The sequence below is a fragment of the Pistacia vera genome, unplaced genomic scaffold (assembly GCF_008641045.1).
Source record: "Pistacia vera cultivar Batoury unplaced genomic scaffold, PisVer_v2 Contig129, whole genome shotgun sequence".
In the NCBI taxonomy this organism is placed as follows: Eukaryota; Viridiplantae; Streptophyta; class Magnoliopsida; order Sapindales; family Anacardiaceae; genus Pistacia; species Pistacia vera.
Genome location: NW_022195346.1, coordinates 1421053 through 1546772, shown reverse-complemented (window position 1 = coordinate 1546772; position 125720 = coordinate 1421053). Strand labels below are relative to the sequence as shown.

The window sequence follows — 125720 nt, the reverse complement described above, 5'->3', positions numbered from 1 at the left end:
ACAAGTACTTTCCAGCTTATTCAAGCAGTTTACTATCCCAAGATCAGAGCTGCATTTCCTGGTTAGACAAACAAGCACCTAAATCAGTAATTTATGTAAGCTTTGGAAGCATTGTTGCCATTAATGAAGCTGAATTTTTGGAGATAGCGTGGGGACTAGCCAATAGTGGGGTGCCTTTCTTGTGGGTTGTTCGACCAGGATCTGTCCATGGAGCAGAATGGCTTGAAGCATTGCCAAAAGGGTTCCTTGAAATGCTAGATGGAAGAGGACATATAGTGAAATGGGCTCCCCAGCAAGAATTGCTTGCTCATCCTGCCACAGGAGGTTTCTGGACACACAATGGTTGGAATTCTACTTTGGAAAGTATATGTGAAGGGGTCCCCATGATTTGCCACCCTAGTTTTGGTGATCAACCGGTGATTGCAAGTTATGTTAGTTATGTTTGGAAGGTTGGGTTGCATTTAGAGAAGAAGCTGGAGAGGGGGGAGATAGAAAGAGCAATTAAAAAGTTAATCCTGGAAGCTGAGGGCCTGGAAATGAGAAAGAGAATTATGGATTTAAAGGAAAAAGTGGATCTTTCTCTAAAAGGAGGTTCTGCATATAAGTCTCTAGAGAGCTTTATTGGTTACATTCAATCGTTCTAGTTTTTCCAATCTCCTCTTAAAAGATTCTCCAAGTTTTTCAGTGTTTAGTGTGCCAAAGTGATGTACAATATATCCGAATTAATGTTTACGCGTTGTGATAATTTTAGTGATGTAATTTCAAGAAAATAAACTAAAAAATATTAAAAAGTAAATAAGCAGGATAATAGAATTTATTAACTCATTTCAAAGTGTCACATCCAAAATGAAGGAAATGGGCTGAATTTATAGTCATTCCCCACCGACTAACCTCTCATAAGGACTAGTTAGACAATAGTAAATCATGATACATGTATCTTCAAGTGAGGTTACGTGAGCTCTCTGCCAAATTGGTGGAAGTCTAGCACATACAACATATGTAACTCTCTTTGAAATTATAAAGGTAACAATTATTTAAAAATAATTTTATAAATAAATAAATTAAGACGCAATGGGATTAGTTGGCTCTGCTCTTGTCAATGCTCCGGAAATAGATAATTAATTCCGTGGCCTCAAGCATCTTGTTAAATAAAAAACAAGTATATTAACCGTCTGCAGAATTAAGTATAATATGCTGCTTTGTTGAGTTGTCTTATACCTAGAGAAATGGATTTGCAGGCTACTTAATTTGACTACCAACTATCAAATTTGGACCATATCTCTTTACAAGATTTTTTTGGTTAGTTTATTATTGTTTAGAGTCTTTAGACTTCGTAACAAGAATAATCTAAATAAATGGATAGAATTCCTTCAATAATGCATTAGACCTCTCAAGCTTCAGAAGCAGAAATAGGATTTCATGGAAATCCAAAGAGAATTGCAGGTGCAACAAAGGAAAGGTCGAAGAGTGATGCTCTTCCCACTGCCTTTGCAAGGCCACTTAAGTCCAATGCTTCAGCTTGCAAACATTCTCTATAACAAAGGCCTTTCCATCACCATAATCCACACCAACCTTAACTCTCCAAACCCTTCTAATTACCCTCACTTCGATTTCATCTCATTCCCAAATAGCTTTTCGGAGGTTGAAGCCTCCACCGCGGATGGCGTAGCTTTTATGACACGCCTGAATGTTAAGTTAGTGGAGCCATTTCGTGATTGCTTAGCTAAGTTGCTTTCAAATGTTGAGGAGGAGCTTTTTGCCTGCTTAATCACAGATGCTATGTTGTACTTCACTCAGGCTGTTGCTGATAGCCTTAAACTCCCAAGGATCGTGTTAAGAACAAGTAATATTTCTTCCTTTCTTGTTTTTGCAGCCATTCCAGGAGTTCTACGGGAAAAGGGTTACTACCCCACACAAGGTGTGTGCATCCTAATTTATAAGTCATATTTTCTGAAGATTTTAACAAGTTGTCTGTGTAGTTATTGACAATGGTAAAGTTAACTAGTTCCCAATTTTTATTTTTTTTTATTTTTTTTAAAATTTTTAATTTCAAATTTATAAATTTGAATCAACTCCACAGTCCTCTCCACTTTTGATGTGAGTTGGTTTATGTCAAGATCCCTTGTATAACCCCAAAAGATTCAATCAACTGAGAAGTAAATATTTGAATTAAAATCGTAGGCATAATATTCTAATTCTAGCATACTTGTTTGTCTAACCTTGAGTAAAGATTATTGTTATGATCATTTTACGCGAATTCTAATTTTATTTTAATCCAAAATTTGCTCGCATTATTCCGTTTCATCCTCTGTAATCAGATCCTCAATCAGAAGCACCAGTGCCAGAGTTTCCACCACTCAGAGTCAAAGACCTTCCTCAGAGCATAGCGCAATATCCAGATAAATTTTATCAATTTTTTACACGCTTGGTTAGTCAGACCAGGGCCTCTTCAGGGTTGATATGGAACTCCTGTCAAGCTTGAACAAGAAGCAGTGATCACATTACAAAAAGAATTTGGCATCCCAATATTCACAATAGGCCCATTTCACAAGTACTTTCCAGCTTTTTCAAGTAGCTTATTATCTCAAGATCAAAGCTGCATCTCCTGGTTAGACAAACAGGCACCTAAATCTGTAATTTCTGTAAGCTTTGGAAGTGTTGTTACTGTTAATGAGACTGAATTTTTGGAGATCGCTAGGGGACTAGCCAATAGCGAGGTGCCTTTCTTGTGGGTTTTTCGACCAGGCTCTGTCAACGGAGCAGAATGGCTTGAAACGTTGCCAAAAGGGTTGCTGGAAATGCTAGGTGGAAGAGGGCATATAGTGAAATGGGCCCCCCAGCAAGAAGTGCTGGCTCATCCTGCCACAGGAGGTTTCTGGACACACAATGGTTGGAATTCTACTTTGGAAAGTATATGTGAAGGCGTCCCCATGATTTGCCACCCTACTTTTGGTGATCAATCGGTGATTGCTAGAAATGTTAAGTCATATTTGGAGAGTTGGGTTGCATTTAGAGATGAGGCTGGAGAGGGAGGAGATAGCAAGAGCAATTAGAAGGATAATCCTGGAAGCCGAGGGCCTGGAAATGAGAGAGAGAATCAAATGTTTGAAGGAGCAAGTGGATATTTCTTTGAATGGAGGTTCTGCGTACAAGTCTCTAGAGAGCTTGATTACTTACATATAATCGTTCTAGTTTTTCCAATCTTGATTGATAATTTTACAAGTTTTTCACTGTCAAAATTCACTTACTGTTGATGATTGACCGGTAGAAAGTTACCTTTTTTAGATTGGAATAGACAGGACCGAGCCTAACTAAAATGCCACCAGGCAACAGCGGGGCAGTTCATCATTCTCAAATTAACGTCACATTTATTGCTCCACATGATGCCAACTGTCATATTAATAAGCAAAACCTTTGCTTTTTTTTTTTTCTGAAAATAATGAAGCAGTGTTATAAATCTATAGTTTACATAGAGGAAGGTACATCAAAATCTTGTTTTTATTCTTGAACGTTGAAGAAATCCTTAGGCCTGCTCACAAATAATAGGATAAAGATATTAAGTAAGATTAACTATTGCAGCAGCGCTTGAGTTGTTAGTATTGTGACACTCTAATCAACTGTAAATCCTCAATCAATCGATGCAAATTACACGATGAAAACCCACCATCACGAACACATTTCTTTGCCAACTTAGCCATCCTGTCTGTTGATTTCACAAACTCCTCCCTTCTCTCCACTATCAGATCATAAATCATCTTCTCAACAATCTTTCTATCACACATCCTTCGTATCAACCCCAATTTTCCAAACCTCACTAACAAACCTACTATTTACCTGTTGCTTAGTTATACATGGCAACTGTTGGAGTGTGAACACTTTTTTGGTAGAAAATGAAAGTGTAGTGGCTGAAGGAAAAATATGCTGCAGCAAATGAATGGAACTCAATCATGAGTTTGTCTACAAGATAAAGATTGACAACAAAGAAGATTGCAAGAAGGGCAGAAATGCAAAGACAAAAGTTCTCCGCGGTGTGCGTCGTGACATGCAGCATACAGTGTGCAATAAGTGATATGCGTTGTGCGACCTGCGGTATGATCTAAGAATTTCAGTTTTAGATAAAATCAAATAGAAGTTATTTTCAGTTTTATTATTTTGTAAGTTCTTTGTAACTGTTATGTTTCAATTATTTTGAGTGATCCCTGTAAACATATAAGAGGGAATGTATGGTATACCTTATATTGAGAGAGATTAATGAATAAACTTTCTCTCCTTGTTTCATAAGTTCATCTTCTCAATATTATTGTTGATGAGCAGAACAGGTAAATTCCGGAAAACATTTGAACTCTGAGTTACTATATTCAAAGTCCAATATCCTGTCTGAATTACCTGGCTTGGTTTAAGAGAGGTGGTTGCTATTTCTGCTAAAGGGATGAAAAATATCGGTGTTGCTTTCAAATATCAAAGCCGTCTAGTTGTGATTTCATGAAACCTGGTACTTGTTAGGAACTTTTATCAGTCCGAAATGGCAAGAAAATTCTGGGATTAAGGCTTATGAGAATGCAGGCTAATGTATCTACCTTATGTCATTTATTTGACTGCTAATATATAATGGGAACCCAGAAACTTTAGCCCATACCTATTTCTAAATAATAACCAAAAACAAAAAAAAATGCAAAATGTATTAAGGAAGGGTAAAGTCTTATTAATTCCTGTCAAAAGAAAATCGCCTGCATGTGTGATTTCAAGAATACAGAAACCAGCCCAGAAACTATAAGCACTTGCATTATGAAAATGAATGAAGGGAGCAATTTAAACTCATTAGCTGCTTTTTATTTAACATTATTGCGTATATAGTCAACAATTCTCATCCTCTGTTATTTATCAATAGAGGTTGATATGATCAATCTTTGTCATTTATTACATGGTCCAAACTTCTGTTTGGAGGGTTCACATTCATTGACACTTTCACTAGCGAAAGTAGAAACTATACAGTAGATTTCAATTACTTTAAGATAAGGATTGACTCACAACCTAATCTTATAAATTTTTTCTCACAACTCTAACATGACAGTTTGCAAATGGACGGACAAAACCTATTTACAAACTGCTAAGCCGAAATTATGAGAGATAATCTATGAGATTGAATTGTAAGTGTAATATTACCATTACTTTATTCGTCCAAAACCATCAAGCGTAGATCTTCTATCAAATGGTTCAAATTACTAGATGAAGACCCACCATCACTGACGCACATCTTTGCCAACATAGCCATCCTGTCTATTGATTTCACAAACTCCTCTCTCCGCTCCACCATCACTTCATAAATCATCTTCTCAACAATCTTTCTATCACACACATCTTTCATATCAACCCCAATTTTCCACACCTCACTCACAAACCTACTATTCACCTGTTGATCGAAAAAACATGGCCAACAAATCATGGGAACCCGGGCTACTAAACTCTCTATAGTTGAGTTCCAGCCATTATGGGTCATGAACCCACCCACAGATTTGTGGGCCAAGACCTCCTCTTGTGGAGCCCAACTTACAATATATCCTCTCTCCTTCGTCCCCTCCTCAAGCTCCCTTGGCCTTTCACCCTCATCTATGGCAACAAAATCCGGCCTAATAACCCACAAAAACCTCTGTTTACTGTTAACAAGGCCATACCAGAACTCCATGAACTGTTCTCTTGTTAATAACACAAGACTGCCGAAGCTCACGTAGACTACAGATTGCGGAGGCTGTCTATCAAGCCATGCCATGCAACTTTTATCTACTTCCCAGAGACTGTTTGAAGATTGAGATGGCATTATGCTATTCGGGGAGGAGACTTTGGTTTGAAGGTGCAAATGGAGAGGTCCAATGGCGTAGATTTTGGGGTACTTAGTGTGTATATGTGATAGTATAGGCGCTTCTAAGTCTTCAAAAGTGTTGAGTATCAGAGCATTGGCTTCACTGGACTTCAGAATCCAATCCATAAACTGTTGGAAGATCAGGTCGTTTATGTCATTGGGTCGGCAAAGGCTGGGGAGATCTCGGCCGCGGAGAAAAGTTTCCATGCCTGGCACTGTTGTTATCAGACTATCCAAGTCTTCGTATCCTTCAGTTATTAATGGAGCTAACTTAAATTAGGACTCGATGTTGACTAATAAGCAAGAATTTTTCATGTAAATTTACTTCTAAAAAATGAAAAAAGAAAAAAATTAACTGATCAACAATAAATAACCCTCATGATGCCAAGCAGAAACACAACATATATTTAGTAATGGAAGGTCGAGTTCTGTACGATAGTACCTTTCAAAGGTAGCTCCCCTGCTTCGATAATATCAGGAGTACATAAACTTGTCCAGTAGGAACAAGCACTTGCAATATAGAAATGTATGAGTGGAATTTTAAGCTCCTTAGCTACGTCACTGACAAACCCCAAAACTGGATCACCGATGATGCAGCTCACTGGCGGCCTAAGATCAATCAGCATCTCTTCCAGAGCTTTCCTGGAACTTGAATTCAAGGAATCAAAAATCTCCGTCCCACGGTCGATTGTTCGTGGGTGATCATCTGGGAGACCATCGGAGAAGGTCTTGAAGTGGAATCCAGGATACTGAGCAAAACGGGCTTGAATATCAGTGTAACGGAGGAGGCGTTTGTGGTTGTGGCCGGAGTTTAGAAAGGTGATATAGAGGCCTGCTAGGCATAGGTGCTGGGCAAGCTGCAACATGGGGTTTATATGGCCTTGGAACGGGAAAGGAAAGATCACTACATGAGGAGAGTGTGACTTTTCTTCCATTGTAGGATATTCTAGAGATTGATAGCATGAGTTGATGCTGGATTTTGGCACCAACGAATTGTCACGTGCGTAACGCTGATTGGCCAATAAATACACGTGATAATAAATGTAGAAAGTGAAATAAATGCAAAGAAATCTTTTAAAGTGGTTCGGATGCTAAGGTAGCAAGTCCTACGTCCACTGATTTGTATTGATATTAGTGTGGGTCAGATCGCAATAGCGGACTGACTTACAGAAGAGTTATGAAAAGTAAATATGTTTACAGGAGAGAGAGAGTTTTCTCAATGTAAAAATGGCCGAATCCCCTTAATGAAGGGGTCTTCTTCATTTTATATCAAACTGAAGCATATAATCATCATTAAATCCATGGGTTGGTGTGATTGTCAGGATATAATCTGGCTTTATGTCACATTGCTCTCTTCCCAAGCTGATTTCGCATGATTTATTGCAGGGGAAAAGGACACGTGTGAACTCCATACATTTGATAGATCTGACGTGTGCGTGTTGCTCTGACGGGAGCAGGTCACTCTTCACGTAACTTTCCCACGTCAGTCCTTATTTTTCCAGGCATAACAAGAGTACTTGAATAACTTTCTTAATTAACGTCTGAACAGAAACGTTGTAACTTCAGTTTCTATAGAAAATTAAAAAATATAATTAAAAGAAAGCACTAAACAGAAGAAAGGGAAATTCCTGTTTAAATCGAAAATTCTGGGACCCCAAAGGAAATTAAACGCAGAAGTTACAATTATGGGCCCACCCTCAATTAGTTTTTTTAAACACTAATATATATAATTTCTGGATTTTGGTCCATGCTAACAAAAATATTAATGAAAAAAAATGTTAAGAATTAATGGACACTTGAACTAACTACTCTAGAGGATGATTCATGAGACCATCTTTTATAATTGGGAGGTTAAGAACAGTAAAAAATTAGAAGTTACTGATGATGATTTAAAGCAATACTGACCTTCCAAAACCTGGTTAAAATTAAGAGTCATTTCCCTTCATTGTCAGCAAACAGAGAAATGATATAGAAAAGTTTAAATCATATTTTTGTCCTCACAGTAATTTTCATATTTAATATAACCTTTTCGATCGTAATGTGGAAGGAAGGTACTTTTAAATTAAACAGATAGAGAGGGTACAAAAACATGAGATATCAAAGTTCATGAGAACTAATTTCAAAATCAAACCTCTTTTTTTCAATTTGTAGCAGCAGCTTCATATTTCTTCTCCATTATGAATCAGTTTGTTTGATTTGACTAATGAAAATGCCCCAAACTGGGACCATGCTATCTATAGCCACGTTCAGCTTCAATGTGCTTGTGGACTCCTATCCCTTATGTGATTTATCAGATGCTTCAAATTGCAGCACGAAGATCCACCTTCATTGATACTTCTTCTAGCCAAAGCAGCTTTTAAATCAAGAAAGCACGTTTACGGGGAAGAATGTTTAAAGTTAATTAGGATGAATTTGTGTTTGTGTTTGTGTGTGTGTGTGTTTTTTTTTTTTTTTTTTTAAATCACAGAGGTTGATTAAAGGAGAGGAGCTGTAGTAAGTTCATGAGGAGGTTCAGGTTGCCACTTGCCAAAAAACAGCTAAGATGGATCAGATAAAAGCCAGAATGGAGAATGGTATGAAAAGAAGAAACCTAAGGTTAAGGCTAAGTAAGATGTTGAAACGTGAGACCAAAACATATACAAAAGTGCAGTATTCAATCCAAGCAAAGCAAACTCACATGCAATAATCAATAACGCAAAATAAGGACAGAAAATAAAGAACACCAGATTTATAGTGGTTCGGTAATCTATTAGATTATTTACATCCACTCTTCAGAGCAAAAAGAAATATTCACTATGAGATATGAGAAACCTTACAGAGATTAGGCTCACTCTTTTACACAAGGCACAACCCAAGTAAAAAACCCCTCTGTACAAACACTCGTACACCCAGATGCTCTCACCACTGACATCATCAAATAAGCAGAATTAGTGACAGATTTATACAACAAAATAAGGTAAAACAGATAGTACAGCTAAGCCTACCACCACCGTTTGATTCCATCAACGTTCTTTAGATTTCTAGTATAGTAGATTCTAACAACTTTCTCTCTCGTCTGTTAACCAAGAGAGAAAGATCGAGAATGAGATTGCACAAAACCTAATTTGCATTAGGTTTATTGAAGATACAGAAAAAGACAAAACTGCCCCTTAAGTCTTTAACAAATAACTTTGACCACCCAACTTATAAGTTGACTTCCGCGTGTGTACAGATCAATTGCCACATCACAACATAAGAGAAATAGATTGAGGATCTTAGAAACAAAAACTACGAGAAATCTATTTCATGAGAACATTCTTGTTATGCCTCAAAAGTCACGCTTATGTCAGCCTAATAAATGTGCTGCCAAACCCACATCTCCTCAAAGATATTCACACCAACCCTGTCTCATTTCAAAGAAATGAATGGATGAGAGCCTTCCATGTGTCAAGTCAACTTGCAAAACACTCATTACATTGAGTGTTTAGGTGTATAAATGGGCTGAGATTTGAGCTTCATTTCATTCTCTCTTTGTAAACACTGTATTTCTTCGTCTTTGTATGCTTTATGGGCAAAATCATAGAAATAGTCAGAGATCAATAAAATTAACGTGGATGTAGGAGTCGCTTGTTGCATCCGAACCACTATAAAAACCTCTCTTGCCAATCTTTTATTTATGTTTTCTGCAACATATATAATCTCAATATTCAAATCTCATGGATCCATTCACGTGTGTCTCCTGAGTCAGCTCAGCGTTTCCCATGTGCGAGTCATTGGCGTCCAAAATCAAGCGTCAACAGTTTGGTGGCCCATGCAGGTCCGATTCTCAAGCTTGCGTCCAAGTTCCGTGATGGCGTGCTCAGATCTCAAACCTGCGTCAGAATTCTCCAATCGTGTGGCCAGATCGCAGATCGCACACGTTAGAATTCTCCAATAGCGTGGCCAGATCGTACGCGTCAGAGTTTTCCGATCGCGTGGCCAGATCACAGATCGCACGCCCATGCCGTTCTGATCCTCGGCTTTAGATCGCTGATCTTTAGCTTCAAATCGCGTGTTCAGATCGATGATCACACGCTGAGATCGCTGATCTCTTGTGCTCTTAGGTAGAGCTCGTTATGATCTCTCAAGTTGAGCTCGTTATGACCTTTTCAGGTCGAGCTTGTTTTGACCTCTCAGATTGAGCTCGTTTTGCTCATTGAGGTCGTTTTGAACTCTCAGGTCGGGGTCGTTTTGACCTCTCAGGTTTAGCTCGTTTTGCTCTCAAGTTGAGCTCGTTTTGACCTCTCAGGTCGAGGTTATTTTGCTCTCAAGTTGAGCTCGTTATGACCTCTCAGGTCGAGCTCTTAACAGATATCAGGTCATTCTCCTAACAGATTTCAGGTCGTTCTCCTAACAGATTTCAGTTTGAGACTGCAGCCATTCAGATCAAAGACTTGAGTTTTTAAAGTGCGATTACGCACTTCAAAAACTGGGGGGCTTCTGTTATGCCTCAAAAGTCACGCTTATGTCAGCCTAATAAATATGCTGCCAAGCCCATATCTCCTCAAAAATATTTACACCAACCCTGTCTTATTTCAAAGAAATGAATGAATGAGAGTCTTCCATGTGTCAAGTCAATTTGCAAAACACTCATTACATTGAGTGTTTAGGTGTATAAATGGGCTGAGATTTGAGCTTCATTTCATTCTCTCTCTGTAAACACTGTATTTCTTCATCTTTGTATGCCTTACGGGCAAAATCATAGAAATAGTGAGAGATCAATAAAATTACAGTGGATGTAGGAGTCGCTTGTTGCATCCGAACCACTATAAAAACCTCTCTTGCCAATCTTTTATTTATGTTTTCTGCAACATATATAATCTCAGCTCCATATTCAAATCTCATGGATCCATTCACTGTGTCTCCGAGTCAACTCAGCCTTTCCCACGTTTGAGTCGTTGGCGTTCAAAATCAAGCGCCAACAATTCTGATGATCAAATACACTCTTCATGAGAATGGCGTGCGATCTGTGATCTGCATTGTGCGACCTGCAGCATGATCCAAGAATTTCAGTTTTAGATAAAATCAAATAGAAGTTATTTTCTGTTTTATTTTTGTAAGTTTTTTGTAACTGTTATTTTTAAGTTATTTTGACTGATCCTTTAAACATATAAAGGAAGAATGGTTTTTGTTAGGCCAAAAATCGTCTTGGGCTGTGACGGGGCCCAATAACGAAATACATGTCACGGCCCAAGGCCTCAACCCAATCCCGATTGGGCCCACGCTTAAAATCACCTTGCGACCTACCTACTCTATAAGTTGGGCTATCCTATAAGTTAAACTAAACTGGGTTTCAGCCCATTAGCCTGCAACAGAGTAAATATGAAAGAATCTCATTCTATTTCCTCTCTACTAAGATTTCAAATCTCACTCAAACTATTATTTGATCTGATAAGGTCAAGAATCATATCTCTTTCATGATGGGATTATCTCCCAAATAGGACTTAGTGTCCTACTAAGATTCCAACTCTTATTAAACTATTAAACTTAATCTGATAAGGTCAAGAATCATATCTCTTTCATGATAGGGATTATCTCCCAAAATAGGACTTAGTGTCCTACTAAGATTCCAACTCTTATTTAAACTATTAAACTTAATCTGATAAGTTTAAGAAATCATATCTCTTTTATGATAGGGATTATCTCCCAAAAGAGGACTCAATGTCCTACTAGGATTTCAACCCCTTAGGTTTACTATAAAAACAGAGGCTTCCCTCTCATTAAGCATGCATCTCTCACAGTCAATCTACACCACTCAAAACCATCTATTTGCTCCTAAGTTCTTGCTCCCAGAACCCGACGCCTCAACCGTAGTCCTAGCCTCCGACAAGACTCCTGTAATTCTTTTTCTCCTTATTCTTATTAAATCTCTTTCAGCCTTGCTGACTTGAGCGTCGGAGTGCCTACGGCAAACACCACCTCGTGTTTTTCCGGAAGCTTCACGCTTGCCCTTTCATTGTTGCAGTCTAACGGATTGTCAGTGACCTCAACCTCACGGGATCACACCCTATTTTCATGACGGTAGATTTTTTGCATCTACAGGTTTCTGTTTATTTTAGAGATTAATGAATAAAATTCTCTCTTTGTTTCATAAGTTCATCGTTTCAATATTACAAGTTTGAACGAACATGTGGGTCTAATTGACGTATGATCTTCATCTACTCACATGGTAAATGCGTGTTTGTGATGGGTATAGATACTTCTAATTCTTCAAACTGTTGAGTGCAGACCGTCGGCTTCAGATGATGGCTTTAGAATCCGATTCATACCCAGTTGAAAAATTGTGTCATCAATGCCATTGGCTCGGAAAAAGCCGGGGAGATCTCGGCCGCGGAAAAAGTTTCCATGCCTGGCCTGCGGTTATGAGACGATCCATGTCTTCATTTCCTTCAGTTTATTAATGAGCTAACTTTAATTGGACTCGTTGTTGAACATGTTTTCATGGAAATTCACTTCTAAAAATGAAAACAAAATAAACCGATCATCAATACACCTTGTGTTTATTTGATTTCATAGTTCGTGACAACTATCACGTAACCCTCATAATACCCAAGCAGAAACACAAAAAAATTATATATATGGAAGGTGGAGCACCATACATACCTTTCAAAGGAAGCTTTCCTGCTTGGATAACGTCAGATACATAAAGTTGCCCAGAAAGAAGCAGCACTTGCCACATAAATGAACTTGGAATTTTAAGCTCTTACGTCACTAGCATACCCCAAAACTCCATCTTCTTATGCAGCTCACTTGCGCCCTAAGATCAATCACATCTCTTACCGAAAATGCCTAGCACTTAAAATTCATCCATCAAAAATCTCCATCGGTTCGGTCATTCGTGGGTGATGGCTGCGAGCCATCGCAGAAGGTTTGAACTGGATCCAGGATACTGAGCAAACGGGCCTGAATATCAGAGTAACGGAGGGGCTTTTGTGGTTGCTTTAGAAAGGTGATATTGAGGCTTGCTAGGCTGAGGAACTCGGCAAGCTCTCAGCATGGGGTTTAAATGGCCTTGGAATGGGAAAGGAAAGAGGCACATGAGAAGAATGTGGCTTTTGTTCCATTGTAGCAATAATAATTATTTGTAAGAGGTTCAATTGAATAGCCTTAATTGTTTGTTATGCACACATCTTTTTTGGGTAATATGTGGTGCTGCCAAGCAGCTTAGAAGATCAAGTAAAAGCTTTTGAACGATTTGATCAATTGACAGTTTGATCTGACACGGAAATGATTGATGTTTTGTACATGGTGCTGAGCATTTTATGAGATGATATATAATAACTAAAAAGTCAACACAAAACAGAGAAAGAAACTTTATTTTAAAACAAATTGATTAGAAGAAATCACTGAAACCAATCAATAACACGAAAAATTCTGATTACAGCCAAAGTTTTGGATACCACCCATTGTCAATCATGTTGATGAACAAAACAGGAAAATCCGGAAAACATTTGAACTCTGAGTTACTATATTCAAAGTCCAATATCCTGTCTGAAATCCCTGGCTTAATGCTAAAGGGTTGAAAAATGTCGGTGTTGCTGCTTTCAAATATCTAAGCCGGTCTATTTGTGTTTCATGAAACCTGACTTGTTAGGAACTTTATCAGTCCGAATGGCAAAAAATTCTGGAGAGAGAGGTCATATTAAATATTTTGCTAATCCCTTTCTTAATTGATCAAGAGGGTTGTAAGGTTACTCATTATAAACACTTGATCATATTATCCATTACCAAGAAATTCTACCAAATTTTTTCTCTTTTAAGAACATAGCTTCGTTATGTATGGGGAGAAGGTAAAGACTTACTAATTCCTGTCAAAAGAAAATCGCCTGCATGTTAATTTCAGGAACACAGAAACCAGCGCAGAAACTACAGCACTGCATTATGAAAATGAATGAAGAGGGAATTTAAACCCATAAGTAGCTACTTTCCTTAACATTATTGCGCATATACTCACATCTCATCCTCTGTATTTACAATAGGGTTGATTGATCGATCTTTGTCATTTATTACATGACACTTTCACTAGCGCAAGTAGACAAGATACTGTTGAGAAACTGCACGGCAGATTTCAATTACTTTATTCTTCCAAAACCATCAGCGTAGATCTTCTATCAAATGGTTCAAATTACGAGTGAAGACCCACCATCACTGACGCACATCTTTGCCAACATAGCCATCCTGTCTATTGATTTCACAAACTCCTCTCGCCTCTCACCATCACTTCATAAATCATCTTCTCAACATCTTTCTATCACACACATCCTTCATATCAACCCCAATTTTCCACACCTCACTCACAAACCTACATTCACCTGTTGATCGAACAAACATGGCCAACAAATCATGGGAACCCGGGCTACTAAACTCTCTATAGTTAGTTCCAGCCTATGGGTCATGAACCCACCCACATTTGTGGGCCAAGACCTCCTCTTGTGGAGCCCAACTTACAATATATCCTCTCTCCTCGTCCCCTCCTCAAGCCCCTTGGCCTTTCACCCTCATCTTATCACAGAATCCGGCCTAATAACCCACAAAAACCTCTGTTTACTATTAACAAGGCCATACCAGAACTCCATGAACTGTTCTCTTGTTACAACATGAGACTGCCGAAGCTCACGTAGACTACAGACTGCGGAGGTTGTTTATCAAGCCATGCCATGCAACTTTTATCTACTTCCCAGAGACTGTTTGAAGATTGAGATGGCATTATACTATTCGAGGAGGAGAGTTTGGTTTGAGGGGCAAATGAGAGGTCCAATGGCGTAGATTTTGGGGTACTTAGTGCTGATATGTGATAGTATAGGTGCTTCTAAGTCTTCAAACTTGTTGAGTACAGAGCATTGGTTTCACTGGACTTCAATCCAATCCATAAACTGTTGGAATCGGGTCGTTTATGTCATTGGTCGGCAAAAGCTGGGGAGATCTCGCCCGGAGAAAAGTTTCCATGCCTGGACTGTTGTATCAGACTATCCAGTCTCGTATCCTTCAGTTATTATGGAACTAACTTTAATTAGGACTCATGTTGATAACAAGCAAGATTTTTTCATGTAAATTTACTTCTAAAAAAGAAAAAGAAAAAATTAACTGATCAACAATAATAACCCCATGATGCCAGCAGAAGAACCAAAAAAACAACATATATTTAGAAATGGAAGGTCGAGTTCTGTACAATAGTACCTTTCAAAGGTAGCTCCCCTGCTTCGATAACATCAGGAGTCATAAACTTGTCCAGAAGGAACAAGCACTTGCAATATAGAAATGAATGAGTGAATTTTAGCTCCTTAGCTACGTCCTGACAAACCCAAATTGGATCACCGATGTGCAGCTCACTGGCGGCCTAAGATCAATCAGCAATCTCTTCCGAGCTTTCCTGGAACTTGAATTCAAGGAATCAAAATCTCCTCCGTCCCACGGTCGATTGTTCGTGGGTGATCATCTGGGAGACCATCGGAGAAGGTCTTGAAGTGGAATCCAGGATACTGAGCAAAACGGCATGAATATCAGTGTAACGGAGGAGGCGTTTGTGGATGTGGCCGGAGTTTAGAAAGGTGATATAGAAACCTGCTAGGCTTAGGTGCTGGGCAAGCTGCAACATGGGGTTTATATGGCCTTGGAATGGGAAAGGAAAGATCAGTACATGAGGAGAGTCTGGCTTTCCTTCCATTGTAGGAATATTCTAGAGATTGATCGCTTGATGAGAGTACTTGAATAACTTCTTAATTAACGTCCAAACAGAAACGTTATAACTTCAGTTTCTATAGAAAATTAAAAGAAAGCACTAAACAGAAGAAAGGGAAATTTCTGCTTAAATCCAAAATTCTGGACCCCAAAGGAATTTAAACTCAGAAGTTACAATCATGGGGCCTACCCTCAATTAGTTTTTTTTAAATACTAAAATATATATAATTTCTGGATTTTGATCCACCCTAATAAAAATATTAATGGAAGAAACGTTAAGAATTAATGGACACTTGAAACTAACTACTCTAAAGCATGATTCATGAGACCATCTTTTATAATTGGGAGGTTAAGAACTGTCAAAAATTAGAATTACTGATGAATGATGATGATTTAAAGCAATACTGACCTAGTGATGGCAATGGGCCAGGCTGAGATTGGGTACCCCTTGGCCCAGGCCCAAGCCTGACCTCATGACAAAGGTCCAGAGCTAGCCCAAGTCCGTCACAGGTATGACAGGTAAAGCCCAAGCCTGGTCCGATGAACTTTTTGTAATCTCAGGCCTCGCTCAAGCCCATCCATTTTTATAATGTGAATTTTTAAATATTAATAAATTTTAATTTTTTTTTATATTTTTAATCTAGAAACAATTTTTAAATATTAATTTATTTTTGATTATTCACCAAATATATAAATAACTTTCTACAAAATGCATCCATCCATCTATCCATGTAAGGTTTGAGAAAAATGAGTATATATATATAGGATAATCTTGTAATTAAATATATATTATAAGAGTAATTTAGTATACTTAATACTAAAATTGTCGGGTCGGGCTGGGTCGGGTTGGGCCTGAAGACATACCTAGGTCCGGCTTATACTCGAGGTCAGGCCTTAAAATAAAGCCCAGACCCAAACTCAAGCCTGAGAATATCGCATAAAACTCGACCTTTTTGGGACAAGTTGGGCTGGGTATCCGGAAATATGGAGCCCATTGCCATCTCTATACTGACCTTCCAAAACCTGGTTGAAATTAAGAGTCATTTTCCTTCATTGTCAGCATAACAGACAAATGATATAGAAAAGTTTAAATTATATTTTTGTCCTCACAGTAATTTTCATATTTAATATAACCTTTTCAATCGTAATGTGGAAGGAGGGTACTTATTAAATGAAACAGATAGACAAGACACAAAAACATGAGATATCAATTTTCATGAGAACTAATTTCAAAATCAAACATCTTTTTTTCAATTTGTAGGAGCATCTTCATGTTTCTTCTCCATTATGAACCAGTTTGTTTGATTTGACTAATGAAAATGCCCCAAACTTGGACCATGCCATCCATAGCCACGTTCAGCTTCAATGTGCTTGTGGACTCCTATCCCTTATGTGATTTATCAGATGCTTCAAATTGCAGCACGAAGATCCACCTTCATTGATACTTCTTCTAGCCAAAGCAGCTTTTAAATCAAGAAAGCACAATTACGGGGAAGAATGTTTAAAGTTAATTAGGATGAATTTGTGTTTGTGTTTGTGTGTGTGTGTGTTTTTTTTTTTTTTTTTTTAAATTACAGAGGTTGATTAAAGGAGAGGAGCTGTGGTAAGTTCATAAGGAGGTTCAGGTTGCCACTTGCCAAAAAACAGCTAAGATGGATCAGATAAAAGCCAGAATGGAGAATGGTATGAAAAGAAGAAACCTAAGGTTAAGGCTAAGTAAGAGAAATAGATTGAAGATCTTAGAAACAAAAACTACGAGAAATCAATTTCATGAGAACATTCTGTTGATCAAATAAACATCTTCATAGAGAATGGCGTGCGATATGTGATCTGCGTTGTGCGACCTGCAGTATGATCCAAGAATTTCAGTTTTAGATAAAATCAAATAGAAGTTATTTTCTGTTTTAATATTTTATAAGTTCTTTGTAACTGTTGTGTTTAAGTTATTATGACTGATCCTTTTAAACATATAAAAGAGAATGTATGGTGTCCGTTTTATTTTGAGAGATTAATGAATAAAATTTCTCTCTTTGTTTCATAAGTTCATCGTTTCAATATTACAAGTTTGAACGAACATGTGGGTCTAATATGACGTATGGTGTGACAAAATAATATTACGAGTCTGACGTATGATCTTCATCTTCTCAACATGGTAAATGCGTGTTTGTGATGGGTATAGATACTTCTAATTCTTCAAACGTGTTGAGTAGCAGACCGTCGGCTTCAGATGATGGCTTTAGAGTCCGATTCATACCCAGTTGAAAAATTGGGTCATCAATGCCATTGGCTCGGAAAAAGCCGGGGAGATCTCGGCCGCGGAGAAAAGTTTCCATGCCTGGCACTGCGGTTATGAGACGATCCATGTCTTCATTTCCTTCAGTTATTAATGGAGCTAACTTTAATTAGGACTCGTTGTTGAACATGTTTTCATGTAAATTCACTTCTAAAAATGAAAAACAAAAATTAAACCGATCATCAATAAACCTTGTGTTTATTTGATTTCATAGTTCTGGGACAACTATCACGTAACCCTCATAATACCAAGCAGAAACAACCAGAAGCAGAAAATAAAGATATATAGCTTTGGAAGGTGGAGCACCATACAATACCTTTCAAAGGAAGCTTTCCTGCTTGGATAACGTCAGGAATACATAAAGTTGCCCAGAAAGAAGCAGCACTTGCCACATAAAAATGAACGTGTGGAATTTTAAGCTCTTTACGTCACTAGCATACCCCAAAACTCCATCTTCTATAATGCAGCTCACTTGCGGCCTAAGATCAATCAGCATCTCTTACCGAAAATGCCTAGCACTTAAAATTCATGCCATCAAAAATCTCCATCGGTTCGGTCAGCTTCGTGGGTGATGGGCTGCGAGACCATCGCAGAAGGTCTTGAACCGGAATCCAGGATACTGAGCAAAACGGGCCTGGATATCAGAGTAACGGAGGAGGCATTTGTGGTTGTGCTTTAGAAAGGTGATATTGAGGCTTGCTAGGCTGAGGAACTCGGCAAGCTTCAGCATGGGGTTTAAATGGCCTTGGAATGGGAAAGGAAAGAAGAGCACATGAGAAGAATGTGGCTTTTGTTCCATTGTAGCAATAATGAATTATTTGTAAGGTTCAATTGAATAGCCTTAAGTGTGTTGTTATGCACACATGCTTTTTTGGGGTAATATGTGGTGCTGCCAAGCAGCTTAGAAGATCAAGGGTAAAAGCTTTTTGAACGATTTGATCAATTGACAGGTTGATCTGACACGGAAATGAGTGATGTTTTGTAACATGGTGCTGAGCATTTTATGAGATGATATATAAATAACTAAAAAATCAACATAAAAAACAGAGAAAAGAAACTTTAAAACGGTCTAGTTGTGGTTTCATGAAACCTGACTTGTTAGGAACTTTTATCAGTCCGAGATGGCAAGAAAATTCTGGAGAGAAGAGGTCATATTAAATATTTTGCTAATCCCTTTCTTAATTGATCAAGAGGGTTGTAAGGTTACTCGATCATAAGTTCATAACGACACTTGGATGCATATTACTCCATTACCGAAGAAATTCTACCAATTTTTTTCTCTTTTAAAGAACACAGCTTCGTTATGTATGGGGAGAAGGTAAAGACTTACTAATTCCTGTCAAAAGAAAATCGCCTGCATGTATAATTTCAGGAACACAGAAACCAGCGCAGAAACTACAAGCACTTGCATTATGAAAATGAATGAAGCGGGGAATTTAAACTCATAAGTAGCTACTTTTTCTATAACATTATTGCTTATATACTCAACAGTTCTCATCCTCTGATATTTATCAATAGAGGTTGATATGATCAATCTTTGTCATATATATTACATTGTCCAAACTTCAATAGGAGGGTCATATTCATTGACACTTTCACTAGCGCTAGTAGACAAGATATTGTTGAGAAACTGCACGGCAGATTTCAATTACTTTATTCTTCCAAAACCATCAGGCGTAGATCTTCTACCAAATGGTTCAAATTACGAGATGAAGACCCACCATCACTGACGCACATTTTTGCCAACATAGCCATCCTGTCTATTGATTTCACAAACTCCTCTCTCCGCTCCACCATCACTTCATAAATCATCTTCTCGACAATCTTTCTATCACACACATCCTTCATATCAACCCCAATTTTCCACACCTCACTCACAAACCTACTATTCACCTGTTGATCGAACAAACATGGCCAACAAATCATGGGAACCCGGGCTACTAAACTCTCTATGGTTGAGTTCCAGCCACTATGGGTCATGAACCCACCCACAGATTTGTGGGCCAAGACCTCCTCTTGTGGAGCCCAACTTACAATATATCCTCTCTCCTTCGTCCCCTCCTCAAGCTCCCTTGGCCTTTCACCCTCATCTGTAGCCACAGAATCCGGCCTAATAACCCACAGAAACCTCTGTTTACTATTAACAAGGCCATACCAGAACTCCATGAACTGTTCTCTTGTTAACATCATAAGACTGCCGAAGCTCACGTAGACGACAGACTGCGGAGGTTGTCTATCAAGCCATGCCATGCAACTTTTATCTACTTCCCAGAGACTGTTTGAAGATTGAGATGGCATTATACTATTCGAGGAGGAGAGTTTGGTTTGGAGGTGCAAATCGAGAGGTCCAATGGCGTAGATTTTGGGGTACTTAGTGCGTATATGTGATAGTATAGGTGCTTCTAAGTCTTCAAACGTGTTGAGTATCAGAGCATTGGTTTCACTGGACTTCAGAATCCAATCCATAAAGTGTTGGAAGATCGGGTCGTTTATGTCATTGGGTCGGCAAAAGCTGGGGAGATCTCGGCCGCGGAGAAAAGTTTCCATGCCTGGCACTGTCGTTATCAGACTATCCAAGTCTTCGTACCCTTCAGTTATTAATGGAACTAACTTTAATTAGGACTCGATGTTGACTAACAAGCAAGAATTTTTCATGTAAATTTACTTCTAAAAAATGAAAAAAGAAAAAATTAACTGATCAACAATAAATAACCCTCATGATGCCAAGCAGAAAGAACCAGAAAAACAACATATATTTAGAAATGGAAGGTCGAGTTCTGTAAAATAGTACCTTTCAAAGGTAGCTCCCCTGCTTCGATAACATCAGGAGTACATAAACTTGTCCAGAAGGAACAAGCACTTGCAATATAGAAATGAATGAGTGGAATTTTAAGCTCCTTAGCTACGTCACTGACAAACCCCAAAATTGGATCACCGATGATGCAGCTCACTGGCGGCCTAAGATCAATCAGCATCTCTTCCAGAGCTTTCCTGGAACTTGAATTCAAGGAATCAAAAATCTCCGTCCCACGGTCGATTGTTCGTGGGTGAGCATCTGGGAGACCATCGGAGACGGTCTTGAAGTGGAATCCAGGATACTGAGCAAAACGGGCTTGAATATCAGTGTAACGGAGGAGGCGTTTGTGGTTGTGGCCGGAGTTTAGAAAGGTGATATAGAGGCCTGCTAGGCTGAGGTGCTGGGCAAGCTGCAACATGGGATTTATATGGCCTTGGACTGGGAAAGGAAAGATCAGTACATGAGGAGAGTGTGGTTTTTCTTCCATTGTAGGAAATATTCTAAAGATCAATCGCTTGATGACAGTAATGAATAACTTCTTAATTAATAGGGTTATGCGCATAAAAAAAATATAATTAAAAGAAAGCACTAAACAGCATAGAGGGGAATTTCTGTTTAAATCAAAATCCTCCTTCTAGAATTTTTATGATAGCAATTATTCAACTCAACATCAATTGCTTCTTCGACATTCATTAAAAAGGTTAAAAAAAATAGCTGTAAGATTGGGACAATTAAAGCTAAGCTTCAACATAACAGCATACTACAACTAACATTCAGCTACAATGTGTTTGAGAGCTCATATTCCTTATGTCATTTATCAGAAGGTCCAAGTTGCCACGTGATGATCCACCATCACTAATACTTCTTCTAGCCAAAGTAGCCAAATTTTCAGCTGATTTCACAAACTCTTCCCTCCTTTCAACCATCACATCGTTGACCATTTTCTCAACAACCTTTCTATCACAAACATCTTTCATATCAACTCCAATTTTCCACACCTCACTCACAAACCTGCTATTCAACGGTTGATCAGCTAAACATGGCCAACATATCATGGGAACCCCCGCCGCTATACTCTCTAAAGTTGAGTTCCAACCACTGTGGGTCAAGAATCCACCGACTGCCTTGTGGGCCAAGACCTCCTCTTGTGGAGCCCAACCCACTATGTACCCTCTCTCCTTGGTCCCCTCCGCAAGCTCCATTGCGCTATCATCATCACCACCCACTGAACCCGGCCTAGTAACCCACAAGAACCTCTGTTTACTATTAACAAGTCCATGCCAGAACTCCAGGTATTGTTCTCTTGTTAGCATTGCAAGACTGCCAAAGCTCACATAGATTACAGATTGTGGAGGCTGTTTATCAAGCCATGCCATGCAACTTTTATCCACTTCCCAGAGACTGTTTGACGATTTAAATGATTCCATATTATTTGAGGCTGCTAATCTTGTTTCGAGGTGCAGGTGGAGAGGTCCAATGGTGTAGATTTTGGGGCACTTAGTGCGTATATGAGATAGTATAGGTCCTTCTAAGTCTTCAAACGTGTTGAGTAGCAGAACATCGACTTCAGAGGACTTCAGAGTCGCATCCAAAACAAATTGAAAAATCCGGTCGTTTATGTCATTGTCTTTGCAAATGCTGGGGAGATCTCGGCCACGGAGAAAAGCTTCCATGCCTGGCACTGTCGTTATCAGAAGATCCATGTCTTCATGACGTCCTTCAATTAACAATGGAACTAACTTCAGGACTTGTTATTGAAAAATTAGCAAGAAATTTGCATGTAAACCTTTAAAAATAAATGAAAGAATTATCAATTGATCCCAATAGTTTCTAAAAATTAATGGACGAGTGTTCGAAACCTCTCAGTGGTATGTTGCCCGCTTGGATGAGTAGGGGAATGCAGAAATACGCCCAAATGGAACAAGCACTTACAGTGCGAAAATGAATGAGAGGAATTTTAAGCTCCTTAGCAACGTCAGGAACAAACCCCAAAATTCCATCTCCGATGATGCAGCTCACTGGCGGCAAAGTATCAATCAGCATCTTTTTAAGAAACGGCAGGGCACTTAAATACAAGGCATCGAACATCTCCGTTATTTGGTGACTTGTTCGTGGGTGATCATCTGGGAGACCATCAGAGAAGGTCTTGAACCTGAATCCAGGATACTGAGCAAAACGGGCATGAATATCAGTATAACGGAGGAGGCGTTTGTGGCTGTGGTGGGAGTTTAGGAAGGTGATACTGAGGCCTTGTAGGCTGAGGAGCTCGGCAAGCTTCAGCATAGAGTTTAGATGGCCTTGGATCGGGAGAGGAAAGATGAGTAGATGAGGAGAGTGTGGGTTTTCTTCCATTGTAGTCTTTGCAAGAAAACCCTTGGCCTTCGTGAGAAATCTTGGTCAAATATTTGAATAAATAGAAGGAAACTTTACCTTATCTTTGTTACACTATTTTCTATGGCTATTATGTTATTTAAAAAATAGGATATGTATTTGTTGACTTATTCATCCAATTCAATCTCAAAATTAATCAAACTCAAATAAGATTTTTTTGTCTTGATTGTGACTTATTTTTGTATTATCCAACTATATTCAATTGAAAATATTTTTCCAACTCTATTCAAATAAAAATATTTTTTTTCTTTCCTTCCTACCGTTCTCTCTCTCATTTTTCTCTCTTTCAAATCTGAAAATTAATTTACCCAAGACCACCATTGCCGACCGCCACTACTGTTGACAACCAATGTGGTCAGAACGATGCACAACTAGCTGAATCTAACCTATCATGTACCGATCTAATGGATTTGGCCAGAAACGGCCAAATTCTGGCCTGTTGTGCAGTCAATTCGGAAAGGACAATTCCTTATTAGAAGAGAAGATATTTAGATTGACTCAATTTGGAAAGAAGATATTCAGATTGACTTAGACTCTAACTAAGGTAGCCGAAGATCATGCAACTTCTTAATTTTACGCATTTGAATCTTATCTCAACTCTATCATGTAAATGGGTGCTATATAAACTCATCATAACTTGTTTTCAAGGGGGCGGGGCAATTATTCTAAGAAAATTTTCCTATGAATTATACTGCTTTCAAAAGCAATAAGATAACTGTGGATGTAAGCTTAAGTTCTAACTTGTCGAACCACCTTAAAAATCTTTGTGCCATCTTCTTCCTTACATTCAGTAGTTGTTCATTGTTGATTATCCGTAATTACGCACACACTAGTTCCGATCCTACCAAGGTCGATCGGATCACTCTAGTTGGTGCAGATTTTTGTATCAACATTTTGGCGCTAGAACGAGGGTTTGAACACTCCGAGCTCTCTCTGTTTTCCAGCAGTTTCTTTTCCATCTTTGAACCACAAAAAACTAGCTATGGCTACAACCCAAGTCACCAAATCCAACTCTAGAATTAAAGTTGCTGCCAGATAGGGAGTATTGAGCATGATAAATCATGATTCTGGCAAAGTGGTAAACATAAGAGTTGTAGATCTTCGAGTAAGTTTTCCAACAGTTCAAGAATCGTCCAAATCCGAGGTTTGCAACTCAAGTTATCATCAAATTACTGAAGCATGTTCCAAACTGCCATAACTCGTTAATGAGAGCGTGAACTCGCCATAACTCGTAAACAAGAGTACGAACTCGTAAACAAGAGTACGAACTCGCCATAATTGGCAAACGAGAGTGCAAACTCGCCATAACTCGTTAATGAGAGAGCGATCTCACCATAACTCGTTAATGAGAGTGCAAACTCGAGCATGATATAGTCTGAATATGACAAAATGTTAAACATAAGAGTTGTAGCCCTTCAAGTAATATTTCCAATGGTCCAAGAATCGTCCAAATCCGAGGTCCACAACTCAAGTTATCATTAAAATACTGAGTTATGTTCCAAACTTGTTAACGAAAGTGCGAAGCTTTTGTTTTAGAGCTCGTTTTGAGAGCTCGTTTTAAGAGCTCTTCATTTTAGAGCTTGTCATTTTGAGAGCTAGTCATCTCAGAGCTCATCTTTTCAAAGCTTGTTTTGAGAGCTCGTTGTCTCAAAGCCAGTCTGTTTAGAGGTCGTTTTAAGAGCTCGTCATTTTAGAGATCGTTTTGAAAGCTCGCCATTTTATAGCTTGTCATTTTAGAGTTCGCCATATTATAGCTCGTCATTTCAGAGCTCGCCATTTTATAGCTCATCATTTCAGAGCTCGCCATTTTGCAACTCGTCATTTTAGAGCTCTCCATATTATAGCTCGTCATTTCATAGCACATTTTGTTTGAATCGTCGTTTCTAAAGCTCATAGTTTTTGAAGTCTGAACTCATGCACCTATATCTTCAGCTTCAGATCGCACACCCAAACAAAGCTTTCCATGCTTTATGATAGAGTTATGCTCACAGATCAAGCTCTCTGTACTTTCTGATTGAGCTATGCTCTCAAATCAAGCTCTTTGTGCTTTCTGATCGAGTTATGCTCTTAGATCAAGCTCTCCAACTTTCTGATCAAGCTATGCTCCCAGATCAAGCTCTCCGTGCTTTCTAATTGAACTCCTCACACTCTCTGATCGAGCTTTTTATGCTCCCTGATTAAGCTCATAAGCTCGCTCATTCGCTTGAGATCACGTGTTCAAGATCTCTCAGATCTCTTAGATCACGCCAGGCATAACTCAAGTTCTTCAGTTCGAGATTGCAGCCTATAGTGCGACAACTATCCAGATCAAAGACATTAGTTTTTGAGGCATGATTACGCACTCCAAAAACTAGGAGGCTATTGTTGTGCAGTCAATCCGGAGAGGATAATTCCCTATTATGAGAGAAGATATTTAGATTGACTCATTTTGGAAGGAAGATATTCAGATTGACTTAGACTCTAACTAAGGTAGTTGAAGATCATGTAACTTCCTAATTCTACATATTTGAATCTTATCTCAACTCTATCATGTAAATGAGTGCTATATAAACCCATCATAACTTGTTTTCAAGGGGACTGGACAATTGTTCAAAGCAAATTTTCCTAGGAATTATACCGTTCTTGTAAGCTCTCAAAAGCAATAAGATAATAGTGGACGTAGGCTCAAGTTCTAACTTGCCAAACCACCTTAAAAATCTTTATGCCATCTTTTTCTTTACATTCATTATTTGTCCATTACTGATTATTCGTAATCATTCACACACCAGTTTCGATCCTACCAAGGTCGATCGGATCACTCGGGTTGGTGCAAAGTTCTATATCAACATGGCCGAGATCTGGCCATCTAGTCGTTAACAATGGTCATAATCTAGTTGTCAATGGTCAGATTCTGGTCGTAGATCTGTCCATTTTTAGCCAGATTCATGGGGGATTTGGCCAAAAATGGCCATATCGACGCACGACTAACCAAATCCAGTCGATCATGCACTGTTCCGGCAACTATTGACTGCCATCCGATTGCCCTTTTGGGTGGCTGAGGTGCTTTAGTTCACTTTTAAACTGTTATTGTGGGGTTTAACTAAACTAACAAATGTAGAGGTTTAAAAAAATAATCTAAATACTTTAGAAAAATGTATTGAACAACTATTCTGCCTTAAAAAGTAAAAACATTTTTCAAAAAATGTATCAAACAACTATTCAGCATTTTATCAAACTTTGATATACTTTTTTAGATATTTGACCAAACACATTTTTAGAATATGATCCAATTCAATTTTATTCGATTAATTTTGCTCACATGTCTTCTATACTTTATTATATGTTCCCAATCCAAAACATCGGATGCTACATATTGTATAAACTGGAACCTACTTGTCAACAATTTTTTTATCTGAGCAGAATAATTTTGCTCTACTCTTCTATCTAGAATTGCACCCACATTTTCATTTTATTGATACATTCAAACATCTGAAAGAAAAAAAAAGTTGGCTTTCTAGCTTCTTCTTCTTGTACTCACCAACTCATGATTCCTTTAGTTTGTGATGGCCCGATGAGGAAAGTTTTTGAAAACTCAATTTTTCTCATTGGTTACAAGTTACGGCTTAATTTATAGTTGTGCAGGACGGTCAAAACAGAAATGAAACTTCAATTTTTTTCACAGCCTTTTGTTCTGCTAACTAATGAATTTTTCAATCTTGACTAATCGATATAGAATGGTCCAATGATGTAGATTGTACTATTGCTCCTTTGGTCCCTGTGACAGAAATTGTAAATTGAAATGGATGAATCTCGACCTCAATTGTAAGCTATGACATCATTGGCTGCATCACTCTTATCAATTCATCCACCATCCTACATTAAAGTCTGAAAGAAAGGAATACGCATTCTTCATCAATGGCGTTGAGAGTCCTTCATTTGGGTTGTCAAATATAAATAGTCGTGATACTTTTTCATCTCACACACATTTTACGTGAGCTTTATTTCTTATAATAATATTTCTTGTAAAGTAAAACTTCTTAATTTAGTTTCAATATTCCAATACTTCAGGATAAGATACTTTGCTGCCCATTTCTTGATTGATCAACAGAGAAGTCACAGTTCATAAAACCTTGGACATGCTAGCTGTAGCAGCTCTCAGCTACAATGAGCTTGAGAGTTCATATCCCGTATATCATTTATCAGACGCTACAAGCAGGAACACAAAGATCCACCTTCACGGACACTTCTTCTAGTCAATGTAGCAAACTTATCAGCTGATTTCATGAACTCTGTTGTGCCTAAAAAGTCACAATGATGTCAGCTCTACCTAGAAGACAAAGTGTATTAGCTGTCAAGCCCAAACCGTCTCAAAGATATTTTATATCAATCTTATCCCATTTTAAGATAAGGATTAAGGAGTGGTCCCCATATGTCATGACAACTTGCAAAAACACTCATTATATTGACCTTAAAGGTGTATAAATGGACACCTCTCTTCGTGAAAAAAAGGCTGGTTGGGCATATGAGAGCTAGACAAACATTTGAGCTTTATTATTTTTTCTCTGTAAACAAAGCATTTCTCCATTTTTGTACGTCTTACATGCAATATCATAGAAATAGCCAAAGAATAATAAAAGAGCAATGGACGTAGGATTTGCTTTAAGCATCTGAACCATTTTAAAAATAATCTTTCATTTACTTCATTACATCTTTCCATTCACATGTAATTTCTAAGTCAGCTTAGCACTTTGCACGTGCGAATCGTTGATATCAAAATCCAGCATCAACAATTTGGCGCTAGTAGGAGGGGCTTGATTCACATCAACTCACCATGTTTTTCTAGCAAGCCTCAAAATCTTCACGTCATCTGATATGAAAATCTGAGCAGGATAAATTCTGAATCTAGCGATGTGATAAACATAAAAGTTGTAGCCCTTCGAGTTAGCTTCCCGATGGTCCAAGAATCATCCAAATCTGAGGTCTACAACTCAAGTTATCATCAAAATATTAAAGCCTATTCTAGATTAGAGCTCTCGAATAGTGTGGTCAGATCGCAGATCACACGCTCTGATCTTTAACTTCAAATTGCGTGGCCAGATCGCAGATCACATGCATCAGAGTTCTCAGATTACGTGATCAAATCGTAGATCGCATGCATTAGAGCTCTCCAATCGCGTGGTTAGATAGCATATCGCAAGCATCAGAGCTTTCCAATCACGTGGTCAGATCACAGATTGCCTGCTTAGATCGCATGGTCAGATCACAGATCACAACTCAGATTGCTTTAATCTTCAACTTCAAATCGTGTGGTTAGATCGCATATTGAAAGCATCACAGCTCTCAGATCACATGGTCAGATCACAAATTGCATGCTCAAATCGCTCTGATCTTCAGCTCTCAGATCGCATGGTCAGATCGCAAATCGCATGCATCCGATTTCTCATATTGCATGATCAAGATTTTTGAGATCACGCGTTCAGATCACTTAGATCTTGCTTTCGAGCGCTTAGATCGTTGATCTTGTGTTCTCAGATCAAGCTTCACACTTTCTGATCAAACTCCTTGTATTCTCAGATCAAGCATCACGCCTTCTGATCGAACTCCTTGTATTCTCAAATCAAGCTTCGCGCTTTTTGATTGAATTCCTTCTGTTTTCTGATTGAACTCCTTAAACTCTTAGATCGCAAAGAGTTCTCAAGCTCTCAGATCGTAAAGAGCTCTCAAGTTCTCAGATCGAGCTTTTGATGCTCTCTGATCGAGGTCCTTATGATCTTAGATTAAGCCCTTCATGCTCTCTAATCGAGATCCTTATGCTTTTTGATTGAGCTCCTTATGATCTCAAATTGAGCTCCTTATGTTCTCTGATTAAACTCATAAGCTTGCTTGTTTGCTTGAGATCGCGTGTATCATATCGTTGAGATCGCACACCTCAGACTCTCAGGTCGAGCCTCTATCAGATCGCGATCAGCTCCTAAATCTCAAATCACGATCAGCTCTTAGCTTTGAGATTGCGAACAGCCTCAGGTCATGTTCTTAACTCTCAGATCGCAATCAGTTCTCAGATCATGACCAGTTGCTAGCGTAAAAAAAACGAGAAGAAAACTTAAAACAGCCCCAAAACATGCCAAAAAGGTGGATTTTGGCCCTAAAAATGGTCGCAATTGGGTTCCCCATAGTCATGATGTAGAGCTCGAAACGAGCTTTCCGTGGATATCTTATGGGCACCAAAACTCCTCCTAGATCAAAAGTTATGGCTGTTTTAAGTTGGCTGGTCCGTTTAAGGCCTCTAAGTCGTGTGTTTGGGCTTCTGACATTAGCTTTCTTCAAGAATTCATCTACTGGATATTTTATATCAGTTATCATATCGTGATTAGCTTCGAATCGCTCCAAGCTCTCAGATCGCAATTGTAGCTCTTAGTACCCGATCGTGCCAAGCATAGTTTGAGCTCTTCAGTTTGAAACTGCAGCCTATAGTGCGACAACCATTCAGACCTAAGACATGATTTTTTGAAGTGCAATTATACACTCCAAAAATTGGGAGGTTTTGTTATGCCTAAAAAGTCACACTGATGTCAGCTCTACCTAGAAGAGAAAGTGTATTAACTGTCAAGCCCAAACCGCCTCAAAGATATTTTATATCAATCTTATCATATTTTAAGATAAGAATTAAGGAGTGGTCCCCACGTGTCATGACAAATTATAAAAATACCTATTACATTGACCTCAAATGTGTATAAATAGGCACCTCTCTTCGTGAAAAAGGAGCCGGTTGGACATATGAGAGCTAGACAAACATTTGAGCTTTAATATTTTTTCTCTGTAAACAAAGCATTTCTCCATTTTTGTACGCCTTACAAGCAATATCATAGAAATAGCCAGAGAATAATAAAAGAACAGTGGACGTCGGATTCGCTTTAAGCATCTGAACAACTTTAAAAATCATCACTTCATTACATCTTTTCATTCATGTGTAATTTCTAAGTCAGCCTAGCACTTTGCACATGCGAATCATTGGTGTCAAAATCTAGCATGAACAAACTCCTTCCTCCTCTCCATCATTAGATAGTTTACCATCTTCTCAAAAACCTTTCTATCGCGCAAGTCCTTCGTATCAATCCCAATTTTCCACACCTCACTCACAAACTTATCATTCACCTTTGATCAGCAAAAGTTGGCCAACATATCATGGAAACCCCCGCTACTATACTTTTTAAAGTTGTCGATTGCCTACCGATTACCATCCATTGTGGGTCAAGAACCTACCGATTGCCTTGTGGCCCAGCATTTCCTCTTGTAGAGCCCAACCCACTAGATATCGTCTCTCATTTGTCCCTTTCAAAAGCTCCTTTGTGCTATCATATTCTTCACCACCCATAGAGCCTGGCCTAATAACCCACAAGAACCTCTGTTATATTGTTAACTAGCCCATACCAGAACTCCATCAATTGTTCTCTTGTTAATACTGCAAGACTTCCGAAGCTTACGTAGATTACCGATTGCGAAGGCTATTTATCAAGCCATGACATGCAACTTTTATCCACTTCCCATAGACTGTTTGAAGATTGAGATGGTTTCGTACCATTTGAGGATGTAACAAAATGAATAACAGAGAAGAATCTGTAACAAGATGAAGAACAAAGAAGAATCATCTATAACAAAATGAAGAAGATAGAAAAATCGTCCAAGAAGATGGAGAGAAAAATGTTCTCTGATCTGATATTAATTACCTATACACAACTGTCTATATACTATTACAAAGGAATCTTCTAACAACCTATAAAGGGAAGAATACATTATTGCCCCTCTGTAGAACTCAGCAAACAGAAATGTAGAAAACATAATGTATAGCAAACCAAAATAAATAACAAAAAAGAATAATAAAATCATCATTCTTCAATAATGGACAAGTTCCCTTTGTTTGAATGTGGTGTATTATGCTCCAATACTGCCCCCCCCCCCCCCCCCCCCGGGGGAAGATGGAGAGTGAAGGTTGAGAACTCCCATCTTGGATAAGTGAGAATGAAGAACAATAGATGACAAAGCTTTAGTCAAAAGATCAGCCAACTGTTTGGAGGTTGGAACATAAAAAGTTTTGATGCTACCCTCTTGAATCTTGTCACGAATCAAATGACAATCAAGCTCGATGTGTTTCATCCTCTCGTGGAAGACAGGGTTGGCGGCAATATGGATGGCAACTTGGTTATCACGGTGCAAGGCAACGGCTTGAGGGTGAGAAACCTGGAGAGCAGAAAGTAGAAATCGCAGCCAAGTAAGCTCACAACATGTAGCTGCCATCGATCGATACTCAGCCTCGGTTGAGGATCGAGAAACAACAGGCTGCTTCTTCGATTTCCACGAAATCAATGATGAACCAAGGAAGATACAGTACTCAGTGACTGAGCGTCTATTGTCAGGACATGAGGCCCAATCCGAGTCACAAAAAACAGTGAGCTGAAGTGATGAGGAGTTGGGTAGAAGTAACCCCTGACCCGGTGCAGCTTTGAGATACTTGAGAATTTTCTAAGCAATAGAGAGATGAAAATCAGTGGGGGCAGCCATAAATTGACTCAAAGTTTGCACACTGTAACAGATGTTAGGTCGAGTAATTGTAAGATAAAGAAGACGACCAATCAATCTTCTATACACACTCGGGTCTGATAGGGGTTGGCCACAAGATTGAGTTAACTTAAGGTTTTGTTCCATGGGAACCTTATTAGGTTTGCTGCCCAAAGTTCCAGAATCAGCTAAAATGTCCAAAGTGTACTTTCTTTGACATAAAAAGATACCTTTAGAAGAGCTGCCAATCTCAATACCAAGAAAATACCTCAAAGAGCCGAGGTCCTTTATCTTAAATTTGCTGTCAAGAAAGAGTTTCAACTGGCTGACAGAATTAATGTCATTGCTGGCCACAAGTATGTCATCGACATACACTAATAAAGCTGTGAAAGAACCATTATTTTCCTTTGTGAAGAGGCTATAATCAGCCTTTGATTGTGAAAAACCAGATTCAAGTAGCGATTGAGAAAATTTAGAGTACCATTTCCTTGATGCTTGCTTGAGGCCATATAAACTCTTTAATAGTTTGCAGACTTGAGTGGGTGTCCCTTTGGTATAGCCAAGAGGTTTCTTCATGTAAATATCCTCATATAAATCCCCATGTAAAAAGGCATTATTTACATCAAATTGATGTAAATGTCATCCTTTACAGAAGCAATTGCTAAGAGGCATCTCACAGTTACCAACTTGGCAACAGGAGAGAATGTCTCATGATAATCCACCGCTTCAAGTTATGTGTAGCCCTTGGCTACCAAGCAGGCCTTCAACCTCTCAACAGACCCATTAGAATGGTACTTGATTTTGTAAACACATTTACAATCGATGGGCACTTTTCCTGGAGGTAAATCTGTAAGTTGCCAACTGTTGTTAGCTTCTAAGGCAGCTAGTTCATTATCCATGGCTTGACACCAGTCTGGATGTTTGAGAGCTTGGCGGTATGTTTGTGGTTCAAAATGGGTGGAAAGGGTAGTGGAGAAAGCTTGGTAAGAAGGAGAAAAAACATGATAAGATAAGCAATTAGCAAGTGGGAAAGAAGTACCTTATATAGGACGTAGCTGCTGAGGCAACAACTGGATTGAAGAAGTGAGAACCTTCTATTGACAATGATAATCCTGCAGAAATTTGGGTGCACACTTAGTTCTGGTGGACTTGCGAGGGAGAGGAGGAGGGGGTGGTGGTGGGGCAGGAATGGAAGATTGGTAGGATGGTGAGGAAAATGGAGAATGAGAGGGAAAGATAGGCTGAGTTATCTCATGAGGAAAATTAAGTTGTGAAGGAGATTGAAATGTACTGGAAGGCAGAGAAGTAGGAAGGGGTAAAGCTGATTGTGGTGGACAAAAATTAAAAGGTGTTGGTGTGATGAGAGGAATAGAAGGAATGGGAGATGGAGCAGGAAGTGAAATGCTTGTATTGAATGGAAAAACTCTTTCATGAAACACAACATCCCGAGAAATAAAAATTTGTTCAGTTTGTAAATCTAATAATTTGTAGCCTTTCACTGCAAAAGGGTAGCCCAGAAATACACTTTTCCTACCTCTCAGATCAAACTTCTTTCGTCCATGGGATAAGGTTGAAGCAAAAGTAAGACAACCGAAAACTCTCATATGATGGTAAATGGGTGGCTTATGAAAAAGACTTTCAAAAGGAGTTTTATTATGAAGTAATGGTGTAGGTGTTCTATTTATAATGTAAACAGCAGTTAGTATGCAATCACTCCAATATTTAAGGGGAATATTGGACTGGAAGCTTAAGGCCCGAGCCACAATCATGATGTGTTGGTGTTTGCACTCAACTATCCCATTTTGTTGGGGTGTTTCAACACAACTAGTTTGGTGGATAATACCCTTAGATTTAAAAAAATCTGTCATAAGGAATTCCTTGCCATTATCACTTCTGAACATTTTAATTCTGGTCTGAAATTGAGTTTCAATTAAGGAGTAAAAACTTTCAATACAAGATCTCACATTAGATTTATGTTTAACCATATAGACCCAGGTGGTCCTTGAGAAATCATCAACAAGAGTAAGGAAAAATTGAGAACCATCAATTGCAATTGTGGGGTTGGGGCCCCAAATGTCACAATGAACAAGATCAAAAGAGTTAATAGATTTATTTGTGGAAATGGGAAAAGAAAGTTGATGCTGCTTGGCCAAAGGGCAAACACAGCAAGGAGATGTATTAGAAGAACTCAGGTTCTATTTGACAAGAGGATCATCAATTAAAAGAAGCCTAGAGAATGAAATGTGCCCAAGTCTACAATGCCACAAATCAAAAAAGGAATCCTTATGTGTAACAGAGGCACTAAGAAGCTGGTAAAACATCAACTAAAGCTGAGGGTGACACACCAAAACGTAGTAGGTGATACAGACCATGCCTCACTTCACCCATCCCAATCGTTGTCCAAGATGCTAAGTCATGTACAAAACATGAATGAGAAAAGAAAATAAGGCAACAAGAAGAATGAAGGGCAAGCTTTTTAGCAGAAATTAAATTGAAATTGAAAGAAGGGACACAAAGCACATTTTGAAGGACTAAATTCTCGGATAAGTGTACAACACCAATGTGAGAAACAGGGACATCTGCACCATTAGGTAATTTAACTAAAGAAGATACAGTGGCAGTGATGGATGAATAGAGAAAGGGACAACAGATCATGTGATATGTTGCTCCAGTGTCTATTATCCAGGGAGTGGTGTGTGTTTGAGTTGATAAACAAGAAACCATACCAGAGATGTTAGAGTTGGGGACATGCTTAGAGGATGAGGAAGGCGGAGTAACAAACATGGTGGCCATGGCTGAACTGGTGTCCTTAGAGTGCAACAAAGCCAGGAGTTGATTATATTGACCTTTGGTAAGAGCCATAGTCTCAGAGGACTCTTCATCATGACCATCAGTAGAGCATGCTCGAGAAGGAGCAATAGCAGCAGTAGCAGCAAAGTTTTTATTCTTGCCATGAAGCTTATGGCCAGAGCGGTACCCATTTAATTTGTAACATTTTTCAATAGAATGGCCAGTCATATTGCAATGGGTACACAAAGGTGGGGTTGCATTTCCTCCTTTGAAGCAATTCTCAAGAAAGTGACCTTGGATTTTGCAATGAGTGCAATATGGACGACTTGATTTCTGGGCTATAGAGTTATGAAATTTCTGGGCAAGTTTGGGAAAATGGGGGTTGGTTTTAGCCATCATGGCCATGAGATCAGGATTAGAGGTTTGGGTAAGCATGAGATGTTGTCATTCTTGCTGTTGAATCATGGAAAAAACTCGATTAAGGGGGGGAAGGGGTTCAAGAAGCATAATCTAATCTCTTGAAGAGGAATAAGAATCAGATAAACCCATTAGAAACTGTATGACACAATCACGATCGTATCGATCATTTAAGATTTTCAGCTTGCCACAATCACACACAACTATGGGGTCATAGATAGCCAATTCATCCCATAAAACTTTTAAGCGACCAAAAAAGGTGCTAATGGAATCCTGACCTTGAGAGAGGCTAGCAAGATCCCGTTTGAGTTGAAAAATGCGAGAACCATTTTGTTGAGTAAAACGGTCCTAAAGTTCAAGCCAGAGAGTGCGAGAATCATCAACCAAAGCAAGACTGGTTTTAACAGAAGAACTTACAGAATTTTGAAGCCAGAAGACAACTAAATCGTTGCAACGTTCCCATGCTTCAAAAATTGGATCATTGGCATCACGTGGTTTGGAAAGGGTCCCATTGATGAAATCAAGCTTGTTCTTCGCTCGAAGAGCATGGCTAACTGCTCGAGACCAACTAACATAATTGTCAGCAGTCAAGAGATCGGAAACTAAGGCAGCAGCGGGATTTTCACCATTGTCGATGCGAAATGGGTTGAAAGGATCTGAAAATTTGAGAAACCTTTCGTTAGGGTTTTTGGGAGGAGGTGTTTTAGGATCGGTATTTTCAGAGCTAGATTCGTTAGGATTTTTGGGAGGAGGTGTTTTAGGATCAGTATTTTTAGAGCTAGACATGGTGGGGGTTTTGGATCGAAGGAAACTCTGATACCATGTAACAAAATGAAGAACAGAGAAGAATCTGTAACAAGATGAAGAACAGAGAAGAATCGTCTGTAACAAAATGAAGAACAGAGAAGAATCGTCCAAGAAGATGGAGAGAAAAATGTTCTCCAATCTGATATTAATTAACTATACATAGCTGTCTATATACTATTACGAAGGACTCTTCTAACAACCTATAAAGGGGAGAATACATTATTGCCCCTCTGTACAACTCAGCAAACAGAAATGCAGAAACAGAATGTATAGCAAACCAAAATAAATAACGGAAAAGAATAATGAAATCATCCTTCTTCAATAATGGACACGGTCCCTTTGTTTGAATGTGGTGTATTATGCTCCAATAGAGGAGACAAGTCTTGTTTTGAGGTGCAAGTGGAGAGGTCCAACGGTGTAGATTTTGGGGCACTTAGTGCATACACGGTATATGTGATAGTATAGGTCCTTCTAAGTCTTCAAACGTGCTGAATAGCAGAGAGTGGACTTCAGATGACTTTGCAGTCTCATTCAATACCAGTTGGAAACCCACATCGTTTATGTCACAAAATAAAGATGGGAAGATCCTGGAATCGGAGAAAAACTTCCATGCCTGGCACTATTGTTATCAAATTGATCCATATCTCCACTTTCTTCATTTAGTAAAGTAATTAACCTTAGGTCTCGTTTTGAAAATTCAGCAAGAATTTCTGGGGTAATACTTCCTTCCAGGATATATAAATGTTAGTAAACCTCTTGTCCAGTCAAATACTTCCTTCCAGGATATATAAATGGATTTAATGGAAATTGTTCTTGTTTAAACAGATTAATTTGCATTAATTATGAAGAATGCCCAGAAAGAATAAGCGCTTGCATTGCGAAATGGAATGAGGGGAATTTTAAACGCCATAGCAAAAAACCCCCAATATTCCATCTCCTTAATGCAGCTCACTGACGGCCTAGTGGCAATTAGCAACTCTTTCATAAATATCCTGGCAATTAAAGTCAAGCCGTTGAATATCACCCTGTTCGGGGGTGATCCGCTTGGAGACCATCAGAGTAGGTCTTGAACTTGAATCCGAGATACTGCACAAAATGGGGATGACTATCAGTGTGAGTAGGAGGCGTGTGTGATTGTGGTGGGAGTTTAGGAAGGTGATATTGAGGCCAGTTTGGGCGAGGAGCTTGGCAAGATTCAGCATAGAGTTTAAATGGCCTTCGATTGGGAAAGGAAAGATGAGTACACCAGGAGATTGTGGGTTTTCTCCCATTGTGGACATTACTCTGTAATTTGCTAGAGATCAGATTTGAAAGAACAATTAAAAGTAGATATTTATGATGAAAAAGAAAAACATATTTCTCAGGTTTTATGTGTGAATAATACAAAAAGATTATTCCTTAAAGCCCTTAAAAAACATTCCTAACTCATTTTTATGGAACTTATAGTAACAAGAGAGATAGAATAAATGATGCAGAAACACGGGAAACACAAAATTCATGAGAACTAATAAAAAAACCGACCAAAAAAAAAAAAAAATTCAAGCGGCTTTATTCTGATTTGTAGCAGCACATTCAACAATTCTTCTTCTTCATTATGATTTAGTTTGCTTTACTGAAGTGATGAAAAACCTGCAAACTTGAGACCATGCTAAATTTAGGAATTCTCAGATTGTGAGCTCATTTCCCTTATGTCATTTATCAGACGGTTCAAGTTGTCCCAGGAAGATCCACCTTCACTAATACTTTTTCTAGCCAAAGTAGCAAACTTATCAGCTGATTTCACAAACTCCTCCCTTCTGTCCACCATCAAATCTATAACCATCTTCTCAACGACCTTTCTTTCACATACATCTTTCATATCAAGCCCAATTTTCCAAACCTCACTCACAAACCGACTATTCACCGGTTGATCAGCAAAACTTGGCCAACATATCATGGGAATCCCAGCTGCTATACTCTCTATAGTTGAATTCCACCCACTGTGGGTTAAGAACCCACCGATTGCCCTATGGGCCAACACCTCCTCTTGTGGAGCCCAACCCACTATGTATCCTCTCTCTTTTGTCCCTTCCACAAGCTCCTTTCTGGTATCATCTTCAGCACCCACAGAACCCGGCCTAATAACCCACAAGAACCTTTGTTTACTGTTAACAAGCCCGTACCAGAATTCCATCAATTGATCTTTGCTAAAACTCCATTACTGCCGAAGCTCACATAGATTACAGATTGTGAAGGCTGTTTATCAAGCCATGACATGCAACTTTTGTCCACTTCCCAGAGACTGTTTGAAGATTGAGATGGTTTCATACCATTTGAGGCGGCAAGTCTTGCTTGGAGGTGCAAGTGGAGAGGTCCAACGGTGTAAATTTTGGGACACTTAGAGCGTATATGTGAAAGTATAGGTCCATCTAAGTCTTCAAACGTGTTTAACAGCAGACCCTCGACTTCAGATGACTTTTCAGTCACATTCGTAACAAATTGCAAAAACCCGTCGCTTATGTCATTGACTCTGCAAAAGCTGGGTAGATCTCGGCCACGGAGAAAATCTTCCATGCCTGGCACAGTCGTTAACAGACGATCCATGTCTTCATATCCTTCAATTGGTTATGCAATTAACTTTAGGACTGGTTGTTGAAAAATTAGAAAGAAATATAATTTTCATGTGAAGTTATACGTTGTGTTAATTTGATTGGAGAGTTTTAAGCCACAACAAAAAATACAAAATATATAATGGAAGGTTGAGCGTTCTATAATACCTTTCAAGGGCAACTCGCCTGCTTGGATTAGTTCTTGAACACAGAAATATGTCCAAAAAGAAGAGGCACTTGCAGTACGAAAATGAATTAGTGGAATTTTAAGCTCCTTAACTACGTCACTAACAAACCCCAAAATGCCATCTCCTATGATGCAGCTCACTGGCGGCCTAGTTTCAGTCAACATCTCTTTCAGAAATGTCCTGCCACTTAAATTCAAAGCATCAAAAACCTCCTTCGTACGGTCACTTGTTCGTGGGTGATCCTCTAGCAAAACGGGTGCGAATATCAGTGTAACGGAGGAGGCGTTTGTGGTTGTGGTCGGAACTTAGGAAGGTGATCTTGAGGCCAGCTAGGTTGAGGAGCTCGGCAAGCTTAAGCATGGAGTTTAAATGGCCTTGGGCTGGGAGAGGAAAGATTACTACATGAGGAGATTTTGGCTTCTCTTCCATTGTAGCTGTGTTGTGTTTTTTGCAAGAGATTCTTTTATGTTAGATAAAAGACAATCATGAGTCTGCTCGTTTGCAAACTACCTCATTTTTCTTGTTTGCTTCCCAATTTTATATGAAGAATACTATTTTAATATAAAAATTATTTATTCGCTTTTTTTTACTATTTTATCTTTTTAAATACAATTTTTTTATAAAAATTGTAAAATAAAAATAAAAAATTGATATATTTTCAAACAAATTTAAAGAGTATCACGCCTCCAACCAATCTCACAATCTTAAAAACCAGTTAACCGAACCGGTTGAGGCATTTTTCGAATCGAACCGGAAAACTAGTTTAAGCAAAAATCCAAACCGAACCGAATCAGTGTTTAAACTAATTTTAAACCGGTTAACCGATTTGAACAGAATTTTAAATAAAAAATATTAATCTTCTTTTTGAATAAGAAGTATTCCCGTCGAAGGCAATAATAGATTTGATTAACCTTGGAATGATGCCTTAATGGTCTGCAAAAACTCATAACAATAAGTTCTAAATACAATAACACAAGAAAACAAATTAATCAGAATTAGAGATCAGAACGAGAACCCACGTACCTCAAAAGTTTCGTTGACGATGAAGGAACTTCTAGAACTGAGATTAAGAGGAAGTCGTTTCTTTCCTCTCCATGCCAAAGAACTCAAGTTCAGTTGCAAGAAAGAGAGTATGAGAATGGAATTTGAATAGTTGAGAGAAAGAGGAGAAGGCAACTTAAATGGTAAAGTGAGAGTGAGAATGAAGAAGCATGAACCACGAGTTACACGTTTACTGATCTACACATGAGATGTAGAAATGAGAGAGAGAGACGCCTAAGGGTTGGGTTTGGTTTGACCGGTAAATGTAAGCTGCAAGTTGGGTTTGGCTTGACCGGTAAATGTAAGCTGCACGCTCTCCCATGTTCTTGACAATACTAAAAAGGATTTTTTTCTCCAATATTAAATATTACTTTTTTTTTTAACCGGTTTTAAAATCCGGTTTCACTTAACCGGTTTGAAAAAATCTATAAACCAAAACGGATAATCGGTCTATGAAATTTTAAAAATCGAAACCAAACCGGTTTACAAAAAAACCAAATTTTCGATTTGGTTTCGATCCGATTTTTCAGTCCAGTTTGGTTTTCAGACTTTTTTTCCCACCCTTATCCTTACAACCCCCAACTTGACAACTAAGTTGCCAATTGTCAAAACATGCTCTCATCACACCCTAGGCATCAAATGACTTTGATTAAACACGGACTATCATTTCTTAGGGACGAATGGTCGTTTTTTTATAAAGAATTATTTTTCCTTACCAATGGAACGGTTATTCCTTACTAATAGAATGATTATTCCTTATGAAAAGAATAATCAATCCTTATGAATGAACGATTATTTATATTTAGTCAAAGTTGTTAATTATGTTATAACGTTAGGGTTGGTGTGAGATTGAGTTATAGAGATACAATTTTTGTATACTCTATAATGGAGTTCCAACCACCGTGGGTCAAAATCCACCGGCTGACTCGTGGACCAACACCTCTTGTGGTGCCTCATGTCTCCTTCACGAGCTCCATTATGCTACCGTTGTCATGACCCACAGAGCCCGGCCTAATCACCGATAGGAACTTTTGTTTACTATTAACAAGCCCATACCACAACTCCGGGAATTGTTCTCTTTTCAATACTGCAGGACTGCCAAAGCTCACATAGACTACAGACTGCAAAAGCTGTTGATCAAGCAATGATATGCAACTTTTATCCTCCTCCCAGGGACTGCTTGAAGATTGAGATGATTTCATAATGTTGTATGAGGCATCTAGGCTTGCTTGGAGTTCCAACTGGAGAGGTCCGATGGTGTAGATTTTGGGGCACTTGGTGCGTATAAGTGACAGTATAGGTCCTTCTAAGTCTTCAAACGTGTTGAGAAGCACAACGTCGACTTCAGTTGACTTTAGAGGCGAATTCATAAGAAATTGGAAAATCCGGTCGTTTTGTGTCACTGTCTCTGAAATTGCTGGGGAGATCTCGGCCACGGATCTTTGCCTGGTACTGACGTTATGAGGCGATGCTTGTCTTTATATCCTTCAGTTAACAATGGAACTAACTTTAGAACTTGTTATTTAAAAACTAGTGAGAAATTTATTTGTGAACGTCTAAAAAATAATGGAAGAACGATCAATTGATTAATAATACGTGTTGAGAAGGTTCAGATTGCCAGAGAATTCTAAGATGGATCAGATTAAAGGAAGCCTGGAGAATGGTGTGCTTACTGTAAATGTGCCCAAACAGGAAGACAAGAAACCTGAGATTAAGGCTGTTGAGATTTCTGGCTAATTCATCTGCACTGGTATTAATTAAAAGTCTGGTAGAAAGCGTAAAATTTTGCTTCGAAATTGTCTCGTGATTTGCATTCAAATTTGTGTGAATAATACATTCCTAACTCCTAGAGATGGAATAATATGATACAGAAACACAAAACTGATGAGAACTAAGAAAAACATTCAAGCAGCTTTATTCCAATTTGAAGCAGCATATTCCACATTACTTGTTTCAACAATTCTTCTCCTTTCTTATTATTTAGAATTTGTTTAGTAGAAATGCAAACTTGATACATGCTAGCCTTAGGAACTATCAGATAGAATGTGCTTGTGAGCTCATATCCTTTATGTCATTTATCAGACGGTCCAAATTGCCCCAGGAACTTCCACCTTCGCTAATACTTTTTCTAGCCGAAGTAGCAAACTTATCAGCTGATTTCAGAAACTCCTCCCTTCTGTCCACCATCAAATCGTTAACCATCTTCTTTACAATCTTTCTATCACACACATCCTTCATATCGACCCCAATTTTCCACACCTCACTCACATACCTACTATTCACCTGTTGATCAGCTAAACATGGCCAACATATCATAGGAATCCCGGCTGCTATGCTCTCTAAAGTCGAGTTCCATCCACTATGGGTCAAGAACCCACCGATCGCCTTGTGGGCCAAGACCTCCTCTTGTGGAGCCCAACCCACCATGTATCCTCTTTCTTTAATCCCCTCCACAAGCTTCTTTGTGCTATCATCGTCACCACCCACAGAACCCGGCCTAACAACCCACAAGAACCTCTGTTTACTATTTACAAGCCCATACCAGAACTCCATCAATTGTTCTCTTGTAAATACTGTAAGAATTCCAAAGCTCACGTAGATTACAGATTGCGGAGGCTGTTTATCAAGCCATGACATGCAACTTTTGTCCACTTCCCAGAGACTGTTTGAAGATTGAGATGGTTTCATACCATTTGCCGTGGCAAGTCTTGTTTGGAGGTGCAAGTGGAGAGGTCCAATGGTGTAGATATTGGGACACTTGGTGCGTATATGTGATAGTACAGGTCCTTCTAAGTCTTCAAACGTGTTTAATAGCAGACCATCGACTTCAGATGACTTTACAGTCTCATTCATAACCAATTGCAAAAATCCGTCGTTTATGTCATTGGCTCTGCAAAAGCTGGGGAGATCTCTGCCACGGAGAAATTCTTCCATGCCTGGCACAGTTGTTAGCAGACGATCCATGCCTTCTTTTCCTACATTAGGAATAGTAGCTGAATAATTAGCTACAACTTTTCATGTAAATTAACTTCTATAAAAAGATGTAAGTTTCAACCCATATCAATAATTAATACAGAAACGAAATATATACAGTAATGAAAGGTGGAGTGTTTTACGATACCATTCAAAGGTAGCTCGCCTGCTTGGATAAGTTGAGGAATACAAAAGTAGGTCCAGAAAGAACAAGCACTTGCAGTACGAAAATGAATGAGTGGAATTTTATGCTTCTTAGCTACATCACTAAGAAACCCCAAAATTCCATCTCCTATTATACAGCTCACTGTCGGCCTTATATCAGTCAGCAACTCTTTCAGAAATGGCCCGCCACTTAAATTCGTGGCCTCGATTATCTCCCACGCTCGATCAACTGATCGAGGGTGATCCTCTGGGAGACCATCGGAGTAGGTCCTGAACTGGAATCCAGAATAATTAGCAAAACGAGCATGAATATCAGTGTAGCGTAGGAGGCGTTTTTGATTGTTGTCGGAGTTTAGGAAGGTGATATTGAGACCAGCTAGGCTGAGGAGCTCAGCGAGCTTAAGCATGGAGTTTATATGGCCTTGGACTGGGAGAGGAAAGATGATAACATGAGGAGAAAGTGGCTTTTCTTCCATTGAAGCAAGAGATTCCTTTATGTTCTGATTTCTACTTGAGGGAGATAGAAAATACAATCATTTTTTTCGGCCGGCAATGTCAGGAATCGTTTTTATACATTTGAATGAAGATGAGAATACGTGAATAAATATTTGGAATTTTTAGAGATGACTTGTAGTTGAGATCTTGAGGAGGACCATGCCCACACTTAATTCATTTATTTATTGCTTTCCAAAATGATTGATCTGACCCGAAATGTTGTGATATTTTGTCATAATATGTGGTTGTCTGTAGCTTATGGGAAGGAAAGTACTAAAATATATAATGATAAACATAAGAAAAAAAAATTGGGAGACCCATTTTGTCAAATATTGATGAAGAGATAGCAAATTTAAAAAAAAAAAAAAAAAAAAAAAATTGGGAGACCCATTTATCAAGGGAAAAAATAGCATAGAAGGTTCCACCGAGATTTGAACTCGGGTTACTGGATTCAGAGTCCAATGTCCTGACCACTAGACCATGGAACCGCCTGTTACAAACGTTAGGTTTGAGGTTTGACCATTTCACCTACATTGTTGAATGTTGGTATAAATAGGCCGAACGACATGTTCCCACCCAAAGTTTGCCGTAATGACAATTTACTACCCAAAAAGTTTTGAAAACGAAAATTATCCACTCTCCGTGAGAATATGTTAGTAAAATCCGTTAATTATATAATATGCCTAATGAAAAGACGAAAAAACCGTTATCTCTTCTTCTTCTCTTTTCTTCTTTCTCCTTTCTTCTTCTCTTTTCTTCTTTCTCCTTTCTTCTTCTTCTCTCTCCTCCTCTACCACCACCAATACCACCCAAATCTGGTGGCTATTGGCCGGATGCAATTCACCTGATGAATTTCGTCGTGATAACAATAATAACCATTTGCCGTAGTGAAGCTACAAGGCCCCAAAACACTATCATCAGTAATACCATCTCTACAGCTTAGAAAAGAGAAAGAATAAAAAGAAAAGAGGAGAAAAAGAAGAGAGTAGGATTTTTCGTCTTTTCACTATGTATATTTTATCAATTAACGGATTTTATTAACAGATTCTCATGGAAATTGGGTAATTGTCGTTTTCAAAGTTTTTTGGGTAGTAATGTTATTACACCAAACTACTACCCAAAAAACTTTGGTTGGGAATATGTCGTTCGGCCGTTATAAATATCTAGCTCTTAATAACTGAATGAGATTGGCTTATTTTCATTTTGGAAGCGTCTATCATAGCAGTTGAAGTCAGATTCAGGAATCGACTGAGAAGATATTTTGCTAGTTCCTTTCTTAATTGATCAGCAGGGTTATTTTACAATTTATCTGTTACAATAATAAGTGAATCCACTCGACCCAAAATCCCTTTTAAGCCTCTGAAAAAAACGATCCATTATGCACAAAAGTAACCAAATTGATGAGCTACAANGAGATAGCAAATTTAATAATAAGATAAACATAAAAATAAAAAAATAAAAAAAAATTGGGAGACCCATTTTGTCAAGGGAAAAAATAGCATAGAAGGTTCCACCGAGATGTGAACTCGGGTTACTGGATTCAGAGTCCAATGTCCTGACCACTAGCCATGGAACCGCCGGTTTGAGTTTTGACCATTTCACCTAGATTGTTCGTATAAATAGGCCGAACAACATCTTCCCACCCAAAGTTTGCCATAATGACAATTTACTACCCAAAAGTTTTGAAAATGACAATTATCCACTCTCCCTCAGAATATGTTAGTAAAATCAGTTAATTATATGATATACCTAATGAAAAGACGAAAAAACCGTTATCTCTTCTTCTTCTCTTTTCTTCTTTCTCCTTTCTTCTCTTTTCTTCTTCTTCATTCTCCTCCTCTACCACCACCAATACCACCTGATGAATTTCGTCATGATAACAATAATAACCATTTGCCGTAGTGAAGCTATAAGGCCCCAAAACTACCATTAGTAATACCATCTACATCTTATAAAAGAGAAAGAAGAAAAAGAAAAGAAAGAAGAAAAAGAAGAGAGTGGGGTTTTTCGTCTTTTCACCACGTATATTTTATCAATTAATGGATTTTATTAACAAATTCTCACAGAAAGTGGGTAATTATCATTTTCAAAGTTTTTTGGGTAGTAACGATATTACAGAAAACTTTGGGTGGAAATATGCCGTTCGGCCGTTATAAATATCTGGCTCTTAATAACTGAATGAGATTGGCTTTATTTTCATTTTGGAAGCGTCTATCATAGCAGTTGAAGTCAGATTCAGGAATCGACTGAGAAGATATTTTGCTAGTTCCTTTCTTAATTGAATCCACTTGTTATTTTACAATTTATCTGTTACAATAATCAGTGAATCCACTTGACCCAAAATCCCTTTTAAGCCTCTGAAAAAATGATCCATTATGCACAAAAGTAACCAAATTGATGAGCTACAACCAAGAATCGGGATGGCAATGGGTCAAGTTGGGACCGAGTACCCCTTGGCCCAGGCCCAAGCCCGACCTCATGACAAAGGTCCAAGGTTGGCTCGGGCCCGTCACGGGTATGATAGATAAAGCACAAGCATAGTTCAACGAACTATTTATAACCTCAGGCTCGGCTCAAGCTCGTTCATTTTTATAATGTGAATTTTTAAATATTAATAAATTTCAAATTTTTTTTATATTTTTAATCTAGAAACAATTTTTAAATATTAATTTATTTTTTATACTCACCAAATATATAAATAACTTTTCACAAAGTGCATACATCCATCCATCCATGTAAGGTTTGAGAAAAATAAGTATATATATATGTAGGATAATCTTATAATTAAATATATAATATAAGAATAATTTAGTATAATTTATACTAAAATTGTCGGGTCAGGCCAGGTTGAGCTTGAAGATATACCTTGGCCCAGCCTATATCCAAGATCAGGCCTTAAAATCAGGCATAGACCCAAACCCAAGCCTACAAACATCGGGTAAAGCCCGACTTGTACCAAAAAAAATATGGAGCCCATTGCCATCTCTGGCTACAAGCCTTCAAACAAACAGCGGAGAAAATCGACCTTCATATGATTGGAATCATTCAACTAAACATTAACTATTATTAAACAACTCTGCTCCTCTTGTTTTATTGGATTAATGAAAAAGTTTCAACCTTGGTGTATGCTAGCGGTAGCAGATACTTGCATCTTGCAACCAAACTTCAGCAAGAATGAGCTCTTGAGCTCATCAAACTAATGTCATTTATCAAGCGGTCCAAATTGCAATACGAGGATCCACCTTCATTGACACTTTTTCTAGCAGAATCAGCCATCTCAGAGCTTGATTTCTTGAACTCATCCTTCCTCTCCATCATCAGTTCATTAACCATCTTCTCAACAACCTTTCTATCACACACATCCTTCATATCAATCCCAATTTTCCACACTTCGCCAACAAATCGACTATTCACCTGCTGATCAGCGAAATACGGCCAACATAACATGGGCACTCCCGCCACAGTACTCTCCAAAGTTGAGTTCCATCCATTGTGAGTCAAAAACATAGCAACAGCCTCGTGGGCCAAGACCTCTTCTTGCGGAACCCAGCCAACCATGTACCCTCTCTCCTTGGTGGCCTCAACGAGCTCCTCGGGAATTTGATTCTCTCCATCTTTTCCCAAAATGGAATCAGGCCTAATGACCCATAAGAATCGTTTGTTACTATTCATAAGACCATGCCAAAACTCTAGCAATTGTTCTCTTGAGAGCATTGTAATGCTACCAAAGCTAACATAGATAACTGATTGCAGAGGTTGTTCGTTAAGCCATGAGATGCAGCTTCTGTCCACTTCCCAGAAACTGTTTGAGGGTTTTAAGGAAGTGTTTTCCGGGACTCTTGCTTTGAGGTGAGCGTTAAGGGGTCCTATGGTATAAATGTTTGGACATATACTGCGAATTTGGGACAGTATGGGTCCTTCCAGGTCCTCAAATGTGTTCAATATGAGACCATCTGCTCGAGGGGTTGAGCGAGTCTCGCTCATAAAGAGTTGGAGGGTTTTGTCCATGGGATCGTCAGCTCGACAGAAGCTCGGAAGATCGCGGCACCGGAGATAAGTTTCCATGCCAGGCACATTTTTTATCTGGCGGTCCATATCTTCAGTACCTTCAGGTTTAGTTTAGCATACGCAATACAAATCACTTTAAAAGTAATGAAAATAATATACCTTATAAACTCACTATATTCTTTAGACAACAAATTTAGTTGTGGAATTCAAAGTAAACAAGAGTCTAACCTTTGATAGGAAGCTCGCCGGCATCAATGACTTCACCGAGAGAGTAGTAAGCCCACAAAGCACAAGCTCCAATAGTTCGAAAATAAATGATCGGAATTCCCAAGTCCCTGGCTACGTCAATAGCGGAGCTCATAATTCCATCCGATATGATGCACTTCACTGGCGGCTTAATTTCATTCAGTAGCATCTCTTTCAAAAGAGGAGGAGTTACTGATTTCACTGAATGTAACACGTCCGCAGATCGATCTCCGGTTCGTGGGTGGTCCATTGGAAGACCATCTGTAATAGTCTTGAATTGAAACCCAGGTAAACGTTGCGTGTAACGGGAACAAACATCAGTGTGACGAACAAGACGGTCATGGTTGTACTCTGAGTTGAGAAAAGTAACTTTTATGCCGTCAACGCTGAGGAGCTCGGCGAGCTTGAGCATGGAGTTGACATGGCCTAAGGCTGGAATGGGAAAGATGAGAACATGAGGTGGATCTTTCTCCATCTCTATGTCAAATGTTAATTTCTCTGTCTGGTTTTGATTTCCCTTTCTATGGAGTTTATAATTCATATAGCTCCTGCGGGCTTGATATCACTTCGTTTTATTTTCTTTAATATTTTATTTCATTTGTCACAAGTTCTGTGTTGTTTAGTCATTCTCTAAAGTCTAATCGGTAATAGTTTATTATTGCATCAGTGCGATCACAATAGCTGCCATGTTGAAGCCAGAAACCTAGCTCTTAGAAGAAGTGCTATAATAGCTTTACAGCCTTTACTTTACCTCTGTCAAACCTCGAATATTCTTTGAACTATGTATGATTTTAAGTATTAAAATATATGATTTCAGAATCGTTGCATCTGATATTATTCGTTTAGTTTATTGTTAAACGATATATTTATGATCCCACCACCGCTGGAAGTTACGATATTAAAATGGCAAATAATGATATAAGATAGTTTTTCAAATTCTAATCATTTTAACCGTAAAAAAGTTAAAGAGAAAGATTTAATATGATTTTCCAATAAGAAATTCAACATAATCTCTTAAATTTGAGTATTCTTAAAGATAAAAGAACAAAAGAAGAATCTAACATTATTTTTTGAGTTCGAATTGTTAATAGAGGTGGTTATTTGAACTCTTACGAGATTAGTTGATTCGAACACCTCATCATCAAAAAATAAAATAAAAAATTATGATTTTGCTATCTGTTCTTTTGGCCTAGCATATTATCAGCTCCAATATTCTATGCATGATGGGATTTAGGTTTACATTCCCAACTTCTGTAAACCTTAACAAAATAAATTTAAGTCTCTAATTACACAGGTATTATATGATTCTGATAAACTGCATACCTTCAGGGAATAGCGTGTTAATTTCATACTCTAAATGGATACAATTGCTTGAAAATTGTAAGAGGAACAAAAGCTTCACCATTTCTACAAAGTTTGGATTTCTTGTCTTTCAGTTTACCAAAAATTACAAATAAAATAATGATAATAGTATTAGAATAATTTCGACATAGACCAGAAAGAATTAAAAGGACAAAATAAGAAATGAATATCATGTTTAATTAGAAAGGACCGGGAGGAGCTTGATAACCCAAGAATGGCCTTCCACAAGCAAAACCTTGAAGATTCCGATCGCATTCAACATGAACTGTATGTTTAATAGTGCGAAACAGATCTGAGAAAACTCCAAATCCAAACAGACCTCCAATAATAATCGCTACGCATATTACGCAAATGCAACAAGAGCAAAGCTGGGTTGGGAAGCAACACATCTTTCTTAACACTTTTGCTTTAATTTATTAATGAAATTTCGATATTGGAAGAGGCTGAAATTGAGAGAAGAATGAGTAAATTAAAGCACCGAGTCTCGATTTGGATTGGAACAAAGATTAGATTGAAAAGGTTGATGGGAATATATTTATGGGTTAATTATATCAATCAGAAAAAGGAAAATGATAAATTTGAAACGAACAAATTGATTCAATTCAAAGCTTTGAATGTCCAGTTCATTGTTTCCGTTTTTAGTTTCTATTAATAGAAACTAAAAACAGTCTATGAACCCAACTTAGTTGACGAGTTTTTGATAAAATAAATATTGTGAAAATTGGAGAATATATGGGTAATAAAAGAAATGTTGAGCAGTAATAATCTCATTTGAGAAGCTGTAAACTGATTTTATGGCGCAGCTCATAATTTTTTTTTAATTTTTTTAATTTTTTTTTTTTTGTTTTATCACCGGTATTCAAGCCACTTACGTGTACATCAACTAATCCTCAAGACCTATTAAACACTCTACAAATTTAATATTCTAGGTAAGCCACAAATTGGACACCTCTTACGCGCAGCTCATAATTTTTTTATTTTTTATTTTTATCACTGGTATCCAAGCCACTTACTTGCACCTTAACTAATCTCCAAAACCTATTAAACATCCTACAAACTTAATATTCTACGTAAGCCACAAATTGGACACCTCTTACACCCTACAAACTCAGTATTCCAAGTAAACTACAAATTAAATTTGTAATAGGTGACCATAAAATTTTAACTTAGATATTAATAAAAGAAGCAAACATTCTTTGTCCAAGGTTTTGGGATTGCTTTGTTCTCGTATTGTAACTAGAGGTGTTCAAAAGAACCGGTTGAAACCAGAACCGGTGGGTACCCTGGGTTTGGTTCTGATTCCTACCTAGAATCAATCGTGAATGGATAGGTTCCGATTCCAAATTTTTGGAACCGTTACTATGCAGTTCTGGTTCCTATAGTTAGGAACCGGAACTAGGAACCGAGACTAATATAAAATAAAATTAAAGATTATAGGGGTTAATAAAAACTTTTGTAGAAAAAGTAATATGAATACATTTATATTTATATTTCATAACATTTAAAGTAAGTTGGTTTAACTTTTGAGAATCTACCTTTAAAAAGTAATTGAGTTTGTAATTTTAAATTTATAATTTGTAATTTTATTTTTGTTAGCAAGTGTCAGGTGGGGGGGTATCGTAAGTTTCTAAGGGTTTTTTTTTTTTTTTTTTTTTTGTTGTGTCATTTTAAAAACTTTAGGGGGCCATGTGATTTTATAGGGTATCCAGAACCGGAACCGGAACAGTTATTATAGGTTTTGTTTCTAGATACCTAGGAACCGGAACCGTCAGTTCCGATTCCGATTCCTTTAAAAGTATAGGGTCCTCGGAACCGAACACCCCTAATTGTAACCATCTAAAACTAATTTTTAAATTAAATTAGGTAACATTGTAATTAAATTTGCGTATCTTAAATTAAATTATATGTTTTCCTTTTTAAATTGTTTTGGCTAATATACTCGTAAGATGGAGTGAGTCAAATTGGAGTAAACCAATATTGTAAAATCTCAGTCGGATTCAGATTTTGTTAATCTGCTCATTCGCTGAAGAGTTAAAAGATGAAACTTTTGATTATACAAAACAAAAGCTAGTTTATTACATTATAACAAAACTTTACATTCAGAAGCCCTTAGGTTGCCAGCGCATTACATAAAAGAACCAGAAACAAGATACTAAACAGAACACAAATTTCACAAAACATTTTCATCACCATTCAAGCCCAGAGGCACTCTTTTTTCTTTCTGTTTAGCTGGAGATTTCAATAGACTTGACCTCAGGTTTCTTCTCTTCCTGTTTCGGCACAGTCACAGTAAGTACGCCGTTCTCCATCTTAGCCTTGATCTGATCCATCTTAGCATTCTCCGGCAACCTGAACCTCCTCATAAACTTCCCACTGCTCCTCTCAAAGCGATGCCACTTATCATTCTTCTCCTCGTTCTCTCGGCTCCTCTCTCCACTTATCTGAAGAACACTTCCGTCTTCAACCTCGACTTTCACTTCCTCCTTCTTCAGCCCTGGAAGATCAGCCTGGAAGACGTGAGCTTCCGGGGTCTCCTTCCAGTCAATTATGGTGTTGGCAATGGCTGATGTGTCGCGCGCAGAGGAGGGTGCATTAGCAACCGTGGTGGTGAATGGGAAGCCTTCAAAAGGATCCCAAATGTCAAGAGAGAAAGGGTCGAACACGTTGCTCCTGCGGCCACCGAAAAGACTTAGAGCCATTGTTTAATTTCTAAGTTTTTCGTTTGTGTGTTATAAATTCTTGCTTGATTGGTGAAACTGAATGTACTAAGTGCAAAACCGAAACACAAGTGTCATCACTCGTCTTCCCGAGTCGGTAGCACTAACTCTTCTGCAACAAATCTTTACACGTGCCATTCTCAACTTCAACGGACTGAGATAATAACAGCGCATCAGATTTTAGCTCAATAGACCAAGAGAATAGAAGCCCATTAGTTTTAGCCCACCTATACGGATTCGGCTGTTCTTAAGCCCAATGATATTCTTTGGAGCAAGAGATAAATAGCCCATGTTTGTTTCACTCTTTTAAATTATTTTTATGTTATCCTGCATAGTTTAATACTTATGGGTATCATTATTCTAAAAATTAATCCAAATCAAATAAGATTTTTTTCTATTAAAAATGAAAAGAGGAGGACTTATTTTCTATTATCCTATTCTATTCAACTTAAAATAATTTTTCAACCATATTCAACTAAAAACAATTACCTTTCACTCATTCCAATCTGAAAATTAATCCACCCAAGACCACTATTGCCTGACAGCAACCATTATTGGCCGTTGGCGTCGGAACGACCCAAAACCAGTCGGATATGGCCACGTGCGCTAATATGGTCCCAGATTCACCATGGATTTGCTTAGAAACGGCTAGATCTGGTTGTTGATGACTACCAGATCTGGCTATTGATGACCACCTGATTTTGGTAGTAGATATGGCAGTTTTCTGCCAAATCCAAAATGGATTTGGCAAGAAAAGGTCATATCGGCACACGATCAGCCAAGTCAGTCGGTCGTGCACTATTCCGACGACTGTCGGTTGTCGTCCGACGGTGGTTGCCGATGACCGACAGTGGCTTGGGTGGGTGGGTAGGGGTATTTTTATTAATTTTTTAACTTTTATTGTAAGGGGTGTTTAGCTAAATTAGCAAATGTAAGAGATTAAAAAATAATCTAAATGTTTTCTAAAAATATACTAAACAACTTTTCAGCATTTTATTCAACTCTTATATAATTTTTAGATATTATACCAAACATATTTTCAGAATCCTATCTTATTCAATTTAATCCTAACTCAACTTAAAATAATTTTTCAAAATATTATTTTTCAAATAATCTACCAAAGAAGCACATAATCATTCAGGTTTTGTTTGGCTCACATTTGGGAATACTATTATTAGTATTCTCAATAAAAACAGTAAAATTGCAAAAACTCACAATATTATTAAATATTATTCAACTTTTTTTAAACCCCCTAAATTTGTTAATTTAATTAAATACCCCTAAATATTTTTTTAAAAATTGCAAAAAAACCCCAACAACCCACATTTACCAGATTCCGGCCACCACCACCGGAAGATGGCCGGAATCTGGTATAATTGCGCACTACCGATTGAATCTGGCCGGTAGTGTGCCAATCTAGCCTTTTTCGGCCAAATCCACGATGGATCTGGCCAGAAAATGCTAGATCTTTGGCCGTAGTCAGTCGTCAATGACGGCCAACACATGGTCGTCGTTAACCATCAACGACGGTCGTATCTTCGACCGTCGTTGACGAGCAAATACAGTCAGATCTAACCATAGATCTGGCTTGAAAAAGGCCATATCGGCGCACGACCAGCAAAATCCAGTCGGTCATGCGCCGATACAGCAACTCTGGCCACCCTCCGGCGGTGGTGGCCGACTATCCATATTTAATGGGTGAGATGAGGGTGTTTTTATTAACTTTTAATATTTTATTATAGGGGTGTTTAGTAAATAAACAAACATATGAGATATTTTTATTAATTTTCAAATCTTACATCGTAATACATGTCTAATTCAACTTTTTTTAACTTTTTTCAAAAAAACTTTTCTAAAAAATGTAAAAAAGTGAACCAAACAGAGCCTTATAATTCCAAAATCTAATAATCATTCATAATTCCAAAATCTACTCTTTTTTTACGGAACTTTAAGAGTTTTCTTGATAACAAAAAACTTTACTTCAATTGACATTGATATCAAAAACTCAAAACTTACAGATTTTCTAAATTTGACTAAAGAATAGGCATGTAATGTCATATAAAATATGTACACAATGAAAAGACATTTACAACTCTTCATCATCATCTTCAGAATCATCTGAATCTGCATCATCAAGGGCGACAACTTTGGAAACACTAACTCTAGTAGAAGTAGAAGCAGTTCGAATCTTGAATGGTAATCGCGCATTCTTTGTTACAATACCGCAGCCATCTTCCTGATCACTCTTCAGGTCTCCAGGAGGCAAGAAACAATCGATGGACAAACCCTTTATGTTAAAATCCACTTCTTCAATGGCCCAAATCTCTTCCATTCTCGTCCTGGAATGGGTTTCCGAGTTCTCTCCAAACCTGAACAAGGACACACAAGTCCTTCCAGCGTGTGCAATATTAATGCCATCAACAATTTTGTAGTCTTGGATCAATGACTCCATTGTAGTTTCCCAAAATATGCTTTCATTTTTTGCGGTTTTGATTCTCAGGAGGTGACAGTCTTCAAGTTGGACTAACAAGCCTGTTCTCTGGCTAAAGTATCCCCAAACTGTGTGACGGATTATCTCTACATTGCTAGTACTTCTTGCTCTCAGTGCTGAGGATTCAGCTTCAATTTTTAATACGAAACAATCTTCATCGTTGATCGTCTTCTCTCCAACGCAGATTGAATTGGAGAACAAATTTGCTGTGGACCTCGGATCAAGACCCTGTTCAGAATGAACCACTTATGAGTAATTTTCAATACAAATTCATGAAAAACGTGATTAGGTACTTGGTTAATTAGGCTAATCTCAAATGGAACAAAGCTAAACCTTGTACAAGACATAAAAAGTGATGGAAACTAACAATAGACTGGCCCAAAACTTTAATATAATTTTTTCTCCGGTTGTTGACCTTTTCAGTATGGTAGACCTAACAAACACCAGATAGTTGTTTGTTGGCCCCCAATCGTGGCGAGAGGTAAGAAATTGATAAATCTAGTGGGGCAAAGCTCAAAGTGAAATGGGTCAAGAAGTAAGAAATGGGGCAAAACAATTAGTTTTAAGTGAACATGGAATTCAGCCCCCATCTTTAGAAAAAGTGAAAGAATCCTGGAAAAAAGTTGGGGGTTTTAATAAGCTTTAACGACATGATCCAGCTATGCAAATTTGCCCGTAGAAACAGAATACTATGAAAATCAGTGAAAAGGGTTCCAACAAAAATAAAATATATCATTTAATCAAACACCTGAACTAGAAAATTTTAGGTGGGACTATTTGCACGGAATTGGTTGGTTTTAAAATGAATGATATCAACTTTATGTGTAACACAAGTATAATCAAGTAGTTTTGGCACGTTTAAGAAGGGAAATCTCCATCATTAAGACTGCATAATCATGTGATATTTGATCAAACGGTGAGAGAGAAAGAGGGTTAATTTAGTTACCTGCAGAAAACGTCTAAGAGGTCTAGGTGGACCCCTTGAAGCATGAGAACGATGCCACGGGGTCTGCCTCCAGGCAACCTTGCCGTCACTCCCGGCACTGATTTTGCAGCCTGAAACTACCAGCTCCAAGCACCAAAGCTCAGGCCTTTTCTGCCATAGCACAAATCCACCTATCTCCCCGCCACCACCATTCTTAAAGTTCCTCGCTTTCAACACCTTGTCGTTCAAACTCCCTTCCCCTGCTGAAAATTCTGAAGCCGCCATCTTCACCTTCCCCATAGCATACATGCTGTCCACAGAATTCAATACCTTCTCCCCCCCAACTGCTGCTATGTACTGCTTCACTATATATAGCGCCATTGAAGCATCCTGCATATTACAAAACACTTTTATAAGTTTCTTTCAATGCACTGTTAGCTAATATATAACATAAACGTAATAAGATTGTTTAAACATACAATGGGGTGGTCTTTGATGTTTTTATTAATGGGGTTGCGATCATCGGAGTGGATGGGAAGAGGGATCAATGGGGCACCAACGACACCAAGAAGAAGCTGGATCTCAGCATTTCGGCTACCAAAAAGAGCAGGCATGGAGGGAGAAGACGATGATTTTTCATTGTATGGCTTAATCCAACACTTCATATTCTGCCATGATCTGTGTGTGTTCTTGTTGGTAGTAAACATCTCTTCTGGGATTGGAACCTCCAGCACTGTCTCCAACCCATCTTCACGATCAAAATTTGGACAAAGTTTCCTCATCAGATACTCAAAACAAAGGACTCGAACAAAAAACAGAGAAGCGTTTTTGGTTAAAGTTTTTGGCACAGAAAGAAATGGAAGACTGGTTAAGAAGTATATGAGTTTTGGTTTGGTTGCTTTAGAGATTACTAAAGAGAGAACATAACATCATCACCAACCGACCATTGGACCCTTCTAACGTGGTCTGCTTTGCCTATGTCGTGGTTGCACGCTCGCTGTATTCACAGAAATTTTGTTTCTGCTTACTATTCTTATTGCCAGTTCCTGATCAGGTGTGTGCAGGTTTATGTGTACTCGTATGTCTTTTTAACCCAACGAATTTGGTCCATCCGATTTAAGTTGTTGTGGTTGATCTTATGTGATCATGATTTCAGTTTGTATTTGACTTGCAGTAAAAGTGTTATCAAATAGAGTTTCACCAATATGCATTCACTGAAATATGTTATCTTCAAAGATTACCTTACCTTACATTATCTTTATCAAAAAGCATTTATTCTGAACTCAAACTTTATATAATAATCTTATATATACATTGGATGAATATATTTTTAGTATAATTAATGATTAAAAAAAAATTTACATATTTGTTAATTTTAGAGATATTATTTTTATTGAAATTGCGTCCAAATTAATTAAATATGACAACCAAATTAAGGAAAATTTCAACTACAAAGCAAGAAAAATCTTTTTTCATTTTTGACAATTTTGAAATGCTTTGGTTTGACACTAGACAGCTACGAAATTCTTTAATTTTTCATTGACTTCATGAAATAATATTTCATCCTTTGCTGCATTCCACATTATTATAAGTATTCAATTTCAGTTACCTAACTCAATCTTCTATGACTTTTAACACATTTTTAGTGTACTGTATTCTCACGGAATAATCTTTTTCTTTGATAATCGCCCGTGGGTGACTGGGTGGAGCGATAGGGACTTTTAGATATACTTGAAGAGTTTATCCGATCATTAAGTTCAGGCCTCGAAGTATTAATCTCTGATTAATTAATGATAATTTAATTAATTAATTAATTACCCGTAAACAGGAAAAAGGGAAAAGATAAAAGTTGAAGAGGCAGAGCCGGCATGGAAGAAGCACTTTGTTGGGTTTAACATCAACAAATCTAACCCAAACTCAAAGGTTTAAATGGATAAGAACAATAACAATAATATCACCCTTTCATAATTTCACATTAAAATTAATTAATTACTCCATGCTTTACGCCGAACCATTTGACCGACATTTTTAAGAATAATAGTTAGTTAAGAAGACACTCAATCTAACGGTGTCGCTTTGGTTTTTCAAGGCAATGTATGTATCCATTTTAGGGTTTTTGAGTTAATTGAACTACAACGTGGATGTGGGGTTGCGACACGTGTGTACTTATATCCAATTAACAAGTTTTTGATATTATTTGTTTTATTGATTTGGTCGGGGGAATGAAAAGGGATAAATGAAACAAGAATTTGGAATTGATTATGGAATGCACGTTCTTGTTAATTAAAATTCTCATATAGTTCATGGGTTGGCTTTTGTCCACGAGTGATAACTTATAAATTATTCTGAGAGTATACTTGTTAAGTTGTTATGGGTGTTTTCTTGTTTAATGTTGTTCAAAGTGTTTTATAAAATTTTGTCTACCATATATAAAAAATAATATTTCACTAGTAAGTTAATTTTACACCTAATAAATCCAACATAAAATTGTTCTACTTATTATAATTTTTTTTTTTTTTAATGACCGAAGATGTATGTGTCAATTTGCACATAATTCAACTAATCTCTTGTCTAGGATCTTTAAACTACCAGTCGGATAAGAATTATAGTGGTCACCCTTATTAACAACTGTGAGGCTCGAACTCGAAAGACCATGTTCGATCCTCCTCTTGCTCTTTTACTATTAAGGAAACTCAAACTTAAGAGATCATATTAGATCATCTTTTACTATCATGCAATCAAACAGTGGTTTACTTATTATAAGTTACTCTTATAACTTCAACCAATATTTTGAATGCCTTATAATAAATAAAACCCTTTTAATATAGTACTTTCTAAAAATGTTTAGAAGGTCTTTGTAAAATTTCAAGTATTTTTACATAAAAACTTATGAAAATAATAAATATTTAAAATGCAAGTTGAAAAAGGCAAAGAGACATTAGACTTTGCACTATTATTATAATTTTGGACCCATGCCTTGAAGGACCCCCACATCGTGGAGCTCTGAATAAACCAACGGCAATCTGAATCTCTAATATATAAATTAAAAAAAAAAAAAAAATCAGATAAGAATCATAAAATATTTTTATTTACTCTCAGTCTATTTCTTTTCTTATTCTTTAAAATTATTATTATTATTATTTAATTTGAACAATATACACATACCTAAACGTTGGTGGTTGGGGTGATTACCCCCCAAAAGTCCAAAAGATATTAAAAGAAAAAATTGTCAATAATGTGAACTTCATTTAAATTTGAGTGACAATTGAATTAACAAAAAAATTATTTAAGAAATTACAATATATAATTTTTATTAATTTGATTTCTATATATTTTTCTTTGATATAGAGAAGAAGTGACAAAAGCTTTACCATGTTAAAATTATTATACAAAACAATTAATTAATAACCACCTATGAATAGTCAGGTGGGATGATAGAAACCCTTAGATGTATTATTTAAGAAGTTTTGAGTTCGATTTCCTTCGATTACTAATAGGGATGACTACTAAGGTTTATCCAATCGTTAACTTTAGGGTCTTAGAAGCATGGTTGTTAGTATCCTACGATACTTGATACGTATCATACGATACGGTTTGATACAGGTCACAAATGATACGTATCAGAAAATATATCTTAAACCTTTCGATACGTTGATATGTATCCTACGATACAATACGTATTCATTTGTATCCTTAAAAATGTCGATATAAATCGATACGACTTTATTAATTTGGGTCAAAGGCCCAAAAATTTTTTCGAGTCGAAACCGAGTCACCCAACCCGATTCACTAAAACCTATCCAAATTTACACATTTTGTATGGAGAAAATAAAGAGGAATATGTGTTACCCATTTTGCATGATAATAATAATATAAGTGGAGATATAGATATTGACATTAATTTTGAAAATGATATGAATGGTTGAAAGAAAATAATATAGATTCTTAATTTTGTAATTAATTTTTATTATGTAATACTATAATTTAAAGCCAATAATACCATAAAATTCTTTAATTAATCTTAGGGATGATATTAATTTTTAGAAAATTTTGATTATTTTATTAATTTTTTTAAAAAAGACGTATCCTACGATATGATACGATACACGATTCAAAAAATTAGGTTTTCGATATATGATACGATACTTGATTTGACAACCATGCTTAGGAGATTAATTAAAGTTCATGTAAACTGGTCCAAACATTTTTAATCATAAAAAATAAAAAAATAATTAAATAATGTGGGTCGTTAAGAAGGAGTAAATGACCCAAAATATGAGGAAGGGTTTTTGGCTTTTTGAAAACCTAAAAAGCATATAAATAAATAACTACAAAATGACCATCAATAAATCCATTTATTTAATATATAAAATGTATAATTATGAGAATAGCACGCGCCTCCACTCGTGTGGGGTATAATAATGCCAAAAATATATTATTTGTTTAAACAACAATGAGTGATCGCCCACTTAGTCTTCATTGGAAAAAATAAAAAATAATTAAACGACAATTAATATCAATTTTGCAGCCAATTACACATTTATTAACATAATTAATGAGAATATTTATGATATATTAAGAAGGTATTTGTCTAAGCTTATAAACTGGCCAAACTTGCTTATAAGCTCTAAAATTAAGTTGACCTGTTTGTTTATAATCTTTTTGAGCTTATAAGCCAAAAAAAATAAGTTAAGGGAGAGGTACTTTTTTTTTTTTTTTGTTTTGCTTATAGCACTCGCTTATAAGCTAGTTTGACCAAGTATATTACCACATTATCCTTATTTAATTTTAAAATTCTTGTATACCCTTATTTAATGTAGTACCCCTTTTATTCATTTTATAATAAAATGTACTTATAGCCACATTTTACCAAACACGTCAACTACTTATCAGTCACTTATAAGTACTTTACCAAACACGTAATTGCTTAAAATTTCAATGCTTATAACTAAAATTAACTTATAAGTACTTGTTACTTATAAGCTAATTTTCATAAGCTCAGACAAACACTCCCTAAAAGCATTTTTGATACCTTTGTTTGACAAATAATTTCATTATTAACAACCGAAAACAAGTGTAAAAATTCAGATGAAAATGCAGCACTAATCACGGCAGGATTATCGCGCAACTCTGTATTGACCACGTATCAAATTATGAATCTAATTATATTGCTAAACCTGTAATTATTTGTCTTCATCCAACCTAATCACTTTAGCACCAATCATGCATCACATTTTTTGTTTCCTTCCCCATTAATCTTTTTAATTATTATTATTTTTTTTAGTTTTGGTAGATGGTGTTAGATTAGATTTTATTTAAGAACATGGGAGCTCATTATAATATAATTAAGTTAATATGTATATTGATATTGACAATGTGGATGATGATGGTTAAAATTGATGAACCTCCAAAAATGTTATCATTATTGGTATACCTAATCTGATATTTCCAATAGATTTCTTCAAACTAAGTCTAATCTTGTCATGATTTTCATCTTGATTTTGGAAATCATCAAACTTCCATTAGTGGTAATTTTGATATTAAAGAGAAACCTCATTTTTAGATTTGTTTTAAGATTCATTGTTCTAATAACAGAGTGTATTCAGAGATGGACCCCAATTTTTTTTTTTTTTTTTTTTCCCTTAATGAACGGGATGGTTTTTGTTAGTTTACGCGCACCTCAACTAATCTTTCAGAATTCTGAAACTACCGACAAGTAAAAGCTTCAATGGCTAACCCTATTAACAACCAAGAAAAGATTTAAACTCAGGACCTGTTGAATAATACACCAAAAAGATTCTATCGAATCACTCGACTACCCAGAGGTAATTGTTGAGATCTCAACTTTGAAAGTGTAGGATTACTCAAATTAAACTACGACATGAATAGAAGCATTTCCATCAGTTGAGTTTTTTTAATTTTATCATTTTAAGAGTTTATAGTAGGCCTTAGTCTCTGAACAAAGTCACAAACAACCAGCTTCACGATATTTGCTGGGAACTGGCCATTGATTCACATCATCAAACGTAAGAACAAAAATTTGAAGAAGATAGAGAAGACTACATCATGATACCAGTGATGCAAAGCAAGCAAAATACAATAGCTCATTGATACTATTTTGGCCCACATAAAATAAGAACAATAAGATCATAAGTAATACAAGAGTCTGTTCAAACTTGACAGCGATATGAACAGCATGAGGATAGGAAATAAAATAACTCGGCGGCGAATGTAGAGACAATTGGTACTGAGGATGGTACCTGTCTCTTTGCTACAGGATTTCATGATGAGGGTATGTTGAAATGAAACAGCCAAGAGATTACGAAGGCGAAGACCATACAAGCTAGCAGGAAATTCAGGAACCGGTGGCCCTGCCAGAAGTTTCGTGTGTCAGCTTGGTGTACATGTGCAGTTGCTGCTGGTGTAGCATCACTTGAATCATTCCACTGCTCCACTAAGTCAGCTTCATTTGCACCAGCAACGTTGCGTGCTGTTGATCCACAGATCTCACAGGTTCTGCAATCAGATAATTTGAAGGAAGATCATTGTAATTGTTTACAGAAAATTTGCAGCCCCAAAAACAGTATCTATAAATGAAACATTTGACTTGAATTAAAAAACTATTCTCAGATTGGCTTTTGAAGCTAAAACATGTCAAACTTTTCATTGCCGTAACTCAGTATATAATGTTTGGTACAATGGTAATGGATGTCTATACAAATCATCTATATTGATTCTGTTTTCGACCTACTAATTCAATATTCGAAATCCCCAAAAACTAAATGAAAGGAGCATTAGAAAGTTCAAACACTTGTTGAACAACGGCAAACCAAAGATGTATAAATAATTGGTTAGCCTAAACAGAAGACCTAGTTAGAGCGCCAGCCAAAATGCTCTGTTTCTAGTTTCTACAAGTAGTCAATTAGCAGACCAACGGGTACGAAGTTCCTGAACTGGATTCTTAGAAATATTTAAAAAATTAGAAAATTTGTGCACATATAATCTATATAGGTGATTGTACTTGTGTATATATTCAACTGCAATTGCTAAACACAAAATCAAATCCTTGACTTAATTTTCCCAGTTTACAATTTTTGTCTACTATACATGATCAAATTATGTCAACTACAACGACATAAAAAGTGATCAAGATAGTGAAATTTTTAGACTAATTACATTACATAGTTTAAGTGCAGAACAAGTCTCAATTGACATGCCACTATAATTCCAGTCTGTCAACTGTAACTTTTTCTAATCTAGTTATCTACCATTGACTCAGCAACCCACTTCGATTGTTCATTTTTCTTCAGCAGACGACATACCATCACACAATGGACTTAAAGTTGGCAAATTGATATATATTAGTAATGGTTAAGGCAACTGAGAAGGAATATTTTACTCAAAATGCATGCATTCTGATAACTGGGTGCCCAAATTCAAATATTCAGAGTTTGAATTATTAGTGTGAAAGAGAAATGATACTTTAATAAAAAATAATAACGTAAGTGTAAAGTTGTGGTTGAAGTTTGAACCTCAGTATAATAGAAGAAACAGAAACTAACAAAGGAAACAGAGACTTCACGGCGAAGGATCATTTGTATTATTGGAATGACAAGCAAAAACATCCTGGTGATTCCATCTTTAGCTTAATAACTACTTTGATTCTCTTTGTTTATAAAGTCTGCCATTAACTTCCTCTTTACTCTTAACAAAGTAGAGATTTTATTCTTACTTAAGTTCCCATTATCATTATGTTCATGAACTGTTCACCATATATTCCTCCAACTTTACTAAACCAAAAAACACCAAAGTCAAAACCTTCAAAGAAGATTTACACAATCCACCCCACTAAAAACAAATTCATGACAATTAACAACCAAATTGCAAGGCAACAAATTCAAGATACACATAAACAACATTTCATCACATAATCTCATTCATAGAAATCTTAAAACATACAAAACTACAAAGATCATTAATTATTGATTTACTTACTTGTTTCCTTTAATCTTGAACCAAGCTTCTGCACAGTGTTTATGAGCAGCAGCCAAATCATCCTTGCATGAACAACCCAACTCAATTGGAAGGCCCGATTCTTGATTAGATGCATCCATGCTCAGATGACAAATCCTACAATCCCTCTCAACTTTTGCCAAGTGTAGTTTACTCTCACTCACTACACCACATTCTAGATCCACCTCTGACACAGAGGATCTTCTCTCTTTAATCTCAGTACTACTACCAGACTTACTGGAACAAGGAGAAGATGAACACCTGTGCTCCTCATTATCTACAACATCAACAACAACATGGGCTTGGGGTTGGGGTTGGGGCTGGGGCTGGGGCTGGGGCTGGGGTTGGGGTTGGGGTTGGGGTTGCAAAGATTCCATCTTTAATACCCTTATAGTAAATCTTCATGAAATGTGTTTTCGAGACACAGTTCATCAATAATGCCCACAAAAGGTTGATGAAGAAGCTCTCTGCTTCCTCCTCACCTCAACTTTAAGTAAAGCAAAAATAATGTGATTTGTTTGCCTTCAGATTTTTCAACAAACTAAGTAACTGTAGTGTGGTAGTTGATCTTTCACTCTCTCTCTCCCTTTCTCTCTCTCTCTTTCTCCAGTGTAGTGTCAGTTTAGGACAGAGCTTGGAAGAAGAGAGAGAAAGATCAAAAAACAAGATCTCACGAACATGAAGTGAAGTGAACAAATCCCATTTCTCGTGAAACTGAAGTTTTATTTTCTGAATAATAACATAAATTAGATATTTTTATAATTTATTTCATATTCTGAGACGACTAAAGAGGATAAAAATGATTTAAGGGATGATGATATTGATTGAGATGACTTAAATAATTGATTGATTTTTTTTTTTTTTTTTAATTTCTTGATACATACAAGAAAAATTATGGCAAAAGCAGATTTTTGCTTGTCTACTTTAGTGCTTTTTGGTGAGTACTGTTTGTTATTGCGTCATAGAATGGACCAGCTCAGAGATTATTAGATTATGGTCAAGAATGACCTTGCTTTATGAATAAAATAAATAGTTAGACAAGGGTAATGTGGGGAATAATGAGAAAATAAATAAAAGTATGTGTTTAATTGATTATAATTTTATTCTTATCATCATCTTTATAAAAAGCAGAGAGAATAAAACTAAATTAAACAGTAGATGGCTGCTGCATAATTGCACATGATTTATGAGGAAAGCTGAGAATTAAATTAAATTAACCTAAGTGTAATTTAGGGAGAGTCCTAATTTTTACTTTTGGCCAAAATTGTAATCTAGAAACTGACATTTTAGCAGGAGACATGGATCAACTTACATTATTTTTTATAATATATTATAAAAACAAATAGTAATAGAATTAGAGGTCCTACCAGCCACCTTGGATTCTGCTCAACAATGCTTCTGCAGTTCTTCTATTTTTTTCTATTTGTTGTAAAGAATTTTTTTTTCATATAAATATTTAAATGTACAAATATGGAGGGAGTTTTAAATTTGGCGTTGTTAATAAACTTGAAAATACTAGCTTGGCCAAAATTAATTAAAATTTGGCTAATATATTTAGATATTGATGAAAAAAGGAATAAAGATGAAACAAAAAGTCAATGTTCTTGGGTAGGGATGAAAAAATTAATTACAGATAAGACAAATATTTAATTAAAATGTATCAACATTTACATTTGAAGTTAATTACTTAGCAATTCGAGGTACTAAGTATGCAATGTGTATAATATTTTTAACATGAAAAGAACCATTCCTACCTTTCCTTATTTTTTCTTTTTTTCATAATGGCTGAAAAGGGTATCAATATATCAACCGAGTCTCCACTCCTTTTAAGAAGATACCTTCACTCTGCTAGAAGGGATTTGTAATTTGCTTTAAATTGCCATTTGATGGCAATTAAACTTTAAGTTTATTGCTTTCGGTAAAATTTGATTAATTTTTTTCAAGTTTAATGCTAAACATTTCTAATTCTGCATATTGCAAATCAAACAAAAAAAGTTATATGTTGAATACGTGATAGTTACGAGTTGAATACGTGATTAGAGATGGGCACGAACCCGGTCGAAACCAGGGACCCCTGTCTCTGACCCCAACCCGAAAGTGCAAGGGGATTTCTTGGTCTCGGCCCGAAGCCCAAACAAAGAATTCGGGGAATACCCGAATTAGGCCCAATTCCCAAACGGTGAATTTTGGGAATCTCCGAGTTTTGTATCCTTGAGCCTACCTTATCATTTTCTCCAAATTATAATGAATATTAAATTTATAATGTACATATTAAAAATAATACATATATATATTTATAATGGTTTATTATATTTAATCTATTATTATTTATTACTCATTTATATATGGTTTCATAAAATGTTCACACAATTATAATTTGGTTTTGTATAATTTATGGATTCATTGATTGATTTTCAACTATGCAAATTAATATAGTATTAAATGGTTAAAATTAAACCTTACTACAAATACTAATAATAATAATAATATTATTATTATTATATTTGGGCCAAGTCGGGGCGGGGACAATTTGGGGCCCGGGCGAGGCGAGACCAATCCCATCCTCTAATTCGGGGACTGATTTTCAGCCTGGACTCGACCTGAACCCCGAACCATTCAAGAAAACTCTGCCCCGTTTGGGTCGGGTCCCCCATATGGCGAGGATTATGCCCATCCCTATACATGATAGTTAGGTGTTGAATACATGATAGTTACAAGCTAAATACGTGATAGTTACGTGCTGAATATGTGATAGTTATATGCCAATTATATAATAATTTGATCAAATAAATTAATCAACATACTCTTAAAACACTTCCAAATAAATTAATCAACATACTCTGCTAGAAGGGATTTGTAATTTGCTTTAAATTGCCATTTGATGGCAATTAAACTTTAAGTTTATTGCTTTTGGTAAAATTTGATTAAATTTTTTCAAGTTTAATGCTAAACATTTCTAATCGCATTATTGCAAATCAAACAAAAAAAGTTATGTGTTGAATACGTGATAGTTACGAGCTTAATACGTGATTAGGGATGGCACGACCTGGTCGAAGCCGGGGACCCCTGTCTCGGACCCCAACCCGAAAGCGCAAGGGGTTTCTTGGTCTTGGCCCGAAGCCAAACAAAGAATGCGGGAATACCGAATTAGGCCAATCCCCAAACGGGGAATTTGGGAATCTCCGATTTTTGTATCCTTAGCCTACCTATCATTTTTTTCAAATTATAATGAATATGAATTATAAGTACATATTAAAATAATTATTATATATATATATATATATCAAAATAATGAATATGAATTTATAATGTAATATTAAAAATAATATCTATTATATATTTAATGTATTACAAAATTTATAATGATTTATTATATTTATCTATATTATTTATTACTATTTTTATATGGTTTCATAAAATGTTCACACAATATAAATGCTCTTGTATAATTTTGGATTGATTGATGATTTCATATGCAAATTAATATAGGATTAATGGTTAAAATTAAACCTTACTACAAATAATAATAATATTATTATTATATTGGGCCAAGTCGGGGGTGGGGAAATTTGGGGCCCGGCAGGGAGAGACCAATCCCATCCCCTAATTCGGGATGATTTTCAGCCTGGGCTCGACCTAACCCCGAACCATTCAGGAAACTTCGCCCCGTTTGGGTCGGTCCCCATATGGCGGGGATTATGCCATCCCTATACATGGTAGTAGGTGTTGAATACATGATAGTTACAAGCTAAATACGGATAGTTACGTGCTGAATATGTGATAGTTATGTGCCAATTATATAATAATTTGATCAAATAAATTAATCAACATACTCTTAAAACACTTCAAATAAATTAATCAACATACTCTCCCTGAAAAAAAAAAAAAAAAAAAAAAAAAAAAAGAACTAGCTTATATCTATTGAAACAAAACAGATTGTGCATATTATGGTCAAAATATGATAGTAGAAGTTACAAGATAATGAAAACGTACACAAAATGAACTCATAAGTGATGCATAACAAACTTTAGGAAACCCCCATTAAGACAAGGAAATTAAAAGATGGATATATAACTAATCTCAGCATCAAAGAAAACGATAGAAATGTCTGATCTTTTAGTTGATTTATATTGTTGTACATATAGGATTAAAAAAATCCAAAGTTGTTAAATAAACAGTTAAAGATGACCACCACCGAGTAGTTGTTGCTCTTTGAGGGGTTTGTTGCACTTCTGGTGGGTCTTGTGTCTACCACCATGACCATGACCCTAACCCTGACCCCTAACACCACGTCCACGACCCTTACCCCCATGACCACTGCCCCTTCCGCCTTCACCACCATCATTACCTTTCGTCAACACCATCATTGCCTCCGTTAGCACCATCATTGCCAGCTGGTGGAGTAGCATTCAAATCGATCAAAAAAGCATCATTGTCTCAGTTTCTCATCAATTCCTTAATTACGTTAGTTGTTGCCGTTCGAACTCTAATAGACTATGTCTTTGACATTCCTTGATATCCAAGTTGACCTAGGATAAGAAAGCATACTGTAAATTACAAGAACAGTATAACTTTTTGCATCAAATTTCAAAAAACAACCATGAATGCTTTAAAAACATCTTTTGCAAAGGCAATAGGTTCTAACTGCGGCTTCTAAAACTACTTTTGCAAACTAGGTGTTTTTAAACCAATTATATACCGAAGCTACAAGGACTTCAGACATCTTTGCTAAAGTTAGATGGGTCAAAATTACATTCAATATGATTTTTAGTGTGATTATAGCTCATGTAAGTTGAGCAATTAACATTTATTTATATATTGATTTACATAGTTCAAAATTTTAATTTCATCTTTGATCATGTAAATTCAAAAATCATTGGATTATGATATACAATTATATTATTTCTCAACTATCCATNTAGATGGGTCAAAATTACATTCAATATGATTTTTAGTGTGATAATAGCTCATGTAAGTTGAGCAATTAACATTTATTTATATATTGATTTACATAGTTCAAAATTTTAATTTCATCTTTGATCATGTAAATTCAAAGATCATTGGATTATGATATACAATTACATTATTTCTCGACTATCCATATGCTTTCTAAATTTTCATTATCTAGTAAATTCGGTCTAAGATCAACACTGTATGTCAAATTAGGCACATAAACCTTCTTCCTTTGTTGGCTCATATATCTCAACTTAACTATCATTTACTTATGTACGGATTTATGAAAAAGGAAAGTTTGCAAGATATTCTGAATGATGTTTCTTGAGGGAACGAAGAATTAGATTGACTAGCTAAACACAAGATTGCACTGGGTGTGGCAGCTAGACTTGAATATCTTCACAAAGTCACAACCCATGCATTATCTATAGAGATGTAAAACCTGCAAATGTGCTTTTGAATGATGATATGGAAGCTAAAATCGCTGATTTTGAGCTCACAAAGCAAATGCCTAATGCTCAAACACATAACACAACTTCAAATTTGGCCAGAATCGTGGGTTACATAGCTCCAAAGTATCACCAGACATGAAAATTCATTGACAAGTGTGACATATATAGTTTTGGGGTGTGACTGGCAGTGTTGGGAAAATTTATTCAGTCATTAAATTTCATTAATAAATTTTCAATATCAATTACACTTGTTGTACCGTTTCCAGGTGGCCTATTTGTTTATATTGGATAAGGGTCAGCACCGGATTAACCCAAACGACGTGTGAAGTGGAAACTGCCAAAGACAGTTTTTCGCCTAAAAATCTGCTTGGTAATTGTCGCCCATATATAAGTAAAGTTTTTCTTTTAGAAAAAAAAGATTCACTCTCTCTCTCTAAAAACATTGTTGAAGAAAATTCTCTATGGTAGTTTTTTCTCTCCAAATTCAACTTTCGCTTCAAAGTTAAAGAGAAGAGGTATTTATGCTGTAAAATACATTGTAGTTCGTTTATGTAAAAACTGTGATTGCAATGGGTGACTATTAACATGATCTTGGGATTAGTTTAGAATATATGTTATTCTGAATTTTTTCCAACATTGGTATCAAAGCCGTGGTTTACATTGTTTTTAATTTCGTACTATTGTGTTAAAGCATGTTGCATGTTACTTAAATGCAGTTCTGAAATTTCATTTTTTGTGCATAAAAGGTTGTCTTTTTGGTAATGATAATTATATTATTAGATTCCTTATGAAATTATAAAGAAAATGGCTTTTGAATCATAAAAAACGGAGTTAAAATGACTTAGTTATGCCTCTTTAAAGATTCGGGTTTTGGGTTATCAATATATCAACCGAGTCTCCACTCCTTTTAAGAAGATACCTTCACTCTGCTAGAAGTGATTTGTAATTTGCTATAAATTGCCATTTGATGGCAATTAAACTTTAAGTTTATTGCTTTTGGTAAAATTTGATTAAATTTTTTCAAGTTTAATGCTAAACATTTCTAATTCTGCATATTGCAAATCAAACAAAAAAAGTTATGTGTTGAATACGCGATAGTTACGAGCTGAATACGTGATTAGGGATGGGCACGAGCCTGGTCGAAGCCGGGGACCCCTGTCTCCGACCCCAACCTGAAAGCGCAAGGGGATTTCTTGCTCTCGGCCCGAAGCCCAAACAAAGAATTCGGGGAATACCCGAATTAGGCCCAATCCCCAAACGGGGAATTTGGGGAATCTCCAAAATCCCTGTTTGGGGGGTTTTGTATCCTTGAGCCTACCTTATCAATTTCTCCAAATTATAATGAATATTAAATTTATAATGTACATATTAAAAATAAAAAAATAATACATATACATTATACATATATATAACATATTTATTATGTATTACAAATATTTATAATGATTTATTATATTTAATCTATTATTATTTATTACTCATTTGTATATGGTTTCATAAAATGTTTGCACAATTATAATTTGCTCTTGTATAATTTATGGATTTTCAACTATGCAAATTAATATAGGATTAAATGGTTAAAATTAAACCTTACTACAACTAATAATAATAATAATAATAATTATTATTATTATTATTATATTTGGGCCAAGTCAGGGAAGTTGGGGCGGGGACAATTTGGGGCCCGGGCGAGGCAAGACCATTCCCATCCCCTAATTCGGGGATTGATTTTCAGCCTGGGCTCGACCCGAACCCCGAACCATTCAAGGAAACTTCGCCCCGTTTGGGTCGGGTCTCCCATATGGCGGGGATTATGCCCATCCCTATACATGATAGTTAGGCGTTGAATACATGATAGTTACAAGCTAAATACGTGATAGTTACATGCTGAATATGTGATAGTTATGTGCCAATTATATAATAATTTGATCAAATAAATTAATCAACATACTCTCCCCAAAAAAAAAAAAAAAAAAAAAGAACTAGCTTATATCTATTGAAACAAAACAGATTGNTAAGTTTATTGCTTTCGGTAAAATTTGATTAATTTTTTTCAAGTTTAATGCTAAACATTTCTAATTCTGCATATTGCAAATCAAACAAAAAAAGTTATATGTTGAATACGTGATAGTTACGAGTTGAATACGTGATTAGAGATGGGCACGAACCCGGTCGAAACCAGGGACCCCTGTCTCTGACCCCAACCCGAAAGTGCAAGGGGATTTCTTGGTCTCGGCCCGAAGCCCAAACAAAGAATTCGGGGAATACCCGAATTAGGCCCAATTCCCAAACGGTGAATTTTGGGAATCTCCGAGTTTTGTATCCTTGAGCCTACCTTATCATTTTCTCCAAATTATAATGAATATTAAATTTATAATGTACATATTAAAAATAATACATATATATATTTATAATGGTTTATTATATTTAATCTATTATTATTTATTACTCATTTATATATGGTTTCATAAAATGTTCACACAATTATAATTTGGTTTTGTATAATTTATGGATTCATTGATTGATTTTCAACTATGCAAATTAATATAGTATTAAATGGTTAAAATTAAACCTTACTACAAATACTAATAATAATAATAATATTATTATTATTATATTTGGGCCAAGTCGGGGCGGGGACAATTTGGGGCCCGGGCGAGGCGAGACCAATCCCATCCTCTAATTCGGGGACTGATTTTCAGCCTGGACTCGACCTGAACCCCGAACCATTCAAGAAAACTCTGCCCCGTTTGGGTCGGGTCCCCCATATGGCGAGGATTATGCCCATCCCTATACATGATAGTTAGGTGTTGAATACATGATAGTTACAAGCTAAATACGTGATAGTTACGTGCTGAATATGTGATAGTTATATGCCAATTATATAATAATTTGATCAAATAAATTAATCAACATACTCTTAAAACACTTCCAAATAAATTAATCAACATACTCTGCTAGAAGGGATTTGTAATTTGCTTTAAATTGCCATTTGATGGCAATTAAACTTTAAGTTTATTGCTTTNAATATTGATGGATATCTGAACCAAACACAATTTTTACTGTACCCTTTATTGAGAAACTCATTGACAGTTTTTTAAAGACTGAACCAAACGGACCCAAGAAGATTACGATTTTGAATTATCACACTATAATCATGTGTATTCATTGGTCGACCAATTATGTTTTACTTTTATGTAAAGATAGAACATAATTATGAATACAACTGATATTTATTATAAATGAGATTGTTAGAAAAAAAATGTGATAAGTAATCTAGGGTATTGCATACAACATACAACCTAAGTTTCACAATTCAAGAAGTTACATTTTCCTAACAGATATATGACTAATGTGCTCTCGAAGTATGCATGGTCACACGACATCTTTACTAAAGTATGAACCTTAAAGAAGCACAGAGAGAGATGGTCCCATCATGTGTGAGTGGGAGATATTGGATAAGGGTGAGCACCCATGATGGATTAACCCAAACGACGTGTGAAGTGGAAACTGCCAAAGGTAGTTTTTCGCCTAAAAATATGCTTGGTAATTGCCGCTCATATATAAGTAAAGTTTTTTCTTTTAGAAAAAAAAGATTCACTCTCTCTCTCTAAAAACACTGTTTAAGAAAATTCTCTACGGTAGTTTTTTCTCTCCAAATTCAATTTTTGCTTCAGAGTTAAGGAGAAGAGGTATTTATGCTATGAAATTCATTGTAATTCGTTTATGTAAAAAATGTGATTGCAATTGGTGACTATTAACATGATCTTGGGATTAGCTTAGAATATTTGTTATTCTGAATTTTTTCCAACAGTTTAACATTTATTTATACAAGAAGTCAAGAAATCCATACAGGAACAAAACAACAAGATTATTGATACATACATGACCTCAAGATACAAATCCCCAAACAAAGAGTAGAAATACATAAACAATAAAAACAAAAAAGCCAATTAAACAAAGACAGCAGCAAGAAAGCGCATAAAAACCATTGAAATGCAATAAACAAAAGAAATGCGAGAAAGAAAGCATCAACAACCCATTGTCCTCGGCTCTTGGCCTAGCCCTCCCCATTTGATTAAGCCTTTGCACTAGTCTTTCATTAGATTGCCTTTGTAGGATCTGCTGGTTTTGGAGATTTGCCTGTGTTGCAATTTCATCTTGAAACTGTCCAATTGTTGCTTATTTTTTTTCAAGTTTAATGCTAAATATTTCTAATTCTGCATATTACAAATCAAACAAAAAAAAGTTATGTGCTGAATACGTGATAATTACAGGCTAAATACGTCATTGTTATGTGCTAATTATATTATAATTTTATCAAATAAATTAATCAACATACTTTTAAAACATTTCCAAATAAATTAATCAACATACTCTCTCAGAAAAAAAAAAAAAAAAAAAAAAAGAAACTGGCTTATATCTATTGAAACAAAACAGATTGGGCATATTATGGGCGGAGACAGTGGTGGTAGAGGACAGCCAGTGGTGGGAGAGAGTTTTCTATTTAAGGGAAGGAGAGCAATTCCAATTTTTGATTTAGGAGAAAAAGTTTGAATTTTAGGAAAAATTAATTTTGGGAGAGAGATTTGATTTAAGGGGAAAGGAATTTGAATTTGGGTTTAAAATTTTTTTTTTTTTTTTAATTTAGGGGGAAATGATACGAAAATTCGGTGATGTGACAAATGATGTGACATATATCACTTGAGTTGTCACATCGTGATGTGAGAAGTTAGTATAAACCTAATATATTGCCAATTGACGACAATTAAATTTTAGGTTGATTGCTTTTGGTAAAATTTGAATAATTTTTTTCAAGTTGAATGCTAAACATTTCTAGTTCTGCATATTACAAATCAAACAAAAAAAAGTTGTGTTGAATACGTGTTAGTTACATGTTGAATACGTGATAATTAGATTAATTACAGACTAAATACGTCATTGTTATATACCAATTATATTATAATTTGATCAAATAAATTAATCAACATACTTCTAAAACACTTTCAAATAAATTAATCAACATACTTTCTATAAAGGCAGTATTATGGAAGGAAGAAACAAACTTTCACCATAGTTGTTGAGGAAAGAAGACACCAGCTTCCATCATGGTTGTTGAGAAAATACATGATTGGCCAAAGATAATATTGCTCGACATGATTTGGATTCATTAATACGTTTCTCTCGGGTTTGGCCCGGCCTTGTCGAAATCCCCGTAATATATAAAAAAAAGGTTAATAAATTCAAATATTTTTAAGAAAATAAATTAATTTTTAGTATTAGGTTGCTCCAGTCTCATAAATACTTTATACTTATTATCAAAGTGAATAAGTTATAATATTAGAATATTCAAACGAATCTGCCATGAGAAGATTAAATGAATATAGTTAAAGAGATATAAAAAAAAAAAAGTTCATAATTTATTTTAAAGTCTCAAGCCATTTTCCATAAGGAAGGGAATACAAATTACACCCAGTAAAACAAAATAATACTAAATCAGTAAAAATATACCATCTGCCTCTCATAAACTTAATATTTAGTATATCCTAATTTTAACATCTCCTCTTCATAAATTTGCAGCATGCTAAAAGCTTAGGCTGCTGTAGTGATGTTGGTTCTGGTGCTATTTTCCTCCCATTAACACGAAAGTTTTAACTAAAATGGGGTTTAGAAAGAGTTCTAACGTGATTCAAACAACATTAGTTTAAATAAATATAATCAATACCAAGGCCGTAAATTGAAATGAGGCATAAAATTCAGATACATTTCATACGATAGTTCGTTTACCAAAAAAAAAAAAAAAAAAAAAAGAAAAGAAAAAAAAATCTAAACAATCGGGGAATTGGGAGCAGATTGAATTAAATTTTGGGGAATGCCCTGATGTATTTTCTATTTGGGGATGGCATCTACACTTTTTGCAATTCCTAGCTTAGGTTTTGGTTTCGGCGGGAGAGTTGGTTATGAGTTGAACTGAAAAATAACCATGCCAGTTAACGGCCCAAATACCTTTATTCCCCTCCCCCCACGACCCAGCTGGTACGCCCAGTCTGAATTTATGCATGGGGTTGACAGCCACGGTACTCGAACCCAGGCACTGGAGATGGAAGTCTGGCTCTGATACCAATTGAACTGAAAAGGATATCCTGTCCAGTTAACGGCCCAAATACCTTTATTCCCCTCCCCCCACGACCCAGCTGGGGCGCCCAGTCTGAATTTATGCATGGGGTTGACAGCCACGGTACTCGAACCCAGGCACTGGAGATGGAAGTCTGGCTCTGATACCAATTGAACTGAAAAGGATATCCTGTCCAGTTAACGGCCCAAATACCTTTAATGTGAGATGCAGGTCATGGTGAAGCATATTTGATACTGAGAATTTGACTAGAAAATGAAGAATGGGGATTTTTGATGTTTGATTGAGAAACAACTTTTTATTTCTGAAAATGAACTACTTTCAAAAATCTAAATCAATAAAATAATAGATCTACTGCTTTTCGTTAAATTAGATTAAAAAAATTCAAGTTTAATCCTATTTTATGAAAACCAAATCAGTCTCGTTAGTTTTTAGTTCTCATCTACGGATAGTATTTTGTTTCTCAAACTTAGATCAAAGTATAATGCAATAAAATCACCACCACATTGTTACATAAGTTCATCAAAGGATAAAGCTCATAATATATATTCCCCAAAACATGTCATATTTGTATACCAAATGAAATTCCATGATCAAACAAGATAAGGAGCCTCTTCACAAAATCAAATTTCCACCTTTCCATAATCAACAAGATAATGACTTCATTCTATACCATGCATTTAAGATAGGTAACTGGCCATGATGAGTTTTAGCTCAAACCCTCAACTTCAGGTCGCATAGCATAAGTTTGTGTTGGTACCTGAACAGACAGAACGTCTGTCATCATGCCCATCAGCTTGTTTCGTCCCTCATCAAAGCACGTATCTTTTCTTACACCTTGTTCTGATATTCCCATTTGCGAGCCAGCGGTAGTCCCTTGACTCAATCTGTAGCTTGCTGCAACATTGCCTGGTATTCCGACACTGCTACTTTCGAGGCCACTCTTAATCCATGCAATGTTGTTCAAATCTGTAGCTATAGAGATCAATTCATGACTTGCGAAAGCAGGAGGCTCCTCATAATCAACAAACTCAGGTCCCAGTAGTGAGCCATGTGAATGGTGCCCTAATGGAGATGCACAGCAACCATACCCACATTGTGAAGGAATAACAGGCTCACTACGAACATCTTCTAGGAATTTGTGACCAAAGTCAGGTCTGGGTACTTGAACCAAAGGTCCCTGAGTTGGGATTGTACACGGAATCTCAGAGCTGGCTGTTGGGCCACTTGGAGGGTTATAAAAACTAAAAGCACTAATACGAGGAACTGGACGGGGAAGTGTAGGATGCTGTTCTGGTCCAGAACCACATTCGGTTTCCTTTCTTTGAGCTATCCCTTCATGCATATTTGGTCCGTCATTCATTGTGATGTCCCTTCCTTCTGGGGGATTGAATGGGCTTATATTACCAACTGGACATGATAAGGTAGGATGATGGTTTGGTCCAGCAGGAAACTGACACTCCTTTGTTTGAGCTATGTCTTCATGCTGGTTGGGACTATCATCCATCATGACATCTCTTCCTTCTGGGGGCCTGAATGAAATAACATCCCCAGCAGACAGGGTTTCTTCTGAGGATGCCTTTGTTCTGTCATGACTCCCGTCTTCCATCATGTCACCAGACCCCGGTTTAAACCTTCCAATCTCTGCATTTCTGCGCCTTAGGGTTGAATTCCAGTGGTTCTTGATTGCATTGTCTGTTCTACCAGGCAGTAGCCTCGCAATTGCTGCCCATTTGTTCCCATGGACTGAATGGGCTTGAATTATAATACGATCCTCTTCATCTGCAACAATTCAATTACATGATTTCATTAAAATTCACACATAACCATCACATCAATGATTAAAATAATGAGTACCGAACAAGAAACTGCATGTCTACTTCAGGTTACATGCAGAAATCTACTCAGAGAAATGCAAATGACAGTTCACAAGTACTACCTTTTCATAATATAACTTCTTTTCATCTCAAGAAATGGAATGGTAGGGAAACTGTGAAAAAAGAAGAATGCACGTACCAAGCTTGCAACTTTTTACATGTACAACAAACACTACCAGAGGATGCCCCTTCCAAAAGATAGAAACATAGACCAAACATTTACCAATGCTATCTCACTTCCATTCCTTAAGGAATGGCAAGCCAACTCTTAATTACAGCAGGAATAATGCTACGTGACTATGTACAAAGTCAATATGAAAACATTAAATTCATAATCTACTCATATTCCCACCCCTTTCACAAAAATAATCTACAACAGAAACCATATCTAAGTCTAAGCCTCTATGTGCGGCATCATCCATACTAAAAGTCCTTTTCCAGCTTGCAATTTCTGACAGCTGTAAAAAGCCAAATAAAGAGTTCACTGTACCATGGAACTACAATAAAAGAAGTTTAGCAACCTCAGTTTCAATATTGGAGAAACAGAAAAGAAACATGTACATATCATCCATTAAAATCTCAAGTCTCAGTGAACCAATTTAGGTTGAGCTGGCAAAAGACAAAGTAATGCATCAAAGGTTGCACAAATTAAGTAGATATGTCTATGCAGACACATCTCAAACCCATATGCATCTCTCTTAAGTCTGTCAACACTTGTGCCAGCACAAGGTAAGAGAAATGGATCAGGAGAGAGTCCCTCTGAAGTTCAACAATACTACTGATCCATTATGAAGTTGACCATCAACACACATTATTTTGAGCAATACAGCTTGTCAACAAAAATTCAAATAGGAAAGGAAAAATAAGACAAAAACACATACAGGAGCATTACCGTGATGGATCACATCATCCGCATGTATAAATAGAAATAATTTTTGATGGACATGTAAATGGTGGCAATAGTTCACAAAATATTTGAAATCAGTGGTGTTACTTGATAAACATGCCTGTTCTTCAATTAAGACAGGTCACAATCTTGAGTATTATAAGGGTTACTTCTCTTCTATGTACACCTTACGATCCACACCAGAATATCCTTGATCAAAAGCTTGAATGTGTCAAGGTAGAGACGGATAGTTGTAACCTCTTATCGATATTTTACCAAAACAATAACACATTTTCTTGGCAATCCATAACTGACTATTTTCTAGCACAAGCTCAAGTGCACATGTGAGTGATCTTCGATATTTTCCAAAAATAATAACACATCAATCACCAAAAACATCAGAAACTTCTTTATCCAATTAAACAGAAGGATAATGAACAGACTTAATAATCTCTTCACCAATCTTTATACTTTGTTTCATTCTCACATCAGATTTGCTCTTTCCTTCTAATGTTTAAAAGTTTATGCTTTTTCCATACTATTTACTCTTTATACTTGGATTCATTCTAACATCACATTTCTTACAACCCATAAAAAGCATTCCACCATACTCAAGTTACCTATTGATTGAAAAATACACCCATCATGCCCTTGGTTTTCAACCAATGTAAAGGTTAAACTCAAACACAAGAGCTTCAAGTAATTGACAACATACTAAACACCTACATCTCGGAAAGGGACTACCAACACTAGTGCGACAAAAACAACAGGATATTCAAAGGTGCGCTGTGATATTGTCTCAATAGAGGTTCCAAACTTCAAAGTATTCCAATAGTTCTGTCACTGTCATTTGAGCCTTTTACCAGCAAAAATTCCCAAATTAATGGTATTGTTGATTGCAACTATTGAATCAAAACAGGCAATATCTGTGTGGTAAAGATGTGAGACTCAACCAAATAGCTCAAGTAAATAAATCATCAACGTACTTCAACACAAGTAGCAAAAGTCATAACATAAATAAATAAATAAACACTAGTTACTTAGTGAAGATGGCATAAACAACTAAATAACATATCAATAATTGCCATGTAAATAAACACATGGCAAAAACCTAATACTGAATTCTGAACATCTTGAACCAAAAAACTCTCCAAAAATTTATCAAAAATGTTTCATTCTACTACTTTCATACTAGCCACGACTCTCCTGAATTCTCCATTACGATCCTTCCCCATAACAAAAACATATTCATAACCAATCAATTAAGTAACAAAATAACACTATACAATTAAATAAAATGATATTAAACACAACTCTGGAGATTTAAACAAGCAAGCAAAACCACCATCACAAGCGTCAATGCAGATTAAGAAACCTCCCAATTTCAAATAAACTACAACATTCACAAAATTCAGGAAGAAACACAAAAAACAAAAACAAAACAAAAATTCATTCTTTTCCACATGGTAAAATTAAAAAATAAAGAAAAAGAGCTCAATACAAACATAAACACGAGATAAAGAAAGATTTGGAAAAAAAAAAGTTACCAGTGAAAGGCTTGCGCTTAAGGCAAGGGTCAAGCTGATTACACCAACGAAGTCGGCACGATTTTCCAGACCGACCGGGAATTCCTCGCGCGATCATCCCCCAATTCCTCGCCCCAAACTGACTCACCAGTCGACTAAGCACTGCGTCCTCCTCCGGCGACCACGGCCCCTTCACTCTACTACCTCCGCCATTACGACTCCCCTCTCCACTTCCACCACCTCCACCATCTCCGGCGGCGCCGACCTCCGCAAGAACCTCCGCATCACCGTTGCTATCGTTCTCTTTATCGGTCATTGTTTCGGTTTTTTGTTACCAGTTGCTTTGTTTTTCTGTTTTGTGTTTGTTAAGAGTAGTACCTACCTGCCTAACTGCAAAATGTGCGTAAGTGGGAGCGATTTAAGGGAAGCGAATGTTTCTGATTCTTTTGTTTTCACGTTTTTGTCAGGCGGTTTTTTTCAAATGACTATCATGTCCTATTAAAACGACGCCGCTGGAGTGCTGTTGGCCTCAAACGCCGTCGTTTCACATGCTGTCACTGGAGTTTGACTTGGTTGACTTAGTGTAGCGGTGACTTGGGCAGTGGGGTAAGGATGTTTCAAAACCTTTTAGACTTTTGTTTGAAAGTGAGACCAGTCTTATGTTAGAATTTTGGCCCCTATATTTTAATGAATTTACGAAAAAAAATCACTGGTGCTATTGTAAATAAAGTGATTTCTTTAGGCTATTGTATTCCTTTGGAGGTTCTGTTATTTGGTAGGCCAATCAAACCGCCTTGAGATTTTAAAAGTGGAAAATAATAATGACACTGATATAATAAAATGACATATTTACCCCTAATATGGGCTGCAAATTGGATTTTTTAAAGCCCACAGCCTAACATTTCAGTTGCCAGTTTTGGGCCATTGGGCTACTCTCTTGTGGATTGTTTTTTGAAAAAATTGGGCTTTAAAATAATTTAAATTGTATTTGAGTTTTTTTTTTGTTTTCTTCTAAATTCTGATCAACATAAATTAAATGAAAGCCATTACAAAAAGGGAAGGCTAATAGGCCTAAGTTTGTTGTATAAGGGAGCGAGGAGGATAAAATAATAATAATTGGCTTTGTATGTTTCCTTATTTTTTTCCTATTCTATTCATATCATTTAAAAAATACACATTTGTTTCCTATTTTGAAAATATTATTATATTTTATTCAATTTTTTAGGCATCTTAAGTTTGTTAATTTAACTAAACACTCCCCTAAAAAAGTTTAAAAATTAACAAAAACACCCCCACCTACCCACATTTGTCAGATTTGGACCACCATCAGCGGTGGTGGTCGGAATCTGGTATAATGACGTACTACCGACTTGATCTAGCTGGTAGTGCGTCAATCTAGCCTTTTTCGACCAGATCAATTGTGGATCTGGCCATAGCTAGTTGTAAGCGACGACCAAGATATGACCGTTGTTAACGACCAAACGCGAACAGATCTAGCCGTAGATCTAGTATTTTTTGGCCAGATCCATAGTAGATTTGGCTAGAAAATGTCATCTCGATGCATGACTGGCCAGTTTCAGCAGATTGTGTGCCAAAACGATGACTCCAACCACCCTCCAACGGTGGTGACCGACTGTCGGTATTTAATGGGTGAGTGAGAGTATTTTTATAATTTTTAATATTTTTATTACAGAGGTATTTAATAAATTAATAAACCTAAAGAATATTTTTATTAATTTTTAAATCACACCTCATTATTTACTTTTCCATAAATACTATCTTCAATACTAAAACCAAGGCACGCAAATAAATAAAAATTAGAATTAAAGCAAAGTGATTGATGAGTCATGATGATGCTACCTACCAAGTACTCCTGAACGACATTAATACATAACAGAATTGAATTGAATTGATCATGTGTTACTTTTTTTATTATATAGTTGTAGTACCCCCCGTCATGATCCATAAATGTCCCACTTTAATCATATAATTCATAAATAAAATTTTATTCATATGCTTAAGATTAATCGAATGAAATTATATTTAATTTGATACTTGTTTACCGTTACAACTGTTTCTTTTTAAACCAAATTATTTATTATTAAGGATATCAAAATCACCTTCCAATGAATTTTTGCCATGTGTATACTACAATGTAGATGACAGTTTAGTGCAATAAAAGTTGTGCAAAAAATACACACTAATGTATTCCCCATCAATTAAAGTTCAACATGCCCTTAAAGATAATGTGGTATTAGCTATCAAAAATCCAAATCGCCTCAAAGAGATATTTTATATCAATCTTATCTAATTTTAAGATAAGGATTAAGGAGTGATTCTCACGTATCAAGACAACTTGCAAAAACACTCATTACATTGACCTCAAAGGAATAAATTGACATCTCTCTTCATGAAAAAGGGGCTAGCTGGACATATGAGAGCTTGACAAACATTTGAATTTTATTATTTTTTCTCTGTAAACAAAATATTTCTCCATTTTTGTATGTCATACAGGTAATATCAGAAAAATAGTTAAAGAATAATAAAATAACAGTGGATGTAGGATTTGCTTTAAGCATCCGAACTACTATAAAAATCTCTCTTATCAATATTTTATTGATGTTTCATCAAGCATATATCATCTCAGTATCATAAATGCTTCTCATGAATCATTCATGTGTAATTTCTAAGAATAACTTAGCACTTTGTACATACGAGTCGTTAATGTTAAAATCAAGCATCAACAAAAACCAAAACGACAACGTAGCTCTCTAGAATCGACAACTTAAAACTTGCACGTGAGGTGGCTCCTATATGTGAGAGATATGATGAGACATGGGATATGGCTTAATTAAAGTAGGATGGTATATTAGATAGAGTGATTAAACTCCCTCACCTAATTATGCATATTTCTTTCACCTTCAAGAATTGAATGGTGGTATTTCTCATTATCTGTCAATGCCTTTCTCTTTCGTTTCTTTGTCTCCAAAATATTGTAACGATCTTATCTTCAATTAACTTAAATGCGCAGACATGGAAATGTGGGAGTCTCTTTCAATTTAAAGGTAAAAATCAAAAGAGAGACTGACTACCAGTCAATACTAAAACTCCCCTTTGGAATTATTAAATTGTAGTGGTTACATTGTCTTTCTTGTCTCTCTAACCCTAATCTAATTAATTAGGTTTTTAAAACTATTGCTATTTAAAGAAAATTATTTGAAAATTTTCTTAGCATTAGGGTTTGCAATTGGCAAAATCACTTTTGGAATGAAAATGAGATGAGCAACTCCAAAACACAAGATGGGGGTAGAATCAATTCGGATGATAGGTTAAAGAGCAACACATCGAAAATGACACTAATTAACTGTTCGGCTATAGTCGAATGACAAGACCTTATGTTACTTAAAGGTCTATATATAAAACATTTCAATATCATGAAGTAATTAACAAGAAGAATGAAATTATTTCATCTTTCATGCATGGTCCCCTCCAATAAGTTATATGTGAAAAGAATTTAAGTTGCTTAAATAAATTTGACTTAATGGATCACATGGTCATTAATGGTGTATGGAATAACTTAAAGTATATATACCTAGCTTTGTTAAAGGAAAAGAATGAATTGAAAGAAGATGAACAGACAAAATAAAGAAACTCGAAAAATTTTAAACAGTAATGGAGAGGAACAGAATAAGAACAGAAAAAAGATAGAGAGTAGTGCATGGTTTCCAACAAACAAAAGTGCATGTACCAAAGTTTGGCTTCAAAATGTCACGCCCACGCCCACGCATCAAAGAAAGAAGGTGCGGTGAAGGGGCCAATCGGGCTTTTATTTATCGACAGAAAAACGAATGCCCCGCAAATGTGTTCCATCGTGACGACAACGAGTGGCCTGGGACTTGTGGGCATGCCATCTTCTTGACGTGACTAGGATTTGCACAACTGTGAGGGATCATCTATGCATCAAGATCATCATAACTCAGATGAGATCAATCTTGGAGCAAATCTTTGGTACAACGGATGCATATACAACTAGTTAATAAATGAACACATGTCATACATGCTTATTGACACAATGCGTCCTCATTGGGTGGTTTTAGGTTACACCGAATAATTATTCTCGATCCTGATGCCATTGAATTCGAATAGGAGAAGAGAATGCAATAGCTTTTTTGCTCAACAATTTAAGGGCCCGGAGAATCTTACTTTTTAATAGAAAAAAAGAGAAGAGTAGTATAGTTTATTCTTGGAGTGATGCAATTTAATGGTATTTTCAGAGAGCTTTGTCATGAAGAATAATTTAAGAAGGCAAAAGGGTATGCATTTATATTTTGATGTTGGTATAGAGGCCAAGTGACCATGACTGAAAACCAAACTCCTGGTAAATAAAATAGGAGAAATTAATAATTAATCAACATGTATATTATAGATAAGCGTTAGGTTTATTCCATGGCAATTGCATCAGATTGATGGGTACTACTAATTAATGGAATCCAATGTGACAAATAGAGAGTCATCTTCATCAAAATCCAGTAATAAACATACCGGCCAAAGAAGATGAAAATAATGAGGAATGAATGAAAAAAAAAATCTTCAATGGGTTCTGCATCGCAGGGTCCCAAAACCCTAATTCCTTATCAGACACTTGATGTCCCACTTCTTACACACACCTGATTGAAAGCTGTAAGATTTCATACAAAAACAAACAAGTTGAAGTGGGGTAGCTAGGTTAGGATATTGTCCTTAATTATGAGAAATCCTCTCAATTAAATTTTGACACGGTAACTCCGTTACCCCATGCGCTTGAAGAGAATTAAAACAACATTAATGTCCACCTTCCAAATCCACATCATTAATATTTTTAATTAGGGTTTAATAGTTGTTATTAAGTTGCAGTGCGGGTCGTGCAACAGGGGCATCTTAGGTGGTTTTTTTCCCGGTTCGTTGGCCCTTTTTCGGTCATTCCTTAATTGATCATATTAATTTAGTATTAACCTAATTAGAAGCATGATTAAGAATCAACGTTTGCTGAATTTTCAGTTTCCATCATAAAGATTTACGTGCAGTTTGTTGGACTGGTTAATTAATTAAGAAGTTGTTATCATGGTTGACAAAAACTTAAACGAATCGAAGAAGAATTATGTACTTCTTAATCTTAATTAATTTAATTTTCTTTCATAATACAATCTGATTAGGCAAAGTGGTACCATTTTGAAAAGAATAATGAAAGAGTTATCAATTAGTTGCTAACTTTTTACCAACTCCTCAAATTTCTAGATTCATAGAAGTCACATCTCTAATCTCTTCAGGTTCAAGTCACCAAGAAGATAGATATCATTAAAATCTCTTCACCAAGAATATATATATGTGTTAATTTTCATGTTGCAGCCTTGCAGGAGATGATATTTGCCAGTGCAGTTGTGGTCCAAATCTCTTCACTCTTCCAGTGAGGGAATAGTTGTAGGAGTTATATATCATAGGACCACCATGATCGTCGTTTCAAAATAACTCAAAAAGCTATCTGGCCATCACCAAAATCCAATATTATCTCCCAAATAATTAGAATAATGAATACAGGTTTAGGTAGGCTGCGGGTTTAAAAAAAGCAGTGTGGGCAGGCAGGCATTCGAGAAATTTTTGAATGTGATGTGTCATCACTGAATGATATAACTGAAGAGTTGTCCATTAAATTCAAACTCAATTGAATGCAAACAAGAAAGAAGAGTGTAATAAAGTTAATTGGCCCTAAGTGAATTTCAGAAGTTATGAGAAATTCAGGATGCAGTAAATGGCAGGGTTCTCTCAACGTCCTTTTGCTGTACAAAATGGGCAACAAGGGCTGAGTGGAGATGAAATTTATGTCTTACAAAGAAGGAACATAAGTCCTCAGAAATGCACCCTTGTGATGGATACATTACCAGAATGCAACCAAAAACCCTACTTTCAAAATCTCAAATCAGACACAGCCACTCATGAATATTTACCCCACTGAATATTTTGCTTGAGATTGAGGGTAAATATTTATATATGGTGGTGGGGTTTGCAATTCCACCATAGAAAGCCTGCACTGTGCTTGTGGCCCATTGATGCTTCACTAGTGTGGACAAGATCTAGCATCATCCATCATGATCTATATGTGTCAATTGAGAACCTCTCTGGTGCCCCCACTCATCCAACGGTGAAGATGCTTTTCTCATCACCCATGATGTAAACTCAAAAAATTATATGCGACCTGGTGAATTTATAGTATACATGCACATCATGAACAAACTTAACTTCTCCCACGAACTGGCTTGTTTTCTCTCACTTTCTGGTTAGAAACTAACGAGAAATCATAAGCTAGAGCCTAAAAAAGTTGCAAAGTAAATGAAAAAGCAAAAACATTATATATATTTTATTGCATCGAAATATTCTAAATCCAAAGAAATAACAGAACAGTCATTTAAGTTAACTCTTCTTCAAGTTTCGACAACCCAAAACCTAATTGATGGTGTTGATACAAAAATTCGCACCAATAAGAAAGATATAATTGACTTTGGTGGAATCGGAATAGATGTGAGCGTGATTACGTGTAATCAGTGATAGATGAATTATAAATGCAATAGAGTAAGTGATAATAAGATTTTTAAAGTGGTTCGGCGAAGTAAGCTCTTGAGCCTACGTCCACTGTTCTTGTATTTGTTGTAAGAGCTTACAATAAGAGTTCTATGGAAAATTTATAACCCCTTTTTTATCATTTGAGAAGGTTTATATACAATGTTTGTACAAAGAAAAAAACGAAAATAAAGATATTACAATTGATTTGAAATGCAATTCCGATATTCTCGCAATTGGGCGCTGTGGTTACATAGAGATTGCTGTTAATCTAATCATTCCCGTAATATCTAGGATTCAAAGTTATCTAGGAATCGATTGAATGATTATTCGGATTGTTCGTTACTAGTTTGTGCTAGATCGAGCTTATATTGTGTTAGACAACCGATAGAGTCGGACCGATTCTGGGTCGAGCTAATACCTCGCAACTCACCAAACTTGATGAAAAATTCACACACAATAGATGGGAAACAACACCCAGGGATTGAGTGGCTCAAAAAGAAACAAAGAGAACTAAGGGTATACAATCTTTATACACAAAAGCAGCCCAGATGAGCAATAATTAATTAATTAATCTCCGCCGAGCTGTGCTTATAAATTAATTAAGCCTCAATGATTAATAATTAAACAACTCTAGTCTATCCAACCACATCTTTCGTCATTCATCTGAGAAGACCATTTCCAAATAATTCTATGAGGAGCTAAGTATATAATTAAGTATTAGATCTTGCTTCATAGAGTAGAAATCTCTTTCCATTTTTATATATCGTAACCTTGACCAAATTATATGAACTTCTGACCTCATAATAAGCTCAGTTTATAATTATACAATATTTCTTTCTTTATATACACTTTAAGGATGTACAATTACTAAGATTAATATGATCCACATATTAATTTTTGATTAATTAAAAAAAATTATACCAAATCCAGGCAGACCAAATTTCTAATCATCAATCCTGAGAGTACAGCATGTCCTGCATCTTTGACCAATCAAGCCAAATAAAACCTCAGCTCCGACAGCTTGGATCCCTTTGGATCCACACCTGATTCATACATGTATTTTTTAGAATCAAACATATGATCTTCTCTTTGACCTTTAATTATCTATACTAACAAATTNTCTGCCGAGCTGTGCTTATAAATTAATTAAGCCTCAATGATTAATAATTAAACAACTCTAGTCTATCCAACCACATCTTTCGTCATTCGTTAGATCTGAGAAGACCATTTCCAAATAATTCTATGAGGAGCTAAGTATATAATTAAGTATTAGATCTTGCTTCATAGGTAGAAATCTCTTTCTATTTTTATATATCGTAACCTTGACCAAATTATATGAACTTCTGACCTCATAATAAGCTCAGTTTATTATTATACAATATTTATTTCTTTATATACACTTTAAGGATGTACAATTACTAAGATTAATATGATCCACATATTAATTTTTGATTAATTAAAAAAATTATATCAAATCCAGGCAGACCAAATTTCTAATCATCAATCCTGAGAGTACAGCATGTCCTGCATCTTTGACCAATCAAGCCAAATAAAACCTCAGCTCCGACAGCTTGGATCCCTTTGGATCCACACCTGATTCATACATGTATTTTTTAGAATCAATCATATGATCTTCTCTTTGACCTTTAATTATCTATACTAACAAATTAATTAATGTTCACATCATAGAGAAACCAAAGTCCTAAATAACAATATAGAGAATGAGAATGCATGACAAAATTACTTAAAAAGTTTTAAATTCGAGTCTCTTCTTAAGTACTAATAGAGGTAGTTACTGAAATTTTTATTTGACCGATAGTTTAAGGGTTTTAGAGAATTAGTTGAAATATATGTAAACTAATTTGAACACCTCCGATCATAAAATATATATATATATATAGCAAATTAATTACTTGCTCTTGGAGGAAAACAAATAAAATTAAATGGGAATGTATTCCTTGAGAAATAAGCATAAATTAAGATGGTTTGGTGTGAGAGATAGAACATGGAATGGACCACAAAACCTTCATTAAAATAATAAAACAAAGAAATAAAAATATTAATACTTGCCACCCAACTTGTTGGGAATTTCTAAGAAGAGATAGCTGACCCACTACTGGTAAAACCTTTTCCATGTGTCTGGTTTGTTAAGAGGCTGGGGTCTACAATATTAAATAAATAAACCCCTTAATTAATTTCATTTTGGGTTCGGTAATTAATCTAGATTACATCTGTATTAAATGGGTTTAATTTAAATAATACAAAATGGAAAAACAATTTAGTCATTGTTAGAGCACTTTGTTTCTTCCTTTTATATTCAGCCCTCCCCCCTTATAAACCACCCACTTTCCTCCACATCATAAAGAGAGAGAAGAGAAAGCTTTGAAGAAGAAGAAGAGGGAGAAGAAGAGTCTGGTGTTCTTTCTACTGCAACTAGAGGACGCATCCAAAGGGATCGCATTGATCCTAAATCTTCACTCATATAATTTCTTTTTTTGGGATCATGCTATCCCTTTGGATTCCTCCTTTGGTAGCTAATTATACTTATCTTATCGTCTGCCTGCAAATTCTTCATGCATAGTCTTTCACCTACTATTTATTATACAACTGTATCAACTACCACATGACTTGCCGCCATACTCACCGGAGAACTACCCGGCCGGCTGCCACCGGAGTTACCGCGAAGAGAAGGCAATGCAAATATCTCCAAATCAAGTAAGTCATAACTAGATGTATTATATGTTGCTCTAATATCTTCACCAAACGTCCCTTCAAGAGAGTCAACTTTCTTCTTTTGATCGAAATGTTTTTCAGTTTTATTTGAGAAACTCTGCATGAATTTTTATATTAAAAAAAATATATATTTTGGCTTTCCTATCTATATATAAGGTTTCATTTAGCTTAATTTATGGTTGCATATATGAATTTAAATCTTAATATATGAACCCGAAATCCCATATGTGAAAATCTTGGATCTGATTTCTTCACGAGGATGCGAGTTGTTCCTAGTAATGAGGATTATTAATTTGCTGAATTTTTTTTTTTTTTCCCAAGAGGCATTATTGTTGTTTACAGTTGTCATCTATGAAATTTTACTTATTTTATACAGACACAGTCACAAATACACAAACACTCTCTTTATGACGAGCCAAAGCTGAAACCAAATTTATATATATATATTTATATAAAACTGGGACAAAACTTAACTTCGAGGAAGTAGAAGTACTATACATATATATATAAAGATCTTTACCAGATTCAATTCATATATAATCATCCATTACTTTGTTGCAATATTTTTAACCATTGTGGAAGGATCGATGTTCTTTTTTTCTGTTTTTTTTTTTTTTACTTGTTTTGAGAAGTGAATATATGGAAATGAAATTCTGAGAAAGAGATAGTCAAATTGCTGTGCAGTGATTTACATGCACACATAATTAGTTTGTTTCTGAGTAATAATGGGTATAGTAATCCTGTGGATGAATCATGATTAACACAGACTATGAAGTGGAAGCTAGCTATGCATGCGAATAAAACAGTACTGGTTTGAAAGTGAAGATAATAATTTCAATATGCCTTCAGCTACAATTTTTACCCCATTTTTAAGAGACCTTTTTGATCATTACATGCATCCAACAAGTTAATTTGACCTTTTCAAAAGGTTACTTTTAATTTTTTTTCACTATAAATGATTTAAACATCTTAATTAACATAAGAGTTTGAAGTTTTTCTAGCTATAGCTATAGCTCAACTTGATTTATATAATGTATTGAAAAGATAATCACTTTCTGCTTGTCCAAACAGTCCTAGAGCTATAGGAAAGGTCTTCTAGATGAGCAGACTAACATGGCCTCAGTGGTTCCCCAGTTGAATGAAGAGTTCAAATCACATGCTTAAAGGACTTTAATTAGAATCCAAGGCAGTGACAGATGATATTTAAGGACTTCTTTTCTCTACTTTGGGCCTCTCTTTGAGTGTCCCAAAGGCAAAGGAATCATAATACACATGACATGTGATGAGAGACCTTAAAAAAGTCCTTTAAAACTTACTCAAATTTTGAAATAAAGGGTCTTTTTATGATCCCCTTCTAGCTATTGCACATGACCCCAACATTCTAACAATCCCATCTCTTACCATTTCATCTCTCTTTTCTCACATCACATGCCTCCAACCTTTCTCCATTCATGAACCTCTCAATCAATACAAGAAGATGCCTTTATTAGAGAAACAACAAACACCTTTTTAAAATGACACCGATTCTTGCATGCAATACAATGGATCGAGCTTTATTTCACTACCTCTTATATTAATGCAAGCAACTTTCTTTTGTTGTAAATCAAAGATTTTCTTGCCCAACTTACATTGATCACTCTAGTTTCATGCAGAACAATTTCTTTTTACAACGTGACGGGCATTCACTTTGGCAGGTCAAACATGGATAGCCCTCTTGCGATTCTGTGAAATGCTACTTGTTTGTTTGACAAAATGATATGATTCTTCGGTTTGTTTTAGATGAAAATCACACAGTTTGCTAATATATGTTTGAGAAGATGCATATAGAGTTTCCTTGCATCTGTGTTGTTCTTGATGAAAAGATATTGAAAATATTAAGCTGGGGTCTTGCCACCATCATTGGTGAGGCTATATATATATATGTGTGTGTGTGTGTGTGTGTTTATAAACTGGTTTAGGTAGCCATCGAGTTCTGTGACAAGTATTTTGAATCTATCAAATTTCAGTACACTCATGATTCATAGAACTTAGAGGCTTTTGTTTTTTCTTCTTTTTCTTTAAAAGAAACACAATTTGCCTGTAAACTCACTAATAAAACTAGAAAGCATGACCACTTCACTAGAATTCAATCACCATTCTCAAAAGTTTTCCAAAGCATATGAACAGTTAATCTGCAGAATCAATTATCCTTGAAGAACATGCGTGGGTGCGATGGCCATCAAATGAACTAATTAAAACGAGTAGTAGTACATTTAGAAGATGGGGTCCTAGGCTCAGAAAGCAAGATTTTTAGACGTTAGAATTAATGTACAAATTGTCTTCAAATGTGAAAAATGCACTCCAAAATGTCTCCTTCTTCGACTACAGAAGCTTTATCAAGGACACATAATAAACTGCAAAACAAAAACCCTAGGTATCATTTTTCAAGCCCAGAAGATTTTTCACACTCCTTGCCTGGGGTCCCAAATCCCTTGTCTTTGCCTCCTATTTCGAACTCCCGTAACCCCATTTCTTCCCTTCAATTTTTGCCTTTTGTGTAACACATGTTAGATGCTATATTTGAATTCCAAAATTTAGATCTTTTAGTCAACATGCTAAAACACGAGTTTACAAATTATTAAATATTAACTTGTTTCTCAAACCCTCACTGAATTTGATGAGAATAGTAATACCAATGGTTAGAAAAAGTCAAGATATAGCCGAACACTGATCTGTAAAGCTGATGAATTATTCTCATAGCTCCTGATAACGACAATTGATGCTTCATAAATTTTCTTGATTTTTCTCTTAGACCAATGCACATATCATTGTATACGTAAGACAATTTCTATGACATGCTTTAACTAAAGGGGTAGCTACAAAAACTGTTTAAAATAATTCAAACATTGGTGATGAGAAAGTGTGTGAAAAGAATCACCAAATCCATGGTAAACGTAGAACTCAGAAGAAAAAGTGAATGTACTACTGCAGAGTGCGGACAACTTAATTATAATTTTTCTTAATTAGTTGGATTAATAAGCGTAATCTCCTCTGCACCACTAGTTTAATTATGGTTAATTCATAACTAAGCAACGCTTTTTGGGGGAGGAAGTTCGCGGTCAAACCTACGGCAGTCCCACCAGCTGTCATCATTTTGTCTGTGCGTCAAATCCCCATGGATTCTAGATGTTCTAAGAAGAACTTAATTTAGCTGTCTGTAAAACTAGTAATGTCAAAGATTACTTATATACAGTATTCTCCATGTTCAATATCTAAATCAAGATAATCAAGATAAATACAAAACATAACTGTGAGCTGTGGAAGAAATTTGTATACAATTTTGGAAGGTCTTCTGTCAGATAAATAGATAATACTTAATGGTCAATGTTTGTAAGCAATTTTCTTCAAAATTCCTTTAACCAAAGTTTAAATTCATGGTTTTTAGTGAAGGAAGATGGCCATTCAACAACAGATCCTATAGAGTGGGTGGCGATATGTCTGTTTAGGTTAAGGGTGCAACAGGACAGAAATGGCATAAGGTCATTGAGGTGGGGCATATACAAAGAAATCTTGTATTGTCTGATAAGCCAAATTGCAAAAAAGTAACAAGAAATGACCTGATAAATTGACAGGCCAGCTGCATTACCAAACAAAATTGCACAAATTAACATGCAAAACTTAAATGTCAGATGGGAGCCTTAGTTTAAGAGTACCCAGTTTAATATTTTTATAAAATCTTACATAAGATAATAACATTTCAACATAATTGTTCTTTACTGGTTCACATGGTGATCAATCAACTCCAGGACCTGTAATGCTGGCAAGCATTTCATGAATATACATACCATGACAAAACTTTCATGAATATACGTACCATGACAAAACTTTCAATCTAGGTTTGTCCATCTAGTGAGCCATTATTGATAATGTTTTGACGTATTAAAAGTTTCTGTAAACATTCAGTGAGTAAATGAAAGCTGAAATTTTCTGCAGAAGAAGTTAATAAATTTGAATTCTGGAATAAGTAAATAACATCAAGTGGACTTGAACTTCCAAGATGAGGAGTACTTCAGCTTTTCTGTGCATTGTATTGATTTAAGTTTGGAAAGTATCTCTAACAATTCCTGTGAACCTCAATAATTTTGTTTGTGGATTATTCAGGTGGGACAGCTGCAGCTGCAAGACACATCAAAACATGAAGTTTGGCACTTTCAATGGCAACAAAAGAACATTTGCCTCCAGTAAGGAAATTATGGCACGCAACAGCTAGTAATTAAAGTGGAGTGAGTAGGCATCAGTAGAACCCTATGAAGCTGAGGCTTCAAACTGTCTTATGATTCATTCTTTTTTGAAGTGTGACCCTGCAAAGAATGAGGAGTAGAAGAAGGCATTATAACAAGGAAGCTGAGGCTCCAACCCTTTGATCATATATAAGAGAAAATAATTTTGTCTTGTGCACATACAGTATTAAGTTTGCCAAATACTTTTAATTATATCAAATATCAATACATTAATCCATGAAGATCAAAACCATTTTTATTTTATATTTATTTGGTGTTAAAGAAAATACATAAATGCTTTTCGAAATTGAAAAATTATCTAAATTAAATACATTTAAAAAAAAAAGACTCAAGTTAAGAGATGCTACTTTATCTAGGGGTGTTCAAAAAAATGCAAAAACCGAACCGAACCGCTAACCGAACCGAAAAACCGGTTAACCAAAAAAACGGTTCCATTATGGTTTGAAAAATTCAAAAAACCAAATTTTCGGTTCGGGAGAAATTAGAAACGGTTAACTAAAAACTAGTTTTCTAAACCGGTTTTTCAAATATATATATATTAAATAAATAAATAATAACGTAAACTCTAATTCACTTAATCTAAAATCCCAACCCAAATTTTTTTTCTTAGTTCCCAATGTATTGTCTATATTTACAATTTAATTTAGGACAAAATTAAAAAAAAAAAAGTTTTATAAAAAAAAAGGGAAAACCAGTTCAAAACCGGTTAACCACTTTTTTTTAAAACGGTTAACTGGTTTTTCGGTTAACCAAAAAACCGGTTCGGTTTCGGTTCAGAAATTTTCCCGAACCGAAAATCCGATTCGGTTAACCGCTTTTGAACACCCCTTTATCAAATACTTTTCAAATTAAAATATAGTTTTGGTCAATTTTATTTCTCATAATGTCTTTTAGATTTGATTTTGGTAAGTTGTGGGACAATGTGACTCCTGACACCGCTCTTAAATTATCGAGCAAACGACTTTTTCCGACCGAAGGGTTTGCCTTAATGACCTTTTCCATCCAAAAAGTTTTAAAATACCACTTTCCCACTTAAAGTTTATATTATGATCAATCGCCAGCTGATTCTGACATCTTTGCAACCCTACACGATCATTATTTTCTTTCCCAATCATCACTTACTAAAACCCCTTAAACTTTTCTCTTGTCGACCCTGCCAATCGTCGACAATCGAGTGATTTGTGGAATGGGTAGCTGCTCCTCCCAAGTCAGATTTCGATCAATCTCGACTACCAAAATTCAACTTACCACCACTAAAAAACTCACCAACGTCCCCTCTTCAAAAACCCTAATAGTCTGGACCGAGTTTACTCTCTATTGTCTGTCGAATCGGAAAGTGTATTCTAGATAGTAAACGGAATATAAACTTTGGGTGAGAAAGTGATATTTCGAAATTTTTTGGGTGGAAAAGTGTCATTAAAGCAAACCTTTGGTGGGAAAAATTGTTTACTCTAAATTATCCTCTAATACTTTTTGGGAATTATGAAATATTTAAAATAGTTAGAAAGTGATGGGCATGTTTGGTTTATTATTTCTCCCATATTCCCAATCCTATTCTCCAAATAATGTTGGACACATTATTCCAGAAATATTACCCTATTTTTTAATTACTTTTAGACCCCATAAGGTTATTAATTTTATTAAATACCCCCTGAAAAAAAAAGTTTAACAATTAACAAAAACACTCCCGTGACCCATACTTGCCAGATTCCGGCAACCACCGTCGGTGGTAGCCGGAATCTGCCACAACAGTAAATTACCGACCGGAATTGGCCGGTAATTCACCGATCTGGCTGTCAACAACTGCCAAAGAAATGGTCGGGCCAAATCTTAGCCATCGTTGACCAAAAACGACGGCCAAAGATGGCCATTGTTTTGGCCTTTTTCGGCCGTCGACGACCACAGAAGACCATAGATCTGGCCTTTTCCGGCCAGATTCGTGGTGGATCTGGCCGGAAAAGGCCATAACGACGCGTTACGACACAGATCCGGCCGGTCTGTGTCGTAACACGATTTTCTGGCCAGATTCCGGCGGTAGTGGCCAGATTCCGGCAGTAGTGGCCAGAATCTAACACTGCAGGTGGTGGGGGTATTTTTATCATTTTATATGTTGGTGTGTTTAATTAAATTAGTAAACTTATGGGCTTTTTTATAAATTTCTAAATTTTACCTCGTAATACTCCTCTATTCAACTACCCAATATTATTCTTAAAATCCTATCCAAAATAATAAATCAAACGCACGCAATAATATTACTAATTAATAATTTAATAGTATCCAATATTATATTTTAATATTATAATATTTTTTGGGGTTTAGTAATCACATGTCTAAATATGAAAATACTCAATTTTTGTCTCTTCTCCTAAAAATAAAATTAAATTAAAAAAAAAAAAAAAAAAAGACTAAAAAAGCAAGCAAACTTCTCTTTACCATCCAAAAGATCCTCTATTCCAATAAATTGGAAATGTGAAGCCATTTAAAAATCAAACCCTACCCTCGAAATCGTGGATTTGGAGCTCTAAAAGAAAACAACTCAAATTGTTCAAAATCATGGCTACATTTCCAACTCCAGGATTCCCCTTATCAATTCGCCTTATAATTCTTCAATTTCTAACCCTAACTGCAGTTCCCATTGCCTCAATGTCTCTGCAAACCCTAACTAATAACCCCCATTTCGATCGCGAAACTACTCTTCTTGGTGACGCCCAGATCGTTGAAGACAAATCCCACGTGCAGCTTGTGAACCCAGTGGCTTCAAGTTCTGGTATTTTGATCCACAGCAAGCCATTCAAGTTTCTTGATCCAAAGGGCTCTAAACCGACGTCATTTTCGACGGAATTCTCGTTTTCGATATCTCACGGTAATGGTGATGGCATTGCTTTTGTTGTTTTTCCCTATAACTCTGAATTTAAATTTGTGGGTCAAGGCTCATTTGGGGTTTTTAGTGAGCAAAAGTATTTGGGTATTGAATATGACACTAAAATGGATGGTAATGTAGGTGATTTGAATGCAAATCATGTGGGTATTGATGTTAATAGTCTTGTTTCAAAGACTGTTAGTAATATTTCATCGTTAAATATGGTGTTAAACAATGGGGAAAAGCTTAAATCTTGGATTGATTATGATTCGAGCTCAAAAAGGATTGAAGTTAGGTTGAGCAAATTCGGTGAGAGAAGGCCTTATTATCCCATTGTTGCGCATGAGATAGATTTAGTTAAAATGTGGGGAAATCAAGATGTTTTTGTAGGTATAGTTGGAAGCAATGGCAATTCAGAGCAAACTAGTAGTGTTTATTCCTGGAACTTTAGGTTGAGAAACTTTCCGTATTGGTTGCATTCATTGCCGGTGGATCCACGGGCTCATGAGCATGGTGATAGGTTTAGAAATCATAAGAGGGGTATTTGTCCTCTTAAATTTCTTGCTGGCTTGATTTTTGCAACCGGTTGTGGAGCTTTGTTGGCATTCGTGGTGCTATTTGCCTGGGCAATTGTGAGTAGACAGACAGAACTACCTACTGAGTATCATGTGCATCCGGTGGATTTCAAGTATGAGAAGATTGCTGTAATAGTAGAGGAAGATGGTAAAGGTGTTAAGAATTAGAACATGGAAGTATATGATGTTTTGTTGTGACTTTATGTTCTTGTTATCATTACTAACTACAATGAACTATGAAGTTCTTGTTGTGCAGCTTGTAGTCCCCCGTGAACTATCTTTTTGATGTATAATGAAGTGTATGATCACTTGCAATTATTTAATTGTTGTTGTGGTTGGTAGATTTTGCATGATTCTCTTCTAATGATTGACTGTTAGTTATAGTATGAAGAACCAAGTAATGAGATACTTATCTGGGCAAGGGCAAGGAGTTGAGGAACAGAGGCTAGGCTGAGGGAAATTGCTATGGAGCAAACTCAGTATAAGCATATGTATAGCCATGATAGTATATAGATAAATAAATTTGTCTTGAAAGCATTGAGCATCCAAGTGAATAGGGGTCCTTGTTGTCAATATCTGGTTATGTTTGTCTGTGAGGACATTTTATTATTCATATGTCAGACAACTTAGCACCTGTTTTAAGTAAAATTGGTCTAAATGTTATGTAATTAGTTATAAGTTTTAAATCCTTGCGGCTTGGCACTTTCGTTTCCTTCTTGAATCTTCTTTAGGGGTAATGTTGCTAGCAGCATCACAAATATATTTTCTCTGCAAGGAGACAAGGAGTAGCATGCTGAACATTGTTGACCGATTCCCATGACACTAAATCGTGTGTAAGAATCTTGTCCACTTAGGCCACCAGGGGCTGTTTATATGGGTTGTAAGACTATATCCTTACTCCTGCACCAGGGGCTGTTTATATGGGTTGTAAGACTATATTCATACTCCTGCAGCAGGGGATGTTTATATGAGTTGTAAGACTATATCCTTACTCCACCAGGGACTGTTTATATGGGTTGTAAGACTGCCCTTAATCCTCTGTATGTTCAGTTACCTATTCAGATTGCACGTTGATTTTGACATGTTTGGGCGTTGAACTTTTGTTATCCCAGTTTACTAAACAGGTTATTGAGATAGAGGGTCCGTAGAGGAGTTTTATGTCCCATCATTGCTTAAAGAATGTTCATTTTGGCTCATCCTATATAATACTAAGTCATTTCGAATATAAACATTGAAATCGAGAGGCTGTCTTGTAATAAAGCATCTAGCCCACGAACTGAGTTCATCCCAAAGACAAAAAATATCTGGACTACTGCCTATTAGCTATGCCTTGTCTTTTTTATTCATGCTAATATCTGGCTCTTTGAAAACCCCTAAATAAAAATATGTGAATGTTCTTGTTTCCACACGAAATATTGTTCTATATTCTTCTTTTAATGTTGACAGGTCACAGATACTGACAGCCCAACCACCTACTCGCAAGTAATAACTCTAATCTCTATCTCAATCTCATCTCCATGCTGAGTTTAGATTGAAGTAAACTTTTGTCAGGTCCTCTTTCTATGCAAAAATGCAATCTCCTGAACACAACAGATCAAACGGTTTTGGGCCAACGGATATTCTCACGCAAAAGCTATTTGCGCAAAAGGGTAGTCACAGTCTGTATAAAATAATGAGACATGTTGCATCCACCATTAAGAGTTGGGTGTGAATCAAATTCTGTTTCTTCTCTTTTGAAATGAGTATAAAAGTATCAGAAAATTCAGTCTTTTGACTCTTTTCTAATTGGTTTTACCTTTATATATCATTAAGGAATCATTTCCACTTGGTAAAGAAAGCTATTTATTCATGCCCATTTTCAATGGCCAATATGGGCTGACACTGACTCTGCATTCTCAATTCTCAATAAAGCTAAAGTTTTTCAGATATTTTTTTTTTTTTTTTTTTGGGAAGTACAAGGTGAGATGAACAATAAATGCCCAAATTTAACTGCTTCCATTAACATTCTTCTGTGCGGTCCACAGGTCGTCAGGTCCAGTCCTTCTCCGCTTAGAATCTCTAAATATGTGTGCCCAAGAAAAGAAATTAACCATTTACTGCGAATAAGCAATTAATGGCTAATTAAATTCCTAACAACAGAACAATCAATTCAACTACCATTAAATGCACATTTAATAATCCTTCTGTCATTTAATGCTTATATATTGTTATAGGACGCAACATATTTTGAAAGACTAAGAATAAATTAAGTTTTAGAAAAAATAAGGGTTGGTAGATAATCAAATCATTATGTAAATGGTAGAATTCGTAAACAAGCAGAGTTGAGACGTAACTTCTCACTGGTGAATCCATAACAGACCCCACCAAACACCCACCACAGCCGTCTGATGAAAACTTCTATTAGATTCTACCATAATCGAATGTCTGAGATAAGGCATCACAAAATGGGTCCATGAAACTCGGGCTGACTTAACAAAAAAGAGATCCAGCGAATCCTGGGAAGTATACCAAACGTGGGAAAGAACATCAACTTATTAAGCAACAAAATAAAACAAGCCAATGAAGAAAATTGCTTTTTGTTATTTGCTGTCTGATTCTCTCTGTAAGTGTGAACTTGAGAAAAAAATAAGGGGCCAAAAAGGAAAAAAAAATTACCCTGTTTTTTTTCAAATTTGGAAGAGTTAAGAGGTTGTCATTAATTAGTGCACGATTTTGCATGAATATAGTTGCGTATATAAATAGGAGAGTTGTGAAGAAAACAGGCTGGCGGTGTTAAATATAATTGAAGAGGAAGAAAGTTTTGCGCTCATGGTTGGGGAAAGAGACCAAGAGCAGAAAATGGAGGGTGGTAACAGTAGTGAAGTAGTGGATTCTTATAATGGGAAAGTGCATGATGATGAGGTTCCGGAAACTGCCCATCAGATTAGTACTGGTTAGTATTACCATTTTTAATTTTTCTGGGTTGTTTTTGTTTCAGCACTTTGCCTTGTTTATTTTATTTTATTTTATTTTCTGGGTTTGTTTGATTGAAATTGTGTGTTCTTTATAATGATACCCTTTTTTAAATGTGCAAGTTGAAACTTTTATTGAAAAATATTGAGACTCTGTTTTCGCAGTTTATCTTGTTCTGTTTGACGGAGTTTAATTTGGATTTGGAAAGTGGNAACAGTAGTGAAGTAGTGGATTCTTATAATGGGAAAGTGCATGATGATGAGGTTCCGGAAACTGCCCATCAGATTAGTACTGGTTAGTATTACCATTTTTAATTTTTCTGGGTTGTTTTTGTTTCAGCACTTTGCCTTGTTTATTTTATTTTATTTTATTTTCTGGGTTTGTTTGATTGAAATTGTGTGTTCTTTATAATGATACCCTTTTTTAAATGTGTAAGTTGAAACTTTTATTGAAAAATATTGAGACTCTGTTTTCGCAGTTTATCTTGTTCTGTTTGACGGAGTTTAATTTGGATTTGGAAAGTGGGAATTGTGTTTTCTTCATACTCTTTACAGAATGAATGGGTTTGGTGATGTGAAAGTTGAAACTTTATTGAAGAAATGGAGATTTTGTCTGATTGGTTCTGAAAAGGGATTGAAAGAACGTTTTATTTTCTGGGAACAAAAATGAGATTATTATTTTTTTGGTTAATTGAAAGATATCTTTTTTCTATTTGGTGGAAGTGCGTGCGGTTGGATTATCTGGGACTGAAGAAGGAGGGGTTTAATTGATGACTTTTTGTTGGAGACTTTATTTAGATCACGATTTGTAAGATTTTTTGTGGCTTGTTGTGTGAAATTTACATGCTTGATGGGGGTTTATTTGTGGTTTACTAGATGAAAATGGTAACCTAAAATTCATCACTTTGTTTTTTATACATCTTATCTGTAATGTATCTCATCGTGCTGACCTTCCTTGAAAATAGAGAAAAAGGGCTCTTAATTTCTGGAAATTATTTTATTTGGGTAATTTCTGTTTATGTAGCTTAATGATGTATTATTGTTCTTATGCTCATTATATCTTTTACCTTGGAAATTCTAGATTCATGGTTTCAGGTTGGGTTCCTCCTCACTACTGGTATAAACAGTGCCTATGTATTGGGATATTCTGCGGCTGTGATGGTCCCTCTGGGCTGGATATTTGGTGTAATAGCTTTAATTGCAGCCACAGCAATATCACTTGATGCAAATATTCTTATCGCCAAGCTTCATGAATTTGGAGGCAAGAGGCGTATCCGATACAGGGATCTCGCTGGATATCTGTATGGTATGAGTAGAAAGGGAGAGAGCTAGAAATGTTTTTAGTAGAAATTATTTCCTCCTAGTTTGTGTATGATGGCTTATATTCAGACGCTAATCTGCTAGAATTGGTTTGTGGTTTTCTTTTATACAAGGAAGGAGAGCTTATTCTCTAACATGGGGATTGCAGTACGTCAATCTTTTCATGATTAACACTGGATATATCATTTTATCTGGCGAGGCATTAAAGGTTGTTCAAATTCTGGAAACAGGCTTTGTTATATTGATGACCTTCAAGAAATTTGTAGATTGGCTGATTTGATGTTGTTTACATTTGCAATGCAGGCTGCCTATGTTCTATACTTTAATGACAATGCTATGAAGCTTCCATACTTCATTGCCATAGCTGGGTTTGTATGTGCCTTGTTTGCCATAGGAATACCCCATCTCTCTGCTCTCGGGGTTTGGCTAGGAGTTTCGACATTCTGTTCCATGGTGTATATTATTATAGCAATTGTGCTGTCAGTTCAAGATGGTAAGTTCTGATCCTACAATGTTTGTGCCAAAATAGAATCAATTGTGCCCAGTCTTTGGTTTTAACATTAGCAAAAATCAAGAACTTCTTGAAGTCAAACCAATCAAAACTTATCATCAAGTGATGTAAGGTTAAACTTTGAAAAAGTGATCAGCTACATTAGCATCTTGGACAACATTGCCAATTTCAGACATCCGTTGGCGCTTGGTAACGAGATAATTTTATAATTAAAAGGCTCTCGTTTGTTTTATTCCACTAATTCTTTTGTTAAATTTTCAGTTGATCATAAACTTAGAATTGATATTGACATGCATATTATATCTTATAGATTATATGTAACATGTACAGTCATTCGGAACTTTGTTCACTTCTGACTTAAATTGGGCCAGTGATATACCTTTCTTTGTTTTTCTTGCTTGTTCAAGTTGATAATTTTGTGGTGTTGAAATGTTATTGATTGTCTCTGTACTGTCATAGGGATCAAAGCTCCACCGCGGGATTATAGCATCCCTGGATCAACTACGAGCAAAATCTTTACAACAATAGGGGCATGCGCTAGTGTTGTGTTTGCATTCAATACTGGAATGCTCCCAGAAATACAGGTAGGTCAACAATTCAAATAAGGAGTGTTTGCCAAAATAGATATCTGTCATTCAAAACAAAATAAAGAAGGTTAACTTATACGAAGGCTGGTTAGGGTATAATTTTTGTATACATTTCTGATACATATAATAGTATTTTTCTTGTCTTATGAGTAAATAGTGATAGCTTGAATTGTAGGGAAACTTCTAGTTACCTCTGACATCACATATAGTGGATATTGCTCTTGTGGTACTTTCCACAGGTACCAGGAGGTAGATGATTTGTAAATTTATGTCCTATATACATTTTCAATCTTTGCCTCCAAAACTTACCATTTCCCTTATAATTTTCTTGTATTAGGCGACAATAAGGCAGCCTGTCGTTGAGAACATGTTGAAATCTTTGTACTTTCAATTCTCAGTCGGAGTTCTACCATTATATGCTGTGACTTTCGTCGGCTACTGGGCGTATGGATCCAACACAACAACGTATTTGCTCAACAGTGTCAATGGTCCAGTTTGGATGAAGACTGCAGCCAATATTGCTGCTTTCCTGCAATCCGTCATTGCTTTGCATGTATTTATCCTTATTTGTGACTTTCACTTTTAAAAATCAATCTATTTTCTTCGGTTACTAATAACGTTCCTCCACATCTTGCAGATATTTGCAAGTCCAATGTACGAGTACTTGGATACAAGGTTTGGAATTAAAGGACGAGCACTGTCAGTTCGCAACTTATCATTCAGAATTGGAGTAAGAGGCGGCTACCTAACTATCAACACATTTGTTGCTGCACTTCTGCCATTCCTTGGTGATTTCATGAGCCTCACAGGGGCCATCAGTACATTCCCATTGACATTTATTCTTGCAAATCACATGTACCTTGTTGCAAAGAAGACCAAACTGTCTTCTTTAGGAAAGCTATGGCGTTGGTTCAATGTTTGTTTCTTTTGCTGCCTGGCCGTCACTGCAGCAATTGCTGCTTTGAGACTTATTGCTGTAGATTCAAAAACTTACAATCTCTTTGCTGATCTATAACTTGATTCATCTTCAAGTTTTTGTCGCTTATTTATAAACAATAGAATAATGTTTTACTTTATCTATTTTCTGGATCATCAAGTCTTTTACCTCCCAAATTCTACTTCAAAAGAATCGAATTTTCTGCCCAACATCTGTACTTGAACCAAACTTTATTGACTTAATATTCATGGCATAACTACACTGTTAATCTTACATTGTGGATTCTATTTCAACTACTGACGAATCAAGCAGACTTCATCTGCTTCAAGGATACGCCTAATTAAGCTACTTTGCATACAAAAAACTCATGGGTAGTTCAGCGGCAAAGGGTCTAAAGGCGAACTAAAGGGGTCGTGCATAGTTTAATTTACAGTCTCAGGTTTGATTTTTTATTAGATGTAAAGGTAATATCTCTATCCATGATTTACATGAGAGCTGCCGCGGTAGAGTTCAGTTACATAAACAGGATTTCTTTACTGCATTTTACTTGCTGCAAATATCATCATTCATAGCGAAATCAAACACAAATTTTACCCCCTGGTTTCGAAGAACAATCCAATTTTTTTATAAAATAAACAGGATATAAATTTAATTTATCCTTGTCACTATTGTTCGCAGTTGTGTGTATTTTATTCACTGTAAAAAGTTTTTGTAATTACAAATTCATGGTTATACTCTTTTAAAGGTTATTGTAATAATTTAACTAAATGACCATTTGGTCATATATTATATAATAACTTATGAAAAATAACAATTTGATAATTAATTGACCACTTTTGACCATCTAACTTAAGAAAAATAACCGTTTGATTGGTTCCATGACGCCATCTCATTCTCGTCTGGTGTAGGTATGAGACACAGCTCGGGTCGTCGTAAGCTCGAGTTCGACTCGAAAACAGTCGAGTCGAGCTCGAGCTCGAGCAGCTCATGAACAGTGAAGAACCGAGTTCGATCCGATCTGAGCTTGGCTCGTCGAGCTCACGAGATTAAACGAGCTTTGGGGTCAATTTGCAAGATTTCAAAAGTTGATTTTTAAGTTGTCAAAATTACAAACAACACCCATGCGATTCACAGAAAAAATAGATAGCTCAAACAAAAACTCAAAAGTGAAAACCCATTTCAAAGCTCAAACAAAAACTGGAAACCCATTTGGGATTTTTTCATTCAACCCTAAGTCCGAACTCTCCGCTGCCACTCGCCGTAAATCAGTCACTCACGAGTCACGCCGCCGTCGTGGACAAGTTCTCCGGTGCCATTCGCTGTCACCGACTCACCGAGCTTCTCCGGTGCCATTTGCTGTCCTGACTCCTGTCACCGTAAATCAGTAAGATTTAGTTTTGGTCCTCTGCGTTTGTCCTTAGAGCATTTATGAATGTAATGAATGGATTTTATTTTAGTTTTCCTTTTGAATCACAAATTATTATATACTTTGCTGAGGCTTTGATTGTCAGTTTCTTAAAGTTGAATCACAAATTATTAGATACTTTCCTTTATGATGTTTGTCAAATAGTGTACAACACATACAGTAGCGTGAAATGAAAAACCGACTGAAAAAGATTTCCTGCTGTCAACAAGCAAAGCATGTTTACTTAAATAAAATAGTTTCATCTGATATGGGCATTGATTCTTTAATAAAACAAACATGATTGTTTCTGTTAATTCCAAGCCTTACAACCTCACAAACATGTTGACGGACCAGCGCAGTGGACACTGTACAGTGACCACCCTCTGGTTGGTCCAAGCAAAAAGTTCACGGCCCCATAACTGTTGTTATACTTGCTACACCTCCCAACTACCCACTCAATTTACTGGGTTATTCTCTTCTTGCAAGTTAAGTTGGTTGATCACTGTAAATTTCTGAATACGTGAATTGGAGTCGCTAGTTTGGTAACTTTGGTTATCAGGTATAATTTCATTAATTCGTCCCATAATAACTAAAGGATTGTTGGCTTTATGTTGAATGTCCAGTATTTGTGGTTGTATATTTGCCTAAAACTTCAAACACGGGTGTATCTTTTCTTGATTGTAATGATTTGGGTAGTTTTGCTGATCAATTGAAAGATTTGATAAGTTGTGAGTTGTGACGGAAACCTGGAGTCCTGGACTTATTGACTGAAGATATGTTGAAGCAAGGAAATGAGAAAGAAGGGACCACTGATGTTTTGTTTGTCAATCATGGAAAGGCACATCCTAGTTTATTTTAACCGAAGTTGTGAGGCCTGTAAAAATCTAAACAGCTTTATTTTCTGACATTGTCATCTGGATTATGATTATGTGTTTGCTTATCTTCATTTGATTTCTTTGTTTTATTGTTTTATTGAGGATTCAAAATTAGAACTGCACCGAGCTCGAATTCAGGCTCGAGCTCGTTCAAGCTCGTTTAAGCTCGTTTGATCGAGCTCGAGCTCAAGTACAACTTCATACTCGCGAGCTCGAGCTCGAACACGCATATTGAAGCTTGATTGAGCTCGAGCTCGCTACTGTTCATCACGAGCCAAGCTCGAGTACCGAGATACTCGGCTTGTATACATCCCTAATCTGGTGGTTTCTGGCAAACCTTAACACCGTCTTCACCGTTCACTCGACTTTGGTTTTCATATCTGAAGAGATTAAAACATCAAAACGAAGCTCCCCTAGCTTCATTAGATTCTTACGCAGATATACCTTGCTATAACGTAAGTTTCAATCCTCTTTTTTCTCGGTGTTCTTTTTTTTATTTTTTAAATTTAAGTTTTCGATCTGGTATCTGATGAGACTGAAATGATCAGAGATGGATTTTTAAGGGACAATTTCTGATGGTTTCATTGTATCTTACATTCCATTGACATGGTTTTTTTTTTTTTTTTTTTCGTTTTTTGAAACTTTGTAATTAATGAATTCGGGTCATGTCTATATTCTACAAGTTTGCGGAACCTCCAAAAACAAGTTGGGTTTTTTTTTTTTTTTAAGTTAAAACTGTAATGGTTTCTCGTAAAATTATAATCTTGAAGAGTTCAGAAGATTTCACTGTTAAGCTACGCATTGAGGTAGAACTTATGTTTTTGTTGTTTGGATGTTCTGTTTTTGTTAAATTTCTTGATTGAATTGGTAATTGAGTTAGTACTGTTATCGTTCATTGCTTAAGTAATATTATTACTTGGATCTGGCTAATTAGAGAAGTTTTTACTTTTTAAATCATAGGTTAAACTATAAAGTCCGTGATTTTTCTGATTCTTCTTTAGAGATAGCAGTCTGTGAAGAATTGAAGGTCTTTTGATACTTTCAGTTACCATATAAACTTTGCTGAACTTGGAGTTCTTAGGGTATTCTAATCGTAATTAGAAATTATTGAGTATCATTTTGAGCAAACCATTTAGGTTGATGCATTTGTTATCTTATCTTATTTGAATTTTGACAGTGGAGTGTTTGGCTTCGATTGCAGTCCTGTTTAAGATTTTGAGCTACTTTTCTTGAAGGCTTTTCTGGTTGATGGTAAATAATGGCAAGAGTTAGAGATAGAACTGAGGATTTTAAAGATGCTGTGCGGCATACTGCTGTTTCTTTAGGTTATGATGAGGTATGTTTACTCTTTCAATTCATCAAATTGAAGTTGTTATTAAGATGTTTTATTTTTAGAAGTTATTTGGAAAATTTGAATTTTTTAAAAGGTTAAATTTTTATCACATTTACATTTTAAAAGAACTTTAAGAATAGAGTCGCCTATTATTGTTAAATGCAACATGTGTGAAGGTTAATTATGTTGGTGTTTCTGATTCATGCATTAAGATCATTGATCGTGGAGTTGTATTTTGCTATTTATCTTTGGTCTGTATTTTTCATATTCATTTTTTTATCTCAGTTCCTGATACCCTTGTTGCTGCAGAAATGTTAAGATTGATTTTCGTATACCCATTTGAGTTAATTCACTTGTGTATGGAAACTTATTATTGTTCATACTGCAATCATATGTTTGATACATTCTTGAATCCTAATTTCTTTTCCCTTGTGTGATTGCTTTTGATAGTCCAAATTGGCAGCCATAATGGCTTCTTTCATAATTCATAAACCTCGGCAAAGATCATCTTTTACCAAAGCTGCTCTCAAGACTGTAAGTTCACCACTGTCAACTTGCTGCCTTTTGATTTTATGGGAAGAATCGCAATTCCTTTACTTACTTTCTTCAAGAAATAAACAATTCCATGTTTTTGTGCGATCTATTTAGTTAACTATTTTTCCACCCTGTCAGCTTGAAAGCATTGGAGCTTTAGAACAGTTTATGTCGAAGCATCGAAAAGATTATGTGGATCTGCACCGTACAACTGAACAGGAAAGAGATAACATCGAGCATGAAGTAAGTTATGGGGCTTTCAGGGTGCTGATACAAACCTTTGATTTCTCAAGCTTGATATGAAATTGTCATTCTGTCTGCCTCCAAAAGTTCTTGCTTTATGTTTATTCAAGGATATAATGCATCTTTCATGAAACTGACCCTGCCTAAATGGAATGTACTGGGTTTTTTCTTGTAAACAAGTTGCATTCTCTCCACAATTGTTTGTTTTTCCTAAAACATTGACATTTATTCAAATTTATGCAGGTTACTGCTTTTATTAAAGCCTGCAAAGAGCAAATTGATATTCTAAAAAATAGCATAAATGATGATGAAGCAAACTCGAAGGGCTGGCTTGGTCTTAGAGCTGACAACTCCAATGCTGATACTATAGCTCACAAACATGGAGTGGTATGCTTGTGTTATTCTTTTTGCTTAATTGAGTTTATTCGTTAATTTTGAATTCTTATTATGTTTATTTGCTCTAAATTGTATCATATGTTAATTGAAATATGTTTTGTTTTAATCATAATATTGTTTCTTGCTTAAAATTGTGGGGGTACGTTTCACCTAACTCTGAGAACACATTAACTCTTCACAATTGGTTTTGCTATTTGAATTCATATGTTACCTTCATTGGTTTATATAGCATAACCTGCTTTGGAAACACAAGTTATGTGGTCTGTTTCCCTTCTAGAGTAGTGTAGTTTATATTGAGGAACCATGATCTTATGTGATTTCTGTCAAAAATAATCTTGTCTTTTAAGACATTGTTTGACTTATTACTTTTTTCTAATCCACAGGAAAATTTTATTCGCAGGTTCTGATTCTAAGTGAGAAACTTCATTCAGTCACTGCACGGTTCGATCAGCTCAGAGCCATCCGTTTCCAAGATGCTATCAATAGAGCGACACCAAGAAGAAAACTTAAACGTGTTGCCGATTCAAAGGCAGCAGATACCTCAAGATCAAACATTTCAGAGATCAGGGAGCTTGATGGACCTCAACCTGAATCTCTTAGTGTCCAGCAACAATTATTGGATGATGAAACACGTGCTCTTCAGGTAGTTTGAATTTTTTATCTGATAACTTTTCACAATCACAATGTTGTCAATTAAATGATTACCTAATAGCATTTATGTCCTTGTTAAATTGAATCTGCCTACTGTTATACTTATTGTGCAGGTAGAGTTGAGTAGTCTCCTTGATGCTGTTCAACAAACTGAAACTAAGATGGTTGAAATGTCTGCACTGAATCATCTCATGTCAACGCATGTTCTGCAACAAGCACAACAAATAGAGCTTCTTTATGACCAGGTCAGGATGGTTGTTTTTCAACTTCTGTTTCCATCAACACCAAATCACTTATCTCTGTCCATTTAGTGTTATCGTGAAATTGCTTGGAGTGGTGGATTAAATGGCAATTACAATCTACATTATAGTACCTGACTGCACATAACTCTAGTTGCATCCTAATGCTATAGTCAGATAAGATATTTGTCTTGAGGCACTGCTACAATATATCAATCATGCCTAAGGCATAAGCATTTTGTCGCATATTATTGACAGTGATTGTTACAATTCTCTTTTGGTTTGTCAATTAATTGGGGTTTCGGTGTATTTTTTTATAACTCTTTACATTTTCTCCTTAAATTTTCATATATACAGGCTGTCGAAGCTACAAAGAACGTAGAGCTTGGAAACAAAGAACTATCTCAAGCTATCCAGCGTAACAGCAGCAGCAGGACCTTTCTTTTGCTTTTCCTATTTGTACTTACTTTTTCAATCCTCTTTCTTGATTGGTATGGTTAAATTTTCTTATTTCATCACCCAAAAAAGTTACTTGTAGTTTTGACAGAGTAAAGAGAAAGAAAATAGATAAAAAAAAAAAAAAAAAAGAGTTCTGATAATATCTGTAACCCTGTTCTCTTTCAAGTTTCCCCTCAGTCGATTACTTCTTGTTTCTGACAGCTGAATTGAAGAGACTGAGAATTTAATACCATGTATTTATTCATCCATATTAACATATAAAGATGATTTTATAATTTCTCTTCTTATTTGAATAAAAAAAATTCTATAAAAAAATTCTACATCCGAATTCCGCAAAGGGGCCAATAGTTGATCAAACGATGAAATTACATTTCAATTTAACAAACAAACGATATCTTCTCTTCAGCCCAATTACAGTTTCTCTCAGGTTCTGAGTGTACTCAATATTGTACAAAGAAAACAGCAATATGAAAATGGAAATGATACGTGGGATCTTTACTGAAACCTTTTGATTTCTAACCCAGAATCAAAATTCTTCTTCTGCATATATATATATATATATATATATATATATATATATAGACATACACACACAGAGACAGATACTGATGCAACAGGCAGTAAGGATAATAACTTACGGATTCAGTTGATCACCAAGTTCGTCTTCTGTTAGTTCTGTATGAAATTGGTAAGTCTTTAGACTTGTCACATATACAACCAGGATAAGGGTTTGCGTAGAAACTCTCCTCCGTTCTTGGAGAATCTGCAATAGTTCTTAAATGTGGTGCTCCCATCCTGTCTTCATGTAAACTCTTAATCTTTGATTTAAATGATTCCCAAGATATCAAACCCTTGTCGTATTGATCAATCAATCTCACAAAATTCCATCTGCAACAACATTCAAACTAGTTTTAGAGATGGTTCATTTCATTTTTGTTCGAAAGATAAGTATATATATGTATTAGGATCTTCACATACTTGTCAGGGCAGATGGTTTTCCGGAAACCTTCGAATTCTCTTTGACCCTTTACGGCCTTGGCCATGTTACCATCGTATGTGTAAACAAAAACATCACTTTCAAGTGCTATAATATTGTCCAAGGCAGCAAGCTGATTCTGGCATTTCCTGAAAGGTTCTAATTCTTCTTCTGTAGCCAAATCGTAATGAGTTATTACATTTGGATACTTTGCTCTAAGTTCTTTAATCCCATTTTGACCATAAATGTCTCCTGCAACTATGTAGATGTTTGTATCGAAAGGAAATCCCATAGCTTCGAGGAAGACAGCAACCTCTCTAGGGGTCATGGGGCATACCCCATTGAGCCTTCTCTCTGTGCTATTGATCTCTTTTTCCTTCCAATGTTGAGTTTTATATCTTAATCTTCGCAGCTCCTCATCTTCCGCTTCTNGATAATATCTGTAACCCTGTTCTCTTTCAAGTTTCCCCTCAGTCGATTACTTCTTGTTTCTGACAGTTGAATTGAAGAGACTGAGAATTTAATACCATGTATTTATTCATCCATATTAACATATAAAGATGATTTTATAATTTCTCTTCTTATTTGAATAAAAAAAATTCTATAAAAAAATTCTACATCCGAATTCCGCAAAGGGGCCAATAGTTGATCAAACGATGAAATTACATTTCAATTTAATAAACAAAACGATATCTTCTCTTCAGCCCAATTACTGTTTCTCTCAGGTTCTGAGTGTACTTAATATTGTACAAAGAAAACAGCAATATGAAAATGGAAATGATACGTGGGATCTTTACTGAAACCTTTTGATTTCTAACCCAGAATCAAAATTCTTCTTCTGCATATATATATATATATATATATATATATATATATATAGACATACACACACAGAGACAGATACTGATGCAACAGGCAGTAAGGATAATAACTTACGGATTCAGTTGATCACCAAGTTCGTCTTCTGTTAGTTCTGTATGAAATTGGTAAGTCTTTAGACTTGTCACATATACAACCAGGATAAGGGTTTGCGTAGAAACTCTCCTCCGTTCTTGGAGAATCTGCAATAGTTCTTAAATGTGGTGCTCCCATCCTGTCTTCATGTAAACTCTTAATCTTTGATTTAAATGATTCCCAAGATATCAAACCCTTGTCGTATTGATCAATCAATCTCACAAAATTCCATCTGCAACAACATTCAAACTAGTTTTAGAGATGGTTCATTTCATTTTTGTTCGAAAGATAAGTATATATATGTATTAGGATCTTCACATACTTGTCAGGGCAGATGGTTTTCCGGAAACCTTCGAATTCTCTTTGACCCTTTACGGCCTTGGCCATGTTACCATCGTATGTGTAAACAAAAACATCACTTTCAAGTGCTATAATATTGTCCAAGGCAGCAAGCTGATTCTGGCATTTCCTGAAAGGTTCTAATTCTTCTTCTGTAGCCAAATCGTAATGAGTTATTACATTTGGATACTTTGCTCTAAGTTCTTTAATCCCATTTTGACCATAAATGTCTCCTGCAACTATGTAGATGTTTGTATCGAAAGGAAATCCCATAGCTTCGAGGAAGACAGCAACCTCTCTAGGGGTCATGGGGCATACCCCATTGAGCCTTCTCTCTGTGCTATTGATCTCTTTTTCCTTCCAATGTTGAGTTTTATATCTTAATCTTCGCAGCTCCTCATCTTCCGCTTCTGTGAGATTGTAACTGCAGCCTGTAAAAGAAAGCATGTCTTTTTCATATCTGCAAATTTTACACTTCCCAGTTAGCAAGATTAAATGACGAAAAGTATATAAAAATCAAACTTGTAATCAGCCAGATATTGTTAAATACCTCAAATGAAGAGCAACATAAGGAGAATTCATATTCTTTAGTCTTTCAACCAATATGTTTCCAAGCTCTACAATTCTGTCTGAGAAAGCGAGAGCCTGATACATTGCGCGGCAACGAAGCCTTTGGATTGAAATAGCAAGACCATTGTTAACAAGACGAGCATTAGTACGAGTAAACTTGATAACCCTGTATTCCTTGAATAGTGGAGCTATCTCTCCTCTATAATAACTAGCCTGCATAAAGTTAAACCATTGCTTTTAGATTTAGAAGAGATTATTGTGTAGTTTATATATGAGGATTTTTGAATTATTTCTGTAATGTGCATACTTTAGACCAAGAAACTGGGGCCATCTGAATGTGATTTACTGCTTCCAATTCTGGTGGGAGAGACTCCACGATGCTGATATCTTCTTTCAGTACTTCCATGAAATGCCTCCAGTTAAATACGTCCTTAAAATCGCTGTATCAATTCAAATCACAAATTTGTGAAATGGAAACAAGGAATCGAGTTAAAAACTCTTAATTTTTTTTTAAGATTGAGTTTGTGTTTTACAAATTCAGTAACTGAAAGCAAATTCTGCCTGGTTTTTTAGTCTGTAAAACAAAGAAACAACTTTTAAGAAATGAGAACGCACAGAACATTCATTATATTATACCTTGGGTCTGTCCAATAGGATTTGTGATCTAATGAAGGGAGAACCAAGGTGGCATTCATGATTTTTGCTATGGCAACCATATCGCTTATCTGAGATTGTCAATAAATTACATTTTGAAAAACTATAATATTTCAGAACCAATAAGAAAACAGAAACAAAAACAAAACTTACTCCAGTTTTCATTTGATTCAAGCCACCATTGGCATGAACCATTAGATAGCCATTTGTAGAAGTGTCGTCTCCTAAAGAGAAAACAGTGTTTGCAAGTCAGAAATACAGTAGGTGATTAAGCAAGCCAAGAATTTGAGAGTATAGTATAGAAGCTAAATATTTAGACTTACTTCTTTCAGCCCGAGATCGGTTAATGCATTGGTAATACTTGTCGCTACTAATCTTCGTCCAAATATTGTGATTCTGAACGACGAGAGAGATCAAAAAGCAAAACTAGGAAGGATCAGAAACTAACTTAAACAGCCATTACATTATTAAAGAACAAGACTTTAAATATATTAAATAGAGTCTTGTTATATGAAGCTAGAAGAAACACGAAGTATTTGATTAACCTAAGCTTCCCGCTGAAAAAAAATAAAATAAAATTGTAGGATTTTAATAGTTTTAATAGTTCTACATTGATTAAAAAAAAAAATTTCTCCTAAGGTTTAATGTCATACTGGTTTTTACAAGTTTCTCGCTCTAATCCTTCTAATAACATGAATTATCTTCACATAAAACATTTTGAACTTTTAACCCTAAAACCACTTATTAGGAACTCGGATTGGCCCGATCAGTTTGACCAGTTAGGTCAAGACTCGGGGCCTTCACCGATTTAATTAGCAAAGGCAGAAAACCGGCCCTCAAAATTACAAACACCCCTTGCTCCTTCCACTCACCCCCTCTCACATTCCGGCACTTTCTTCCTCATGCTGACATATTTAGATGCCTAAAATCACCCCCAAAACCTCCATTGGCCTCTTCGGCATCTCCCCACCAAAAAACCCAACACCCCCAACCTTGATTGCTCGTCGATTGCCATCGACCACCCTTAGGGTTTCGCGATTTTACTTTTTTCCTTCATTCCCAGCGCCGAAGATCACTCCCAACCCCTCCATTTGCCTCGTCAACATCTCCCCACCAAAACCCATCGTCACCTCTCTACAAGGGTGTTTTTGTTGGATTTCAAGCCTAAAGGGATTGATTTGTATTTATTGAGAGTGTACTTGCTATATTTTAAACCTACAGGATGTATGGTTAAACCGCCAATCAAACCGGTTAGACCGCCAATCAAACCAGTTAGACCGGTCAAACCGTGACGCAATCCCCTAATCAAATTGTCACACGGGTCGGGTTCCTAATTATTGCCTAAAATTAGATTAAATTAGACAAAAGGCTTTACATTTTCACGTAGGAGAAATCAGTAAACACATTTTGCATGGATTCTAGGTAATCAAAATATATTACGTAAAATGTCTAACCTGAAACTTCGACTTGGTGGATTCAAGAGCCATATTATTATTGTTTCTTTCCACAACCGTCTGTTGAATAACTTGAATCAGCACACGCTCAGATTTGAAGTCATGCAAAGTGTTCATCAAAGCCGATTTTGCAAGCACCAACGTGGAGAAAAACGCCACCAAAATCAATCCAAAAAGGCAACGGTCCATGCTAATTCTCATTGCAGGCCACAACGAACGTTCTTTCCTTCTGAAAAACGCATTATAATGTTTATACGGCGAGTAATTCCCTCCAAACTCTTCAGGTATTTCAGAAAATCGTCTTCTTTTGTATTTCATCATCCCGGGAGAAACACTCCCCGAGCTATTATGATCTGCAGAAGTGGCCATTAAGGCTATGCAGATTATACGTTGAAAGATTAAGAAATTAAATAATCCCTCCAGCTCCAAATTAATGGAGTTAATTTAATCTTTGAATATTTTTATCTATTTTTTATTTTTATATGAAAAATTTCTTGTTTGAATGGAAATGGAATGTAATAGGAGCGTAATATAAGGTGGGGTAGACAGACTTGTGTTGTGTTTGTTAAGGTTTTGGTTCTTTTAGAACAATTGGATGGTGCTAATAATGAGATAATACTAATTTAGTTGTAATATATGAGGCTTGGATATCTTAATTTGACAAGTTATAATGACTTGTATAACAAACAAAATCTTATTATCTTAATTTTAATTTCTTTTGTTCTACATATGTTGTTATAACCAATTTTCAAGGTTCAATTTTTTATTTTTTTATTTTTATTAAGCATTTGATAATTCATAATATTTTACAATATTATTATCATTTTATTTTAAAAAATATATTAATTTATTTTTTATTTAATCTTTAACTTCTTGTATTGTTTTCATTTACTACAATCAAAAAAATATATGTATTAGTTTTAAAATGAGATTTAGTTTTTATTCAACTACAAAATTAGTATTATCCAAAACAATTTATACACCAAACATAGTATAGTATAAAAACAATACAATACAATACAATATCCAATCAAACATCATATAATATTTTGTATAATACTATATAATGCAACACAATACTATACCATACAATACAATATAAACAGTATATTATAGTGTGTTAAACATGCCTTGAATAACTAATTCGATTATTCTTCTCTCTCTCTCTCTTTTTTTTTTTTTTTTTCCAAAATTAGGAGGTATAGGTATTTTTTTCTCCAATAAATATAAATTTTCGAATGATAAAAGTATGAAGAATATTGAAAACGTCAAGGTGCGTGCAAAGCTGCAAACTGGTATGGACACTCTGTTTCAAAAAATAATAAAGATAGGCTAACAAACACATCTCACAATTTTTTCTTAACAAATCGCACACGTGACAATTGAGTTGACAATTCCCACTAGAACAGTCACAAAATGATTTCGACTAGACTTAAGAAACGACCGCACCTTCATAAGGAACGACCGTTATGAAAGAGGAACGATTGTTCCTTGGATGAGGAATGGTCGTTCCATGGATGGAACGGCGACCATTCCATAGGAAGAAATTAATGACCATTCCTTAGGACAGAATGGCCATTCCACCTAAAGGAACGACCATTCTATGATGGACTGGCCATCCTTCCTACGGAATGGTCATTCCTTCCTTATGGAATTAATGGTCATTCTTTATACGATGAACGGCTGTTCATCCCTAAAGAATGGTTGTTCCTTATACGATGAACGGTTGTTTGTCCTTAAGGAATAGTCGTTCATGTTTAGTAAAAATTGTGATTTAACGTGGTAATGCCTACACAGTGTCACATTGGCGTTTGTGAAAGAAAGTTGTAAGATTTGTTTCTCAACGTAGTATTTCCTTTCAAAAAAATGTATTGAAATCTCTTTATGCATACATATCCGATGTGTGTACTAAGAAAATGGCTAATTTTGCCGATTTTCTCCATAATTTTAAATATGCCCTGAACTTTAGGAATTATCACTAAACTTCCCTAAATTTTCTCTAATATGCCCTAAACTTTTGGAATTATCATTGAATTCCCTAATCTTTCTCTAATTATTGACAACATCCCTCTCTATTTGGGATAATTAGCAAAATTAAACAAAATCATAAACCAAAGTACCAATACTTATGATTTATGAAGGACCCAGGAGGTCAATATCACTTAATAAGTCTGAAATCCAAAGCTGATTTGTATTACACTAAGGAGGCGTTTGGATCATATAATGTTTTATTATAGGGGTACATTATATTAACGGAAAGATCATCTCGAAGATTACTGGAAATGTTTAGAAAATGTGTTTGGTTGATTCGAATAAATTAATGAATAATATGTTTGATTGAGAGGATAAATGGGTGGGTATGTTATATAGATTACTAAATTGCCCTCCTTTTTAAATATTAATATAATAGTTTTTTATTATTATTTTTTGAACTATTTCTTTTAACTCCTTACATTTGAAATTTTGCTAAAACACCCCAGACATATAAAACTTTAATTTGTAGCAAAATCACCCCCACCCACCACAACCCATTGCCAGTAGCTAGCCACCACTGTCGGCAGTCGATGGAATGGAGCACGACTGGCTGCATATGGTCGGTCGTGCGCTAACAAAGCCAGAAAGGACCAGATGTATGGCCATTTCACAGCCAAAGATGTGGCCATGAAACAGTCATAGAAACACTAGATCTAGTCATTTCCGGCCTTGGATCTGTAATCCATAGTCGGAAAAGGCCTTACCAGTGCACGACTAACCAGATCTCCCCGATTGTGCACCATTACGGCGATTGGCAGTGGTGGGTCATGGTTGGCGGTGGTCTTGGGTGGCTAGGAGTATTTTGTTAACTTTTAAACTTTTTTTGTAGTTGGAGTGTTTTAGCTAATTTCTCAAATGTAGGAGGGCTAGGTAATTGTTATTTGGTAGACATTTGAGGGTAATTGTGTTCGAAATGGTTTTTAATTAATGGCAAAATAGGAAGAAAAAATCATATTACCTTGGTAATATTTTATAACACCTCCTAACAAGGTAATAAAATTACTCCCCATATTACCAACAATAAACACTATATGCAATAAAAAATTATAATAATATTTTATTGCTTATAAATCAAATACAAGAATCTTACAAAATGAACTAATATTACCTTTGTTATCTTATTTACCCCGATCCAAATGGCCCTAAAAGTTAGGGAAGTACAAAATTATTCCTAAAAAATAACGACTGTGTTTCTTTGAGAATATTCTTGGGCTTGAAATAGAGCCGAGCCCATATTTCAATTGTAGAAAGTAGAAACCATTGCTTAATGTTTATAGATCAAACTTACCGTCTATAAGCCCAGGTTCCCTCTATAAAATGCCAAGTATAAGAGGCTAGGGTTTTAGGTTTGTGTCTCTCGCTCGCAGTAAGCGCCTCAGCTCAGCTCAGTTCAGGTCACTTTCAGAGATCTTTAGCCACCGAGCCCAAAATGGTGAAGGGACGCCAAGGAGAGCGAGTCAGGTCTCTGATCTAACCCTAAACCCTAACCCTAGTTTTCGTTTAACCACCGTGAATCTTTATTTTTTTTCATTTCGATTTTTGAGGCTTTTTGTTATTATTCTTTGCAGACTCTATGTCAGAGGAACCATTCTCGGATACAAGAGGTAATCTTTTAATGACTTTCGATTTATCATGCAGTTACTGTTATCGTTTTTTACTTGGATTTTGACTTGCTTTGCTAGCAATAAGTTTGGTTCATTTAGATTAAGTAATGAAAGAATGCTAAATTTGAATTGATTTTTGTTTAATGAGTTACTAAGAAATTGAAAGCTTATCTTAGAGTTAGCTTCTGTTTGTATACAAGATAATGTTTTTTGGGTTTTTTTTTTAGTGAATGGTGTTTTTGTTTTACATTGTCTTGAAATATGAATGATATGTATTTGTATTGCTTTGATTTTTCTGCGTTGAGTTTTCTATCTTAGAGCTCTGTGTACATTTGGTTGCTAAGAACAATAACCACGAGAACTGGAATCAGCAAGTGTTGGGTATTCAATGTTCCATTTATTCGCTCAGTTTGCTTTTCAACTTCATGTTTTATGAAGTTTGTAGAAGAGAAATCTACTAGTGTTGGTTATTCTATGTTTCATTAATTAGCTCGGTTTTTGTATTATTATTTTTTATGAAGTTTCTTGGAAAATGGTATAGAGAATAATAACATTAGATATTTGCTCTTCAACTTAGTGTTGATTGTGGTTAAGTTTTTTTTTTTTTTTCTATTTTGTATAGGATAATAACAGTAGATATTTGCTTTTTGAACTTATTGCGTTGTGAAACTAATATGATCATGATTGTTAAGTTTTCTTTTTAATCTATTTTGTACAGAATAATTACATTAGATATTCACTCCTCAACTTCATGTTTCATGTAGTATATTATCGGGATTGGAGTTAGGTTACCTTTTTTTATTTTGTTGGGAAATAGCTTTTTCCTGTTCCTGCATTTCTTTTGCTGATGAAGTAAATGATTTGGACTTCTGTTTTACTGAATGGTTTTGGGTGGTTAGGTCAAAGGCAAACCAGTACCCAAACACCTCTTTGATCCAGATTGAGGGAGTTAACACCAAGGAAGATGTGGCATGGTATGCTGGAAAGCGCCTGGCTTACATTTACAAGGCTAAGGTGAAGCAGAACGGGTCACACTACCGTTGCATTTGGGGTAAGGTCACCAGGCCTCATGGTAACAGTGGTGTTGTTCGTGCCAAGTTCAAGTCCAACCTGCCCCCAAAGTCCATGGTATTGAAACCCTATTACTTTTCTAATTGTTATTTAATGTTATCCTGGATATTTGGTTTTTGATTTTTGGAGTCTTTTCCTATCTGTGCAGGGTGATAGAGTTAGGGTCTTTATGTACCCCAGCAACATCTAAGGTACTTTTACCATTTCTATATTTTCCATGAGGCATTTTTGTTAGGTATTAGGTTGGCATGTTCAATATGGGTTGTTGTTTCTTGGTATGATGTAATTTTGTTAGGCTTTATTTTGACAAATGTATGTGTTAGTTGCCTCCAAAATAAGGGTTTATGCTGCTGTTTTAGGTCAGTAAATTGTATCAAGTAGTTCTAATTTATCTCCTTTTTTATCATGCAGGTCCTCTCCAGTCTGTAGATGCCGGATTGAGTTGAGTGATGATTAGATGAAAAATGAATTTTATTTGTTTTTATAAGTTAAGGTTGAAATGTCTGTGTTTTGAGCAGAATCCTTTTTGGTTATTTAGGATGATAAATGGAACATTGTTTAAATTTACTAATGTCAGGATTTTTCACCCTATTTGTTTCTTGTATTTTGAATATTTGGGTGCTTGACATCTTATTGAATTAAAATCTAAATAGGTCTATTATCCGTGCATGCTTGCTTCTTTCCAATTCTGAAGTTGCTTATTATTTGCTGAGTCCAACGAGTTATAGAATTGTCGACTTTGAAATGTTGGTTTGGTTGTGGTACCATGAGATGAGTCCAATTTTATGATATTATGCATGCGCACCCATTTTATATGTGAAGGATTTTCTGCCTGATTTATGGTTTTGGACAAGTTTCGTCCCAGTTTCTATTGGTAGGTTGTGAGGTTGCCATAACGCTAATTTTTTTTTTCAAAATTTTGGTACCAAATAATAGTGGATGGTTAGATACTTCTTATTAACTACTCGACTTTCATGGATTTGAGCAATTTGTTTCATGTGGCATTTGTTTACCTTTGCTGACATTGCCTTCAATGTTTTGCTGATTATGGACAAAGACAAAGATTGAGGTTGAGCATAATTAAGGCTCCGTTTGGTTCATTATTGGGTAGTTTTTAGAGTAATATTTTTAAAAAAAGTTAAATTGGGTGGGTATTATGATATAGAATTTTAAAAATTAACAAAAATACTTCTTATGTTTATTTATTTATTAAACATTCCTATAATAAAATATTTAAAGTTAACAAAAATATATTTAATTCACTCATTAAATATGGACAGTTGGTCACTATCGTCGGAGGGTGGTCAGAGTAGTTGTATTGGTATATGACCGATTGGATTTTGTCGCTTGTGTGTTGATATGATCTTTTTCCATCAGATTCATCGTGAATTCGGTTGGAAAAAGTCAGATCTATGGTTAGATTCGGTCTTTGACGGCTAGATCTGGTCGCATACGAAGACCAAACATATGGTCGTCATTGACGACTATCAACGGCCAAAGAACGGTCAGATATTTGGTCATAGATTTGGCTTTCAGCCAGATCTATCTTGGATTTGGTCGAAAAAGACTAGATTGACACACTATCGGTCAGATTCAGTCAGTAGTGTGTCATTATACTAGATTTTGATCAGCTTTCGGTCGTGGTGGTCGGAATCTGGTAAATTTGGGTTGTTACTTGTTGGGGTATTTTTGTTAATTTTTTTAAAAAAAATAAAAGGTTGTTTTGTTAAATTAATAAATTTAGGCGTTTAAAAAATTTGAATAATTTAGAATTATATTTTAAAAATAGGTGAACCAAATACAAATTTTGTATTAACTTTATGAATAGTTTTCTCAAGATACGTACCAAAGGGAGCCTAAGTCTCTCTTTTATATTGATCAAATATGGGCTCCTCAATTAGGTCATCGAAGTGTTATTGCATTATTCTATACATTTATTTGAGGTCCAAGAGAAGGTGTCGGTGGCATGATGCCTTAAATTAAGTAATGGGTTGTAAGCTGGATGATATGACTTGTTGATGGACAAATGGGTTTATGATATTGTTTTAAATAATACAATATATGCTTCAAGCTTCATTGAAGGCCGGCTATAATTGTTTTTCAATACATCTAACTACTTTATTTTCACTTTTTAACCCTATGTCACGTTCATGAGGACCTTCTCGTTTTTCCCAAACAGGTTAAGATAAGAGTTTTCTTTTTTTTTTTTCTTTTCTTTCGTTCAATGAATCTATTAAATTACAAACGTGATTAGTGGTTATCTTGTGAGATTCGAACATACGATCTCTGAGAAATCTAAAGGTATCATTCAGACATAACCAAGTGATTAGATGTGGATTTTTTAAGATAACATTTTATTTATATATTATGATTTGTGTTTGATAAATTAAACCTCTTAAACTCTTTTTTTGCTAAAAAAGAAGAAACTTTCATCCAATTTAAGCAACTTTTATGGCAAGTAATCGCAACGTAAAGCACTCTCACACCTTGTACTAAACGTGTTTTCAGTTTTCACCTATTTTTTATGCTTAAAAAGTGTAACTCTCATTGGATGATTTCTTAAAAATAAAAATAAATGATGAAGTATTAGAAACGTTACCAAAATAAAGAGAACAGAAAAACGTTCAGTGGGATGAAGAAAGTGTGTTTGTTTTGTTATTTGAGTAGAAATTTAAAAAAAAATAAAGAAAATGTTTTGGGTTATTATATGTTTTAAAACGGTTTACAACAATACATGAAAGATAAAACACTAATTTTAATAGAAATTTCAAAAACGTTTTCAAGATATATTAGAAAAAATGGGGTTTACAAGATAATGCCAAACATGCCCTTATGGTCCCTATTAATAATTTCATATTTGAAATTGTTATGCCTGGAAAAGTAGGACTGATATAGAGCCCTATCAGCGTAAGTGGTCAGAGCCTAGGTAAGTCCAGCAGTCGTTCAGGTGCAGCCACGTTGCACGCTGACGCAAGAGGCGTGCTCCTGCCAGTGTAGTAGGTACGCGTCAGGCTGGTGAAAGGGTAGAGGTGATCCACGTGTCCAATCCCTGCAAGAATCGAGTAAATCACTCGAGCAGGTGAATAACGGGGCGCAAGGAAGGATTTGTACGGCAATCTGACCCACTCTCTGATTTAGTAATTATTATCTCAATTCATCTCACTATAAATAGAGAGCTCATCTCTCATTTGTGAGATTAGCTAATTTCTCTCCGGAATAGCATACATATTTTCTCTTTTTGTAACTTGTAAATCAGCTCACTGAACGTGACCTGATCTCAGTCACTTGTTTAAGTATCCGAACCAATTTAAATATTGTTCTCCATTTCTTATCCATTCTTATACCCCCATTCGCGTGTGTCTTATGAGTCAGCTCAATATTTTATACGTGTATTTAATTGGTATCAAAATCAAGCATCAACAGAAATTATCTTCGTTAAGTCAATTAAAAATGTTTAAAATACACATGAAATAATATATAATAATAGAAAAAGTAGGCAACGTGAATTGCATATCTCATGCTGTTATGTTGATGACAGGTGCGAAACATGTATTCTGTTATGCATACCAAAGTTTGACTTCCCAATCCGACACATAAATTAATTAATTAATTTTTGAGTTAACGATTTTTTTTCCTTCTCGAATAATGGCTTGATGGCAATTTCCCACACTATTAAAATATCATTTTATCACTTAAATTTATATTATGAGAACGAATTTTCAAGTTGTTAGGATTTTTGAAAAAATGAGACTGATAAGTCTTTTAGTGATAAAAAGTTGAATTTTAGTGCTTAAGATTGATTGAAATTTGACTTTAGAGGAGCAATTATACAAACTTTAATTGCTCGATTATTGGTGATTGACAGAGTTGCCAGTAGTAGGGTTTGAGGAGTTTTGGTGAGTGATGATCATAAAAGAAACTGGTGGTATTGTAGAGTCGCAACTATGCCAAAATCAGAAACAGAATATAAATTTGGATAGTAAAATAGTATTTTAAAAGTCTGTGGATAAGAAAATATCATTAACCCATTATTTGAGTGAGAAAAAGTCATTAACTCTTAATTTCTTGGCAAGAAAAATTGGAAGAAAATAACTAGCGAATGGATCAAATTTTAGGCACATTATAAATGCATAAATAATAACAAAGTCAAAATTAGGTAAAAATTGTGGTAAAAGTTTTGCCGCACGTTGTGGCTGAATTACTACAGAAAGAATTAGGCAAAAGGGCAGGAGCAGCCTTTGCCTTTGACAAATCTTAACACGAGATTTGAAAGAGCTTATGGACCGGTCTAAAACCAGCTTTTGACAATTCTAACTTTCTTGTTTTTTTTTTAATTATTATTATTATTTTTAGAATAACACTACACCAATAATATTTTCACACAAACTTTCTCTCACAACCTTAACGTGACAGTTCGTAATTAGTTAATTCATAACTGATTTCACATAGGTCCCACTAATTAATTGCGAGCTGATCAATTACAAACTGTTATATTAGGATTGTAAAAGAAAGTTTGTGAGAGAAGGATATTGATGTAGTATTACTTTTTTTTTTTTTTGGTTAAATTCTTAACATAAATCAAATTTATTAAAAAAAAAAAAAACCCATAGAGTCAATTATTTTCCAAATTAATGGGGATCCCTAATTCCCCATACTTTGTACTTCAGTCAAACATAAAATTTATCAAGATTTTGCCACGTAATTAATATGAATGTATTGACTTGATGTATATGAGGTGTATTTAATATTTTTAATATAAGGTCACATCAACCAAAAATACTAAAGTACCGAAGAGGCTCATCCATTAATTAATTTAATATAAACTTTTCATAAGATTAATGTAATTTTAATCATCAAAATTACCAAATTAATTTGAAAGTTTAAGACAACAACAAGAATCTAACCAAAAAAATAAAAAAAAAACCAAATAAAAGAAGAAATTGAGAATCAAAGACAATGACTAAAACCTTTTGATTAGTTCATGGATCATCAAGATGGACGGATGAGATTGAAAACAGAAGCCATGATACGATACGGTCGGTCCCAACATGATGAATAAGTTGGGTCCCATTAAAAAGGGATACTCTTCGCATGATCCAATATTCTAGACCTGGAATTTTAATCGCATGGGCCAGATTCATACAATCTGATTAAATAATATTTAAGGCTGCGTTTGGACGCAACTTACACCCTAATTTTAATTTCTTCCTAGACATTGGATTAAAAGTCAAACATCCCTTAATTTAATAATCTATAATTGATTATTAATTTAGTATTGTTGGGTAGCTTTTTCTACCTCAATTAAATTACATTACTCCCTTTCTATATTTATTAATCAACTTTAAATCCTGCATTTAATAATCTATAATTAATTGTTTTTTATTAATTTGGTATTATTGGGTAGATTTTTCTACCTCAATTAAAATACATTACTCCCTTTCTATATATATTAATCATTTAATAATTTATAATTGATTATTAATGTGGTATTATTGGGTGGAATTTTTCTTGCACAATTAAATTACATAACTCCCTTTCTATATATATATCAACTTTAAATCTTGCATTTAATAATCCATAACTGATAATTAATTATTTGTTTATTAATTTAGTATTACTGGGTGGATTTTTCTAGTACAATTAAATTGCATTACACCCTTTCTAAATTTATTAATCAACTTTAAATCTTTTATTTATTAATTAATAAATCATTAATTAACCCACCTGAGATTGAACTGGAAAAGTAAAAAAAATCTACTTTCCTTACGGTGCACACCTCCACATCATCCACAGTACTAATATAAATATATCTATAAAATAAAAATAAAAACTACAAAATCCGGATCCGGATCCGAATACGAATACGAATACGAATACGAGACGAGCACAACATAAACACAACTCTTTCTTTCACGCGTTTACCTTCTATCAGCTTTAATTAAATCTCTATTTCTCTGAAACTTCGTTTCTTTCTTTGGGTATTTGCAGAGCCACATTCTTCTTCTTCTTCAGTCTAGATCCGTCATGAACTCTGTTCAACGTTACCTAGATCCACTTCTTAACTCTACATCTCAACGCACCTGATCCCTTTTCGCAAAAAATCTCATTTCTCCGATCACCGACGATTTATTTTATTATTTTATTATTTTAATTTTGTTTTTAAAATTGTTTGAAGATGAAGAGTTCGAGCAAATTTTTCACGTTTGGGTTGGTGGCGTCATGGTATTCGTCGAACATAGGAGTTCTGTTACTGAATAAGTACTTGTTAAGTAACTATGGGTTCAAGTACCCGATCTTTTTGACCATGTGTCACATGACGGCTTGTTCTTTGTTAAGTTACATCGCCATTGCGTGGATGAAGATGGTTCCTATGCAAACTATCCGATCTCGGCTTCAATTTCTCAAAATCTCGGCTTTGTCTTTCGTGTTTTGTATCTCCGTTGTTTTTGGGAATGTATCGTTGAGGTTCCTACCGGTTTCTTTTAATCAGGCTATTGGTGCTACGACGCCATTTTTCACTGCTGTTTTCGCCTACTTGATGACGTTTAAGCGTGAGGCTTGGCTCACTTATGTCACCCTCATTCCTGTTGTTACTGGTGTTATCATCGCTAGCGGGGTATGTATTTAAATGCTTTTTTATTTTTTTATTTTATTTTTGTTTGTTTGTTTGTTTGTTGAGTTATTGGTGTGTTTTGATTGCTGGGTTTTTGTTTAATTGAGTAATTTGGGTTTTTGTTTATGGGGTGGGTTGAAATTGAGCTCCTTTGGTGTAATTTGGGTTTGTTTCAGGGCTTGATGAAAATTGGGATCTTTTTAAAGGTTTCTGGTGGTTGATGAAATAATATTAGACCTAGAATGAACTCAAATTAACTTAATGTAGTTAGTTTTTTTTTTTTTTTTTTTTTTTTTTTNACCATTTGGTCATTATTATATAATAACTTATGAAAAATAACAATTTGATAATTAATTGACCACTTTTGACCATCTAACTTAAGAAAAATAACCGTTTGATTGGTTCCATGACGCCATCTCATTCTCGTCTGGTGTAGGTATGAGACACAGCTCGGGTCGTCGTAAGCTCGAGTTCGACTCGAAAACAGTCGAGTCGAGCTCGAGCTCGAGCAGCTCATGAACAGTGAAGAACCGAGTTCGATCCGATCTGAGCTTGGCTCGTCGAGCTCACGAGATTAAACGAGCTTTGGGGTCAATTTGCAAGATTTCAAAAGTTGATTTTTAAGTTGTCAAAATTACAAACAACACCCATGCGATTCACAGAAAAAATAGATAGCTCAAACAAAAACTCAAAAGTGAAAACCCATTTCAAAGCTCAAACAAAAACTGGAAACCCATTTGGGATTTTTTCATTCAACCCTAAGTCCGAACTCTCCGCTGCCACTCGCCGTAAATCAGTCACTCACGAGTCACGCCGCCGTCGTGGACAAGTTCTCCGGTGCCATTCGCTGTCACCGACTCACCGAGCTTCTCCGGTGCCATTTGCTGTCCTGACTCCTGTCACCGTAAATCAGTAAGATTTAGTTTTGGTCCTCTGCGTTTGTCCTTAGAGCATTTATGAATGTAATGAATGGATTTTATTTTAGTTTTCCTTTTGAATCACAAATTATTATATACTTTGCTGAGGCTTTGATTGTCAGTTTCTTAAAGTTGAATCACAAATTATTAGATACTTTCCTTTATGATGTTNTGTTTATTGAGTTATTGGTGTGTTTTGATTGCTGGGTTTTTGTTTAATTGAGTAATTTGGGTTTTTGTTTATGGGGTGGGTTGAAATCGAGCTTCTTTGGTGTAATTTGGGTTCTTTGTTTCAGGGCTTGATGAAAATTGGGATCTTTTTAAAGGTTTCTGGTGGTTGGTGAAATAATATTAGACCTAGAATGAACTCAAATTAGCTTAATGTAGTTGGTTTTTTTTTTTTTTTTTTTTTTTTTGGAAACTGGATGA

The 125720-nt window shown here is 35.8% G+C and overlaps 17 protein-coding genes, 1 non-coding gene and 4 pseudogenes across 23 annotated transcripts in view; 7 read left to right on the top strand and 15 right to left on the bottom strand.

Moving 5' to 3' along the window:
• The window catches only part of LOC116121903 (UDP-glycosyltransferase 76B1-like), a 1825-nt gene extending 1093 nt beyond the window's left edge, over positions 1-732 (top strand). The window contains exon 2 of the mRNA XM_031407808.1: positions 1-732. This exon is cut by the window's left edge and continues 231 nt beyond it. Within this exon, the coding sequence (XP_031263668.1) occupies positions 1-644 (644 nt within the window). The 3' untranslated portion in view covers positions 645-732.
• Positions 733-974: 242 nt separating this feature from the next.
• On the top strand, positions 975-3356 carry LOC116121819 (annotated as a pseudogene).
• Positions 3357-4826: 1470 nt separating this feature from the next.
• Positions 4827-6792, bottom strand: LOC116121877 (7-deoxyloganetic acid glucosyltransferase-like). Its single transcript, XM_031407787.1, has 2 exons — positions 6300-6792; positions 4827-6105 (listed from the first exon to the last, which is right to left on the bottom strand). Exons 1-2 carry the CDS (start codon positions 6790-6792, stop codon positions 5171-5173), a joined length of 1428 nt encoding a protein of 475 aa, XP_031263647.1. The 3' UTR covers positions 4827-5170.
• A 1317-nt stretch (positions 6793-8109) lies between these two features.
• LOC116121876 lies at positions 8110-14606 on the bottom strand (annotated as a pseudogene).
• A 4790-nt stretch (positions 14607-19396) lies between these two features.
• LOC116121875 (7-deoxyloganetic acid glucosyltransferase-like) lies at positions 19397-21130 on the bottom strand. Its single transcript, XM_031407786.1, has 2 exons — positions 20638-21130; positions 19397-20434 (listed from the first exon to the last, which is right to left on the bottom strand). Exons 1-2 carry the CDS (start codon positions 21128-21130, stop codon positions 19500-19502), a joined length of 1428 nt encoding a protein of 475 aa, XP_031263646.1. The 3' UTR covers positions 19397-19499.
• A 231-nt stretch (positions 21131-21361) lies between these two features.
• Positions 21362-22995, bottom strand: LOC116121919 (7-deoxyloganetic acid glucosyltransferase-like). The gene is made up of 2 exons (XM_031407824.1): positions 22503-22995; positions 21362-22360 (listed from the first exon to the last, which is right to left on the bottom strand). Exons 1-2 carry the CDS (start codon positions 22993-22995, stop codon positions 21417-21419), a joined length of 1437 nt encoding a protein of 478 aa, XP_031263684.1. The 3' UTR covers positions 21362-21416.
• Positions 22996-30030: 7035 nt separating this feature from the next.
• Positions 30031-36242, bottom strand: LOC116121873 (annotated as a pseudogene).
• Positions 36243-37237: 995 nt separating this feature from the next.
• Positions 37238-38877, bottom strand: LOC116121934 (annotated as a pseudogene).
• Positions 38878-41200: 2323 nt separating this feature from the next.
• On the bottom strand, positions 41201-43095 carry LOC116121894 (7-deoxyloganetic acid glucosyltransferase-like). Its single transcript, XM_031407796.1, has 2 exons — positions 42522-43095; positions 41201-42375 (listed from the first exon to the last, which is right to left on the bottom strand). Exons 1-2 carry the CDS (start codon positions 43012-43014, stop codon positions 41435-41437), a joined length of 1434 nt encoding a protein of 477 aa, XP_031263656.1. The 5' UTR covers positions 43015-43095; the 3' UTR covers positions 41201-41434.
• A 354-nt stretch (positions 43096-43449) lies between these two features.
• On the bottom strand, positions 43450-43521 carry TRNAQ-CUG. Its single transcript has one exon. It is a non-coding gene; the product is annotated as a tRNA-Gln (tRNA).
• A 2436-nt stretch (positions 43522-45957) lies between these two features.
• LOC116121872 (7-deoxyloganetic acid glucosyl transferase-like) lies at positions 45958-47828 on the bottom strand. Its single transcript, XM_031407785.1, has 2 exons — positions 47270-47828; positions 45958-47139 (listed from the first exon to the last, which is right to left on the bottom strand). The coding sequence occupies exons 1-2, from the start codon at positions 47826-47828 to the stop codon at positions 46199-46201; spliced, it is 1500 nt and encodes a 499-aa protein (XP_031263645.1). The 3' UTR covers positions 45958-46198.
• A 2894-nt stretch (positions 47829-50722) lies between these two features.
• LOC116121930 (18.1 kDa class I heat shock protein-like) lies at positions 50723-51383 on the bottom strand. The gene has a single exon (XM_031407836.1). The coding sequence runs from the start codon at positions 51346-51348 to the stop codon at positions 50875-50877; it is 474 nt and encodes a 157-aa protein (XP_031263696.1). The 5' UTR covers positions 51349-51383; the 3' UTR covers positions 50723-50874.
• Positions 51384-53313: 1930 nt separating this feature from the next.
• On the bottom strand, positions 53314-55771 carry LOC116121940. The gene is made up of 3 exons (XM_031407848.1): positions 55262-55771; positions 54804-55172; positions 53314-54085 (listed from the first exon to the last, which is right to left on the bottom strand). Exons 1-3 carry the CDS (start codon positions 55562-55564, stop codon positions 53453-53455), a joined length of 1305 nt encoding a protein of 434 aa, XP_031263708.1. The 5' UTR covers positions 55565-55771; the 3' UTR covers positions 53314-53452.
• Positions 55772-60776: 5005 nt separating this feature from the next.
• Positions 60777-63544, bottom strand: LOC116121904. Its single transcript, XM_031407809.1, has 2 exons — positions 62778-63544; positions 60777-61298 (listed from the first exon to the last, which is right to left on the bottom strand). The coding sequence occupies exons 1-2, from the start codon at positions 63170-63172 to the stop codon at positions 61064-61066; spliced, it is 630 nt and encodes a 209-aa protein (XP_031263669.1). The 5' UTR covers positions 63173-63544; the 3' UTR covers positions 60777-61063.
• An 11268-nt stretch (positions 63545-74812) lies between these two features.
• On the bottom strand, positions 74813-79009 carry LOC116121899 (transcription factor MYB1-like). The gene is made up of 2 exons (XM_031407804.1): positions 78644-79009; positions 74813-76115 (listed from the first exon to the last, which is right to left on the bottom strand). Exons 1-2 carry the CDS (start codon positions 78936-78938, stop codon positions 75043-75045), a joined length of 1368 nt encoding a protein of 455 aa, XP_031263664.1. The 5' UTR covers positions 78939-79009; the 3' UTR covers positions 74813-75042.
• A 15658-nt stretch (positions 79010-94667) lies between these two features.
• Positions 94668-95983, top strand: LOC116121897 (L-type lectin-domain containing receptor kinase VIII.1-like). The gene has a single exon (XM_031407801.1). The coding sequence runs from the start codon at positions 94783-94785 to the stop codon at positions 95830-95832; it is 1050 nt and encodes a 349-aa protein (XP_031263661.1). The 5' UTR covers positions 94668-94782; the 3' UTR covers positions 95833-95983.
• A 2263-nt stretch (positions 95984-98246) lies between these two features.
• LOC116121929 (proline transporter 1) lies at positions 98247-102113 on the top strand. Of its 2 annotated transcripts, XM_031407834.1 has the most exons (8): positions 98247-98514; positions 98829-98910; positions 99697-99921; positions 100049-100143; positions 100239-100428; positions 100906-101030; positions 101371-101586; positions 101671-102113. In XM_031407834.1, exons 1-8 carry the CDS (start codon positions 98473-98475, stop codon positions 102046-102048), a joined length of 1353 nt encoding a protein of 450 aa, XP_031263694.1. In that variant the 5' UTR covers positions 98247-98472; the 3' UTR covers positions 102049-102113. The 2 variants fall into 2 exon arrangements, with proteins under 2 accessions (XP_031263694.1, XP_031263695.1); XM_031407835.1 differs by lacking the exon at positions 98829-98910 and having other exon boundaries at positions 98247-98596.
• A 1024-nt stretch (positions 102114-103137) lies between these two features.
• On the top strand, positions 103138-108220 carry LOC116121905 (syntaxin-81). 4 transcript variants are annotated; one of them, XM_031407811.1, is made up of 9 exons: positions 103138-103354; positions 104353-104705; positions 105452-105586; positions 106034-106117; positions 106256-106360; positions 106604-106747; positions 107157-107399; positions 107521-107652; positions 108004-108220. In XM_031407811.1, exons 3-9 carry the CDS (start codon positions 105509-105511, stop codon positions 108145-108147), a joined length of 930 nt encoding a protein of 309 aa, XP_031263671.1. In that variant the 5' UTR covers positions 103138-103354; positions 104353-104705; positions 105452-105508; the 3' UTR covers positions 108148-108220. The 4 variants fall into 4 exon arrangements, with proteins under 4 accessions (XP_031263671.1, XP_031263673.1, XP_031263670.1 ...); XM_031407813.1 differs by lacking the exon at positions 104353-104705 and having other exon boundaries at positions 105486-105586; XM_031407810.1 differs by lacking the exon at positions 104353-104705.
• A 535-nt stretch (positions 108221-108755) lies between these two features.
• Positions 108756-109409, bottom strand: LOC116121871 (O-fucosyltransferase 28-like). Its single transcript, XM_031407784.1, has 2 exons — positions 109084-109409; positions 108756-108993 (listed from the first exon to the last, which is right to left on the bottom strand). Exons 1-2 carry the CDS (start codon positions 109407-109409, stop codon positions 108756-108758), a joined length of 564 nt encoding a protein of 187 aa, XP_031263644.1.
• A 620-nt stretch (positions 109410-110029) lies between these two features.
• Positions 110030-113421, bottom strand: LOC116121870 (O-fucosyltransferase 19-like). Its single transcript, XM_031407783.1, has 8 exons — positions 113053-113421; positions 111922-111994; positions 111752-111822; positions 111581-111669; positions 111252-111384; positions 110925-111157; positions 110358-110834; positions 110030-110267 (listed from the first exon to the last, which is right to left on the bottom strand). The coding sequence occupies exons 1-8, from the start codon at positions 113419-113421 to the stop codon at positions 110030-110032; spliced, it is 1683 nt and encodes a 560-aa protein (XP_031263643.1).
• Positions 113422-116389: 2968 nt separating this feature from the next.
• LOC116121922 (60S ribosomal protein L35a-1-like) lies at positions 116390-118430 on the top strand. Of its 2 annotated transcripts, none has more exons than XM_031407828.1 (5): positions 116390-116547; positions 116655-116690; positions 117590-117818; positions 117910-117952; positions 118169-118430. In XM_031407828.1, the coding sequence occupies exons 1-4, from the start codon at positions 116516-116518 to the stop codon at positions 117949-117951; spliced, it is 339 nt and encodes a 112-aa protein (XP_031263688.1). In that variant the 5' UTR covers positions 116390-116515; the 3' UTR covers position 117952; positions 118169-118430. The 2 variants fall into 2 exon arrangements, with proteins under 2 accessions (XP_031263688.1, XP_031263687.1); XM_031407827.1 differs by having other exon boundaries at positions 116391-116547; positions 118173-118430.
• A 5234-nt stretch (positions 118431-123664) lies between these two features.
• Positions 123665-125720, top strand: part of LOC116121924 (probable sugar phosphate/phosphate translocator At3g11320) — a 4314-nt gene continuing 2258 nt past the window's right edge. Inside the window, exon 1 of the mRNA XM_031407829.1 lies at positions 123665-124377. Within this exon, the coding sequence (XP_031263689.1) occupies positions 123937-124377 (441 nt within the window). The 5' untranslated portion in view covers positions 123665-123936. The remainder of the gene's footprint in view (positions 124378-125720) is intronic.

Excerpts from the sequence above, each read along its gene's own strand:
- LOC116121897 (XM_031407801.1), top strand. The coding sequence starts at position 94,783 with ATGGCTACATTTCCAACTCCAGGATTCCCCTTATCAATTCGCCTTATA.
- LOC116121875 (XM_031407786.1), bottom strand. The coding sequence starts at position 21,130 with ATGGAAGAAAAACCACACTCTCCTCATGTACTGATCTTTCCTTTCCCA. Across the intron at positions 20,435-20,637 it reads AGGGGAGCTACCTTTGAAAG|GGTACGAAGACTTGGATAGT; the intron begins GTACTATTTTAC and ends TAATAACTGAAG.
- LOC116121930 (XM_031407836.1), bottom strand. The coding sequence starts at position 51,348 with ATGGCTCTAAGTCTTTTCGGTGGCCGCAGGAGCAACGTGTTCGACCCT.
- LOC116121894 (XM_031407796.1), bottom strand. The coding sequence starts at position 43,014 with ATGGAAGAAAAGCCACTTTCTCCTCATGTTATCATCTTTCCTCTCCCA. Across the intron at positions 42,376-42,521 it reads AGGCGAGCTACCTTTGAATG|GAAAAGAAGGCATGGATCGT; the intron begins GTATCGTAAAAC and ends TTCCTAATGTAG.
- LOC116121929 (XM_031407834.1), top strand. The coding sequence starts at position 98,473 with ATGGTTGGGGAAAGAGACCAAGAGCAGAAAATGGAGGGTGGT. Across the intron at positions 99,922-100,048 it reads TCTCGCTGGATATCTGTATG|GAAGGAGAGCTTATTCTCTA; the intron begins GTATGAGTAGAA and ends CTTTTATACAAG. Across the intron at positions 100,144-100,238 it reads TATCTGGCGAGGCATTAAAG|GCTGCCTATGTTCTATACTT; the intron begins GTTGTTCAAATT and ends TTTGCAATGCAG.
- LOC116121872 (XM_031407785.1), bottom strand. The coding sequence starts at position 47,828 with ATGAATTATAAACTCCATAGAAAGGGAAATCAAAACCAGACAGAGAAA. Across the intron at positions 47,140-47,269 it reads CGGCGAGCTTCCTATCAAAG|GTACTGAAGATATGGACCGC; the intron begins GTTAGACTCTTG and ends CTAAACCTGAAG.
- LOC116121904 (XM_031407809.1), bottom strand. The coding sequence starts at position 63,172 with ATGGAATCTTTGCAACCCCAACCCCAACCCCAACCCCAGCCCCAGCCC. Across the intron at positions 61,299-62,777 it reads TTCAAGATTAAAGGAAACAA|AACCTGTGAGATCTGTGGAT; the intron begins GTAAGTAAATCA and ends ATCTGATTGCAG.
- LOC116121919 (XM_031407824.1), bottom strand. The coding sequence starts at position 22,995 with ATGGAAGAAAACCCACACTCTCCTCATCTACTCATCTTTCCTCTCCCG. Across the intron at positions 22,361-22,502 it reads GGGCAACATACCACTGAGAG|GACGTCATGAAGACATGGAT; the intron begins GTTTCGAACACT and ends TGTTAATTGAAG.
- LOC116121877 (XM_031407787.1), bottom strand. The coding sequence starts at position 6,792 with ATGGAAGAAAAGTCACACTCTCCTCATGTAGTGATCTTTCCTTTCCCG. Across the intron at positions 6,106-6,299 it reads AGGGGAGCTACCTTTGAAAG|GATACGAAGACTTGGATAGT; the intron begins GTACTATCGTAC and ends TAATAACTGAAG.
- LOC116121870 (XM_031407783.1), bottom strand. The coding sequence starts at position 113,421 with ATGGCCACTTCTGCAGATCATAATAGCTCGGGGAGTGTTTCTCCCGGG. Across the intron at positions 110,835-110,924 it reads TATGTTGCTCTTCATTTGAG|ATATGAAAAAGACATGCTTT; the intron begins GTATTTAACAAT and ends TAAAATTTGCAG. Across the intron at positions 110,268-110,357 it reads AAAACCATCTGCCCTGACAA|ATGGAATTTTGTGAGATTGA; the intron begins GTATGTGAAGAT and ends ATGTTGTTGCAG.
- LOC116121922 (XM_031407828.1), top strand. The coding sequence starts at position 116,516 with ATGGTGAAGGGACGCCAAGGAGAGCGAGTCAG. Across the intron at positions 116,548-116,654 it reads CGCCAAGGAGAGCGAGTCAG|ACTCTATGTCAGAGGAACCA; the intron begins GTCTCTGATCTA and ends TATTCTTTGCAG. Across the intron at positions 116,691-117,589 it reads ACCATTCTCGGATACAAGAG|GTCAAAGGCAAACCAGTACC; the intron begins GTAATCTTTTAA and ends TTGGGTGGTTAG.
- LOC116121905 (XM_031407813.1), top strand. The coding sequence starts at position 105,509 with ATGGCAAGAGTTAGAGATAGAACTGAGGATTTTAAAGATGCTGTGCGG. Across the intron at positions 105,587-106,033 it reads TTTCTTTAGGTTATGATGAG|TCCAAATTGGCAGCCATAAT; the intron begins GTATGTTTACTC and ends TGCTTTTGATAG. Across the intron at positions 106,748-107,156 it reads TAGCTCACAAACATGGAGTG|GTTCTGATTCTAAGTGAGAA; the intron begins GTATGCTTGTGT and ends TTTTATTCGCAG.
- LOC116121871 (XM_031407784.1), bottom strand. The coding sequence starts at position 109,409 with ATGACCCCTAGAGAGGTTGCTGTCTTCCTCGAAGCTATGGGATTTCCT. Across the intron at positions 108,994-109,083 it reads AAAACCATCTGCCCTGACAA|ATGGAATTTTGTGAGATTGA; the intron begins GTATGTGAAGAT and ends ATGTTGTTGCAG.
- LOC116121940 (XM_031407848.1), bottom strand. The coding sequence starts at position 55,564 with ATGAGGAAACTTTGTCCAAATTTTGATCGTGAAGATGGGTTGGAGACA. Across the intron at positions 55,173-55,261 it reads ACATCAAAGACCACCCCATT|GATGCTTCAATGGCGCTATA; the intron begins GTATGTTTAAAC and ends TGTAATATGCAG. Across the intron at positions 54,086-54,803 it reads CTCTTAGACGTTTTCTGCAG|GGTCTTGATCCGAGGTCCAC; the intron begins GTAACTAAATTA and ends CATTCTGAACAG.
- LOC116121899 (XM_031407804.1), bottom strand. The coding sequence starts at position 78,938 with ATGACCGATAAAGAGAACGATAGCAACGGTGATGCGGAGGTTCTTGCG. Across the intron at positions 76,116-78,643 it reads TAAGCGCAAGCCTTTCACTG|ATGAAGAGGATCGTATTATA; the intron begins GTAACTTTTTTT and ends GAATTGTTGCAG.